This window comes from Nerophis lumbriciformis, linkage group LG21 (assembly GCF_033978685.3).
Source record: "Nerophis lumbriciformis linkage group LG21, RoL_Nlum_v2.1, whole genome shotgun sequence".
In the NCBI taxonomy this organism is placed as follows: domain Eukaryota; kingdom Metazoa; phylum Chordata; class Actinopteri; order Syngnathiformes; family Syngnathidae; genus Nerophis; species Nerophis lumbriciformis.
In genome coordinates this window covers 20,455,407-20,577,302 of record NC_084568.2, presented here as the reverse complement: position 1 = coordinate 20,577,302, position 121,896 = coordinate 20,455,407, and the positions used below count along the sequence as shown (strand labels likewise).

Here is a 121,896-nt window from a genome sequence, read left to right as displayed (position 1 = left end):
TATTGTTTTTTTTCATGATTCGTTTTATTTCTTCTGTTATTCCCTGATGACATATTGAATGTCAACTTGGTGACTGATGACATCCTCAGAGACAATATCAGAACATGTGCTGGGGCAAAGGTGGACTTTTCTAAAGCATGTTTGTCTTCTCGTGTCCTGCAGACGTCTGTGAAGAACATCTTCTCCCTGAACAGCAGGAGTGGGCCGCCGGGATGGAGCAGGAGGAACCACATTCCCTTCATGTTGAAGAGGAAAAGGGGGAGTCATATTCCCCTCACATTAAAGAGGAAGAGGAGGAACACAGCATCAGTCAGGAGGGAGAGCATCTTGAATGGTTGGAGAACTTCCCAGTGATTGTGAAGAGTGAGGATGATAAGCTCAAAGGTGAAAGCAGCAGTTTAATCCGACACATGGCAACAGAAGCTGATGGAGACCACTGTGGAGGATCACAAGCAGACGAGATCTTTGCTCCACTATTAACGTCACACTCTCCTGACACTGATGATGAAGACTCTAAAGCTGATAAGACATGTCACACTGACAACACACGCTGGACTTGTCCTCACTGTGACAAAACTTTTAATCACCGTAGTAGTTTGGAAATACACATGAGAACGCACACTGGAGAAAAACCTTTTTCCTGTTCAATCTGCGGGGTATGTTTTACACAGAATGGACGTTTGAAAGTGCACATGAGAATACACACTGGAGATAAACCTTTTTCATGTTCAAGCTGTGGCAAAGGTTTTATACAAAATACCGATTTGGAAGTACACATGAGAATACACACCGGAGACAAACCATTCATGTGCTTATTTTGTTGTAAGGAATTTTCTCAGAAGGCAAATTTGATAATGCACACAAGAATACACACCGGTGAAAAACCCTATATCTGTTCAATATGCTTTAAAGGTTTTACACAAAGTCAACACTTGAAACGACACACAAAGACACACAAGTGAGAAACTATAGAGTTGCAGTGTGTGTGGTGAAAAAGGTTGGGAATCGATAAGATTTTTCCGATTCCACTTTCGATTCTGCTTAACGATTCGGTTCTCTTATCTATTATTTTCTAGAAAAAGGATAACAAATGGATGGATTAGCATCAAATGTGTTTAGTTTAGAGCTAACATCACCTTAGAAAGCCAACAGTGAGGTCTGAGTAGGTATGTAGCATAGAAAAACTAATCTTTTAAAAATAAAATTTTAAAAATATGTGGAAATACACAAGAATGTAACATGTTATAAAAAAAATGTTTAACTTTCAAGAATCTTCTGTAATCTACCTAGAAAATATACAGTGCAAAGGTTTGTTTAGACTTACAAGGCGGAACTAATATGAGACATAACATGCAACATGAGGTATTTCAAACCTTTTGATATGTTGTTTATTGCTCAGAGCTTATGAAAACCTTGAATTTAAAAATCTCAGAAAATGTGGTGGGTTTTTTAAAACTTTAAGCCAAGATTGTCAAAGTTATATTGAACAAACACTTGCATGTAATGAGTTAATATCACATATTAGTTTCACATTTGAAGTTAATTTCTGACATAAATGGACTTATACACCATATTCTTATTTCACAAGTTCCCCCTCTATGATGAAAATGTGGTGGGAGGAAAACAGGCAACTTTTCTTCGACTACAATTGAACATTCACCTACCAAAGGAGCAGCATCTATGTGGAAAATTTCTGCAAGCTTTTGACCACAAACTTAGTCACTTCTCTGTGACATTGGTCGTTCCTAGCCGAGTGGTACTCTTCCCTGCCGCGGTGAAAGCTAGCGGCAGACGTGAACCCGAGCCATTGCTGCCCGCCTCCAAACCAGTTGGAATATGTTTCAATTATGAATAAGGCATTCATTTCAATTTAACAGGTTATAGCGCTAACATTATCGGCGGTATTAGTACCTGTTGTATTTACGTCAGAAACGCGACATTCATTGCATGCTGTGTGTTCAAATGTTTCAGCATATTGCTCGTATGTTCTCCTCCTGATTAACTAGCAGCCTTATAATTATTACAAGTCGCGCTGTTGCTGTCTTTTTTAGTAAAATATCGGCAAAACTTTTTCCGCCCGGGCACAGCCATGTTGTTGATGTCACTACGCACGTTGCGTAATGACATCCCCACCCAGATGAACCGTTAAGAGAATCACTCGACAAACTGGCAAGCGATTCCATGGAATTGATACACCGGGAATCGGTTCTGAACAAGAACACGTTTTTCGATTCCCATCCCTAGTGGTGAAAGATCCTCTTATAAGTACCAGTGTAAGAAACACAATTGTGCTGGTGAGAACAGAAGCAGCAAATGAAGCTGCAGGATTTGAAATCAACTGTCAAAACTTTGATCACTTTGGACTCTCTAACAACATCAGTACATATAACATGTGTGACATCATTGTTGTGTGTGTGTAACGCATACTTGTTAATATGCTTCTACCTTTTATAGATTAGTTTTTTTCAATTAGTAGGGTTATTTTAGTCAAGTATGTGTATTAATATACAACATTGTGTACATATATTTAAAACCATTTCCTGTAAAAGGTGTTAGCTGAAGCTTCAGTCTCTTTAGCCTACATTTTTTTATTCATTTACAAAATAAAAACATTACGAATTAGTATATGAGTATGTATTTTATTTTTAATATTGCAAATAATTATTATATGTTCTTTATATGATTTATATGTAGTTTATTGATAAACGTATGACTCCTCATAAATTACTTACCTTTATGATTCAAATTAAGGTATTATTGAATAATTGATGAATGAAAGGTAATTTGTTTGAGTACAGGAACAATAATGTGACACAGGAAATGATTCCGTTTCAGATACTAATTAGTGTGTAATTGATTGGCTGAAGACATTTTAGTGGGCAGTGATCATCACGTTATGTTCAGTGGGGGAAAGCGTCATGTGAGGTCAAATGAAAAAGTATCAAAGTGGCTTTTTGGTAAAGCAGACTTGAAAAATGTTTGATTGCAGCAGAAACTGTGACTAATGTTATTAGGGGAATACATTATGGTAATAAGCAAATGACAGTAGTGATTTATGGGGCAGCAGATGGGTCAATACCTATCAAAGTCTATAAAAAGTTAGTACCATGGTGGACGGAGGGGTGTCATCAGGCAGGAGAGATAAGAAACAAATAATTTTACAGTTTAAAAAAACTCACAACATTCAGCACTTCGTTGACCCCGATAAAGTAAGAAGAACAGGACACAAGTTGGATATATTTTTTTCCTGATGACACTGCCAAGTGGAACGTATAAATATTGAAAAGCAGAGGACCTAAAATAGATCTGTGAGGGACGCCACATGTGATTGTATGGAGCTTTGATGTTGGTATGACGTCTGTGTTGAGTGAACAGTTAAGTGTTTCATAGGTTTGCCTTAATGCACCATTTTGTATTTTTGCAAGGTGTGTAGTACAATATGTACTTTGCGTTACACATTCCTAATTTGACTCCAACAACATTGTTATTGAACTTTGACAGCAAAATAGATATTTTCTGAACTTTGGAAAAAGTCAGAAAATGGATTTAAAAGGAAGAAAGAACTTTATTTTTTGTAATCTATCCAAAAGCCCAGGCCCTGATCATGTGGCCCCCTAACGGTTGTGGCCTAAAAACCTGAACGTTTATGCAACAGCACCAGCCAGCATTTAACACTTCCAGCAGACTCAAGAGGACTTCAAAATCTTTGTTGGTTTAATCTGATTGGCATCTCATTAGATTCAACATGGACAATGAGCCGACCTACTGAAAAGGGAAGGCTGGTCAATTAAACTGGGAGAGTGTTACCAATGTCCATAGCAGCGAGTAATGGTGTTGAAAAAATGGATATTCCTAGTTCTGTCTGCGTTCATTTCTTCATTTTTACGTTAGTACTAATTCTTATATCGTGTGAACATATTTATTTATTGTTCGTGCCAGGATAAAGGTTGTCTCAGTCATAATCAAAGCTTTTTTAATGGAACAATTGAACACATTTATATGTAACAATATACAAACAAATAAAGGCACATCCAATGCTTTACATCAGAGGTGTCAAACTCATTTTAGCTCAGGGGCCGCATGGAGGAAAATCTGTGCACATGCCGGCCGGACTATTAAAATCATGGCATTAAAACTAAAAAAATAAAGACAACTTCAGATTGTTTTATTTGTCTTACTTTGGCCAAAAATAGAACAAACACATTCTAAAAATATTACAATAAAAATATAGAAAAAAATACCGGCAGCGGTAAAGTTCAGTTCCATGAAGGAAAGAAAAAAGTGAATGAATGTTTATAACTGAATACATTTACATATGCGTAAAAATTTATTTTCTTTTGTATATATATTTTTTAATGAAGTAAGTAACGTTTATGACAACCTTTTTCCAAAACACAATATAGAATGTGAGATGTAACAGGATAATGCATACATTTATCATTTGTTTTCAAAACAGTTACAAAAAAGTGGGACCCCAAAAATTGACTGTGAGACCCAATTTTAATGACTTGATGGGTCCCTGGGACCCCATTTTGAAAATTCCTAGCGCCAACACTGATGGAGTATTGGCGAGTGCAAAACAGCAGCAGGCGGCTGTGGCCTGCGGGCCGGTTCTAATACTAATCAAATATCAACCTGGGGGCCATAGATAATTCATTCGCGGGCCGGATCTGGCCCCGTGGGCCTTGACTTTGACACCCCTCCTTTACATTATTCCAAATATTCACAAGGTTGGGCAATCAATATTTATATTTAAACAAAAACGTTAAAGACAGTAAGGTAAGTGACAAATATATAAAACAAAGAAATAAAGTAAATGAAAATAAATAAATATTAATAGATACAAAAAGTGGTCTTACCTAAAACAATCTGAGGGATTTGGCGACTTGTCCAGGGTGTACCCCGCCTTCCGCCCGAATGCAGTTGAGATAGGCTCCAGCACCCCCGCGACCCTGAAAGGGACAAGCGGTAAAAAATGGATGGAGGGACGGAAGTCAGTACATAACGTTCAATCTCGTCTGAAAAAGTAAGAAGTGCCTGGCTATTTTTTTTTCTTTATGGCAATGTGCCTTCAACTGTGAAAAATTACCTTCTCAAACCACTTCGAAGATTCCTGTTTCTCCAACCTGCGGCAATAAAAAGATGGATTTTCCGAACAATTACTTTTAATGGCGGGGTCGGTCAGACAATGCCACTGTAAGTAATAACAGTAAGTTAGAAATGTGTGACTGATACATTAATGTGGTACGCTGAAAACTAAACCACCATTTCAATTTTGAGAATGTATGTTGATAACTGATGGTCATTTATTTAAACTGTGGAGTATTTTATTTTTCAGAGATTATTACGGGAACAAAGTATTAGCAACCGCTGCGGGGTGCCGGACTCTTTTGTTTGAGGACACTTCCGCCTCCTAGCAAGACTGATGCAGAACGAAGAAAGAACAGCTACGGTGCATCATTCCTGTGTAAATATTTACCTGCTTTTCAGGTTGGTACACGTTGAAAATCACGAAACGGAACGTTTTATGACAAGTTTGACGAGCTATGTGCTGTGTGTAGATGTGAAATGTCCAGTTAATAACTTTGTTTGACAAGTCCTTTGTTTGCGATACCGCGGCCCTGTTGAAAGTGGCCGCGGACGTTCGCAAAACATATTATTTTGTAAACACACACGGCATAGAAATAATGATTACGTTTTCTTTGGCTCTGACCTACATGTACGAACCTTTTATTTGTGTGATTTAAATTTTGACAGACTTACTTGAGGATAGTTTATAGCAGGGGCCGGTGTTGTACCGAAATCTGTTACCCATTGGAATTTGTAACTCCAGGGGGCGATGTTCCCATGGCGTTTGTTTGATGGTTAAACGGCAAGCCCAAAGAGGAGGAGAAGAAGAACGCTTGCGTAAATGGCGTAAACTATCCTTAATGCTGAAACGTCAGTTGTCAGAATTTCAGCATAAATAAATTACACATATTCTGGAAATCAATGACTTGCTTTCATTATAGTATGAGTCCATTGTATCAGCTGTTGATTCTCTCTCACACACATACATTTTCTGGATTAAAAGCTATCATGGAATGAAACGTCAGTTGTCAGAATTTCAGCATTAATAAATTACATATTCTGGAAATCAATGACTTACTTTCATTATAGTATGAGTCCATTGTTATTATTAATGCTGAAATTCTGACAACTGACGTTTCAGCATTAAGGATAGTTTACGCCATTTACGCAAGCGTTCTTCTTCTCCTCCTCTTTGGGTTTGCCGTTTAACCATCAAACAAACGTCATGGGAACGTCGCCCCCTGGAGTTACAAATTCCGATGGGTAACAGATTTCGGTACAACACCGGTAACCTTGTGCATCAAAAGAGCCATTTGGGACCGTTTCAATTAAACCCCACTTGGAGCTACAGAACCTTCTGTATTTTTGATTATATTGAAGTCAATGCTACATTAACAGTTTACTTTAACATATTGTCACGTTACGTTCCTGTCTTGTTCTCTTCCCCTGTATTCTGCATGTTATGTTACTATTTTCCTCCCTATATTTTCCCGACTGGGTAACGACCCACACCTGACAATTAGTCAAGATCCAGCTATGCTGGATTTTTGTTTTATGATCTTTTGTGTTGTCACCATCCATCCATTTTCTACCGCTTGTCCCTCCGGGGTCACCAGTGTTAGGTAGATTACTTTGAACAATAAATCAGGGGCAGCATGGTGGTGCAGGGGTTAGTGCATGTGCCTCACAATACGAAGGTCCTGCGTTCAATTACGGGCTCGGGATCTTTAGGTGTGGAGTTTGCATGTTCTCCCTGTGACTGCGTGGGTTCCCTCCGGGTACTCCGGCTTCCTTCCACCTCCAAAAACATGCACCTGGGGATAGGTTGATTGGCAACACTAAATTGGCCCGTGAGTGTGAATGTTGTATGTCTATCTGTGTTGGCCCTGCGATGAGGTGGCGAATTGTCCAGGGTGTACCCCGCCTTCCACCAGAATGCAGCTGAGATAGGCTCCAGCACCCCCCGCGACCAAAAGGGACAAGCGGTAGAAAATGGATTGATGGGATGACATACATTTATAATAGGTAATATAGTGATTTGTGCTTTGGTGGCTGTATCTCTCCTTGTCCACAAACTGGGTATTGCATGGATTTTAATGACATCATGTCCGACTTACGCCCCTCCCATTTATATGCTTGGCGGTCAAGCCAATGCCTGGTCTCAATGGGTACAAGGCGCCATTTCACCTTTCTCTAAGAAAAAAGACCCTCTGCCTTTTGTATTCGGTTTTACGAATCGTTCAAATAGCGAATGGATAAACGTTTCTTCAGAGTTCCTCGAGAGGTAATAAAAAAGGGCGGAAAAGTGCAAGATTTTATGAAACACCGATCAGAAAACCATGCAGCTCACACTCCTGTCCAAGGGAGCAGAGTGGAAGAATGCATGAGTTTGCAGTGATCATTTCGTTGTTTGATATACTTTAAACGTTTATTATTTCCCATTTAAGTATTATCTTGATATTATTTTGTATTTCTTAAACACATGTTTGCTATGAGTGTTTTGAAAACCACCAACTTGACGAGTCCATACCTGCCAACTACTCCGGGTTTCTCGTAATTAGTACGGTTTTCATCAACCTATTCCGGGTTACGGTTGCAGTGATAAAAATACGGTTTTTCATTAATTACATTTTTTTTTTTTTTTTAAAGTTTTATTCACGAAATCGCGTAACAACAATGACAATCGACACTGCTTCCTAGGGCTGGGCGATAAAACAATAACAATATATATCGCGATAGACATGTGATCAATATCAATAGAAAATGGGGTTGATAGAACGTTCGATAATTTCACTGAGTTCTGTTAGAAAAAATAGGAAGAAATGCCGAGCCGGAACCGCACGGCATTCTGGGGGGTGTAGACAGAGGAAGGGCTTTGGCCTCTCAACCTATCACGGCCGAGCCTGAACCGCAAGGCATTCTGGGAAATGCTAACAGGAAAAAAAAAGCAACAACGGCGAGCTGACGACGAGGAGTGAAACAAAACGGGAATATGAGTGCGGCGGCACGAGAGGAAATTGTAAATAAAAAAGGAAACGTCACGTCACCAGTTTGGCAGTATTTTTGATTTTTTAAGTCCGATACGAATCAGAGTAATACTGTCTGCAAACTTTGCAAGGTCGTCGTCCCGACCAAGTCTGGGAACACGACAAACTTATTTTACCACCTGAGCCGCTCTCACCCGCTGGAGTACAGCAGTAACAAACAACCACAACCATCTACATCAGCCGGTGCAAGTGGAACAGCACCGAAGCGGCAACAACAGACCACCATCGAGAGATACTCGGCAGCAGTGCCATATGACAAAAATTCAAAACGTTATAAAGAAATAACTGATGCAGTGGTGGATCAATTAGCGAAGGACATGCTACCTACTTATATTTAAAATAAAAGTATTTAAATTCAGCCTTTTTTCTCCTGGTCTTTATTTAGAATTTTTTTTTTTTTTTATCAATAATTATCGATATCGACTGATATGAAACACTTATATCGTGATACATTTTTTAGTCATATCGCCCAGCCCTACCAGTGCTTCCCGTAACTTCCTATTGAGCCATTCCGAATGCCATGCGCGAGGCTATTTATAGCACCGCTGCCAAGCCCGAGGCACCAGTTGCCATTGTTTCCAAACAAGCGAACGATCATGGAATCAGCCGGAGAAAAATCGCATACGAGTCTTAAACCGAAAAGGAAACTGCAGTCATTCCGTGAAGAATATTCAAAAGCCTATCCGGGAATAATTATCCGTTCCAAGAAGGGTGAAAACTACGCGAATTGCACCTTGTGCAGACAAGATGTTTCGATCGGACACGGAGGAATTAGCGATGTAAAAGACCACGTTGGGACAAAAAAACACAAGTCTAATGCCGTTGCTAGCGATACAAGTGGAAAACGTTCAACGTTTTTCGTCGCCCAAACAGATTCTTTGGATGTGATAAATGCCAAAGTTTTATTTACGTAGGCAATAATTGAGCAAACAAAAAGGTAATGACACCAATGTTATCTATTGGAATTGTTTAGTACTGTTAAAAGTGTTTATACTATTTATGCTTTCAAGTCCAAGTTGAAGAAATCTTGTTAAATGTTGACAGCATAACTACCAAAATACAGAAGTATGTCCTTAATATTTTTGCAGTGCTATTTCTGTTGAAAAGTTAAAATTATTACATTAGAGATGTGATGTGCCACTTTTCAAGTGTCTGATGGCTTAAATTAATTTTCATTAATTTTTCATATTTTGAATTCTTTTGAAAGGTTTACAAAAAAACTACATTTGAATTGTAATTCCATGCTATTGACAGGACTATTAATTTTAATGAAGTTAGCTTACCATGTTTACAGTATGATAATTGTGATAGAAATGTGAATTTTAGGCACAGAATATTTTTTACAACTGAACAAGGCAGTAGATTATACAAGCTTGGAAAGAAAGTTAATAATGACACCAATTTTTTTTTTAATGGAATTGTTTAGTACTGTTTTACCATTTGTTTACTGTAAAAAGTGTTTATACTGTTTATACTTTCAATTAACAAATTGAAGTCTTGTGAAAGGTTGACAGGATAACTGGCATTAACTGTCAAAATAATTTCAAACTATTGAAGTTAGCTTACAGAATAAACATGTCAATCAACCCATATGATTTTTGCTGTAATATTTTTGTTTTGAAAAGTCACTGTGACTGATAGAAAAGTGATGGTTTTAGCAACATTTTAACCTGTCTGAATGCTAATAATCATTTTGCGTCGGGGGGCGAAGGAACCCCCCACCAGGACTTTGTCCTGGACCTACCAGGGCCTGCGGCCCCTGGACCCTGGCTACTAGGTTTTTCTGATTTCAAAAGTTGGCAGGTATGCGAGTCTTAAAGGCCTACTGAAATGCGATTTTCTTATTTAAACGGGGATAGCAGGTCCATTCTATGTGTCATACTTGATCATTTCGCGATATTGCCATATTTTTGCTGAAAGGATTTAGTAGAGAACATCGACGATAAAGTTCGCAACTTTTGGTCGCTGATAAAAAAAGCCTTGCCTGTACCGGAAGTAGCAGACGAGTAGCGTGACGTCACAAGTTGTGGAGCTCCTCACATCCGCACATTGTTTACAATCATGGCCACCAGCAGCGAGAGCGATTCGGACCGAGAAAGCGACGATTTCCCCATCAATTTGAGCGAGGATGAAAGATTTGTGGATGAGGAAAGTGAGAGTGAAGGACTAGAGGGCAGTGGGAGCGATTCAGATAGGGAAGATGCTGTGAGAGGCGGGTGGGACCTGATATTCAGCTGGGAATGACTAAAACAGTAAATAAACACAAGACATATATATACTCTATTAGCCACAACACAACCAGGCTTATATTTAATATGCCACAAATTAATACCGCATAACAAACACCTCCCCCCTCCCGTCCATATAACCCGCCAATACAACTCTTACACCTGCACAACACACTCAATCCCACAGCCCAAAGTACCGTTCACCTCCCCAAAGTTCATACAGCACATATATTTCCCCAAAGTTACGTACGTGAGACTTTTTGAGACTTTTATTAGTAGGTTGCACAGTGAAGTATATATTCCGTACAATTGACCACTAAATGGCAACACCCGAATAAGTTTGTCAACTTGTTTAAGTCGGGGTCCACTTAAATTGATTCATGATACAGATATATACTATCATCATAATACAGTCATCACACAAGATAATCATCAGGGTGTATACATTGAATTATTTACGTGACATGCACATAGCGGCACGCACGTACGGGCAAGCGATCAAATGTTTGGAAGTGTACTCACGGTACCGTGTCTGCGTATCCAACTCAAAGTCCTCCTGGTAAGAGTCTCTGTTGTCCCAGTTCTCCACAGGCCAACGGTAAAGATTGACTGTCATCTTTCGGGAATGTAAACAATGAAACAGCGGCCGTGATTGTGTTGCTAAAGTCGGCCGCAATACACCGCTTCCCTCCTACAGCTTTCTTCTTTGCTGTCTCCATTGTTCATTGAACAAATTGCAAAAGATTCACCAACACAGATGTCCAGAATACTGTGGAATTTTGCGATGAAACAGACGACTTAATAGCTGGCCACCATGCTGTCTCAAAATGTCCTCCACAATCCGCAAAGTCACGCGCTGACGTCATCATACCGAGACGTTTTCAGCAGGATATGTCGCGCAAAATTTAAAATTGCACTTTAGTAAACTAACCCGGCCGTATTGGCATGTGTTGCAATGTTAAGATTTCATCATTGATATATAAACTATCAGACTGCGTGGTCGGTAGTAGTGGGTTTCAGTAGGCCTTTAATAAAAGAAAAGCATATGTGAGAAAAACCTAAAATACAACAATCCTAAATGAATCTTTTAGCACATACACAATGTTGACATCTATAGTTATATTTTGATAAACAATCCTAAATTAATCTTTCAGCACAAACACAATGTTGACATCTATAGTTATATTTTGATAAACAATCTTAAATTAATCTTTCAGCACATACACAATGTTGACATCTATAGTTATATTTTGATAAACAATCCTAAATTAATCTTTCAGCACATACACAATGTTGACATCTATAGTTATATTTTGATAAACAATCATAAATTAATCTTTCAGCACATACATAATGTTGACATCTATAGTTATATTTTGATAAACAATCATAAATTAATCTTTCAGCATATACACAATGTTGATATTTGTAGTTATATTTTGATAAACAATCATAAATTAATCTTTCAGCACATACATAATGTTGACATCTATAGTTATATTTTGATAAACAATCATAAATTAATATTTCAGCACATACACAATGTTGACATCTGTAGCTATATTTTGATAAACAATCATAAATTAATCTTTCAGCACATACATAATGTTGACATCTATAGTTATATTTTGATAATCATAAATGAATCTTTCAGCACATACACAATGTTGACATCCATAGTTATATTTTGATAAAAACATGCTACTTATTAACGGTACATGCAACAACAACAACAAACATGGCAGTAGACGTGAAGTCAAATTATGAAATGTAACCTTACCCGAGCAAAAACAATGCACATTTTATCCGGGAGAGTCTTGATACCAATTTCCTTGACCCAGCCACACACAAATAAGTTGTAAACCTCCATGACTTTCCAAGTTACCATCTGTTTAGTCGTGTCGAATGACGTTTGAAGCACGATAGTTCCATATGTCTGGGAATGCAACCAACGAAAAATCCTTAATACCACTTGACAAATCTTTTTTGATAAAGTATAGGGATCTATTCCATTGCATAGTTTGATTTTTTTGCTCATATCTGCTTTTTGCAGGAAGATCAAGGCCCCTTGCATACTCAGATAGTTTGTCCGTTGCTAGATGTACAATAACCATCTTAGCTTGGTTGACCACCACTGCTTTTCACTTCCGGAAAGAAGTCAAGTGTCAGAAATACAAGCAATTGTGGAATTTCATGATTATTGCTTCATTGGATTGTTGTTCATTATTCCCCCGTATTAGTTAAAGTTGTCACACATCTCCTTTTCTTCCATGTCTCTCTCTTACTAGGTACGTATTTCCATGGTTCTGTACTTTTGCTCCATTCTATCTACAACTTGTTTTTGCTGCTGCATTAAGTTTAACTCTGTCTTATTGTGTGTGTTATAAGACTCACACACGCAAGTCTGCTGCTGGACAAAATGAAAGCAACACTTGGAAGTAAATAACTTCATGTTCTGTTGTTAGATAATCTTAAAATGCAAATTGTTGTTTGTGTATGTGCACACATGTTACATACATGTACATGTAGGAGACTGCGTGTGGAAGTGTTTTAGGATAGGATAGACTTTATTTATCCTAATGCTGGGCGATACAGATCAAAGTTGATACCGCAGTATACTTAGTTTGAATAATGGTATACGGTATATACCGGTATCTTAAAAAACGTGCAAAGTGCTTAAAGGGGAACATTATCACCAGACCTATGTAAGCGTCAATATATACCTTGATGTTGCAGAAAAAAGACCATATATTTTTTTAACCGATTTCCGAACTCTAAATGGGTGAATTTTGGCGAATTAAACGCCTTTCTATCATTCGCTCTCGGAGCGATGACGTCACAACGTGGCGTCACATCGGGAAGCAATCCGCCATTTTCTCAAACACCGAGTCAAATCAGCTCTGTTATTTTCCGTTTTTTCGACTGTTTTCCGTACCTTGGAGACATCATGCCTCGTCGGTGTGTTGTCGGAGGGTGTAACAACACGAACAGGGACGGATTCAAGTTGCACCAGTGGCCCAAAGATGCGAAAGTGGCAAGAAATTGGACGTTTGTTCCGCACACTTTACCGACGAAAGCTATGCTACGACGGAGATGGCAAGAATGTGTGGATATCCTGCGACACTCAAAGCAGATGCATTTCCAACGATAAAGTCAAAGAAATCTGCCGCCAGACCCCCATTGAATCTGCCGGAGTGTGTGAGCAATTCAGGGACAAAGGACCTCGGTAGCACGGCAAGCAATGGCGGCAGTTTGTTCCCGCAGACGAGCGAGCTAAACCCTCTATCGACCCTAGCTTCTCTGGCCTGCTGACATCAACTCCAAAACTGGACAGATCAGCTTTCAGGAAAAGAGCGCGGATGAGGGTATGTCTCCAGAATATATTAATTGATAAAAATTGGGCTGTCTGCACTCTCAAAGTGCATGTTGTTGCCAAATGTATTTCATATGCTGTAAACCTAGTTCATAGTTGTTAGTTTCCTTTAATGCCAAACAAACACATACCAATCGTTGGTTAGAAGGCGATCGCCGAATTCGTCCTCGCTTTCTCCCGTGTCGCTGGCTGTCGTGTCGTTTTCGTCGGTTTCGCTTGCATACGGTTCAAACCGATATGGCTCAATAGCTTCAGTTTCTTCCTCAATTTCGTTTTCGCTACCTGCCTCCACACTACAACCATCCGTTTCAATACATTCGTAATCTGTTGAATCGCTTAAGCCGCTGAAATCCAAGTCTGAATCCGAGCTAATGTCGCTATAGCTTGCTGTTCTTTCCGCCATGTTTGTTTGTGTTGGCTTCACTATGTGACGTCACAGGAAAATGGACGGGTGTTTATAACGGTGGTTAAAATCAGGCACTTTGAAGCTTTTTTTAGGGATATTGCGTGATGGGTAAAATTTTGAAAAAAACTTCGAAAAATATAATAAGCCACTGGGAACTGATTTTTAATGGTTTTAACCATTCTGAAATTGTGATAATGTTCTTCCCCTTTAAGGGGGAACTGAACTTTTTTTGAAATGTTGCTTATCGTTCACATTTTTTATGAAACACATGACAGATGGATTTTTTTTTAATGCATTCTTAATATTATATGTAAATAAAAGTCCGCTTTCAGCAGAGCAAATGGGAGCTCCATTATTCCGCCCATAAAATCAGATAAATGACCATTCAAAAAGTGCCAACAATACTCAATTTACATTTTGTGACTTGAATATTAAACAAGTATTAGTGATGTTATTAGAAGCGCTAAAGCAGACAAAATATTCATAGTGGCCATGTGATCACTTCTGTTTGTCCCTATGTTTACATCATTGAGTGGTCTGCTGTTTCCTTGCTTCCCTGCTCCATGTACGTTTATTGCAGATCATAAATCATGCATCTCACTTGGACATGAGACATCTGAGTGGGTAATCCGACAAGTTGGGACACTTTTGATCGTATTTATTTAATAATTAGAATGCATTAAAAGCTGATGCAAACACCTCCAACTTTATTCGGCCCATTTCTACATACAGCTACAAAAGTAAAACATAAGTTCAAATGTAGCAAAAATAAATATTTATTTATTAAATATGTTTACTTTAAAGTACCAGTAGAGTGGAAAAACAACTTGTGTATCTATATATATATATATATATATATATATATATATATATATATATATATATATATAGATACACAAGTTGTTTTTCGTACCCCATTGACTTTGACCTGATAACATGCACAACAGTTGACACAAATAGGTTTGCATGGCTAATCAAGGTTCCCATCCTAACCTGTGACCTGTTTGTCTGTAATTAGTGTGTGTATAATAGGTCAGTAAGTTACTGGGCTTCTGACAGACCATTGCATCTTACATCCAGTGCTGCACAAACATCTTTGGATTCTAAGTCATGGGGAAAGCAAAATAGTTGTCAAAAGATCTGCGAGATAAGGTAATTGAACTGCATAAAACAGGAAAGGGGAAGACAACAGATATCCAAGGAATTGAGAATACCAATCAGCAGTGTTGAAATGTTTACTAAAAAGCGGAAAATGAAGGAAAACCACAGTCAGGTAGACCAGCAAAGATTTCAGCAACAACTGCCAGCAAAATTGTTTAAAATGCAAAAAAAATACACGAATAACCAGCTGAAATACAGGATTCTCAGAAAATTTATTTACGATTTTTAATGCATAAAAAAGCAAGAATATGTGTTCTTAACTTCCAAAAGGGTTGTGAATGATAAACACCACATTTATTTCCAATTTTGCTATATTTCCAGTATGACTGATCTGATAACAAGGTCAGAGTGCAGAAGCGTTCCCATTGTGATCTCAATCTCCGGAAATTACTGAAGGTATTCGGAGCGGAGTATTCAAAATAACTGCTTGAATTTGTGACATTTAGACTGTAAGATTGTAAGTACAATTGAATGTAGTTTAATGGATACAATGAAACATAAATAAACATATAACGTAAACTTGTTTTTACACGCAACTGCTACTTGAGCCATTATTACAAATATATGCTTGCCAGGCTTCAGGATTTTGAAAAGTCTATTTAAATTTGTTTGTCCTATTCTGTTCTCCACCAGGTGTACGAGTAGCTGTCTTGTTTGTATGTAATGTTTTATCACTGTTGTCATTATTTTGTGTTTTTTCATGACCTGTTCTATTGCTACTGTTATTCCCTGATGGTTACGACATCTTGAATGTCAACTCTTGTCAGTCATTATCAGAAGATATGCTAGTACAGGACAATGTCTCATGTAACTGAGGAAACTTGGACTTTTCTAAAGAATGTATCTTGTCTTTTTGTGTTCTGTAGACATCCTTGAAGAACATCTTCCTGAGCGGCACAAGTGGACCTCAAGGATGGAGCAGGAAGAGGAGGAGCTGCAGTACACCCACATTAAAGGGGAAGAGCAGGATCCAAAGCATCCCCACATTAAAGAGGAGGAGCCACATACTTCTTACAATATGGAGGAGGAGTCACAGACCCCTGACATTAAGGAAGAAAATGAGTCACAGCCTTCCCTTCCATTACAGAGGAAGAAGAGTCATACATTTGCTCACATTAAAGAGGAAGAGGAGGAACATGGCATCAGTCAGGAGGGAGAGCATATTGAAGGACTGGAGGAGGTTGATGTCACCAAGATGCCATTGACTGGTGTGATTGTGAAGAGTGAAGATGATGAGGTCAAAGGTGAAAGTGAGGAGAAGAGAGAGGTGGAGCCTCCAAGCAGCAGCTCAACTCAACACATGACAACAGAAGCTGATGGAGACCTCTGTGGAGGATCACAATCAGACAGGCTCTTAGCTCCACTATCAGATAGTGACGACACAACGTCACACTCTCCTGACACTGATGATGAAGACTCTAAAGCTGATAAGACATGTCACACTGACAACACACACTTTAAATGTTCTCACTGTGACAAAACTTTTAATCACCGTGGTAGTTTGAAAAGACACATGAGAATACACACTGGAGAAAAACCGTTTTCCTGCTCAGAATGTGGTAAAGGTTTTGGACAAAAAAATGTGCTGAAAGAACACATGAAGATACACACAGGAGAAAAGCCTTTTTCCTGCTCAGTATGTGGTAAAGGTTTTGTACAAAGTCACAATTTGAAAGTACACATGAGAATACACACTGGAGAAAAACCTTTTTCCTGTTCAGTCTGCGGTAAGGAGTATGTACAAAGACAGAATTTAAAAGAACACATGAGAATCCACACTGGAGAGGAACCTTTTTTGTGCTCAGTGTGTGGTAAAGGTTCGGCACGAAAAAGTAGTTTGAAACAGCACATGAGAATACACACTGGAGAAAAGCCTTTTTCCTGCTCAGTATGTGGTAGAGTTTTTGGCCAAAAAAATGTGCTAAATGAACACATGAAAATACACAGTGGAGAAAAACCTTTTTCTTGTTCGACCTGTGGTAAATATTTTGTACGAAGGCATTATTTAAAAATACACATGAGAACACACACCGGAGAAAAACCTTTTTCCTGCTCAGTATGCGCTAGAGGTTTTGCACAAAAAATTGCATTGAAAGAACACATGAATACACACACTGGAGAAAAACCTTTTTCTTGTTCAATCTGTGGTAAAGGTTTTATACAAAGTCAGTATTTGAAATCACACATGAGAACACACACAGGAGAAAAAGTGTTTAGTTGCAGCGTGTGTGATGAAAGATTCTCTTATGAGTACCAGTGTAAGAAACACAAGTGTGCTGGTGAGAACAGCAGCAGCAAATAAACTGTCAAAACTTTAACTTTTAGAATTTTTTAATATTAGCACAGAACATGGATGTCGTCATTTGTGTGTGTAACACAAACTTGTTAATATGCTTGTTCCATTCATATTTCAGATGAGTGATTATGTTCGGCTAAGTACATACATTGATATACAACATTGTGTACTTTTGTTTTAAAATGAACAGAACAATTTGAAAAAGTTAGAGTAAATAGCACAAAACAAATATGGGCATATATATATTCATAATTCACTTTTATAATTATGCGTAATAGTGTTTTTAAATGTATGGTGTGTGTTCTATTTTTCATTTCTAACTGTAAATTAACTCCTTTAAATGGTATACATATTTGTTTTACATTTGTTCATACCTTTGCTTTTGAGTACATATAAATCCCTCTTAGTTCATATTTACTGGTTCACATCTGAAACATCTTCTGGGCCACGTCATTTGAGTAGTTGTGTTTTATACAAGATCATTTACTTTTAATGTGTGTGGCTTTATGAATCATTTGTTAGGTTTAGATAATCGTTTATATCATCTTTATTACTCTCTTTTGTAATATGAATATTGTTTTGTGAATGATTTATATATATGTCCCCACACCTTTATGCAATAAGCAATGTATGCTTCAACAAAATTTGCGTACAATAAATGCAGTTAATATTTGATGAGAATGTATTCTGTTCTGTCTTCTTTGACATTTTCTTCTTATAAATGTATATATAGTTTTCAGTTTAGTTTATAGCTCCTCAAATTGTAATTACCTTTATCCTTTGTTTCAATAGTATTTGTCATTTGGGTTTTACATTTTACAACATTCAAAAATGATGTATTGTTTTATTGAAGTTTAGTGTCAGTTTATTGATGTCCAGCCATCAAGTTCTCTGTTGATAAATTAAGAGGAGCGCTAAACCAAGCAGTAATGAAGATGAAGAATAAAAGGTTATTGTATACATAATTATATAATTACACTCAGTAGCAACAATTAAAGACCAATTTCATCCAGTTCATTTGAGCAAAGCAAAACAAAAAGAAATGAGGAAAGTGAAATATGCTATACAATCATCTAGTTCCATCTTCCCTCCCATTCAAGTTCTTCCTTTAAGATTTCAAGATATTCTTCATCGTTTTGTCTTTCCACTCTTGATGGCGATCCTCTTTGAACATTGTACAGTTCTTGGATGTATTCCTTCCATTATTCTGCAATGTTTCCATTTTTAAGAAGCATTTTTCCACTTTGTTTTCAATGCACTTGCTACCAATTGTCTTTTTTAATGTAACCGTCATTGCTTTAACTTCTTTGTGCAATTCTTTGCTACAATGTTCTCCATCCAGTTTCTCAATCTCCTCACATTTGTTGTCCCACTATTTTTGGCTTTTTTACAAGATTTACAAAATGTCATTGTTTCGTTGATATTTTCCTGACTCTGTATTCTTTATCATTCCTCTCTTTTCCATGCGACTTAGAATCTCTGCTGTTATCAATTTCTATTTGGCTCGTTTATCCTTTTTAGGGAAGAATTTTTACTGGTTCTCTGGTCATTGATTGTTTTATTTGATTCCATTTGTGCACAATTTCTTCTTCTTCAGTTTGTTTGGGATTTTCAACAGTTAGTGAGCTAAAGTGCTATCTACTTCGACAGTCTATCTTTGTTTGTAGTCTTCATTCAGCAGCATATCGGTATTGTATGTTTTATTGTTTCTATCTTTACTGATGTTCTTTCATTTCATTTGAATTTTACAGATTACTGGGTAGTGGTCTGATCCAATGTGTGCCCCTGGATGCGATCTAACATCCTTGATAATATTTCTAAAGCGCTCATTCAGCATAATGTAGTCTATTTGATTTCTGTAAATGTCACCATGACTTCTCCATGTATAGATTTGTCGTTTTGGATGTTGAAACCAAGTGTTACAGATTATTAAGTTTTGCTGTTTGGAAAACTCAGTCTTTGTCCTCTTTCATTGGAATCCCCTTGCTAAACTTTCCTGTGGTGTTCCGTGAGCCTTTCCAATCTTTGCATTGAAATCGCCTTGGAACTATAATAATTTCCTCTGATTTTGCATGTCGTAGACATTTGTTTATGTCTTCGTAGATTTGTTCTTTGTCATTATCACTATGGTCAGTAGTTGGCATGTAAAACTTGTACAGTGTTGAGATTCATAGGCTTTTTCTTCATTTTGATCATCAGGGTTCTTTCTAATAGAGGCCAAAATCCAGTTACGGATTTTGCCAGATGTCTTTTCATCAAAATTCCAGTACCATTTACATGTTGATTACCTCCTCGGTAGTACAGCATATACTCATCAAATGTGTGTATTCCGTTCTCTGTCCATCTTGATTCACTTATTCCCAGTTTGTCAATATTTGATCTTGCCAATTTGTTGACTAGATTTTCCACTCTTCCTGGTTTATACAATGTTCTCACATTCCAAGTTCCAATCTTTTAAGATTTTTCTTCTGGTTTTCAGATGAGTCGTATCAGCTAAGGGCCTCTAGTTTCATTAGACCTACAGTATTCCTATTAACCTGAATGTCTTCTTATTTCCTGGCACTATTTACAGAGGGTCTTGAATGTGCATGTAGCGGTGTAGCCAATGACAGACTTAAAATGTCATGTAGATGTAGCCAATGACAGACTTAAATATGCATGTAGATGTAGCCAATGACATACTTAAAATTAGGGATGTCCGATAATGGCTTTTTGCCGATATTCCGATATTGACCAAACTCTTAATTACAGATACCGATATCAACCGATATATACAGTCGTGGAATTAACACATTATTATGCCTAATTTGGACAACCAGGTATGGTGAAGATAAGGTCCTTTTTAAAAAAAATTAAATAAATAAAATAAGATAAATAAATTTAAAAAAAAATCTTGAATAAAAAAGAAAGTAAAACAATATAAAAACAGTTACATAGAAACTGGTAATTAATGAAAATGAGTAAAATTAACTGTTAAAGGTTAGTACTATCAGTGGACCAGCAGCACGCACAATCATGTGTGCTTACAGACTGTATCCCTTGCAGACTGTATTGATATATATTGATATATAATGTAGGAAGCAGAATATTAATAACAGAAAGAAACAACCCTTTTGTGTGAATGAGTATAAATGGGGGAGGAAGGTTTTTTGGGTTGGTGTATTAATTGTAAGTGTATCTTGTGTTTTTTATGTTGATTTAATACAAAAAAAATAAAAAACAAAAAAAACGATACCGATAATTTCCGATATTACATTTTAAAGCATTTATCGGACATCTCTACTTAAAATGTCATATAGATGTAGCCAATGACAGACTTAAATGTGCATGTAGATGTAGCCAATGACATACTTAAATGTACATGCAGCCAATGACCTTAAATGTGCATGTAGATGTAGCCATTGACAGACTTAAATGTGCATGTAGATGTAGCCAATGACACACTTAAATGTACATGTATATGTAGTCAACGACAGACTTAAATGTACATGTACATGCAGCCAATGACAGACTTAAATGTGCATGTATATGTAGCCAATGACAGACTTACATGTACATATAGATGTAGCCAATGACAGGCCTGCTAAAGAACTCAGTGCTATCCTTGAATTGTTTGGTCTAACTCAGCATGTAAACGAGTCCACCCACAGCAGAGGCCACGCTCATTATTTGGTCATGACTACGGGTCTGGCTATTTCCAAACATGAATGTTTTCGGTTATAGTATAATCACTGGATACATATAACAATTTAATTATTATTTTTTCTTTTTAATTTTTTTTTGTTTCCATGATGGCACGTGAGGCCCCGCCTCACCTGCCTCCCTTGACTGCACGTTTTTTTTTTTCCAAGATGGCGGCGCGCACAGACGCAGCGGCTTACGGCTCTCCATTTCAGTGCTCTTTCTTCCTTCTTTTCTTCTTGTTTTTTTTCCTTTTGTGCGCCACCTGTACTGCAAACACCCGGTACACCCGCCAGTCACTCTTGGATATCGGGAACTCGCACCAGATATCTGTTTCGAGCGACTTTCACCACGAGCACAACATCCCAGATGACATAGCGAGAGCACAGGGCTCTCCGTGGTTTGTTGTTGGGTCTGGGAGACGGCGCAGACGGAAGAGGGAGAGGAAGCAGAAGCGTGGCCGCAGGTCCGGCGTCTTGCTCAGGCTTAGGAAACAACCCCACAAGCCACCTCTACCGAGCCTGTTCCTCTCTAATGCCAGATCCCTCGTACAGCAGATGGACGACCTGGAGTTACAACTTGCTGGAAACCGCTATGTTCGGGACTGTTGTGCTATGATTATCACCGAAACCTGGCTTCACCCGGAAATACCCGATGCTAGCATGCAGCTAGCCGGCCGCACTCTGCTCCGCCGGGACAGAACTAAGGACTCCGGTAAGAGCAGAGGAGGGTGGCTCTGTATCTACGTGCATGAGAACTGGTGCAACAACGGGACAATCACTGAACAGCACTGTTGCCCGGACGTGGAGTACATGTCTGTTAGATGTCGGCCTTTTTTTCTCCCGAGAGAGCTGTCTGTTGTTATCATCACGGCTGTGTATATTCCACTGGACGCCAAAGTAAACACAGCGCTCTCTCTTCTGCTGAACACCGTCAACGAACAGCAGCGGGCCCACCCCGACGGTGTTCATATCATAGCAGGGGATTTTAATAAGGCCAATCTGAAGACTGTACTCCCTAAGTTCTACCAGCACGTGAAGTGTTCTACAAGGGGCAAGAACACCCTGGACCACGTGTATACCAACATAAAGCACGCGTACAGAGCTACACCCCTCCCCCAGCTTGGACAGTCAGACCATCTTTCCCTCCTGCTCTCTCCTACCTACACCCCCATCAGACGCCAGGCCAGGCCCATCACAAAGACTGTTATGACCTGGCCTGACGATGCACTCCCCAAACTTCAGGACTGCTTCCAACACACAGACTGGGACCTCTTCCAACAACAGGAGCTGGAGACAGCCACAGGAACGGTGCTGGACTACATAAAGTTCTGCATCGGGAATGTGACTGTGGAAAAAACCATCCGGGTTTACCCCAACAAGAAACCCTGGATGACCAGCCAGGTCCGCACACTCATCAGGGCCCGCGACGCAGCCTTCAGGTCAGGGGACAGGGCACAGTACAGTGTTGCTAGAGCCGACCTGAAGAGAGGGATTAAAAAAGCAAAGGCGGACCACAGGAGGTGCATAGAGTCCCATCTGTCCAGCAAAAACTCACGGGAGGTGTGGCGGGGCATTCATGACATCACGAACTTCAGAGGCTGCAATATGACAACTGCGGATCAGAGTGCGACACTGGCAAAGGAGCTTAACTGTTTCTTTGCCCGTTTCGAAACCCCCCAGCGACACTCATCTGCTCCAGCCCTGCCCCCGCCCCCACCGGGCTCCGGCACCACTCCACTCACTGTACAGAAGCACAGTGTCAGACGAGTGCTCCTGGCTGTGAACCCCAGGAAGGCTACCGGACCAGACGGAGTACCTGGAAAGGTGCTCAGGACGTGCGCCCACCAGCTCGCTCCCCCCCTCACCAGGATCTTCAACCTCTCCCTGGCTCAGGCAGTCATCCCATCCTGCCTGAAGTCATCTACAATAATCCTGGTGCCGAAGAAGTCTCCCATCACCAGCCTGAATGATTACCGACCAGTGGCCCTCACTCCGGTAATCATGAAGTGCTTCGAGCGACTTGTTCTCCAGCACATCAAGGACCATATCCCTCCAGACTTCGACCCCCACCAGTTCGCATACCGGGCGAACAGGTCCACAGAGGACGCCATCGCTGTTGCTCTCCACTCTGCTCTGAACCACCTGGAGCAGCAGCAGAGCTACGTCCGGATGCTCTCTGTGGATTATAGCTCTGCCTTCAATACAATAATCCCGGACAGACTCTGCAATAAACTGGACACTCTTGGCCTCCCCCCTCTCACAAACGCCTGGATAAGGGACTTCCTAACGGACCGACCCCAGAATGTGAGACTTGGCCCGCACCTCTCATCCTCCCGCACGCTGAGCATCGGCTCCCCACAGGGCTGTGTGCTCAGCCCCCTCCTCTACTGCCTCTACACCCATGACTGCAGTCCGGCCCACAGTGACAACCTTACCGTCAAGTTCGCCGACGATACCACAGTGGTCGGGCTCATCTCCAGGGGTGACGAGGCTGTCTACAGGGAAGAGGTCCTGAAGCTGACGGCCTGGTCTTCGGAGAACAACCTCGCTCTCAACACCAGCAAGACCAGAGAGATCATCGTCGACTTCAGGAGGAGCAGCACCGACCCTGCCCCCCTCTACATCAACGGCGAGCGTGTAGAGAGGGTCCACACCTTCAGGTACCTTGGAGTCCACATCTCTAATGACTTTTCCTGGACAGTCAACACCACATCAATCATCAAGAAGGCTCAGCAGCGGCTACACTTCCTTAGAGTCCTCGGGAAGTACAACCTGAGGCCTGACCTGCTGCTGACCTTCTACCGCTCGTCCATCGAGAGCCTGCTGACCTACTGTATTACAGTATGGTACGGCAGCTGCACTGCAGCAGACAGGGAGAGGCTGCAAAGAGTGGTCAAGACGGCTCAGAAGATCATCGGCCGCCCTCTCCCCTCTCTGACGGACATCTACACCTCCCGCTGCCTCAACAGAGCCAGTGCCATCATCAAAGACAGCACCCACCCTGGCTCTGACCTGTTCCACCTGCTGCCCTCTGGGAAGCGCTACAGGTGCATTAAGACCAAAACAAACAGGCTAAAGAACAGCTTCTTCCCCAGGGCCATAACCATTCTGAACGGACTGCCCCATTGTCCCTCATAACTGCCTTCTCTTCGGTGCAATAACCCATTCCACCAACCACCCTGTTTTTGTTTTGTTTTTTCATGTATATATTCATTTCACACCATATTCATTGCACTTCTATATTTTTTATATTTTTATATATTTGCACACTGTTTTTCTAGCATGCACACATCGCACTGTATGGAATGGCCTCAATCTCGTTACCTTGCGTAATGACAATAAAGCTGATTCTGATTCTGATTCTGATTCTGATATTATAGGATGTAAGAGATACTGGGGGTTAGGAAGAGGTGGGTTAGAAGGTAGAGTATGTGCGTGTGGGTAAAGAGTTAAATAGGTATTTAATTTATTTTTTGTTTGTTTCAAGTTTTTTGCGTGAAATGGGGATTTAGATTGAGAACAACTGTCTGACCCACACTCCGGGACAGCAGGTGGCGGCAATGCACCATTAAAGTAGATACCAACCGCCGTAAAACACGAAGAAGAAGAAGAAGAGGAAGAGGTCAGCTGCAGAGTAGAGCACGTGTTTGGACATACCAGGGACGTAACACGGCAGTGTGGTATTTTAATCGGCGTTAATGCCTTCATTTTCAAGTTAGTAATAATTATTATATCGTGTGAAAATCTACGCTCGGTTGTCTAAGGGAACTTTGAAGCTTTCCCGGGCTAGCTTTGTTTGCTAGTTAGCTTAGCTTGCTAGCTCTGTGATGTCGACGATGAAAGCTAAATGGGCGAAAATGTTCTGTTGCCGGCTGCTTTTTTAACCAGAACAAGTCACGACACAACTTTCAGCCTAATCTGAGAAAGTAAGAAGTGCCTGGCTAGCTTTTGTGGCAATGTGCTTTCAACTGTGAAGAAGTATCTCCTCCTGTGTGCAAACCACTTCGAAGATTCCCGCTTCTCAAACCTGCGCCAATATAAAGATGGATTTTCCGAACAACTACTTTTAATGGCGGGGTCTGTGCCTATTTATGGCAATGGAGGAGACAATGAAACGGTAAGTAATACCAGTAGATTAGAAATGTGTGAATGGTATCTTAACAATGTTAGCGCGATTTGTAGTGTATTTTGTGATGGGAAGTCGTAATTGGCACTCACCTTGTAGGCGTGTTGGTTTGTCATATTCATTCATTCATTCATTTTTTATTTATCCCCTTCATTGATGTGCATCTTTGATCAATAGACATTTAAACCTCAGCAACTAAACACGCATTTACACACCAATGCCTAAGAAGGAACAGGATGAAGAAAATCTTATATTTCCCTGCCCCCTTCAACATAATACGTAGTCTTACTTAATGGATAGCATACAAACCAAACAAATACATCCAAATATAATGAAAACACCCAAAAAAACACAACAAGTGCAAAACTTCATGAAGTACAAACCAAACAAAAAAAAGAGTAACATACACCTCACGGGATGATACAAAACAAATGCAAAACCAGACAAAAAAAAAAAAGTAAAATAATAAATATAAAGCAAAATGTAAACACTTATAGCTGTTCATATGATCTTATTGTTCTGTCTTTATATATTTTTTTCAATTGGAATATATTTTTACAGTCTTTTATCTCATTGTAAAGAGAATTCCATAGTTTAACCCCCACCACTGATACTGATGTTTGCATTCTGCAAACTGGCTCCTCGGTGTTGATAGTATCACCTTGTTCCAAAGGTTTGAACTGAAATATTTTCCCACACTAATGCGGTGGTATTTGGTTCTGTCAGTGGCGGGCCGTGCGTTTCCCACCTAGGCCTTCAGTGATGTCCGACTTCAATGGTTACCTCTCAAAATACCATAATTAATGTCACTACATGACCATTGCTGGAAAAATACTATACAGGAACCCATTTACGCACTACTGGACATTGATTCACCAACAACAGTGTACATAACGGGTTATTTTCTGGCGCATTTAAAAATCACTAAACCCGCATCAGCAATTAAAACATATCTTATGTAGTACTGTCAAAATGAAAACTGAAAAAAACATATTCAACGTGAAAAAATAAATAAAATATATGAACTCCCAATTAGTAGAACCCATTCGAGCTTCCGGGGTTGGCCGACATCGTCTCACAAGAGGGAGTTTGTCTTTAAATATCGTTCTTGAAAATGGCCTTGCAAATATATGTGTTGTCTTGTCTAATCATAGAAGATGCAGACAAGGCGTGTTGGCTGAGTTCTTAAAGTTTACTCCACAGCGTGCTCATCAAAAACAACCCACACACACATTTTTACAACATTAGAAACCATTAGTAAATCAGGGGCTACTCAGAAAGTGAGATAACTCCTGGAAATTACTGGCTTTTAATGGCCAAGGGTATAGATGTGTGTGTGTCCAATTTTGATTGATTGATTGAGACTTTTATTAGTAGGTTGCACAGTGAAGTACATATTCCGTACAATTTTCAACTTGTTTAAGTCGGGTTGATTCATGATACAGATATATACTATCAGATATATACTATCATCATAATACAGTCATCACAAGATCATCACATTAAGTTAAAGGACATGGCAGGCTGTCTTCTTTTAGTATATTTATTACAATCTTTAACAGGCTAGGTCATGTTTGCTGTGGTCTGGAACAACATGGCACACAAACAACTATCTGAAATGCAGCCAATATTACATACAGATAATGTGTCATGCAAACTAAATACACAGAGGACATATGTAAAGGAAATTGAATGAGCTCAAATATACCCACAAACGAGGCATAATGATGCAATATGTACATACAGCTAGCCTAAATAGCATGTTAACATCGATTAGCTTGCAGTCATGCACTGACCAAATATGCCTGATTAGCACTCCAACAAGTCAATGACATCAACAAAGCTCACCTTTGTGCATTCACGCACAGCATAAAACGTTTGGTGGACAGAATGAGACAAAGGAGTGGCATAAAACACGTCTTTCTGTGGCAGCGTCGGAGAAAGTTGTACATGTAAACAAACTGTTGAGTCACAGTTCACACAACGGTGAGTTCAAGAACCGCTGAAATTAGTAGGACAAAATGGCGCTCACCAAATACTCTCATCAGTGAAGCATGTTTAATATAAATAGTGGGATTTCTAACAATTAGGAAAGTGTGTGTCGTGTTTGTCCTCCTACACAAACCACATTACAACAAAAAACATATTTTTCACCCCATTTCTTTTCCATTTCCGTACATTTTTTAAAAAGCTCCATGGAGCCACCAGGGCGCCGCTAAAGAGCCTCGGGTTGCTGACCTCCGCACTATGACACAAACGCGCTCAGCTGCTGAATCCTAAATCCTTCTTTTGAAGCCCATTAACGCGCATGCACGTGGGAAACTTAGCGTCCTCATTTTCATTTATTGTCGGCTAATTGACTTATCGAATAATGGCATAGGCCTAATGTGCATATACACCTTTCTGCTCAGTGATTAGCTACAAAATGTCAGCGTTCCGTTCTATTTGCCATTGATTTAGTTTGCTAACAATTGCAGTAATGCTTGTGTGTGAACGATATTGTAGCGCAATATTGCTCACAATGTGCATTGTTGAATGTGTTTCCACAGAGAGATACAACAAGCCAGCAGACATCATTTACCGTACTGATCAAGGCTGCCAGACACAATCACCTAAGACCTGCTCAGTTGGGACACAGCTTTCCATGAAGACTCTCCAAGCGCATGTCAGAAGTAAAGGTTTGTAAAGCACTGTAACTACTAGTAGTACAAGTAGGCAACACATGAAGAACTAACCCACATGAAGTGTACATAACATCTGTTTTTAAATCCTTTCCTTCTTCAACATCTCTCACTGCTCAAAAGAAACTCCAATATTTACTCTAGTTTAAGTCAGTCATCTTTATTGTCCATTTTCAACCTGTGCTGGACATGCAGGGAAATAAAAATGTTCCTCTCTGAACCACAGTGTAAGCTAACTGTAAAACAGATTTTTTAAAGTTATATTAAAAATATAAAGGATAAAATAAAGTTAAAATACAGATATACACAATATACAAAATGTGCATTTTGAAGGAGTATGTGTATTTTGAAAAAAGAAAAGCAGCCACAAATACACAAATGTGTGCATTTTAAAAAAACAACAAATGTGCATGAATTTGGATTCAGCAAAATAAAAATAAGGCAAATTCAATTGATCAAAACTAAATATGACACATTCAGTTGGGGGCATAGAGAGACACACAAGTGTAGTTTAAAAACAATCTGTGTTCACATAAAAACATTCACCGGTATCATTCACATTGTGTCCAAGCAGAAAAGCTGACTTGATGTCATCACAACGCATCTTTTATCAATATAGTGATATATTACATGTACTATCTGTACTTTGTATTTAACATTAATATGGTGATATATTACATGTACAATAATGTGTACTTTATATTTAACATCAATAAAATGGCATATTACATGTACTATCATGTGTACATTATATTTAACATCACTATAATTACATATTACATGTACTATCATGCTGTATAAAACGTGTGTGTGTTAATGGAGTCGGTTTGCTTTCGTACATTTTGGTCCGTGTCGGGCGCTCTGTTGACGTTCGGGAACACTCCAAAGTGGAATACAGAGAGACTGCACGCTATAAAACGATAAAAAATAAACGGCAGCTGCACTGTTGCTAAAAAAATCTAGGTACTTGCGTGTTTAATGTGTTAATAAAGAGTGTAGACTTGGTAAATATCATGTTTTGATTTTGTTTTAACACATACGTCAGACCCGCCCGACGTTTCCAATAATTGTTTGGGCCCTTTAACATGGAAACTGTCGCCGCCATTATTATGTGCAGTGCTGTTTTCAAATGACCATAAGTCTTGAACTATACAAAGTATTTCGATGGTTGGAATTTGTGCTTTTGAGTGATATACGAGGTATTGCTATAATCAATGTCACAGCGGCTCCAGGCAGAAGGTATAGTATAGTACAGTATATACATTATGTATTTATATGTGTATGTATATATCAATCAATCAATGTTTATTTGTATAGCCCTAAATCACAAGTGTCTCAAAGGGCTGCACAAGCCACAACGACATCCTCGGTACAGAGCCCACATAAGGGCAAGGAAAAACTCACCCCAGTGGGACGTCGACGTGAATGACTATGAGAAACCTTGGAGAGGACAAAAGCATATGTGGGTAAACCCCCCCCCCCCTCTAGGGGAGACCGAATGCAATGGATGTCGAGTGGGTCTGACATAATATTGTGAGAGTCCAGTCCATAGTGGATCTAACATAATAGTAAGAGTCCAGTCCATAGTGGGGCCAGCAGGAAACCATCCCGATCGGCGACGGGTCAGCAGCGCAGAGATGTTCCCAACCGATGCACAGGCGAGCGGTCCATCCCGGGTCCCGACTCTGGACAGCCAGCACTTCATCCATGGCCACCGGACCTGTGTCCCCCCTCTCCCTTGTCGAGGGGGGAGCAGAGGAGAAAGGAAAAGAAACGACAGATCAACTGGTCCAAAAAAGGGGGCTATTTAAAGAATAGAGTATACAAATGAGTTTTAAGATGGGACTTAAATGCTTCTACTGAGGTAGCATCTCTAATTGTTACCGGGAGGGCATTCCATAGTACTAGAGCCCGAATAGAAAACGCTCTATAGCCCGCAGACTTTTTTGGGGCTCTGGGAATCACTAATAAGCCGGAGTTCTTTGAACGCAGATTTCTTGCCGGGACATATGTATATAGGTATCTGGTCTGACATAGGTGATTCGTGGAACTGCTTGCTGTAACAAGCTCACAATTAAAAAAAAAACATGTTGTGGAAGAAAGATATTGATCTCCCATACGAGAGAGAGTGAAACACTAGCCACGTGTACATATGCAAAGTTTATTTAGTCTGATCATAATTCGGATTAGAATGTCTACATGGACCCTGAAAAAATGATCCGATGATGATGTGCCTTTTCATGCATCACACCTTAAATTAAGAATACTTAAACATGCGCAGCACATACCGTACACAGAATGGCGTCGATTGGGCTGTGGGGCCATCTTTTGGACGAGATTGCACACTGCAGGTGCGGCTGAAGTAGAAGCAGATTTCTGCTGTAAACAAACATTTCTGCTTGTCCGACATTATCACAGTATTTTTATTTTTATTTTTTTTCTGTTCACTACTTTTGTTTTACCTCTCTTTTTGAAATGTAGCTGTTCTGTGCCCTCCATGTTGAGATATGTAAAAGTTGCCGCACGTCTTTTTTTTTATGTATGTGTCTGTGTCTCACTTGGAGTAGCTGTAATGTAGTGAATAAAATAGCTTGTTAAGACGACAACTGGATCCCTTCTTTTATTGTTACATCGACACATGACACTCCGGAACATACTTTTGGTTTTGCTAGGCAAGGCAAGGCAACTTTATTTATATGGCACGTTTACAACAATTTTTAAATTGGACCAAAGTGCTTTACAGGTTGAAAAGCATAGAGCAAAAACAAACAAAGAACATAAACAATGAATGAGCTAAACAAGATAGTGCAAAAGCAATACGGTAAAAGGGTTTGAATAAAAAGTAAAATTGCAAAATAAAAATAATGAAATAATAAAAGTGCGACAAATTGGAAAAAAAAACTAAAGCGAAGGGGGGTAGTCTTGTTTTAGATCAACAAACTCAACCGTTGATAACGCTACTTCATGTTGAATGTGGAGAGACATCAGCAAGACAATCGCTTCATTCCAAGACTATTAAATGTAGTCCCCGCTCCACTACCAATGTAATTCTGACATCAAAGACATGCGCACTAAGGATCATTTCAACCTGAACTTCGGAAGATGTGTTTTCATGCGCTACAATCCGAAATGACTATCGGCATAAACCACCCGTCTCGATCGGAAAAAAAATGTTGATCCGAACATGTGTGATTGTGTCAGAATATTCTGAATGGCCTGTTAACATGAAGCATTTTTATTTTGGTTAGGCTTTTAATCCGATTGTGTCCATGTCCACATAGCTCGTGTCTCGATTGGTTGCAGCAATAAATACTTTTTGGAATTAGTTTTGATAAGAAAAATAAGTCAAAGGACCCCTGCTTTCAGAATTAATTTTGCACTTTGCAGAAACTGACCAACTATGGTGGCAAAGGTTGATAGTCATAGAAACAGCTTTGCGAGGGAAGCAAACATGCAGAGAAGAAAATATTGAGAAAACAAAACTAGAAACTGCCTGCTGAGTCATTATCATAAGTTACTACCAGTAGTCAAACTTATGTCACTATTACAAGCATATGCTAGCCAGGATTCTGGATTTTGAAAAGTAGGTGTCAGAAAAATTGTACGTAAATTATCAAAAAACATTCCGTTCTCAAAGTTCCCAATGAACAGACAAAAGGTTGTCTTTGTTGCACCAAGCCAAAAGCTTGGAAAATTCCGCTGTGTATGATGGGAGGATACGGGAGGGGTTATCTATTGTGATCCAAGACTTGCCCAAGCTCAATCCAGGACCATCCCAAGCCCGAGGCATCTTTTTCTTTTGTGTTAATGTGACCGAAAACAATGGCTGTTTACATACCCCCCCATTCCTTAAGAAACAGATGTTGTTCTGTAAACAGTAAGGGTGTAACGGTACACAAAAAATTTGGTTCGGTACGTACCTCGGTTTAGAGGTCACGGTTCGGTTTATTTTCGGTACAATAAGAAAAGAAAAAAATATATACATTTTTTGGTTATTTATTTACCAAATTTTTAAACAATGGCTTTATCCTTTTAACATTGCTTTAAAATAGCTCTGGATGAGATGGATGTGAGCCACCACTAGGCTGATCTGAGTGCAACAGCAGGCAGTCATGAATGCTAAGCATAACAATAACATACATATACACACAGGGTCGACTGCCAGGGTTAATGTGGTCAACATATATAAAATGAAAAACTAAATAAGATAAGGCTCAGAATGGTTTCTTAACAAAACCTTCCTACATATAAAGTGCAACATCAAACTGCCTCAAGTTATTGCTCAAATTAAATAAAATGACAAACTTTTCGTCTACATATAAAAAGTGCAACATTAAACAGTTTCAAGTTAACTCAGCCTCAGATTAACTTTCCTTTTCCCCCCCAGCCTTTAACCCTGGTGACTTTCACTCAATCTTCATGTTTTTTGCCAGAAAAATCAGTTTATCCACATTGTCTGCAGAAAGAGCAGACCTGCTTGCAGTTACAATGTCAACAGCTGTGGAAAATACCCTTTCGGTGGGCACGGAGCTAGCAGGTGTGGCGAGGTAGTTCCTGGCTAACTTGGCAGTAAGAGGATATGTGGGCTCATTGTTCTTCCACCATAGAAGTGGGTCAAAATCTAGTTTTTTATGCAATATGGTCTTAAATCTGCTGCTATAAAAACACCAACGGCATTTGTTATTGCTTTAGCCCTGTCTGACTCGCCGAGGAGAGGCTGCTTGAATGAGGTGTTTGCACGACGCTCGTATTTATCTTCGTTGAAGCGAAGCGAACAATGTCGGCAAACCGCTTTCGTTTTGTCCACCTCTCGTCCTCCATTGTTGTATCGCACCGCGCAGCCAGTGTTCCCAAACGGGAGATCTTAACGAGGCAGGAGGGTCTTCCAGCTCTGGCTTGTGCATGTTGTCCTAGCCCGGTCGCTGCTAGCATGCCGTGTGTTGTGCTTCTGTGTGCATTGTTTACACAACGTGCGGTACGCTACTTAATATGTCTGTGTGGAAACTTGTTCGGTACACCTCCGAACCGAACCGAAACCCCCGTACCGAAACGGTTCAATACAAATACACGTACCGTTACACCCTTAGTAAACAGGGAATATCCAAATAAAGAGGAGACCTGAACCTTTTTCCGTTGGGGCGTGATGAGACTGTGCAAGGGTACAGGTGTACGCGTCTCTCCTCAAATTGAGCAAAATTGAATTCTGTCTCTGTTTATTTCCTTGCTTCTTGTCTTGTTTAATAGATGTCATCGATGTTTGAACCTGACAGCAGGTTTACATTTATCCCCAAGATATAATAATAATAATAATAATAACTGGGATTTATATAGCGCTTTTCTAAGTACCCAAAGTCGCTTTACATGTAGAACCCATCAATCATATATATGTATATAAATATAATTTTTTTTACATTCTCCCAAGGTATGGAAACGTATAAGCACAACTGTATATAAAAAAAAAAAAAAAACTTGTAATAAAGTGATCACTGCAAACTCGTGCATTCTTTGGCTCTGCCTTCTTCGACTGGAGTGCGTGCCGCTTTTCTCGTCTTTTCGTCAAGTATTGCACTCTTTCACCCTTCTTGGTTACCCCTCAAGGAACTCTGAAGAAATGTTTATCTCTTTTGTGTTTTGAACGGATCCAACAGCCTAAAACAACACAAGCATAAGGCATTTTTCTCCAAGAAAGGCAAAATACAGCCAATGACAAGAGGCTCGCTGGCCCAAGACTACGAGGCTTGCATAGTTAACGAGCCAGATGTGACGTCAAGTAAATAACACCTTGCTTCTGTTATTCCCTCATGTATAGTATGGTTATGACATCTTGAATATCAATGCGGTGACTGATGAGATCCTTTAGAAACATTATCACAACCTACGCTGGTGCAGGGCAATGTCTAATTTGACTGAGCCAATCTGAGTTTTCTAAAACATGTGTTTGTCCTCTTGTGGCCTGCAGACGTCTGTGAAGAACATCTTTTCCCTGAGCAACAGGAGTGGAGCTTTAGGATGGAGCAGGAAGAGCCACAACCCTACCACTTCAAAGAGGAAGACCAGGCCCCACAGACCCCTCACCTTAAAAAGAAAGTGGGGGACCCATTGAACCTCTACTTTAAAGAGGAAGATGAGGCACACTGCATCAGTCAGGAGGGAGAGCATCTTGAAGGACTGGAGGAGGTTGATGTCACCAAGATGCCAGTGACTGTTGTGATTGTGAAGAGTGAAGATGATGAGGTCAATGGTGAAAGTGAGGAGAAGAGAGCGGTGGAGCCTCCAAGCAGCAGCTCAACTCAACACATAACAACAGAAGCTGATGGAGACCACTGTAGAGGATCACAAGCAGACAAGCTCTTAGTTCCACTATCAGATAGTGACGACACAACGTCACACTCTCCTGACACTGATGATGACGACTCTAAAGCTGATAAGACATGTCACACTGACAACACACGTTTTAAATGTTCTCACTGTGACAAAACTTATGATTACCGTTGTCATCTGAAGAAACACATGAGAACACACACTGGAGAAAAACCTTTTTCCTGCTCAATCTGCGGTAAAAATTTTACTCACAGCCATCATTTGAAAATACACCAGAGAACACACACTGGAGAAAAACCCTTTTCCTGCTCCGAATGCGGTAAAAGTTTCGCACGAAAAAGTTGTATGAAACAACACATGAGAATACACACTGGAGAAAAACCTTTTTCCTGCTCAGAATGCGGTAAAGGTTTCGCACTAAAAAGTGGTTTGAAACAACACATGCAAATGCACAATGGAGAAAAAACATTTTCTTGTTCATTCTGCGGTAAAGATTTTTTGCGAAGACAGTATTTTAAAATACACATGAAAATACACACTGGAGAAAAATCATTTATCTGTTCAATCTGCGGTAAAACGTTTGTAGAAAGACAGCATTTAAAAGTACACATGAGAACACACACAGGTGAGAAAGTGTTGAGTTGCAGTGTGTGTGATGAAAGATTCTCTTATAAGTACCAGTGTAAGAAACACAAGTGTGCTGGTGAGAACAGCAGCAGCAAATGAAGCTGCAGGATTTTAAATCAACTGCCAGAACTTTTATAACTTTTACATTCTAGCAACATCAGCACATATAACATGTGTGACATCATTGTTGTGTGTAACACTATCTTGTAAATATGCTTCTTACATGTACAGATGCATTAAGTATAGTGCTTTTTCAGTCAAGTATATGCATTAATATACAACATTGTGGACTTTTATTTAAAAATTACCAAAATTTTGACTGAAAAGGTGAGAGTAAACAGTACAAAATATGCATGTGACATACAATAAACATTTAATGTGTAAGAGCAGGACAGAACATTAAAGCTTTTTGTTGGCAGCACAACTACCGAGGGTTGAAATAACTTGCTCATTCATTTAATATGTCTGTAACATTACCTTTGACAGGCGTTAGGTGTCATCTGGCCGCGCTACACTCAGGACAAGTCGCCACTTTTAAAAAGAAAAAAAAAACAAGTCTGTAGTTTATTGTTAAGCAACAGTGTGACTGTTTGTTTCACACAAATCACTGTCGGACTGTGCTCCAGTGTGCGCCCATTCAGCGGCTGCATTGACTTGTACTATGATGCATTTAAATTCTACTAATGACCTTCGTCAGATTACTAAGGCCGGTTATGTCATCATGATGTGTTCAATGTGGTCATAGTGGGACATTTGAATGATCGAAACACAAAAAGTAAATTACTCAAATATTTGTTGTTTGTTTTCATAGCAGTATAAATAAGAGACCGTAGTAGCTGACAACAACAAAGTAAAAAATACTTAAGAATTTGGGATAGTTTTACCTGTGACTGTTGCAGGTGCAGAAAGGGAGTTTCGCAGACTGAAACTAAGAAATATCGCAGACTGAAACTAAGAAATATCTCAGATTAACAACAAGCCAAGAGGCTAAATAGCCTTGCAAGACGTACAATTGCGAGTCAGCTAAACCGACAATTGGACTTTCAATTAAATTCATTGTCACAAAGAGCAACGGAATTAAGTTAAGAGCATTAACACTTCACACATTGATGTAAAGTGCCGCATGTTCCTAAACCCCAAAATCCCCATAAATAACCGAGTGTAAACATTTAACAGATTAACAATGGAGCATTACATGGAGATGGTGACAAGACTGCAGCAATGCAAAGTTCAGAGCTATTCTTGGTGAATGTGGTTGTTGTCCATGAGTGGGGGTCAAGTGGGAAAAGGGAGACCTCATCAGCAAATTTGCTAAAAAAAAAAAAAAAAAGGCAGACGTTGGGCTTTCTGATGAGACCTTTAGTGAACAAACAAGCCAAATTAAACTTTAATTGAGATTATTTTAGCATTTTCTTGTTTTTGATATTTCTTTTATAACAACATATTGCATGTGCTCTTTGTTTTACTTGCACATTTAACTTAAATGCAACATATTTACCTGTGGACTACTTTGAGCCAGGACACTTTGTTTTTTACATATCAGTGCTTGATTGTTAAATACAATAAAACCTATTTGTTGAGTGCCTCGTCGAAAATGTATTTGCATTCAGAGGTGTAATAACACGTGAAATGAGGATAAGACAACAAATAATACATAATGTACATAATACTCCGACTTTGACAAAAAAAGTGCAATTCCCCTTTAAGGTTAGACATGAGGCTTAGTTGTGATAGGACGACATGTATACAAAAAAATGTTACTCATTTTACATCTCAAGTGATTTTAGTGTCAGGAACAAAATAAAGTATTTTCCATGTTTTTATTGGTTGTTTAGCTACACACTTTTAACACAATGCACATGAGAAAACAAATAATTTCAGTGTGTTTGTAATTATTTACTTATTTACCCAACAGACGTCCAGAATCTTTGGGTGTCCCACGATTCGATTCAATATCGATTCTTGGAGTCACGATTCGATTCAAAATCGATTTTTTTTTTTTCAATTCAACACGATTCTCGATTCAAAAAGGATTCTCTATTCATTCAATACATAGGATTTCAGCAGGATCTACCCCAGACTGCTGACATGCAAGCAGAGTAGTAGATTTTTGTAAAAAGCTTTTATAATTGTAAAGGACAATGTTTTATCAACTGATTGCAATAATGTAAATTTGTTTTTACCTATTAAATGAACCAAAAATATGACTTATTTTATCTTTGTGAAAATATTGGACACAGTGTGTTGTCAAGCTTATGAGATGTGATGCAAGTGTAAGTCACTGTGACACTATTGTTCTTTTTTTATATATATATATAAATGTCTAATGATAATGTCAATGAGGGATTTTTAATCACTGCTATGTTGAAATTGTAAGTAATATTGATACTGCTGTTGATAATATTCATTTTCATTTCACTACGTTTGGTTTGTTCTGTGTCGTGTTTGTGTTTCCTCTCAATTGCTCTGTGTATTGCAGTTCTGAGTGTTGCTGGGTCGGGTTTGGTTTTGGAATTGGATTGCATTGTTATGGTATTGCTGTGTATTGTTTTGTTGGATTGATTTATTTAAAAAAAAAGAATAATTCTAAAATGTTTGTTATAAATAATACATTTAAAAAAGTAGATTTAAAAAAAAAAGAAAATCGATTCTGAATCGCACAACGTGAAATTTGCAATTTCGAATTCGAATCGATTTTTTCCCACACCCCTAATATATACGTACATATAAGGTGTGTCCAAACTTTTGGCCTGTACGGAAAGAATGAATGACCAGTGCCAGGATGGCCCAGTGGTTAAGACTCTTAAATAAGATTAAACAGTTCTGGGTTCAATACCAGGTGGTTTGACAGTATTTTATTCCACTATTGTATAGTGTAGTTTACCCAGCAACAAGTCCCTAATTACCTTTCTATATGAGCCAGAAAAACATCTTCAAAAGAACCAGGATGGCCCAGTGGTTAATATTCTTGACATGCAAAAAACAGTCCTGAGTTCGATACCAGTCGGCTTGAAAGTGTTTTGGTCCACCTCTTGTGTAGTCAGAGCACTTTTGATTAAAATATTTGCCAGTAATTTTGAAAATAATAATATATTTTAATAATGATAAAGTAATAAATAACAAGTCAATAAAGTGGTACCATGTGGACACTATTGATGAAAATCTTTGCCAAAATTGTGAAAATAATACAACATTTATATAAATTGGTAACAAATAAGGTGATTAAAGTTATTAAAATATATGATTAATTTCACATTTAATGTTCCACTCTACCACTTTATTGACCTATTATTCGTCAGGTTATTACCAATTTATTAAACTGTATCATTATTTTCAAAATGCTTGTATTTATCACTTTATTACCGATGTACTATTATTTTTAAAAATTTGACGAAGATTTGTACTATTATTTTTAAAAATTTGACGAAGATTTTTTATCAAAAGTGCCCCAAGATACCACTTTATTGACTTTATTTATTGAAATCTATTCTTAGTATAAACATTTTGGCAAATATTTCAATCAAGTGTCCGTAGGTACCACTTTATGGACTTGATTTTTTTTTTTTACCAGTTTATTAAAATGTATTACTATTTTCAAAATGTTAACACTGTACTACCTTTATTTATTACCAATTCAGTAAAACTCGTTCTTATTTTCACAATTTTGGAAACTTTTTCAACAAGTGTACCGGGGACGGCGTGGCGAAGTTGGGAGAGTGGCCGTGCCAGCAATCTGAGGGTTACTGGTTCAATCCCCACCTTCTACCATCCTAGTCATGTCCGTTGTGTCCTTGAGCAAGACACTTCACCCTTGCTCCTGATGGGCCTGGTTAGCGCCGTGCATGGCAGCTCCCGCCATCAGTGTGTGAATGTGTGTGTGTGAATGGGCGAATGTGGAAAATAGTGTCAAAGCGCTTTGAGTTCCTTAAAAAGGTAGAAAAGCGCTATACAAGTACGACCCATTTACCATATTTTACCCAGCAAAGAGTCCCTGATTAGCTTTCTATACAAGCCGGATACAGGACTTTTCAAGACTCAGGATAACACAGTGGGTAAGACTGTTGACTTGGAATGAAGGGTGCTGATTTCAATCCCAGGTAAATTGGTATTATTTTGTTCCACCTTAAGTCTCTGATTAGCTTTTTATATGAGCCGGAAAGTATCCTTACAAGTGCCAGGATGGCCCAGTGGTAAAGATTCTTGATTAGGATTAAACAGTCCTGGGTTCAATACCAGTCCGGTTGACAGTATTTTATTCCACTGGTTTATAGTGTCGTTTACTCAGCAACAAGTCTCTGATTAGCTTTGTATACAATTCAGATACATGATATCTCAAGACCCAGGATAGCACAGTGGGTAAGACTGTTGACTTGGAATAAAGGGTGCTGGTTTCAAATCCAGTAAGTTGACTTGCAACTTCTGAAACTTTGATTGGATGTGTCAGAAGATATATTTCACGTCCACATGTAATGAAAACATAATAATTACTTTTTTAACTGTTCCAATTACCTTTTTTATTTTAATCGTACCCAGGAGAGCTCATTGGTCAACGCTCTCTATTATTGAGTGTTATTCCTATTCCCCCCACCTCAGGAATTACACTCAAACGCATACACACTCTCTCTCTCTCACACACACACACACACACAGGTAACCCCTGAGGTGTATTCATTGACTATTTGACAATTATTATTATCTTTAGCATTGACTTAATTTTTTAACTCTGTTATTCAAGCAACGAGCACATAACATTACTCAATTTATGTCGTTTTGACGACATTCAGCCAAATTAATGATTACTTGTCTGGGGTTTGAACCAAGTACCCCTGTATTGGGAGCCCACAGTGTTGACCATTGAGCTATCCTGGGTCCCATCATAAGCTGATTTTCGGTCATATACAAATGCAATCAGTGGACTATGATAAAGGTGAAATAAAAAACTACGTTTTCCTAGTCATGGATTTGAACCTCATACGACTGACTGAGAGATAGCAGTCTTAACCACCATGCTATCCAGGGTCTTGTTATCACTTCATTTTTTGTTCATATACAAATGCAATCAGTGAACTATTCCAGAGGTAAAACAAAACAACTAAACTTCAAAGTAAGAGATTTGAACCCACCAATACTGACTGAGATGCAGCAGTCTTAACCACTATGCTATCATGGGTCTTGCAGAGCTGGAGTTCTGGGGAGCCCACAGTGTTGACTAATAAACTTTTCAGAATCTTGTCAATTCATGATTTTTGTCTATTTACAAATGCAATCAGTGATATATGATAGAGGTAAAACAAATTCCTCAACTTTAAAAGTCAAGGATTTGAACTCAGTACTATGGACTCAGAGGCAGCAGTCTTAACCACTGTTCTATTCTGGGTTTTCTTCACTGATGTAATGGTGAACTAGTAAACTAGTAACCTACGATTGAGGTGATACAAAAACATATAACCAACTATTTTTCGCCGTGAGAAGAGGTGACATCCCTGCAGCAAACATCTGCTGAGCGCGTCATTCTCGATGTGGGTGGTGCTTCACTTCAGTGTTCAGGTTTGCAGTTAAGTTGGAGTGATAACATAACATTTATAGTAGATTGTTACTGTGACTGATTTAGTAAGTACGATGACATAAAAGTTCAACAGAAATGAAAGACAATCGGCAGGATGTCGAAAGGAGACTTTTTTTTTTAATTGCAAACAGATGATCCAACATTAAAACTTGTCATGACACTTTCTCAAACCAATCGCACACTTCAAACTAGAAGCGCTAGGCTTTACATCTAGTTAAACTACATTTATGGTTTCTCCTTAATGTAAGGCTTCCTGCTAGCCAGGATAGCACAGTGGGTAAGACTGTTGACTTGGAAGGAAGTGTGCTGAGTTCAATCCCAGGTAAATTGGTATTATTGTGTTCCACCTTAAGTCTCTGATTAGCATTTTATATGAGGCGGAAAGAAGGAATTACCAGTGCCAGGATGGGCCAGTGGTTAAGACACATGATTATGATTAAACAGTTCTGGGTTCAGTACCAGAAGGTTTGACAGTTATTTATTCCATTATTTTATAGTGTAGTTTACCCAGCAACAAGTCCCTGATGACCTTTCTGTATGAGCCAGAAAAACATCTTCACAAGACCCAGGATGGCCCAGTGGTTAAGATTCTTGACATGCAATAAACAGTCCTGAGTTCGATACCAGTCGGCTTGACAGTAATTTGGTCTACCTTTTGTGTATTTTACCCAGCAGAGAGTCCCTGATTAGCTTTCTATACAAGCCGGATACAGGACTTTTCAAGACTCAGGATAACACAGTGGGTAAGACTGTTGACTTGGAATGAATGGTGCTGAGTTCAATCCCAGGTCAATTGGTCTCCTTTTGTTCCACCTTAAGTCTCTGATTAGCATTTTATATGAGCTGGAAAGAATGGCTTACAAGTGCCAGGATGGCCCAGTGGTTAAGACTCTTGATTGGGATCAAACAGTCCTGGGTTCAATACCAGTCCGGTTGACAGTGTTTTATTCCACTGGTTTATAGTGTTGTTTACAGAGCAACACGTCTCTGATTAGCTTTCTATACAAGCCAGATACAAGATTTCACAAGTCCCAGGGTAGCACAGTGGGTAAGACTGTTGACTTGGAATAAAGGGTGCTGGGTTCAAATCCAGTAAGGTGACTTGAAACTTTGACTGGAGGTGTCAGAAGATATATTTCACCTCCACATGTAATTAAAACATAATTAATTATTTTTTTAACTGTTTCAATTAACTTTTTTTTTTTTTTTTAATCATACCCAGGAGAGCTCATTGGTTAACGCGCTCTATTATTAAGTTTTACTCTTATTCCCCCCACCTCAGGAATTACACTCACATGCTCACTCGCACATACTCATTCATACACACACACACTCTCTCTCACACACACACACACAGGTAACCCCTGAGGTGTATTCATTGACTATTTGACAATTATTATTATCTTTAGCATTGATTTAATTTTTTAACTCTGTTATTCAAGCAACGAGCACATAACATTACTCAATTTATGTCGTTTTGACGACATTCAGCCAAATTAATGATTACTTGTCTGGGGTTTGAACAATGTACCCCTGTATTAGGAGCCCACAGTGTTGACCATTGAGCTATCCTGGGTCCCATCATACGCTGATTTTCGCTCATATACAAATGCAATCAGTGAACTATGATAGAGGTGTAACAAAAACCTACATTTTCCGAGTCACGGATTTGAACCTCATACGACTGACTGAGAGGTAGCAGTCTTAACCATCATGCTATCCAGGGTCTTGTTATCCCTTCATTTTTGTTCATATACAAATGCAATCGGTGAACTATTCTAGAGGTTAAACAAAACAACTAAACTTTTAAAGTACAAGATTTGAACCTACCACTACTGACTGAGATGCAGCAGTCTTAACCACTATGCTATCATGGGTCTTGCAGAATTGGGATTCTGGGGAGCCCACAGTGTTGACTATTAAACTATCCAGAATTTTGTTGATTCGTGATTTTTGTCTATTTACAAATGCAATCAGTGATATATGATAGAGAAAACACTAATTCCTCAACTTTAAAAGTCAAGGATTTGAACTCAGTACTACGGACTCAGAGGCAGCAGTCTTAACCACTGTTCTTTCCCGGGTTTTCTTCACTGATGTAATGGTGAACTAGTAAACTAGTAACCTACGATTGAGGTGATACAAAAACATAGAACCAACTATTTTTCGCCGTGAAAAGAGGTGACATCCCTGCAGCAAACATCTGCTGAGCGCGTCATTCTCGATGTGGGTGGTGCTTCACTTCAGTGTTCAGGTTTGCAGTTAAGTTGCAGTGATAACATAACATTTATAGTACGGTAGATTGTTACTGTGACTGATTTAGTAAGTACGATGACATAAAAGTTCAACAGAAATGAAAGACAGTCGGCAGGATGTCAAAAGGAGACTTTTTTTTTAATTGCAAACAGTTGATACAACATTAAAACTTGTCATGTCACTTTCTCAAACCAATCGCACACTTCAAAATAGAAGCGCTAGGCTTTACATCTAGTTAAACTACATTTACGGTTTCTCCTTAATGTATGGCTTCCTGTTAGCCACCAAACCTAACAAAATAATGCAACATAATGTATTGTAGCGTTCCGGCTGGCTGAAATAATCTGTAAATTATTTTATAATATGTTCTGGTCGAGTTGTCAATTTCAGAATGATTAACAGGCTCAATATTACATTTTATTATTTAATAGAGAAGGTTAAAACATTGTCACGAATGAAGCCACCCCCGTGAAAATGATCTGTCTTGAGTACACTTATTAATGATGAAAAATTATACCTATCTGCGATTCACTTTGAGTTAACTGATCGTGGAAAATTATTTTAATCGTTTGACAGCCCTAAAATATAAATATATACATATATATATACATACATATGTATATATACATTGTTGGGACTAACGCGTTACAAAGTAACGCTGTTAGTTTCGGCGGTAACTAGTAATCTAACGCGTTATTTTTTATATTCAGTAACTCAGTTACCGTTACTACATGATGCGTTACTGCGTTATTTTACGTTACTTTTGATGTAGTATCGGCTAGAAACAGAAGCGCTGCGGTGTCGTTCTTCTGAATCTTCCTCTGTCACAAGCCGGACAGAAGAAAAGAGGCGCGGTCTATGTGTGTGTCTGGGTGTGGGTGTGGGGAGGGGAGGCACACGCGTGATCCGCGGTTTGATATATGAAACAAACAAAAAAAAGTTGTTGGCACGTTCAGTCCACACACAGCGTGGTCATGGCGAGCGGAGTAACGGAGGAGCTTGAACGCCCCGCACCATTGAATCGGTGTGTTTATAGGTGCAGACTCGGTTGTGCAAAACGAGGGTTTTAAACACATGCTGAACGTGCTTGAGCCACATTACAACACCCACTTCAGCGATAAGATTGTGCCAGATCTTTATGAGCAGGAGAAGAAAAAAGTTGTGGATGAACTAACCCGAGCATCATCTGTTGCGCTCATGACAGACGGGTGGACGTCCAGGGGAACTATAAGCGCTCACTTCATCACAGCAGACTGGGAGATGAGAAGACACGCCCCCTCTACGAGAGTCACCTTGCGCAGGTACTGACACAAGCAGTGGAGAAATGGAAGATAAAGATATCCCAGTCACACGTGATGATGCCAAAAATCAAATAATTACAGTGAATGAGGCAGGACTGGGACCACAGATAGGTGCTTTGCACATGTAGTGAATTTGGCATCACAGAAGGGAATCTCAGTCAATAAGATGGAGCGCCTCCTTGGGAGGATCAGGAAGGAGGTTTCCTACTTCCACCCAAGCACAACAGCTGCTCAAGTGCTTAAGACAAAGCAAGAAATGCTAAAGTTGCCTACTCGAGCTTATGAGTAGTGCGTTTCAGTAGGCCTTTAAGATACTCTTTAATTTTGGAAAAGTTACTGTAAAGACTCCTGCTGTTGAAATGAATCACAGAAAAGCCTTCCATTTAAACATTTGAATTAAAGTGTTCTTCAGTGTAATACTCACAGTCCACATTAGAGTCCTAATAGAAGGGTCAATGTTATTTTCTAACTCATAGCATTTATGATCATGAAAGTCAAAAGACTTGAATTTTGTGCAGCTCATTTGTTCTTCCATCATGTTTGTTGTCCACACTGTTTCTCTGCACACAGTACACAGCCAAAAAGGAACATTATTCCATTTGTTTATCATCATCATCTTTTTCATTTATATTGTTCAAGTTCCTTCAAGTTTTGGACCACTAACACCCTTGCTTGTTCTGGTGGACCATTCAATCTGATCATTACTTTACAGTTCCTTGTCCATGTGTTCTGGATTCGCTTTCCCTTTTTCAAGATCCTGGCTTGTCTTGCAATTTCTGCGTTTCTCTTTGTGAGATGCTCATTTACATACACTCCGGTGCCTTTAAATTTTTTTCCCAGCTTAAGCATTTCAATTTTATGTTTTCTACTCACAAAACGGATGATGATGTTGGATCTGTTGTTTTGTTTCAGTGGAATGGTGTGGCATGCAGCTATACTTGAACTGCATACAGGAATTCCTTTGTTATTGAAGAAGTTGATGACTTGCTGCTCAAGCGTGTGCAGTCTTTCAAGCTCTTCAATCTTCTTGTCTTTGATTATTGCCTTCAGCTGCTTAATTTCATCAATTAAGTCCAGAAGGCCCGTTTGCTGTTTTGCCGAGTTCCTCTGACATGAAATTCAGAGACCATTTCTTCTGCCAACTTCTTAGTCGCCATTCTTTAGTGAGGAAAAGTACTTTTAGAATCCAGTTGATCTTTCAGAATACTTTCTGATTCCAGGCAATCCAGTATTGATGGCTTGTCAGTGCATTGAAGCACATGTCATCAAAAAGTATCCAACAAGTCCAAAATCACAAAAATGATCCGGCAGTTCAATGTTTATCTTCCTTATAAACATGAAGATGTTGCTCTGCTAGATGGATGTCAACTTATTTTCAAGATTTTTCATGAATTGTTGGAGCTGTATGACCCAGTGTTGGGTCATACAGCCCTTTATTGCTAATTGTCTGACAGACAATTAGCAATAAAGTAATCATTGGAAAATTAAACCAAAAAATTGAGTAGTTGGTTGGTTAATTAATGAACACTTATTGGTTAATTGAAAAAAATAAAAATAAAATCAACATAAAACATTTTTTATTAAATTTGTTCATTATCGTTAATTAATACATTTCCAATTACTCAATTTTTCATTTAATTTTCCAATGTATTACTCTAATTGTCTGTCAGACCCAGAAGAGCTAATTGGTCAACGCCCACAATGATTAATTATTCATGTTCCTATTCCCACCCATCCCAGCCTAGGAATTACAATGGTACACTTACCAACTATAGCCTCGGCACACAGGAGGAGCTAACCCCCGAGGTTACCCTTGACCTTTGGACTATAGACAATTTATTATTATTACCCATACTTACCTTTTTAACTAAAAGTTAATTAACCCACTACCACTTAGCTTTACTCTGTGTGGGGGAGGTGAAACACCCCCACATTGTCCGGCATCCCCACTCCTGCATACTTTGGCTTGGCAAGCCAATCAACCTAGACTAGGATTGAACCCAGGATCCTTTGATTGGAGCTACCTGTTTAACCATTCAGCTATTCTTGAAGCAAGATTTCCGCCCCCAATGACATATTTATTTGAGAAGCTGTCTCAGAAAATTATGATATAAAACAGTAACAGCTCAACCATGACTTGGATTTGAACCTAGTATCCTTTGATTGGAAGTTAGCTGCTTTAACCACTCAACTATCCTTGGTCTGCCAATTGAGAGTTTTCGGGCCCCAATGACATTTGAGTTAGAGTTAGCTGCCTTAACCACTCAGCTATCATTTGTCTGCTCGAGCCAAGATTTTGGGCCCCAATGACATATTTAATTGAGAACCTGTCTCAGTAAACAATGATATAAAACAGTAACTCCTCCAGTTGGAGGTTTCAGTCACTGCACGACATGATGTGGATTTGAAACCAATCCCCTTTGAGTGAGAACTAGCTGTCTTAACCACTCAGCTATCCTTTTTCTGCCAAGTCACCGTTATCGGGCCCCAATGACATAACCTGTCTTAGTAAACTACGATATAAAACAGTAACTCCCCCAGCTGGAGCTTTCCTAGTCACCGCTCGACCATGACTTGGATTTGAACCTAGTTCCCTTTGATTTGGAGCTAGCTGTTTAACCACTCAGTTCATATGTGAGTCAAGTTAGGTGGCCAAATTATTTTGGCAATATAGTGTACATTGCGGACAATAACTGATAGTCTGCTTTGCCAGTCCAAATGCATTTACAGTTTTCCGTAGTACAGTAGCCCGCATTCTCGTTGTCTCCCCTTCGAGAAATGGACAAAGTTTTTCGCTAAGTAGAGTCACAGCTGACCTGGACATTTGAAAGTTCTCTTGCCGTTTCTGTGGCACAACACACTCGTTGACAAACATATCCCACCAAGCTGCCGTTCAACTGCTATGTTGCCGTCTGAGTTTCCTTCTCTTAGGGTATTCATGTGTGATTTCCACAAGCGGCTGTACATGTACAAGAAGGAGAAACACGGGCATGTCTGGATGACTCGCCTCTATCTGTTCAGTGGTTACCTCCGAGTTACGATACCGCTTGTTATGAAGCTGGCTGTGGCGCGTTCTTTCTGACGTCACGTCCTGTGTGGGGTGCGGTCTTTCTGGCGTCACTTCCTCTCTGAACTCAGTTTGTAAACGATCGATGAGTCCATACAAAGCTAAGTGCCGGACATTCAAGAAATACACAGCGCTTTTACCCGTGGAAAAAAATTATCCAAGGCGGGGGACCTTAAACGATGGGTTAGTGTGGCTGACACGGGTCTTAGGCGAAATAATTATTTGTTTAAGGAGTAATGTAGACAGGGGACAACATCATATCTGGCATGAGAAGCTACAAAAATGACGACGTTAAACACGTTAAACAACAACCATGCCCATTTTCATCAAGAGAAAGATGAAAATGGGCATGGTTGATGAGTTTTGTCAGCCTCCATAGATGGACACAAAATGAAAAGATAAACGCTGCAACTGTGTTCCTCCAGCTACCCCCCTCCGGTACAACTGGTCTTGCTTTAGCCTCACGCCAACACAATTATGAGGGGCATGACCGCAACAAGCTGTGTTGAGGAAAGGCCTAAGAGGGCGTGGAGTTTCTGTCTGCATTTTTAAGGCTTCTGACCCATTTGTAAGTTTTCTGTCAACATACTTGCGTCCCGCTGTTGCTCATTCTTGTTGCATTTGTAATGACCATTTGCATGTCAGGCTCAGGTGAGTGTGGCTTGCATATTTAATAAAAAAGCAAAAGCTATAGTGCAGCTGGGGAATGCACCCGAGGCATTGGTAAAGCTATGCAGGAACAAAGTTAAACAGCACACTAAATAAAACAGAAAGTGATGAGCCCGTCCTGTTCAACGGTCTATTGAGGTATTTTTTTAAATTTACATTCATTACATTATTATGCTCGATCAAAAGATTGAAAACGTGTTTTTTCAACAGACTTAAAGATGCATTCTGAGCCACTTGCTAAAATAAAACATCGGGTCAATGTAAAATGTGCCATCATTGTTAATAAATTCTATCATTACAACAACATGACTGTAAATAGTTAGCTACTTCCGTTGGACTGTGGTTTTTATTCAATATAATAAGTTATTGTGAAAAGTATGGTCATTTAAAAATGTTCTGTTTAACCACTAATGGTAACATAAGCAAGCCGGCAGTAGACTTGCTACATTTTTTACTTGAAATATTTTACTTTAGGCAAGTTACAAATCACTGTGAATTGTATCTTAAAACAATTTAACTTAAAATGAAAAATCATCTATTGATTTACTGTGAGCAAGCGCTTCACAGAAACTTGATAGTGGTTTCTAATTCATGGCATACAGTGGGCTGGCTGAGTCCTGACTGGCTAATCTGGACCGAAGTCTGGACTTTAGAGAAGCCCTGCAATAGACCTTTAATAACTTTTGGGTCCAGTTATTGTCCTGCGTGTATTGTCATGTGTCTTTGCATGCTACATTTGACAGAGAATTTTTTAGCACAAACTGAACAGCTGAAAGGTTTTTCTCCTGAGTGCGTTCTCATGTGTATTTGCATGCTACTATTGACAGAGAATCTTTTACCGCACACTGAACAGCTGAAAGGTTTTTCTCCTGTGTGTGTTCTCATGTGTGCTTGAATATTACTTCTGTCAGAGAATCTTTTACCACAAATTGAACAGCTGAAAGGTTGTTCTCCCGTGTGTCTTCTCATGTGTTTTTGAGTGTTACTTCTGTTAGGGAATCTTTTCCCACACACTGTACAACTGAAAGGTTTTTCGCCCGTGTGTGTTCTCATGTGCATATGCATGCTACATTTGTCAGCTAATCTTTTACCACAAATTGAACAACGGAATAGTTTTTTCCCTCTGTGTGTTCTCATGTGCTTAGACAAATCGATGTTTCTGACAAAAGTTTTACCACAAACTGAACAACTAAACATTTTTTCTACAATATGTGTCCTCACATGTCTTAGCATATTATTTTTGCCAGAGAATCTTTGACTGCAAACTGAAGAACTGAAAGGATTTTCTCCTGCGTGTGTTCTCATATGTCTAGTCAAACTAGATTTTACAACAAACCCCTTTGCACAAACTGAACAACTGAAAGGTTTTTCTCCTGTGTGTGTTCTTCTGTGTGATTCCATGTTTACATCAACGTCCGATATTATGTCGTCACTATCTGATAGCGGAGCTAAGAGCTTGTCTGCTTGTGATCCTCCACAGTGGTCTCCATCAGCTTCTGTTATGTGTTGGGTTGACCTGCTGCTAGAAGGTTCCACCTCTCTCTTCTCCTCACTTGGACTGTGATGAAGCTGTGAGGACTCAGGTGGTTTGTCTTCAGTCTTCACAGAGACAACTGTCAGTGGAAACTTGGTGAGATCAGCCTCCTCCTGCCCTAGAAGACTCTCTCCCTGCTGACTGATCCACACTTCCTCCTCTTCCTCTTTAACAAAAGGGTAATGTGGCGCCTCTTCTTCTTCTTTAACATGAGGGGGCTTTGGCTCCTCTTCTTCCTCTTTAAAATGACATTGTGGCTCTTTGAAATCGTCTTCGTGGCGAGGAGGCTGTGGCTCCTCGTCTTCCTCTTTAAAATGTGTGAGCTGTGGCTCCTTCTCTTTGTCATTAAAATGGAGGTGCTGCGAAGCCTCCTGATCCAAAGTGAAGCACACCCGATGCAATCGAGGGACACGTTCTCCCTGATATCCAATCAGCTGCTGGATGTCTGCAGAACACAAACAAAACACACATTTTAACTTTGACACTTCAAATATTAAACAGTGCATGAAATATAAATAGGGGACAGTGTGTTGGTAAACTTATGTCATCTTGTAAGTCAAAATATTTGTATTACATGTTCACAGGCTTTCATTCAGTCTCTCAGTTTTGTTTTTTATACATGCACATCACTTTAATATTGCTACACAATACATTTCTTAGATAGGTTGATTGGCAACACTAAATGGTCCCTAGTGTGTGAATGTGAGTGTGAATGTTGTCTGTCTATCTGTGTTGGCCCTGCGATGAGGTGGCGACTTGTCCAGGGTGTACCCCGCCTTCCGCCCGAATGCAGCTGAGATAGGCTCCAGCACCCCCCGCGACTCCAAAAGGGACAAGCGGTAGGAAATGGATGGATGGATGGATGGATACATTTCCTAGGACTCTTGTACTTGGTATGGTAATGGTAAATGGGTTATACTTGTATAGTGCTTTTCTACCTTCAAGGTATATGAATGCATTTCCAACATGCATACATACATACTTGTGATGACACTGTTTCCCACACATTCATTTATTTGTGGCGACCCGCCACGAAAGAATTACGTCCGCCACAAATAGATTTTTCGGCTTTTGACTCGCTCGACCGCTCATAAAAGCAATGGGACTCTGTCTGTGAATGTAGCTTGTAGTTACAATTCCGGTGCAGTAGGTGGCGGTAGCCTACTATGCATTGTAACTCCGCCAATAGCATTTAATTCACCTGGTGGGCCAGAAGAAGAAGAAGAAGACGACGACGACGAAGTAAAAGAAGAACGGACCGACCGGATCAAAATACGAGGGTAAGACGTCTTGGCAAACAAGTTCAAAAGTGGTCCGAACCTGTGCAGTGTGCAGCACCGACTCGGATTTTCTTAATTTTTATTTTCGGGATTTGAATGCATTTATTTTGAAAGGACAGCTGGAGAGAGACGGGGGAGGGGGGGAGAGAGGGTGAGAGGGGGGATTGACGCGGAGAAAAGCGACTGTCAGGTGGGATCGAACTGGGTCGCCGCAGCGGGTGCTCTACCAGGTGAGATAGGTTATAGCTGCATCGCTCGCGGCTCGTCATATATTTAACGTTAATCCGCGATTTCACCGAGCGTTTCACTGACGGTGAGCAGCCTGGCGCTGCTTCATTAACACCGCCGCTGTTTGACTCGGGGGCCGGGGCAGACGCACGCAGTAACAGTCACCTGTTACCATACCGACGAGCTAACGTGTTCAGGTTATAACACTGTTGTCAATAAACACACGTGGAGACGGTGCTTCAGATACTGCATTAATACTGAAGCTAAATTGTCCACTGTCCACTGAGCATGTGAATGCAATGAAAAGAATAAAATCTGAGCCAATCAGCTGTTAAAATGTTGTCCAGGTTAATGTTTTGGCCATTGAAGGTCCTTCATTTCAAGATTTTTATTAATTTATTATTATTATTTTTTTAAATGTATTTTTTATATATTTTTTTAATCTTATTATTTATTTGTGTGTGGCGTCGCGCGGGTCTCGCTTCCTGTTGGGTGGGGTCCGTGCCCGTCTGGCCCGACCTTGCGCTGTGCGGTCTCTGTTGGTGACTTGATGTGGTGGCGGCGCGGCGCGGCCCCCATGTCTGGTCTGGATGCTGTGTCTCGGTTGTTTGGGCGGTGGCGTGTTTGTGCGTGTTTGGGTTGGGGTGTTGGTGTCTCTTGTTTGCGTGTTGGCGTTTGGGCTGACTGGCGGGCTGGCGCTGGCTGGTCTCTGTGATCCTGTTGGCGTGTGGTTGCCGGTCGCGGTCTTTTTTGGTCACTTTGATTTGATTGGGTGGTGCTGGCGGTCTGGGGGTATTGCAGCTGCTGTTTCTGCTGCCGTTTGTTTGTGGTGTGGGTGCCCGTGGCTGCTGGGTCTGGTGCAGGGGCGTGGCTGATGTTGTGACTGGTGGCAGCGCGCGCGCGTGGTGGTTGTCGGGGCTGACGAACTGTGTATATGTATGTATATGTGTGTGTATGTGTATGTATGTATGTATATATATGTGTATGTATAAGTGTGTGTATGTGTATGTATGTATGTATATATATGTGTATGTATATGTGTGTGTATGTGTATGTATGTATGTATGTATGTATATATATGTGTATGTGTATATGTGTGTATGTATAGGTGTATGTGTGTATGTGTACATGTATATGTGTATGTGTATGTATATGTATATAATGTATATGTATATATGTTACATACATATATACATATACATACACATACACATATACATGTACTCCCGGGATAATTTCTGTCTCGCCTCCACAAGGACCTGGATAATTACCAAGGTCTTGGGGTCTTTAACATACAGCATGAGGAGGAGAGGGACAGGAGAGGACGGGGGCAAGGAGATGGCCAGGAAGCCACAAGGGAGGGGCAGTGGGCCAGATTCCAGCAAGAGGTAAATAATGATGGTCATCGCCGCTGACGCCGCCACCCCCCGCCCCCCGACCACACCACCACAAATAGATGCCTGTCCTGTGGGAAACACTGGATGATATTGATATGATATCGCAGACAACAACCAATGATCATCAAGTGTGTCATGAACACTTTTTCTGCCATCACCGTTGACCGACACACGTTAACACAATGAGATTATTTGTGTTCTCCTGTGCGTTGTGTTAAAAGTGGCTAAACAACCAATGAATTCAAGTTAAAACATTCCTTTAGTCCCAACCACTAAAAACGCTTCAAAAGCGGTACAGTACATAGGCGCCGACAATGCCAAGCACCCTCGTGGGATTGATGGCAAATTTCAATCTTTAAAATAATTTTTGTAAAATCAATCTTGTTGTTAATTTTGTGGCGAGTTTGGTCCGTTATACACAATAAATAAGTCACAAATCATAAAGTCTGTAATTATCAGAGCCTAACCAAGATTTCATTGTGCCTGATAATGAATTAATGCCACAATCATCTTGACTTTTGAACACACTGCACATGAGCGAAAGAAGGGCATACTTACTCAACAGCCATACATGTTGATGGTGGCGGTATGAACAATGCCAACACTGTCATACACATGTGGCATATAGTGAAACCATACTAAACAACAACGACAAACATGTTTTGGAAGAATATTTGCACCGTAACACAACATAAACACTACAGAACAAATTCCCAGAATTCACTGCAGCACCAACTCTTCCGGTACACTACAATATAAACAAACGCCATTGGTGGATCTACACCTAACATCCACTGTAATGATACCACATACAATAGCGTATCTAGTCCATACTACTATGATTTTTATCAATATTTTTTAACATCACAAAATCTTCTTTCTTTTTTTTAACATTTATATTATGTTTATAAACTCAGGAAATACGTCCCTGGACACATGAGGACTTTGAATATGACCAATGTATGATCCTGTAACGACTTGGTATCGGATCGATACCCAAATTTGTGGTATCATCCAAAACTAATGTAAAGTATCAAACAAGAGAAGAATAAGTGATTATTACATTTTAACAGAAGTGTAGATAGAACATGTTGAAAGAGAAAGTAAGCAGATATTAACAATAAATGAACAAGTAGATTAATAATTCATTTTCTACCACTTGTCCTTAATAATTTCGACAAAATAATAGAATGATAAATGACACAATATGCTACTGCATACGTCAGCAGCTAAATTAGGAGCCTTTGTTTGCTTACTTAATACTAAAAGACAAGTTGTCTTGTATGTTCACTATTATATTTAAGGACACAATTGCAATAAGAAACATATGTTTAATGTACCATAAGTTTTTTTTGTTAAAATAAAGCCAATAATGACATTTTTTGTGGTCCCCTTTATTTAGAAAAGTACCAAAAAGTACCAAAAAGTACCGAAATACTTTTGGTACCGGTACCGTAACCAAAATACTGGTATCAGGACAATACTAATACACACACACCGAGCACCCACTGGAAGAAATGTACATCAGCGCCTATGGTACCGTGAATATGGTGTGATGAGTAAGAAACTGGGCTTGAAATGGAAGGGGGGGATTTTAAAAAATCTCCATGAGGACAAGCCAGCATTGTAAAAAAAAATCCTTATTTTTATGACACTGTGTGGCTTATGCGGTGTTCTATGTCATCGTTTGCTGCATTGGGGGAAGCATGCTCAAAGACAGGAACAGATTTAATGAAGAGATTAAGAGAGCTGACTACGTCCTAGGCTGCCCAGTAGACAGCATTGAGGACACGGCCAAAAGAAAGATGTTGACAAAGTTGACATCTATAATGTCCAATGCTTCTCATCTCATGCGTGATTTTGTGGAGACTGTTACATCCACAGTGCAAGAAGGAGCTCTGCCGCAAGAACACATTTTTGTGATTACTGTGATCTTTTTTCCTGGTGTGCAATACTGGTGTTAAAATTGTTTTTTTGTTGTATTTTCATCAACTGCTTGTTTGTCTTTGTGAAAAACATTGGTGGTCAACCATGCCAAGGATTACATGTGGGTCGCGTTCCCAGACATATGGAACTATTGTGCTCCAGACGTCATTCTACACCACAAAACAGATGGAACTTGGAAACGCATGGAGGTCTACAACTTCTTTGTGTGTGTCTGGGTCAAGGACATTGGTATCAAGACTTTCTCGGATAAATATGCATCATTTTTGCTCGGGTAAGGTTGCATTTCATGATTTGACTTCACGTCTACTGCCATGTTTGTTGTTGTTGTTGCACGCGTCGCTTCATTCCTAACTTTAATAAGAGCATCAGTTGTTGACCTTCCTATTCTAAGGCCACTTTGACATGGGTCAAGCAATCCTTTCTGTACTAGATAATATGACAACCTGTTTACAATTACTTTTTGCATTCATTTGGCTAGATGAGCAGTTGGTGCTATTGGCCGATAATTTCGTTGCCTGGCTTACTGAATGGTCAAATCAGGGCGCTCTTCCAACTGGCTGGCATTTCTCCTTCACGCCATATTTTAATAAACAATTTAAGTACAACAATCATTGCTTCTTCAGGCAGCTCTTTAAACATGGCATAACATAACTGATATTTTCCTGGTGCTGAAAACCCACTTCTGTGCAAGGCTTTTTTAAATTCATGCATGGTAAAATCCAATCCATCTCTCTTGGCTTTTTCTGGACTAATTCTGTATTGTTTCTTAGTATTTCCTCTTTGTGCTGGTTGTGGGTTGGGTCCAAATGACACCACAAAGTATATCTGCAAACTTCTTCCCAAGTAAGTCCGCCTTTTCATTATTTTTAACAGCGCAGTAATTTCCTTTAACAAGTACCGGTATTTTCACACTTTGCGTCTTCCTGATCATTTTCCTAACCCAGGGGTCGGCAACCCAAAATGTTGAAAGAGCCATATTGGACCAAAAATACAAAAACAAATCTGTCTGGTACCGCAAAAAGTAAAAGCCATATTACATACAGATAGTGTGTCATGAGATATAAATTGAATCAAGATGACTTAAAGGAAACTAAATGACCTCAAATATACCTACAAATGAGGCATAATGATGCAATATGTACATATAGCTAGCCTAAATAGCATGTTAGCATCGATTAGCTTGCAGTCATGCAGTGACCAAATATGTCTGATTAGCACTCCACACAAGTCAATAACATCAACAAAACTCACCTTTGTGCATTCATGCCCAACGTTAAAAGTCTGGTGGACAAAATTAGACAGAAAAAGAAGTGGCATAAAACACGTCCTAGAAAGTCGGAGAAAGTTATACATGTAAACAAAGTACGGTGAGTTCAAGGACCGCCAAAATTAGTAGGAAAAAACGGTGCTCGCCAAATACTCAAAATCAGTGAAGCATGTTTAATATAAACAGTGTGCTTTATAACAGTTATGGAGGTTTGTGTCATGTTTGTACTCCTACAGAAACCATATGAAAACAATTTTTTTTCCTTCCCCCCCATCTTTTCCCATTTTTCATACATTTTTGAAAAAGCCCCAGAGAGCCACTAGGGCGGCGCGAAAGAGCCGCATGCGGCTCTAGAGCCGCGGCGGGTTGCCGACCCCTGTCCTAACCATTGTCTACACTTCTCTTAGTTGCATCTCCGCACCGATAGATGAACAAAATTGTCTCCAAGCATTCCTCTTTGCAATTTTTATTATTTTCCATGCTTTGACAAATATTACAGGGAGACAGAACAGGATCGCTAACGGGTCTGCCAACTTCCGGAGCCCCTTACAAAAAAGGTGAGAAACAGGAAAACGCTGGGGGTGAGCAAAAAAAAATTCGGTCTCAGCCGGGGCCCCTGGAGAGAGGGTCCAGACTGAGGCCAAGAGGAAAAAAACTCATAGCCATAGCACACATATACATGTGTGTAAAAAGGAAACATCAAAGAACGGACATTAAAGGGGAACATTATCACCAGACCTATGTAAGCGTCAATATATACCTTGATGTTGCAAATAAAAGACCATATATTTTTTTAACCGATTTCCGAACTCTAAATGGGTGAATTTTGGCGAATTAAACGCTTTTCTATTATTCGCTCTCGGAGCGATGACGTCACAATGTGACGTCACATCGGGAAGCAATCCGCCATTTTCTCAAACACATTACCAACGCCGAGTCAAATCAGCTCTGTTATTTTCCGTTTTTTCGACTGTTTTCCGTACCTTGGAGACATCATGCCTCGTCGGTGTGTTGTCGGAGGGTGTAACAACACGAACAGGCACGGATTCAAGTTGCACCAGTGGCCCAAAGATGCGAAAGTGGCAAGAAATTGGACGTTTGTTCTGCACACTTTACCGACGAAAGCTATGCGACGACAGAGATGGCAAGAATGTGTGGATATCCTGCGACACTCAAAGCAGATGCATTTCCAACGACAAAGTCAAAGAAATCTGTGAGCGGATGAGGGTATGTCTACAGAATATATTAATTGATGAAAACTGGGCTGTCTGCACTTTCAAAGTGCATGTTGTTGCCAAATGTATTTCATATGCTGTAAACCTAGTTCATAGTTGTTAGTTTCCTTTAATGCCAAACACAAACCAATCGTTGCTTAGAAGGCGATCGCCGAATTCGTCCTCGCTTTCTCCCGTGTCGCTGGCTGTCGTGTCGTTTTCGTCGGTTTCGCTTGCATACGGTTCAAACCGATATGGCTCAATAGTTTCAGTTTCTTCTTCAATTTCGTTTTCGCTACCTGCCTCCACACTACAACCATCCGTTTCAATACATGCGTAATCTGTTGAATCGCTTAAGCCGCTGAAATCCGAGTCTGAATCCGAGCTAATGTCGCTATAACTTGCTGTTCTATGCGCCATGTTTGTTTGTATTGGCATCACTATGTGACGTCACAGGAAAATGGACGGGTGTATATAACGATGGTTAAAATCAGGCACTTTGAAGCTTTTTTTAGGGATATTGCGTGATGGGTAAAATTTTGAAAAAAACTTTGAAAAATAAAATAAGCCACTGGGAACTGATTTTTTATGGTTTTAACCCTTCTGAAATTGTGATAATGTTCCCCTTTAAAGATATTAAAAGAGCAGAGCTGATGCAACCAGCCACTTCTACACACAGCCACAAAAATAAAACCACAACAAAAAAAACAAAAACATAGGCCTCTGCGGTGTTCCACGCCATCGTCTGCTGGGAGCATGGCCGGAGATAGGAGCAAACCCAACAAAGCAACAGTCCGTATGGATGAGCAAGGATACGTCCAAGGAGACCAAGGTGTCCGAGACCTGCTCATTCAGCCAAGACACTGTGAAGCTTGTCCGTCCCGGCGCTAAGCGCTAACTCCGCAGCCCTGTCTTTTCATCCGCATCTCCTCCAGTCTCTCCAAATGGAGTCTGGTGTGGCACAGACCCAGCAGCTGGTCTCCATGGCCAAAAGGCTCCCGGGATGCAGATACAGAAGTTCACAAAAACTGTGTTTGTCTAATTAGCGAGACGATCTGCAAGGGCGGTCACTCTCTTTGCAGCTGCGGCCGTTTGCACCACAAATAAACGTTAGAAATGATAACCGCTTTAAAACTCCCCACAGTTAGTATTACCGAATTAAATTAAAATGATCAAAGAAGTATCTGTTTTGAAGAGCAGGAAGGTATCAGTTTCTGACTGGAAATAAAATACTGCGCTTTCCAAGTGCAAGAAAAAACAGAAAGTGGTTCATAAAGGCAGTGTTTGTGCACGTGAATAAAGAATGGTTAAAACAGAATGTTTTTTGTCCACCTGTCATCAGGTGTCTGAGTTGGATCAGCAATGATATCACTAATTGTTTCATTCTGACACAATTTTTGTTGTAGCATTTTGTAGTTTTGTATTGTAAGATCTGAATTGTCACGTTCTGCATTGGCAAATATAGCAGCATTGCTCATTGAGCTCTTATGTTATGTGAATGTGGAGATAAAAAGCAAGTATAGCTCCACCTCTAGTCATAACTGTGGTGCCTGGATGAACATCAGTTACAAACATTGTATAGATATGTGGATGTTGTGCTTACTTGGACTGTGATGACGCTTAGAGGACTTAGGTGGTTTGTCTTCATGGTCTTCAGTCTTCACAGAGACAACAGTCAGTGGAAACTTGGTGAGATCAGCCTCCTCCTGCCCGAGAAGACACTCTCTCTCCGGAGTGATCCACACTTCCTCGTCTTCCTCTTTAGAGTGGGGGGGCTGCTGGATGTCTGTTGGGTAAATAAGCAAATGATATTAAGAGAGTATATAAATAGTTATTTGACTTACACTGTTAACACAATCAGATGATTTGTGCTCTCATGTGTGTTGTGTTAAAAGTGTGTAACTAAACAACCACTAAAAACATGGGGGACGACTTTCTTATGTCCCAGCCACTAAAATCACTTTAAAATCAGTTTGGTTAACTATTCAACACTTTATCCATTATTTCTGTATACATGTCGGCCTATCGCGCTTACGTATATTGTATCTCTATCCTCAACCTTGTTAAGTTAAAGTTAAAGTACCCATGATTGTCACACGCACACAATAGGTGTGGCGAAATGATTCTCTGCATTTGACCCATCCCCCTTGATCACCCCCTGGCAGGTGAGGGGAGCAGTGAGCAGCAGCGGTGGCCGCGCACGGGAATATTTTTGGGGGATTTAACCCCCAATGCCAACCCTTGATGCTGAGTGCCAAGCAGGGAGATAATGAGTCCCATTTTTGTAGTTTTTGGTATGACTTGGCCGGGGTTTGAACTCACGACCTACCGATCTCAGGGCGGACACTCTCACCGCAAGGCCACAGGTAAAGGAAATTAAACAAAAAATATTCTCAAAACTGTTCAAACATTCTTAACACGTTTTTATCATAACATCTAATAATATTCAACATTTTTAGTGATTGTTTATGGCTCCAAAATAACTTCTAAAAACTTGTTTTATTATGTGGTGTTTTTATGGAGTATCTCCATCAACACAACTCCCACATTCACTTGGAGACCATCTACGGCACGCTGAAAGAAAGTCAGTCACCTTTATGTTCTTTTCATAAATCAACTGTTGACTACTTTGCTTATTGAAATATGATTGAAAATAAATGTTAATTTCACTTAATGATGCATGTGGGTCAAAATCAGTAAGTGAAGATAGCCATGAAATTATGAATTATATTGATTACAATGTCAAACATATTTAGTGACTATGTGAGTTTTGTGTAAACATGTTGATACAAATTATTACAAACTGAGAGGAACATCAACCTCATAAATATTGTCTGAAACTGTCTCCTTTGCATGAACAATATACAAACAATTAATCTTCCTAAAAACAACATATTTAACAATAGTGTTAATAATCACATATAAAGTTAGTAAACATGTGAGAGTAAGAAGTAACCAAACCTGTTCTGTCTAACACAACTTGATGTTTCTTGAAAACAGCGTCCAGTAGTTGATGTTGTCGCTCTTTCTCCTCTTTTGTTGGACAAAGTTCCTCCTCGTACTCTGCTATCGTTCTTTCGCACATTTTCACACAATCACAACACTTTACACTCACACGTGATCTCTGCTTGGCGACGTGTTGATAACTTCTGCGTCTCTTTGATAGCAGCTAACAAGCTAAGCTAACTAGCAAGCTAAGCTAACTCCAAGCTAAGCTAACGAAGCGTCAAAATGTGCTCAGACTAATGTATCCGTATACAAACAGTTATTAACGACGTTTACTCTATTAAAAACATATGTGTGTACATGTACGCACTGATTAAGAACAAAGAACCATAATAACCACAATAACGTCCTCTCCATCAAACGCCATTTTGTCTTCTTCTTCTTTTTTGGTGTAATGGTAGTTGGCAGGCAACCTTGTGGTGTGCATTACCGCCACCTTTTGATATGGAGTGTGGACCGAGATGGAACCCGACTCTATATTATTTTATGTAATCCCGTTTTATACGAAATATTGTCTTGTGTCTGATGCTATGCCTAAATCCGAGCACACGACTGCTTTTCTTGCATTATTTTCCCCTATCCTCTACCTAGCTATATAAATTGCGACTAATTACCCCGTAAAAAAACCCCGATAAATTATCGCTGATTATTTTATTCAATATTATGTTTCCGTGTGGGATAACTGCTGCAGTTTGTTCGTTGGCGGTACAATGCATGACTTTGCAATACTACACTGCCATCAATCGGTGATAATAGGCTAACACACATTATCGTTGACACATTCGAGGTGGGACTGTGGTGGAGTGACGAAGGAATTCAAATAAAGACCAGCGAGTGGCAGCAGTAAGCCCGAGAGGCGTGCACTCTGCCGGAAATTAAAAAGAAGAAGAAGAACTGCGGCGGAGAGGAGCATAGACATCTTATAAGTAGACGCAGCATCGAGCGCTACTACCTACTGGCGCTGACGAGACGCGGGGCCGCCATCTTGGAGTGGTGTTTCGCTCCTCTCAGTGCAATCCATTTGGCAGGAGCAATGAACTGTCAGCGCATTTAATTAATCTTACCTCACTGAATACTACTGATTTTCACGCGGTTTTGTTGTCATACGTGTGGCTATGATAAAGGACACATGTTTTTGGCGTGTTTTATTATTCATAGTTTGCTTAACATCCATCCATCCATCCATTTTCTACCGCTTATTACCTTCGGGGTCGCTCAGCTACAATCGGGCGGAAGGCGGTGTACACCCTGGACAAGTCGCTACCTCATCGCAGGGCCAACACAGATAGACAGACAACATTCACACTCACATTCACACACTAGGGCCAATTTAGTGATGCACTCTCTAAAATAACTAGATGTTATTGTCACATATGCATGTACAGTAGATGGCAGTATATTGTCCTGTTTAAGAGTGTCACAACATTGCTGTTTACGGCAGACAAAAACGTGACTGCTGTTGTTGTGTGTTGTTGCTGCGCTGGGAGGACGTTAATGAAACTGCCTAACAATAAACCCACATAAGAAACCAAGAACTTGCCCTCGATCATTCTACAGTTATAACGTGATTAGGCAGGCATGCTGTTTATATTGCGGGAAAGTGGACGTGAAAACAGGCTGTCTGTCACTCAGGAGGGGGCGTGGCCTCCAGCTCCGCCTGAATTTCGGGGGATTTTCTGGAGAAAATTTGTCCCGGGAGGTTTTCGGGAGAGGCGCTGAATTTCGGGAGTCTCCCGGAAAATCCGGGAGGGTTGGCAAGTATGGTTTAGGCTGCTCGCCGGCTCCTCGTCACCACTTCAAGATGGAGGCCGAATTTCTCGCGTCACAGCAGCCAATGCTGTGTCTACTTATAAGATGTCTATGGAGAGGAACTGTATTTTACTCCTCTCTAATGCATGTGGCTAATGAGGTACATTAATTATACATTGTTTTTATTTGATTTCTCTTATTTACCTGAAATGTTGTTCGAAGCTAACGTTACCATACTTGCCAAACCTCCCGTTTTCTCGGGAGAGTCCCGAATTTAAGTGCCCCTCCCGAAAATCTCCCGGGGCAACCATTCTCACGAATTTCTCACGATTTCCACCCGGACATCAATATTGGGGGCGTGCCTTTAGCGTCCTCTCTGACCTGAAACCTGTAATGTTTACTGCTTAAACCTTTATTGTGAAAGTCTGTATCCTTACTGCTGTAACAGGATGTATTGCGCTTCACTAACCGGAAAAAGAAAATACCGGTGTTGGACCAGGAGGTAAAATAAATAAACAAAGCTCCCGGGCTAAACTGAGAAATAAAGAGTTTTCTACGTCCAGTTATTATCCAGATTAGTCTATAATACTTCTCCGTATAGCTAATCACAACAAAACCTTCACCCTTTAACGACCGCGTGCTGTCCTCAATCACGTCCGCAATCTGCCCAGGACAGCATGCGGACGTGACGGAGGACAGTGGCTGTCCTCCGTCACGTCCGCTTTTTCTCCGTATAAAAAGCGTGCGAGCCCGATCACGTGGCTTTCAGAACTCAACGCGCACTCAACAAGAAGTAGACGAAGCAAAAGTGGAGACATGGAGACGCCGAACAACAACAACAACAACAACAACAAGAAGAAGAGATATTCTTGCAAATTCCAAGAGCATTGGAAAGAGCAATTTCAGTTCATCGAGGACAGCGCGAAGGGGAAAGGGTATGCTACCTGCAATTTTTGCAGATCTGACATCTCCATTGAACATGGTGGCCGGGCGGATATAATCGTCCATGAACGGTCAGGGAAGCACGCTGCTGCGGCGATGCAGCACGGGTCCGAGCCCATTAATGTGGACCATCTTGATAAATGGAGACCCGAGGGTGCAACTTATGCCGAGATAAAAATGGCTATGCTGATAGCCGCAAGCAACATCCCGTTCTCATTTGCGGACGAATTCAACAAATCCGTGAAAGATATGTTCCCGGATTCAGCGATCGCTTGCCAGTACGCAAATGGCGGAACAAGGGCTACTCAAATAGTGACGGGTGAGTGTTATTAAATATTTTAATTATTTTTAACCCTTGTGCAATGTTCATATTGTTGTTACTCAGCCAGCGTTTGCGGGTCTGATGGACCTGTTGCATTTTGTGGCTTTTAATGCCTCACAATCAAACACTTTTATGTTAAAATACTGAACAGATGTTTATTGGGATAAGGTGAAACATCTGTTCAGTATTTCAACATAAGTGTTTGATTGTGAGGCATTTAAAGCCACAAAATGCAACGGGTCCATCAGACCCACAAACGCTGGCTGAGTAATAACAATTTTTATTTTATTTTGTTTAGCCTTTATTTAACCAGGTAAAATCCCATTGAGATCAAAGATCTCTATTCCAAGGGAGACCTGGCCAAGAGGGCAGCAGCAAGGTTACATTAAAAACAGTAAACAAATACATAAAACATCACATTTACAACATTAAAACTTGCTCACATGACACTTGTGTATACAGACAAGGTAGGCTGCAGTCCTTTCACAGAAGCTTTAAACTCATTCAACGTAACAAGGGTTTGAAGTTTAATATTCGATTGTAGGTTATTCCAAGCCTTCGGTGCTGAAAACCTAAATGCTTTCTTCCCCAGTTCAGTTCTTACTTTGGGGACGACAAATTACAGAACATTCATTGAACGAAGATTGTGACTTCCTTGTTTTTTTTCTTAAAAGACAAGACAGATAAGATGGAGTGATACCCAGAATGGTTTTGTAGATGAAAACATACCAATGATTGAGGCGTCGAGCATATGAATGTTAAGGTTGCAACATTGTCAACACTGTCTGCTCTCATTTTCTCGCACATTTGACCCTTTTATGTAATGTGTACCTACACTCTGTGTTACACAGAACATCAATTTCCACACTTCTATTAGTTCTTCTAATACACTTCTATTATCCAGTGGACGAGGACATCGTATATGTAATAGAAATGTGTAGGGGGGGGGGGGGTGTATGGTGTGTGTTCATTAAATATGTATTCCGATATGTTCTTCACAGAAAATGAGCCAAAATCAGTGAGTCTCAGTTTGAAAAATTAATTAATTGTATACTTTTTCTTTTTAATAAAAAATGAAAACTGGTCCCACAGACTCGAACGCCACACAAGGGTTAAGAAAGCAGCAAGTACAGTTAGTAGAACTGTGTTTTCATTACTGTGTATTTGATAGATGCCATTGCCCCGGAATTGGACAAAGAAGTGATCGAACTGTGCCAAAACCAACCCTTTGGTCTGATCTGTGATGAAAGCACAAGCAGAAACACGGATAAAGTATGTATTTTGTATTTACACTTCTCTGTGGCTGCTCAGTGAAAATTGCTCTTTACAAAAATATATATATTTTTTAAAGGAGTTTGTGATATTGGCGAGGGTTTGCGATCCGAAAACTCAAGAGGTGGTGACGAAGTTTCTGCACATGCCAGTGTGCGACGTTGGCACAGCACAGAACCTCTTTGAGTCACTGAACAAGGTGCTAAGGTAAATGTGAAGTCGCTAATATGTATATGTACCGTATTTTCCGCACTATAAGGCGCACCGGATTATTAGCCGCACCTTCAATGAATGGCATATTTCATAACTTTGTCCACCAATAAGCCGCCCCGGACTATAAGCCGCGCCTACGCTGCGCTAAAGGGAATGTCAAAAAAACAGTCAGATAGGTCAGTCAAACTTTAATAATATATTAAAAACCAGCGTTCTAACAACTCTGTTCACTCCCAAAATGTACGCAAATGTGCAATCACAAACATAGTAAAATTCAAAATAGTGCAGAGCAATAGCAACATAATGTTGCTCGAACGTCACAACACACAAAATAAACATAGCGCTCACTTTCTGAAGTTATTCTTCATTCGTAAATCCTTCGTCTTCGGTGTCCGAAGTGAAAAGTTGGGCAAATTTACGATCCACTGGCAGATGTTGGCGTCGTCTGGCGCTGCCTCCTCGTCTTAGTGAAGGTGTGTTCGCCTTCTGTCATCCATTGTTCCCACGCAGTTAGCAGTCTAGCTTCGAATGCCCTGTTGACACCAATATCTAGCGGCTGGAGGTCTTTTGTCAATCCACCCGGAATGACGGCGAGTATTGAATTAAGCGCGTAAGCGTGTCTCTCAATGTGCTGTTATGAGCTAGCAAATATAACAACTACACTACCCAGCATGCAACGATAGTTACGAGCATGCGCGGTAGCCCTGAGAAGCGTTGTTGTATGCTGGGAGTTAGAATGTGGTTATGAGCACGCTGTGAGTAAACGTTGAGAACTCAGTTAACACGCCTCGTCTGCATTATTTATAATTAGACAGACAACACACTTAATAGGAGCCATTTTGGGGTCTTTACATAAACACACAAATGGAAATGAAACGTCACATATCCCAGCATGCACCGCGCGCTTCTTCGTCATCCACTGTTCCCACGCAGTTAGCAGTCTAGCTTCGAATGCCCTGTTGACACCAATATCTAGCGGCTGGAGGTCTTTTGTCAATCCACCCGGAATGACGGCGAGTATTGAATTAAGCGCGTAAGCGTGTCTCTTAATGTGCTGTTATGAGCTAGCAAATATAACAACTACACTACCCAGCATGCAACGATAGTTACGAGCATGCGCGGTAGCCCTGAGAAGCGTTGTTGTATGTGCTGGGAGTTCGAATGTGGTTATGAGCACGCTGTGAGTAAACGTTGAGAACTCAGTTGACACGCCTCGTCTGCATTATTTATAATTAGACAGACAACACACTTAATAGGAGCCATTTTGGGGTCTTTACATAAACACACAAATGGAAATGAAACGTCACATATCCCAGCATGCACCGCGCGCTTCTTCTACGGGGAAAAAAGATGGCGGCTGTTTACCGTAGTTGCGAGACCTAAACTTTATGAAAATGAATCTTAATATTTATCCATATATAAAGCGCACCGGGTTATAAGGCGCACTGTCAGCTTTTGAGAAAATTTGTGGTTTTTAGGTGCGCCTTATAGTGCGGAAAATACGGTAAATACATTACAATGTGCCAGGAGACAGACCTCTAATAAGTAATGTTGTACTTTGTTTATTCCTAGTGACAGAAAAATTGACTGGAGAAACGTTGTGGCATTTAATAGTGACAATGCCAGTGTCATGAAGGGGAAGCACAATTCTGTTGCCAGCAGAATCAAAGACTTGCAGCCGACCCTAATTGACGTGGGATGCATCTGTCATCTGGTCCAGCTGGCCACAGAATGTGGCATTGAGGTTCTATGCCAGCCTATTGAAGACATCCTCAGCAGTATATATGATCACTTTGACATCAGGTAAGCATATTGATATGCCGCATGGTACACTTGCACATAAGTTAAAGGGGAACATTATCACAACACAAACAAACATGGCGGAAAGAAGAGCAAGCTATAGCGACATTAGCTCGGATTCAGACTCTGAGTTCAGCGGCTTAAGCGATTCAACAGATTACGAATGTATTGAAACGGATGGTTGTAGTGTGGAGGCAGGTAGCGAAAACGAAATTGAAGAAGAAACTGAAGCTATTGAGCCATATCGGTTTGAACCGTATGCAAGCGAAACCGACGAAAACGACACGACAGCCAGCGACACGGGAGAAAGCAAGGACGAATTCGGCGATCGCCTTCTAACCAACGATTGGTATGTGTTTGTTTGGCATTAAAGGAAACTAACAACTATGAACTAGGTTTACAGCATATGAAATACATTTGGCAACAGCATGCACTTTGAGAGTGCAGACAGCCCAATTTTCATCAATTAATATATTCTGTAGACATACCCTCATGTCAGCAGGCCAGGGAAGCTAGGGTCGATATTCTTCTCTTGATCATCTTCGGGACGGTGTGAGCCAAGACATCCAGGGGGTTTAGCTCGCTCGTCTGCGGGAACAAACTGCTGCCATTGCTTGCCGTGCTACCGAGGGCCTTTGTCCCTGAATTGCTCACACACTCTGGCAGATTCAATGGGGGTCTGGCGGCAGATTTCTTTGACTTTATCGTTGGAAATGCATCTGCTTTGAGTGTCGCAGGATATCCACACATTCTTGCCATCTCTGTCGTAGCATAGCTTTCGTCGGTAAAGTGTGCGGAACAAACGTCCAATTTCTTGCCACTTTCGCATCTTTGGGCCACTGGTGCAACTTGAATCCGTCCCTGTTCGTGTTGTTACACCCTCCGACAACACACCGACGAGGCATGATGTCTCCAAGGTACGGAAAACAGTCGAAAAAACGGAAAATAACAGAGCTGATTTGACTCGCTGTTTGAGAAAATGGCGAATTGCTTCCCGATGCGACGTCACGTTGTGACATCATCGCGCCAAGAGCGAATATTAGAAAGGCGTTTAATTCGCCAAAATTCACCCATTTAGAGTTCGGAAATCGGTTAAAAAAATATATGGTCTTTTTTCTGCAACATCAAGGTATATATTGACGCTTACACAGGTCTGGTGATAATGTTCCCCTTTAAAAGAGAGCCTCTGTGCCACAATTTGACAGTTATTGGATGTAATTTTGGTTCCCTGGCTTTTCATTAACAATTTCTTTCCTATTTTTTTTTTTTTTTTTTAACCTTTCTCAACTTCAGTGCTAAATGTTGTGAAATCGTCGAAGAGTTTGTGGAGTTCACAGACTCAGAAACTCTGCAGCTACTCCGATACTGTGCGACCAGCTGGCTCAGCTTGCTGACTTGCATAAACCGGGTGCTCAACCAGTGGGATGCACTGCAGGCATATTTTGCCAGTCATGAGGATGTGGAGAAGCCTGGCAAGGTGAAGATGCTGGCAGAGCATTTAACCTGCAAGAAGACAAAGTTCTTCTTCCTCTTCCTCTCCCAGGCTCTGAAACCACTGGCAGAGTTCAATGTTATGTTTCAGGTCAGCCAGCCTATCAAAAGATTAACATAAATAATATCATTTTTTTATAACTGATAATCCATCATGTGTTTCTAGGCTGAAGGAGTGATGGTTCATAGGCTGCACCGGGAGATGACCAGCCTGGTGAGAAGAATAATGGGAAGATTTCTCCATGCCAGCCTTATTGCTGATGTCCCACTGAAGGACATCAAGTTCGAGGATGCCAGCCTACAGTTGCCAGACAGCGAACTCTTTCTTGGAGCAGCTGCACAAAGCCTCTTGGAGGACAACATGGATGAACTTTCCTCCTCTGTCCCAATGATGATCAAGTAAACATGATTGTGTTATCCAAAATCACCTTACCTCCTAAGAGCTAACTAACTGATATCCCATCATACAATGGCTGTAATTTTTGATCTGATCATGTGTCACAGGGCAGTGAGAGACTTCTTTGTAGCTGTGACCACAAAGATGATGACTACATTCCCCCTCGACAACATCATCCTCCAAAACCTGACCGTGTTGGACCCAGAGTCACGGCATCAATTTTCCCCAAACTCAGGTGCATCCCCGTTTTTTTAATTGACGGCGGTAGTTGTTTAATAATCAACTTCAGAAGTTATAGAGGATCATACCTGCCAACTTTTGAAATCAGAAAAACCTAGTAGCCAGGGTCCAAAATGATTGATTGCATTCAGACAGGTTAAAATGTTGCTAAAACCATCACTTTTCTATCAGTCACAGTGACTTTTCAAAACAAAAATATTACAGCAAAAATCATATGGGTTGATTGACATGTTTATTCTGTAAACTAACTTCAATAGTTTGAAATTATTTTGACAGTTAATGCCAGTTATCCTGTCAACCTTTCACAAGACTTCAATTTGTTAATTGAAAGTATAAACAGTATAAACACTTTTTACAGTAAACAAATGGTAAAACAGCACTAAACAATTCCATTAAAAAAAAAAAATTGGTGTCATTATTAACTTTCTGTCCAAGCTTGTATGATCTACTGCCTTGTTCAATTGTAAAAAATATTCTGTGCCTAAAATTCACATTTCTATCACAATTATCATACTGTAAACATGGTAAGCTAACTTCATTAAAATTAATAGTCCTGTCAATAGCATGGAATTACAATTCAAATGTAGTTTTTTTGTAAGCCTTTCAAAAGAATTCAAAATATGAAAAATTAATGAAAATTAATTTAAGCCATCAGACACTTGAAAAGTGGCACATCACATCTCTAATGTAATCATTTTAACTTTTCAACAGAAATAGCACTGCAAAAATATTAAGGACATACTTCTGTATTTTGGTAGTTATGCTGTCAACATTTAACAAGATTTCTTCAACTTGGACTTGAAAGCATAAATAGTACAAACACTTAACAGTATAACAGTACTAAACAATTCCAATAGATAACATTGGTGTCATTACCTTTTTGTGGCTAAAATCCAAATTTACGTTAAGTTTTCCACTTGTATCGCTAGCAACGGCATTAGACTTGTGTTTTTTTTGTCCCAACGTGGTCTTTTACATCGCTAATTCCTCCGTGTCCGATCGAAAAATCTTGTCTGCACAAGGTGCAATTCGCGTAGTTTTCACCCTTTTTGGAACGGATAATTATTCCCGGATAGGCTTTTGAATATTCTTCACGGAATGACTGCAGTTTTCTTTTCGGTTTAAGACTCGTTTGCGATTTTTCTCCGGCTGATTCCATGATCGTTCGCTCGTTTGGAAACAATGACAACTGGTGCCTCGTGCTTGGCAGCGGTGCTATAAATAGCCTCGCGCATGGCATTCGGAATGGCTCGATAGGAAGTTACGGGAAGCAGTATCGATTGTCATTGTTACGCGATTTCGTGAATAAAACTTTAATAAAAAAAATAAAAAAATTTAATTAATGAAAAACCGTATTTTTTATCACTGCAACCGTAGCCCGGAATAGGTTGATGAAAACCGTACTAATTACGGGAAAACCGGAGTAGTTGGCAGGTATGGAGGATAAGACTAGAGAAAGCAATTATATCCCCAGCTCACTTGTGCTTAATTTGCTCATTTTCATTTGCAGTTATAGAGCTTGGGAAAAGTCTGCCGCAGCTGCGATTGGACCTGGATAGCCTCTGGGATGAAGTAGTGGAGTACCAAGTGCTTGGCAGGGAAGATCTTCCTAAGGAAGCAAGGATTGACCGGTTTTGGGCCATGCTAGGGAGAGGTGGGAGATTCCAGACTCTGCTGCATTTGATGAAGGCACTTTTGTGTGTGCCACACAGCAATGCACCATCAGAGAGGGTATTCAGCATGGTTAGAAAGATAGTGACGGAGAATAGAACGAGGATGGACAATTCAACCCTTAACTCACTCCTTTCATGCAAATTAAATTTCACAGGTGCTGCCCATACCTATGATCCTTCAAGGGCTATGCTCATCCTTGCCAACCCTCCCGATTTTCCCGAGAGCGTCCCGAATTTCAGTGACCCTCCCGAAAATCTCCTGGGGCAACAATTATCACAAATTGCTCCCGATTTCCACCCGAAGAACGATATTGGGGGCGTGCCTTTAAGTTAAAGTACCAATCATTGTCACCCACACGAGGTGTGGCGAAATTATTCTCTGCATTTGACCCATCACCCTTGATCACCCCCTGTGAGGGGAGCAGTGAGCAGCAGCGGTGGCCGTGCCCGGGAATACGTTTTTCGTGATTTACCCCCCAATTCCAACCCTTGGTGCAGAGTGTAAAGCAGGAAGCTAATGGGTCCCATTTTTATAGTCTTTGGTATGACTCTGCCGCGGTTATCTCCCTAATTCTGAGGTCTCAAGGTTGGCAAGTAAGGCTGTGCTACTGGCTGCGAAGCAATGCAACCATGTGTATATGTGTAAATAAATGAGCACTGAAATTTAAGTATTCTTTTTTTTTTTCCATTGTGTGTGTGTATATGTATGTATGTATATGTATATATATATATATATATATATATATATATATATATATATATATATTTGTGTGTGAAATTCAAGTATTTCAGTGTATTACAGGTAGCCGTAATTCACTGAAATTCAAGTATTTCTAATATATATATATATATTAGAAATACTTGAATTTGTGTGTGATGTGTATGTATATATATATATATCACACACAAATTCAAGTATTTCTTATATATATATATATGTATATATATATATATATATATTAGAGATGCGCGGTTTGCGGGCACAACCGCGGATCGGGCGGATGAAATTAAAAAAAATTACATTTTATCCGCGGATCGGGTCGGGTCGTTGAAATAAAAAAAAATTAGATTTTAAATAGATTCAGGCGGGTGGCAGTTAAACCAATTCGGAAATATATATACATAGTTAAATGTTACCCACATACGAAAAACGAGCAGGCACCTGCTGCATATGCCACAACAGAAGAAAAAAAAGAAAAGAGATGGACACTTTTACGGAGCGGAGAAGGGACGCCTCGCCGGGGTCCGGGACCGAGGCCCCTTCCCCCGAGAGGGCCCCACCGGGAGCCGTAGCTGAGGCGATCCGCGAGAAGGGCCCGACGCACGTCCAGGGTCACCACCGCGCCCACTGCACCGACACCCCGCCTCGTCCGCCTTCGCTGCGGCCGGCGTCACGCGCAGCAGGTAAGCAGCTTACCTGCCCCCGTGGCCGGGGGCTCGTAACAGGGGTCACTCCGCGCGCTCCGCCCGCGCAGCTTACCTGCCCGCCACCCCTGTTGCCGGGGGCGCGTAACAGGGGTCACTCCGCGCGCAGTGCGCTCACGAAAGGGGTGGGGCTCACCCTGGTTGATATAGACAGCAGCTAGAACGGTGGCCATGGAAGTTGGAACCCGCTAAGGAGTGTGTAACAACCCACCTGCCGCATCAACTAGCCCTGAAAATGGATGGCGCTGGAGCGTCGGGCCCATACCCGGCCGTCACCGGCAGCGAGACGCGCTTGGAGGTGCGCTCAGCGCGGCTCCCATATGATTGCGCACTGGTCTGGGTCGTGACAGCGTGGCACGCGAATGTCTGTGCTGCATTGGATCAGTCTCCTTTCTTTAACAGGCAAAAGCTTTATAACCTCACTAATGCCTTGCATCGTCTATATTAGATATATAACAACGGGCGGATGCGGTTCTGATCAAATGTTAGATCGGGTGGATTGCGGATGGTTGACGACTTTCTGATGCGGTTGCGGATGAAATAATTGCCTATCCGCGCATCTCTAATATATATATATTAGAAATACTTGAATTTCAGTGAATTACAGCTATATGTATGTAAATTCATGGGAACGTTTTACCAACAAAAACATGGCTGTGTCCCCAATAGTAGCAAACATTTGCAAGGAGGATATGGAAAAGAGCTTTCAGCTCTTTTAAGGGAACAGCACCACGTCATCGGTACAGATATGTGGATGACACAAAGGTGAAAATCAGAAAACAAGTGCAAGCATTCACCGAACACATGAACTCTGTGGACAAAAACATCAAGTTCACGCGTGAGGATGTCAAAGACCGTAAGTTGCCTTTTTTGGACTATAATGTCCACATTGATAAAACGGGCCTCATTTTTTGTCCCATTTATTTCAGGCAATGACAAAAGTACAAGGTTGACAACACATAATGCAAAAGGTAATGTGCAGTATGTGAGCATAATGGTCCAGTTTTGCCTGAAAGGGAGTGGGAAGAAGATAATTTATTTAATCCCACCACCAGTTCTCCATTCAGTGATTAATACATTGAGTTTCACTGCTTTTGTTTAAGGATTATACACATGTATCATAGTGGCATTAGCACAGGTAACAATAATTATTACATTGTAACAATAATTTGTATCAACAATGTAGGAAGAATGAATATACCAACAATGGTAAGGAAACATTGTTAGCACACATGTTAACACTATGAGATGGTCAAATTAAAGACCCTCATCTCTATATTTGAACCAGACCCCATTTTTGTATAGTAGTTTGAATCGATTAATAGTTTGGCATTGCTTGTGTTGAAAGTCCAGTTTGTTCCATAGCTTTACTCCGCATACAGACACACAAAAACGTTTCCGCGTGGTTTGAGCTATCGGCAATGAGAAATATCCAAAACCTCTCAAGTTATGAGCCTGCACTCGTCTTATAAAAAAAAAAAAACGTATATTAGGTGGCAATCATTTGTTAAATGCTTTATATAAGATTATTGATGTATTATATTTAACAAAATAATCAAATTTGAGCAACTTTGATTGCATAAACAGAGTATGTTCTAAAAAAAAATAACGTGAATGATCCGCACTGCTCTTTTCTGTGATATAATCAAGCAATGGCAAGAGTATCTGATAAATATTGACCCATTTTTACAAACTGTACCCTAATCACTTTTTAACCAGTCTCCAGCCAGCCCCCTAATTCCATATCTTTCAATCTTATCTAGTAGAATTGAATGATTAATGGTATCAAATGTTAGGGTTTACAGAAAACCCACACATACCGATCAATACCGAAAAAATACTGTCATTCCATATGTATCAGGTCTATGTATTTTTAACCAACACAACTTCCCAGTACACTTCAAACCAGGCAAAACCCTGAGACAGAGACTGGTGCATCTTAAAGACCAGACACCCCACACCCACAAAAACAACCTGGTGTATACTATCCAGTGTAAAGATGAATGCACTGATTCATATATTGGGAAACAAACAAACACTAGACTGACACATAGAAGGGCAAACTCTTCAGGCCAAGACTCAGCTGTCTACCTGCATCTCAGTGAGAAACAGCACTCATACTATACTAAACTCTTAAGTGTATTATTATTTTATTGTGTTTTTTATCTTAATTATTAATACTACTAGACTTACACATAGACAAACTTTAATGATCCACAAGGGAAATAGTTCCACACAGTAGCTCATTCACAAATGATGGAAAAGATGGAAAGGACAATGCAGGTATAAAATAGACTAAAAGCAATATAAAATATAACATATATATGTAATATTTACATAATATATGTGCAGTGTAGGATATATACTGATATATTATATTATATGTTTATATCATATATACAATATATAACAATTACCATGTACAATATTACAGTATATGTAACAGCTGCAGCATAAAATAGAGTAAATCCAGCATAAAATAGACATAAACAAAGAGAAGTAGCAAACATAGAAGGTGTCAGGGAATAGACATCTATTGCTGCATTATTATTCCCCCATTGTTACGTTTTTTAACTTATTAATGTATTATCTATTATTAATATTTTATTTTTACATATATTTTATCATTTGTTTCCTACTATTTTTTAGATGGTGTTCATTTTAGTTATTCTCCAGTGTGGACACTTCAAAGGTGGCGTTTTTTTAATTCAAATATTCCTAAATGATAGATCCTTAAAAACAAAACCATACTTCATAATCTTACACGAATCATTCTGCCATTTCCTCTCAACTTTTAGAGAACACCTAAATGTGTTTTTATTTTTAGCTAATATTTGCATTGAATTTTACAGTTAAAATCACATACTTTGCTCACGCAAAGCCTTCATACAAGCACACATCCACTCATACACACTCACATGCACACTTGAGGAGAGAGGTGCACTTAAACTTTAACAACTCAAGGTTTACAATATAAACGTTATTAGAAGAAAAAACAAACAGATATTGTATATATTTCCATCCATCCCGCTCTGGCTCAGGATCAGCAGGCTATCCAGACCATAGCAAGATGGATGAACATTCCTCGGCATCAAGGATCCTCAGGAAGTGATCCCAAGATCACCTCCCGAGGACTTAAAAAAGAAAAGGAAAGTCACAGAAATTGATCAGATGCAAAACAATACAAAATAAAGTCACAAAAAAAATACAAATTAATAAATAAATAAGCAAGTAAACCGTGGCAAAACCATATCAGAAGTAACAAAAAAACAAACAAAAAAAATAGTGTAGGATCAAGACAAAGAATAATAAAGATAATAAAAAAGGAATACAACTACAAAAAAGATGGCAGTTTAAAAAAAAGAAAAATTCTGTTTAAATGTCTATAAGTTATGATTCAATATATGCCAGTAAAGGTTTGCAGGTTAGTTCCCATTTATTCATATTTGCAGAGTTTATAAATCTTATTTTTCCTAAATGTGTTTTTAGTTTTTGTTTCTTATCTTGTATTGTGCGTATCTTTTCCTTATTTGATTCCTGTGTGTGATGTGCGTGTTGCCATGTATACCATATATGTGGTTATTGTTCTACTTTGTTGAATAAATGTTTTTAAAAAAACTTCCTGAAATGCGAAACACGGAAGGGCCCAGAAGCTATTAAAGTGTAGTAACATCATCTCGCCACAAGATGTCAGCAAGAGCTGTGTCTCAATTCGGAGTCTGCATCCTTACAGTCTGCAGGGATACAGTCCGTAAGCACACATGATTGGATTTTTTTATGACAAAAAATAAAATCAAAATACACCCCCACGGTCCGTGGGAAAAATTTTCAAGCGTTGCCCGGTCCAAAAAAGGCTGGGGACCACGGGGAATATAAGAACTACACTACCCAGCATGCAACAGTAGTGACGAGCATGCGCGGTAGCCCCGTGAAGTGTTGGATGTCGCCATGCTGGAATGGTTATGAGCACGCGGTGTGCGTAAACGTTGAGAACTCAGCCAACACGCCTCGTCTGCATTGTTTACAATTAGACAGACAACACAGCTAAGTGTACACGGATGCAAGTTGCAACCTTTCTGCTATTGGCAGAAAAGGACACATTTGTCGGCCGGATTCGAAGGACGCTTGGAACTTTTTTGAATTGGGACAGCCTTCGCGCACGGCGATGACGTCAGCACCCCACAAACGCGCACTGCAAAGGATGCATGCCGAATGGCGAGGGCGGACCTACGTCACTTCCGCCCTCCAATCCCCTAGCAACGCGGTCGCCATATTGAATTCGTTGAAAACAAACCAGCTCACAGCATTGACAGAAAAGGCATTTAACGAGGTTTCACGGCATTTTAAACTGTTCTAAATGGCGTATGATTATGTAAATAGTATTTCCAGTGAGGCTAGGTTAAGATACGAGTTAAAATGTTCTGTAGTTGGATTAAACGACTGTCCTTACCGCCTTCCAGCAGATGCGTGGACTGATAATCCTACACAATGGCCGGACATGGAATTTGGAAATCTTTATGTCTACCTCACAAGCGCACCAGGTCGGTTGTTAGCTTCGGTTGTTATATAACAAATAAATCACATAAAAATTGTTAAATCACCCAAGGTATGTTGATAAATGATAATAAGGATGACACGGTGGCTACCAGTATCTGTATATTTATTATATCTGTAGAGAGCTCATTCAAATTCAGTTCAGTATTATGATTTATTATTTGCTGAATTACTGGAAATAGCCTTTATACCGTATGTTATTGTTGTGCAACAACAACAACTTCAGCAGTCGAACGTTATTCAGTAAAAATTCAACGGGTTCAACATTAGCATGGACGGTATAGCCAAGTTGTGGTTAAGAAGGTGGATTTTTGTTCCTTATATTTACCAGAAACGAAGTGATCCGAACACACGACCCGGGATTTTGGGGGACTCCAGTGAGAACCTCGTTTTCCCGGTGTAAAGCTGCGAGCCATTTGTCTCGTCTCTGTGGGATTTTAGCACGCTTTGGCAGAACAAAATACGACCTTTGTTTTCCCTGTTTCCAGTTGTGGTTTGCACAACCAAAAACAACACAGTTTTTTGGCATTTTGGAGGCAGAATGACGGGTTTAATCAGCGCAGGTCGACAGGTTAAAGAGTAATGGCGACGGTTTGTTTTCAACGCCAGTCAGGTTGCTATGGCTCGAAGAACCCGTATGTAGCTCAGTTGCCCGGATGTCGGCCCTGCCCCATTGAGACACAGCTTACATCAAATGGGCAGAACACTAGAACATAGATTGAACATCCCAGCCCTCAATAAAGTAGTGAAACACAAAAGCCACATCACAAACATCATAATAAAGAATGTGAGTTACAAAAACATACTGACAGACATGTTTTTAAACAGATCACTACACCATACTTGCCAACCTTGAGACCTCCGATTTCGGGGGGTGGGGGCGTGGTCGGGGCGTGGTTAAGAGGGGAGGATTATATTGACAGCTAGAATTCACCAAGTCAAGTATTTCATACATATATATATATATATATATATATATATATATATATATATATATATCTACATCCTGAAAATATGCAAACAAAACTGTTTAGATAATTGATACTTCAAACTTGCATAAATAAATATTAAGGAATATAACATAACTTGGCTTCTGAGAGTTTCAAAATGTAATGAATAAAATGCTAAAGTTGTTGATAAACAAGCAATTATTTTAATAATTAAATATGGTCATTTTAATTTAAAATCAATTATTTCAAATATGTTTATTTTAATGTATAATTCTATGGCTGGATGTAATAAGGAGTCAGGAAAAAATACAAATAAAAATACAATTAATTTTGATGTTTTTAGCAAAATATAGTAATTTTTTTTTTTTAAATTAACAAATATATTTATTTTTAGGTAAGTTAAACATAATAATACAATTTATCTCTAGTCTGGATGATTTAGTTCTTGTCACCCTGTTGTCCTCCTGTCATGAAAAACGGCTGTCCTCACTCAGGTCCGCATGGAACTGGAGGGGGCGTGGCTTCCAGCTCCGGCTGATAATCGGGAGATTTTCGGGAGAATATTTGTCCCGGGAGGTTTTCGGGAGAGGCGCTGAATTTCGGGAGTCTCCCGGAAAATTCGGGAGGTTTGGCAAGTATGCACTGCACCAGAAACACGGTGAATACACAACTTTAAACCTTAAACAAATGACAATAAAATGCCAACAAGGCTACTTACTTCTTAATGGACGCACACTGCTAATTAGACAGCAAAAACAAAGTCCGTTTAAAGTTAAAGTACCAGTGATTGTCACACACACACTAGGTGTGGTGAAATGTGTCCTCTGCATTGACCCATCCCCCTGTTCACCCCCTGGGAGGTGAGGGGAGCAGTGAGCAGCAGCGGTGCCGCGCCCGGGAATCATTTTTGGTGATTTAACCCCCAATTCCAACCCTTGATGCTGAGAGCCAAGCAGGGAGGTAATGGGTCCCATTTTTATAGTCTTTGGTATGACTCGGCCGGGGTTTGAACTCACAACCTACCGATCTCAGGGCGGACACTGAGTAGGTTGCTTGACCACAACAACTACTAAGATCAGTTTAGCCAACTCCTCAGTAAGGAAAGCAGCTATTGGCTGTCCTACAAGTCGCTAGAAGACGTTATCGCATCATTTACATAATCCATTGCAATAGACACTGTCGGAGGAATAATGTCACAGCGGAGATAAAAAGTGACTTTAAAATGCTAAGTATGATTAGAATTGCAAATCAACTTCAATTGTAAATAATTTGTTCTGCATTGTTAAATGTTAGAATATCACATTTGATCAAAAGACTGGAGGGTTGTGACATTGACGAGCGAACAGAATCTATTGACTGGCTCATTAACATGAACCATGTTCAACTAATGAGGCTCTCCTCTCTGCTCTGACTGCAGCTGGGACTGCAGCGCGAGGCTACTGTCAGCCTGACCCGCCTGTGAGGAGGATCTCATGGCACGCTGCTGGTTGAGGACATAAACTGCAGCGTGATACATTCTTTCATGTTTCCAAAACATTTGTTGCTCGTCACTTTTGGGGGAAAAAGGAGTAAAAAAGTCCCCAGATTTAGCAAAGAGGTCAGTAGAGAAAACACCGTAGTGGTTGTGGGATATATTCCCTCACTTTGTAATCCATACATCACATTTATCGTTTGATCAAGCACATAAAATCATTGAATAACTCTCACTTTTACTCTGTTAGTCTGAAGTCTTTTAGCATCTATTATTTTCACACCTTACCTCTTAATTCACTTCATCCATTGACATTTCTAGAAGTGCATTCACAATGTTTGAATATTGACTGCTGATATTAATATTCTTGTATTGTTCAGCATTTTTTACTTTCCTCATTTCTTTTGCTTTGCAAAAATAAACTGGATGAAAGTGGTCTTTAATTGTCGGTACTGAGTGTTATTATATATAATTGTGTATATAATAACCTTCCATTCTTCATCTTCATTACTACTTGATTTAGCTCTTATCCTATTTTATCCAGAGAGAACTTGACCATAAAAATATGGCTGATATTAATAAACTGTCACTAAACTTCAATAAAACTAAATATATTATATTTGTATATTGAAATAAGAAGACACTAAAGAAATAAAAAGAGTAAAGGCAAACACATTTTTATAAGTTAGTATAGATTAACTAAGATTGAAACTTCATTTAAATGATATGAATAACAATATATTCAACAATGTCTTCAATATAATATAGAACAAACAACATACATAACAAATATTAACTACAGTTATTGTAACCAACTTTAGTTGAAGCATACATTACTTATTGCACAAAGGTCTGTGGAAATACATTTAAAACAATGTTCATATTACAAAGAGTAATAAAGATAATAGAATGGATTATCAAGACCCGACAAATGATTCATAAAGTCACACATTTTAAAAGTAAATGATCTTTTATAAAATACAACTGGTAAAATGATGTATGAAGTATAAAATAATATGCTTCCAGAAGTGGTCCAGAAGATGTTTCGGATGTGAACCAGTATATATGGACTAAGAGAGATTTATGTGTACTCAAACACATGTAAAACAAATATGTATATCATATAAAGAAATGAAAATATATAATATTTTATTCAAAAACTGTACATAAGTATAAACGTGAATTATGAATATCTATACACACAAAACATGATTATTGTATGTCACATATATTTTGTACTGTTTACCTCGACCTTTTAGGTCAAATTGCTGTTCAATTAAAACAAAGTACACAATGTTGTATTTTAATGCATGCACTTGACTTAAAAAGCATCAATTTAAAATATCCAACACCATAGTTGGTAAAAGCATATTAACAAGTTTGAAAGGGACAAGCTGTAGAAAATGGGTGCATGGATGGTGTTACCACACAACAATGATGTCACATGTTATATGTGCTGATGTTGTTACAGACTCAAAGTTATCAATGTCTTGACAGTTTTTTAAATCCTGCAGTTTCATTTGCTGCTGCTGTTTTCACCAGCACACTTGTGTTTCTTACACTGGTACTTATAAGAGAATCTTTCATCACACACACTGCAACTCAACACTTTCTCTCCAGTGTGAGTTCTCATGTGAATTTTTACATATCGTCTTCGCATAAAATGCTTACAGCAGATTGTACAGGTAAAAGGTTTTTCTCCAGTGTGCATTTCCATGTGAATTTTCAAACAGTCAGCATCTTTAAAACTTTTACCGCATATTGAACAAGACAAAGTTTTTTCTCCAGTGTGCATTTTCATGTGTACTTTTAAATATTGTCTCCGTACAAAAACTTTATCGCAGACTGAACAAGAAAAAGGTTTTTCTCCGGTATGTATTTTCATGTGTTCTTTCAGCACTTTGTTTTGTCCAAATTCTCTACCACATTCTGAGCAGGAAAAAGGTTTTTCTCCAGTGTGTGTTCTCGTGTGTGTTATCAAATGCTGCCTTTGAGTAAAATCTTTACCACAGACTGAACAGGAAAAAGGTTTCTCACCACTGTGTATTCTCATGTGAGCTACAAGGTTTGATCGGCCACAAAAGCTTTTGTTGCAGTCTGAACATGCAACAGTTTTTTCACCAGTGTGTGTTCTTGTGTGTTTAACAAGTGCTGATCGGTCAGAAAATATTTTTTTGCAGCTTGAACAGGGATATGGTTTTTCTCCAGTGTGTGTTCTCATGTGTCTCTTCAAATCGTGACTTTGTACAAAACCTTTACCGCAGATTGAACAGCGAAAAGGTTTTTCTCCAGTGTGTATTCTTGTGTGTTTTTTCAAACACTGTCTTTGTGTAAAACCTTTTCCACAGATTGAACAAGAAAAGAGCATCTCTCCAGTGTGTCTTCTCATGTGTGCTTTCAGATAACTTTGGTGATTAAATGTTTTGTCACAGTGAGAACATGTAAAGCGTGTGTTGTCAGTGTGACATGTCTTATCAGCGTTAGAGTCTTCATCCTCAGTGTCAGGAGAGTGTGACGTTGTGTCGTCACTATCTGATAATGGAGCTAAGAGCCTGTCTGCTTGTGATCCTCCACAGTGGTCTCCATCAGCTTCTGTTGTCATGTGTTGAGTTGAGCTGCTGCCTGGAGGCTCCACCTCTCTCTTCTCCTCACTTTCACCTTTGACCTCATCATCTTCACTCTTCACAATCACACCAGTTAATGGCATCCTGGGGACATCAACCTCCTCCAGTCTTTCAAGATGCTCTCCCTCCTGACTGATGCTGTGTTCCTCCTCTTCTTCTTTAAAGTGGGGTGGCTGAGACTCCTCTTTAATGTGGGGGGAGTTATGACTTATCTTTCTCTGTAATGAGGGAGTGGGCTGTGACTCATTTTCTTCCTTAATGCAACAAGTATGGGGTTCCTCCTCCTCTTTAATGTGGGGTTGCTTTGGCTCCTGCGCTTCCTCTTTTATTTGTGGGGGCATCTCCTCTTCCTCTTTAATATAGAAAAGTTGGGGCTCAGCCTGCTCCATCGTTGAGGTCCACTCCTGCTGCTCAGGGAGATGTTCTTCACAAGAACACAAACATATGCTTTAGGAAAAAAAAAACAGATTTACCCAGTCACATGAGACATTGTCCTGCATAGGTTCTGATAATGTCATTCAGGATCTCATCAGTCTCCATGTTGGTATCCAAGATGTCATAACCATACAGTATATCGCGGAATGACAGAAGCGACAGAACAGTACACAGAACAGGACAAAAATAAAACCTACTTTTCAGAATCCCAGAACCTATCTGCATTTGTTTGTAATAGTGGTTTAAGAGAACATTTTAGCAACTATGATGTGTATATTTGCCACACTTTCAAATTAAACTTGTGTTTTACTTTTGAAGGCATGGAGACATAGTGGGACAAGTGCAGCACGGAAGAGGTGGGTTTAGACTTGGGGCTAGTCGACCCACATGGCACAAGGCAACATCAGCCCAGAGGAGAAAGCTGGTAGTTGATCAGGTTCGACAACAAGAGGAGGCAGACAGATGTGCAACAGCAGTGGCACAGTCCAAACAGGGACAGTGGACTAGCTGGGAAAACCTGGAGCATCGTAAGCTCACATGGAAGGATCTGTTGGAAATGGAAGGGAGCCAAATCAGCTTCATCATCAGAGCCACCTACGATGTTCTTCCCACACCCAAGAACCTAAACCAATGGTTTGGAGAAGATCCTTTTTGTGCACTCTGTCAAACCCCTGCAACACTCAGTCACATCCTCACCGGCTGCAAAATCAGTTTGTCTCAAGGCCGCTACACCTGGAGGCACAGCCAGGTCTTGAGACAACTGGCGATCACCCTGGAGGAAAGGAGAAATAACAACAAGGCCCTGCCTCCCCCAATCCCTAGTCACTCAATCACCACTCAGTTTGTAAGAGCAGAACCACTCCCACCAAAACCATCTGCAAGAGTGGAGGCAACCCTTCTGGACTCTGCCCGGGACTGGAAAATGCAGGTTGACTTGGACCACAAACTCATCTTTCCGCCTGAAATCATTACAACCAGCTTCAGGCCGGACCTGGTCTTGTGGTCAACCTCCCAGAAGACTGTGTTCATTGTTGAACTAACTGTACCATGGGAAGCAGCAGTTGGTGAAGCATATGAGCGCAAACAACTGAGGTATGCGGACATAGCAGCCGAGGCAGAGCAGCGCAGCTGGCGTGCCCGAGTGCTTCCAGTTGAAGTCGGGTGCAGAGGCTTCGTTGCTACGTCCACAACCAAGCTCCTCAAAGGAATGGGATTGAGAGGTCAGGCCTTCCGGCGGGCTGTCAAATCGCTGTCGGATGTGGCTGAACGAAGTAGCAGATGGATATGGTTCAAGAGAAAAGACCCAAACTGGGCTGCTAAATGACATCTAGGGGTAAAGGCAGAGGGGGGCACACCTGGGACGCCAGATGTCGCCGTTGAGCCCTCCGGAGGTGTCGTGGGCCTATCAGCGAAACACCAATGAAGGAGGGTGCCCACCTGAAGACCCCAGTGAAGCTTTTGCCCCCAACCCCCCACTCTCCACTCAATACTAACTGCTGATTAATCTGAGGGATTGTACTATCTAGTCCTACGAGCTCAACAAACTCAACTGAAGCTGTGTGTAAAAATGGCGCCATTTATGAAAGGCAACATTTTGCAAGTCGGGACCCAGGATGCACCACTCCTATTTGCATCAGTGGGTGACGTCTCTGCGCTGCTAACTTGTCCCCATTGAAGAGGATTCCCTACTGTCCCCACTATAGACTGGACTTTCACATGATGTCGGGACCCAGGGTGACCACTCTTTTGCATCAGTCGGTAACGTCTCTGCGCCTCGACGTGTCTACATGCAAGAGGACCCCCTGCTGGACCCACTATGGACTGGACTCTCACATTATTAACCGTATCCACTCTGCATCCATTGCACCGGTGCTTCATGGTCACCTCTAAATTAATGAAAAGTTAATTCTAGATTATAAATCACGCCTCTAACCTGCAGTGTTTCCCCATAAAGTAATTGATTATGGCAAACTAAAAGTCGCCACACTTTAAAAATGAGTTTATAAAAATGGTTTTATTATGTTGATAGTTTGTATATCTTGTTTAGCACTTAACAATACTGCTACATGATGCTTAGTTTTTCCACTAAAGCTGCATCTGTTTATATTATTACATCTATACTTGTAGCATGTATAAAAAATGTTGGAGGTCTTTGGATGTTTTTAGAGTGCTTTATATGCAGAATAGGGGGACTCCCATTGATTGTTTTTGTCTTCCATTTCCTAAAATGTTTCTCTCTGGTTTTCATGTGTTTTTTCCCCTTATTTTGGCAGACTTTTGTAACTGCACTGCGAACAGATAATTAGCTTATTGTGGGATAAATAAAGTCGATCCTATCCTAAAACCCTTCCACACGTACATGTATGTAACATGTGTGCACATACATTGTACAATGTGCAACATTATCTCATGTTCTAAAGATTATTTAACAACAGAACATGAAGTTATTTACTTTACAAGTGTTGCTTTCATTTTGTCCAGCAGCAGACATGCTTGTGTGAGTTCTATAACACACACAGGAAACAACATTGTCCTCCGTGTAAGTGTACCGGGTACTGTCATTTCAAATATAATGTACACATGATTGTACACGTAATATATCACAATATCGATGTTAAATATAAAGTACACATGATTGTATATGTAATATATCACTATACTGATGTTAAATATAAAGTACACATTATTGTACATGTAATAAATCACTATATTGGTGTTAAATATAATGTAGACATGATCGTACATGTAATGTATCACTATCCATCCATCCATTTTCTACCGCTTGTCCCTTTTGGGGTCGCGGGGGGTGCTGAAGCCTATTTCAGCTGCATTCGGGCGGAAGGCGGGGTACACCCTGGACAAGTCGCCACCTCATCACAGGGCCAACACAGATAGACAGACAACATTCACACTCACATTCACACACTGGGGTCAATTCAGTATTGCCAATTAACCTATCCCCAGGTAATGTATCACTATATTGATGTTAAATATAAAGTACCGGTACACATGATTGTACATGTAATATATCACTATATTGATGTTAAATATAAAGTATACATGGTTGTACATGTAATATATATTTATATTGATATTAAATACAAAGTATGCATGATTATTCATGTAATACATCACTATATTGATGTTCAATATAAAGTACACATGATTGTACATGTAATATATCATTATACTGATAAAAGATGTGTTATGATGACATCAAGTCAGCTTTTCTGCTTGGACACAATGTGAATGACAGCGGTGAATGTTTTTATGTGAACAGATTGTTTTTAAACTACACTTGTGTGTCTCTCTATGCCCCCACTGAATGTCTCATATTTATTTTAGATAAACCGAATTTGCCTTATTTTTATTTTGCTCAATCCAAGTTCATGCACATTTATTCTTGTTTTTTAGATACACTTCTTGCACATCTTTATGTATTTGTGGATGCTTTTTTTTCAAAATGCACATCTTTTTGTATATTGCATGTATCTGTATTTTATCCTTTATATTTTGAACATAAAAGGAAAGAATGAGAGAGAAACGTTTTTATTTCCCTGCATGTCCAGTACATGTTGAAAATGGACAATAAAGATGACTTTGACTCAAGCTAGAGTAAATATTGGAGTTTCTTTTGAGCAGTGGAGAGATGTTGAAGGAGGAAAGGATTTAAAATCAGATGTTATGTTGGTTTCCATGATTCTTACATGTATGTGCACTTCATGTGGGTTAGCTCACAACGACATCTCCTGATCTAAAGCTACATCCGGGCAAAGAAAAACTAAAAAACACTCCAGCTAGGGAAAAAGAAGAAACCATGAGAAGGCACCCAGATGAGGGGACCACCCTTCCAGATGTCGATGATTGTGGTGCACCGCCACGGCAAAATAAAAGCCACCACACCTTAAAATTAGTTTTTTCAATGAAAACAAATGTAAGTAATATATTATATGAATGGAAGGAAAGAAAAAAACTTCAGTAGAAAGGTATTTCAAGGTAATTACTGTATTTCTTGTTCAAACCTGTGAAAAGTACCCTCATTTTGACATTATGTACTACCGACAATAACGTCTAAACTTTACGCCGTGAGTGTCTTCAAACATTTGTTTGGACATCTTTGTGTGCAGAGTGCATGTTGTCGCCGTGCGTGCGTGTTTTCTTCGGGCACTCTGGCTTCTTCCTAAATTTTTTAAATATCCATGTTAGTTAGCTTCATTGGAGACTGTTTATTGTCCATAGATATGAATGTTAGTGTGAATGATTCTTTGTCTATCTGCGCCCTGTGATTGGCCATGCTAATTTTTGTTAGCCTGTCAATGAGCTGGCCCATTGTACGTTAGCATTAAGCAAGCGGCATGAAAGCCAATCTTCATCATGCATTCCGTATTTTTCGGACTATAAGTCGCAGTTTTTTTTCATAGTTTGGCCGGGGTTGGTCCTTATACTCAGGAGCGACTTATGTGTGAAATTATTAACACATTACCGTAAAATATCAAATAATATTATTTAGCTCATTCACGTAAGAGACTAGACGTATAAGATTTCATGGGATTTAGCGATTAGGAGTGACAGATTGTTTGGTAAACGTATACATGTTCTATATGTTATAGTTATTTGAATGACTCTTACCATAATATGTTATGTTAACATACCAGGCACGTTCTCAGTTGGTTATTTATGCCTCATATAACGTACACTTATTCAGCCTGTTATTCACTATTCTTTATTTATTTTTAATTGCCTTTCAAATGTCTATTCTTGGTGTTGGGTTTTATCAAATAAATTTCCCCAAAAAATGCGACTTATACTCCAGTGTGACTTATATATATGTTTTTTTCCTTCTTTATTATGCATTTTCGGCAGGTGCGACTTACACTCCGAAAAATACGGTAATTGCATTGCTTTTTTCAGTTTATTCCAAACTACATTAATCATTTCACGTGATTCCTACATGTATGTACACTTCATGTATAAATTGATGAACTTTCTGCAATTTTTATTTTACATGTAGTGACTTCTTTGTAGAGAATATCAATAAACCATCTCGTTACTTATTTTAGTGCAGCCTGTGTTACATTTTACAATAAGCACCCAAAAATAGAAAAATAGAGCAACGATATAACAACAAAAATATGGTAATACTAATAACACCTATTTGGTTTTAAATATATGTATAACATTTGTGTAGCTTTTTAAAAAAAAAACATACGCATCCTCGCAGATTAAATTAATGGTGCTGTCATATATATGATGACATCATATTGACAACGCCCCCACCACCACATATATATTGGCAATCTGGGGGGAAACCCCAGATCGGTTAATAATCTATTTATATTTGGGTACCTGGAGAGTCAGTCCTCATTTATCCACCAAGGGTGACATTTTGTTTGGTCTGTAGCCTCTCTATGAAGACACTTTGTTGACCTCCACTGATCTGTGTAGTGTGGGCTTGTCTGTGTCCTTGTCCAAAGAAAAAAGAAACATTAGTCACAATGACACTTGTACTACTAGTAGTTACAGTACTTTATAAACCTTTACTTCTGACATGCGCTTGGAGAGTCTTTATGGCAAGCTGTGTCCCAACTGAGCAGGTCTTTGGTGATTGTGTCTGGGAGCCTGTGTCAGTAAATGTCTGCTGACTTGTTGTATCTCTCTGTGGAAACACATTTAACAATGCACTTTGTGAGCATTACTGCGCTCCAATATCATTCACACACGAGCGTTACTTCAACTGTTAGCTAACTAAATTAAAGGCAAACGTAATTGAACGCTGACATTTTGTAGCTGATTATCGAGCAAACATGTTTATATGTCCATGAGGATCAAACCAAGAGATTTGACACATTTTAGTAAAACACCAAAAAGCCTGATAAAATAATTATGTTAAATGTGTATTTAACAAAACGTACACACGGATATTTTGTTACCAACTTCACTGCTGCTTTGACCCAAGCTTGTAAACAATAGGCTAAAGCTACTAAAGTTGTGTTTTGTTTGTCTATGCACGGTGCAATCATGTGTGTGCAATATGTATTTTGGAAGGTTGGTGAAGCGGTTGTCCTACATTAGAAGGCTAAGCTAAAAGCTCCACTACAAATGGAGCTAACATTGCTCATGTTACGGGTCCCAAGGTACCAGGACAGTGATAACAAATAGAAATCTTAGTTGGTGGGCAGGTGTTCTTCCTTCCCTAAAAAGCAGGTACATTGAAAACAACAAAAGAAGCAATCACATTCCTTAATATAAACATCCCAATGACACTGCAAACTTGTATTCTTGGGGATCTACATCAATTTAGTAACGTGTCATTAAAGAGTAAAAATGCTTTTCTTTCAATATGCATCATAACAAAAAGGGTAATATTTAAAAAATGGATAGCTGTTGATAGTCCAACTCAAACTGACTGGTACACACAAGCTATGGAGATGATATCAGTAGAAAAAACTGCATTTAGTTTAGATAATAATGATTCATATATTGGAATATGGGATCCATTATTTAAATTTGTTTCAACTAATAAATGAACCAAAATATGACTTATTATATCTTTGTGGAAAATGTTGGACGTGGTGTGTTGTCGTGCTTATGGGATGTGATGCAAGTGTAAGCCAATGTGACACACTATTGTTCATTTCTAATTTTTTATTAATGTTTTTAATGATGATATCAATGAGGGTTTTTTTAATCACTGCTATTTTGAAATTGTTACTAAAATTGATGCTGTTGTCGATAATGTTAATTTTTGTTTCACTACATTTGGATTTGTGTGTCTTCAATTACTGTGTTTATTGTTGTTCTTAATGTTGCTGGGACGGGTTTAGTTTTGGAATTGGATTGCATTGTTGTGTATTGTTTTGTTGATTGATTAATAAATTCATTAAAAAAAAGAAAAAAAAAGGTACATTGTAATATATCACTTATATATCAATCAATCAATCAATGTTTATTTATATAGCCCTAAATCACAAGTGTCTCAAAGGGCTGCACAAACCACAACGACATCCTCGGTACAGAGCCCACATAAGGGCAAGGAAAAACTCACCCCAGTGGGACGTCGATGTGAATGACTATGAGAAACCTTGGAGAGGACCGCATATGTGGGTAACCCCTCCCCCCCTCTAGGGGAGACCGAATGCAATGGATGTCGAGTGGGTCTAACATAATATTGTGAGAGTACAGTCCCTAGTGGATCCAGCATAACAGTAAGAGTCCAGTCCACAGTGGGGTCAGCAGGAAACCATCCCGAGCGGAGACGGGTCAGCAGCGCAGAGATGTTCCCAACCGATACACAGGCGAGCGGTCCACCCCGGGTCCCGACCCCGGACAGCCAGCACTTCATCCATGGCCACCGGACTTGTGTGTCTCCCCCTCCACAAGGGATAGGGGGGAGCAGAGGAGAAAAGAAAAGAAACGGCAGATCAACTGGGCTAAAAAAAAAAGGGGGCTATTCAAAGGCTAGAGTATACAAATGAGTTTTAAGATGGGACTTAAATGCTTCTACTGAGGTAGCATCTCTAACTGTTACCGGGAGGGCATTCCATAGTACTGGAGCCCGAATAGAAAACGCTCTATAGCCCGCAGACTTTTTTTGTGCTCTGGGAATCACTAATAAGCCGGAGTTCTTTGAACGCAGATTTCTTGCCGGGACATATGGTACAATACAATCGGCAAGATAGGCTGAAGCTAGACCGTGTAGTATTTTATACGTAAGTAGTAAAACCTTAAAGTCACATCTTAAGTGCACAGGAAGCCAGTGCAGGTGAGCCAGTATAGGCGTAATATGATCAAACTTTCTTGTTCTTGTCAAAAGTCTAGCAGCCGCATTTTGTACCAACTGTAATCTTTTAATGCTAGACATAGGGAGACCCGAAAATAATACGTTACAGTAATCGAGACGAGACGTAACGAACGCATGAATAATGATCTCAGCGTCGCTAGTGGACAAAATGGAACGAATTTTAGCGATATTACGGAGATGAAAGAAGGCCGTTTTAGTAACACTCTTAATGTGTGACTCAAACGAGAGAGTTGGGTCGAAGATAATACCCAGATTCTTTGCCGAGTCGCTTTGTGTAATTGTTTGGTTGTCAAATGTTAAGGTGGTATTATTAAATAAATGTCGGTGTTTAGCAGGACCGAAAATCAGCATTTCCGTTTTCTTAGTGTTGAGTTGCAAAAAGTTAGCGGACATCCATTGTTTAATTTCATTAAGACACGCCTCCAACTGACTACAATCCGGCGTGTTGGTCAGCTTTAGGGGCATGTAGAGTTGGCTGTCATCAGCATAACAATGAAAGCTAACACCGTATTTGCGTATGATGTCGCCTAGCGGCAGCATGTAAATACTAAAGAGTGCAGGGCCAAGAACCAAACCCTGGGGGACTCCGGACGTTACCTTAACATAGTCCGAGGTCACATTGTTATGGGAGACGCACTGCATCCTGTCAGTAAGATATATATATATGTATATATATATATATATATATATATATATATATATATATATATATATATATATATATATATATATAAGTGATATAACTGGAATAACACAGGAACGAAGCACCGACACTGTTCTTTCTTCTCCCGACATCCTTCTCTTTATTCCACAATTACAAAAATAATTAAAACTTTTCCTTGGTTCACATGTCTATTTAAATATCAAATGGTTGACTGTAAAATACAACAGAAATAGTATACACACAGAAAGGTCTATATTTATTATTTCTGCCCACGCACATTCAAACACACCTATAAACTACTTCTCCAAATTCACAATTCAAGTTGAAGTGCCTGTTTTCAGTGTATTTGCTGGATTTTTATAAAGCTATTTCACATAGTGCAATTTTTAAATGCAAATTAAAACTTTTCCTTGGTTCACATGTCTATTTAAATATCAAATGGTTGACTGTAAAATACAACAGAAATAGTATACACACAGTAAGGTCTATATTTATTATTTCTGCCCACGCACATTCAAACACACCTATAAACTACTTCTCCAAATTCACAATTCAAGTTGAAGTGCCTGTTTTCAGTGTATTTGCTGGATTTTTATAAAGCTATTTCACATAGTGTAATTTTTAAATGCAGTTTTGTTCCTGTGTCATATAGGCAAAATGCCACCATAAACATCCTTTGGCTTTTAAACACAATATTACTAGACTTTCAAAGACGGGTTCTCATTAAAGACATCTAACACAGTACCCAGGGAATTTACAGACCTAAACTACGGTGAAGGATTTGTCCGCAGCATACGTCAAACATCATATTAGCACTTATCTTAAACTTTACTAGTAACTTTGTCAGCCTTTAAATGACATAAATAACAGTTTCATATATATATTTTAGGGCAGCCACAAATGCCGCGACCGCCCTCGCTGTAATGCTAAAATTTTTTACCAACATTTGCGGCAAGAACATGCCGTGACCACCCTTGACTTTTTACTTGTTAGTGGACGAGGGACGTAACAATAAACGGTATAATGATCATTTACGATAAAATTCCCGACGTTTAGTAATACCGTTTTATTTTTTAATTACCGAAAACCCGTTATTTATTAATGCATTTTCCGCAACACGAAGTCAGGCGCATGCGCCCTAGTGTCGCTTGGCCTGATAATCATGGCGGACCAGCGACACCGACTTTGCTGCGGAGATTTCCCCTCGGAGTAAATGGAGCCAAGCGCTTGGATTAACGTAATTTTCCCTCGCTTCCTGGCGTGCGTTTAAGAGTGCGCTGATGTGTTTAGATGGAGACAGGTGTGGACATGATTGGAGACGGACGCACTTGTCCCCACACTAAAAGTATACAGCGAAGGAGAAAACTATTTGATGTTTTGCAGCAGGCGATGTGTCGTGAACGTTGTCACAACTTGTTTATAAAGTCTTTACTTTGTTTACTGGGGTGTTCTTTATTTAACTGCAAACTCTATCAGTGTTCAAATAACATCAATACTAGCTCAAATGTTTTGTCATCTCATCGAACTGGACGCAGGCTGTGAAGATTGTGTATTCGATGTGAGAGGTTTTGTTGGCCAAACTGTTGTACTGAAACACTAGGGAGGTGTTGGAGAAGAACAAAGCTTGTTTATTAGACTTCATCTTCATTAGCCAAACTGCTTTATGTTTTATTTTTTGTAAACACCAGGTTTATCTATAGTCTTTTTATTAGACATTACAAATGACATGATGTTATTACGTTCACACCCCAACACTGCTGTACCTAACAATCAGTCTTAATTATTACTTTAGCCACAATTGGCCGCCCTAGATCTCATTCGTGAACACTATTTTTTATCTATTGTATGTATATATATATATATATATATATATATATATATATATATATATATATATATATATATATATATATATATATGTGTGTGTGTGTGTGTGTGTGTATATATATATATATATATATATATATACATATATATATATATATATATATATATATATATACACACACACACACCTCCTGCCTCGAAAGAAAATAATGTTTGCCTTGGTGCCCTAAAATATGAGCCCTCCTTTAAGACAACACTTGCCTTGACCTTAAAAAGTTAAAATTCGAGGCCTGCTGTTTGTGTTTCCACAATATTGTTTGGCGGACGGCCGCAGCCATTTTAAACTCGGCCGTTTGCTGCGACATCTCAACAAAAGACTTTCAAACAAAATGATTAACTCGACATTCCACATCTACAATCCGACACAAAGCTTGTCAAACGTTCATTCGTGAAAATAAACATTTGTGTGATTATCACCATGTACCAACCTGAAAAGCAGGTAAATATTAACACAGGAATGACGCACCGAAGATGTTTATTCTTCTTCCGACATCCGTCTTGCGGGGAGGGGGAAGTGCCCTTAACCATAAAAGTCCGGCGCGCCTAGGGGGGACTACAATTTAGGTTCCGCTTCCCCAGTATTGTTTTGTTTCACACCAAATATTGCAATATTTACTCCCGGTCGTCACAACAATATCAGACCGTAATATTATTTGAAAAATAAAATAATCCACAATGTAAATAATCATCAGTTATCAAGATAGTTCTTAAAGCTGAAATGGTGGTCTCGTTTTGAGGTACCACACTAACATACTGTTATTACTTACTGCAGGGGTCCCCAAACTACGGCCCACGGGCCGGTTTAAAAAGAAAAAAAAAACATATAAAAAAATATATAAAAAAATAAAAAAATATATATTATTATTTTTTATTTATTGATTTATTTTTTAAATTATTATTATTTTTAATCTGTCCTTTCTAATCCATGTTCTACTACTTGTTACTCTTGGGGTCTCCTGGCTACTCAGGCAAATCATATTGACCCCTTGTTTTTTTTCTACAGGGCCACCTATCTTGTTCAAGGATGGCGTGAGTCCATCCATCCATCCATTTTCTACTGCTTGTCCCGTTCGGGGTCGCGGGGGGTGCTGGAGCCTATCTCAGCTGCTTCGGGCGGAAGACGGGGTACACCCTGGACAAGTCGCCCCCTCATCACAGGGCCAACACAGATAGACAGACAACATTCAGACTCACATTTACACACTAGGGCCAATTTAGTGTTGCCAATCAACCTATCCCCAGGTTCATGTTTTTGGAGGTGGGAGGAAGCCGCAGTACACGGAGGGAACCCACGCAGTCACGGGGAGAACATGCAAACTCCACACAGAAAGATCACGAGCCCAAGATCGAACCCAGGACCTTCGTATTGTGAGGTGCAGGCACTAACCCCTGTACTACCGTGCTGCCTTGAGTATCAAATTCAACAAACAATGTATCACATTGTTTGTTGAATTTTATTAAAGTGTTTGTCAAAACTGTAATATACAGTGTAACGAACGTCAGTGGTGTGTCCAGACCATCAAACAGTCAGTGTACACCAGGAGCAGCTGTAGCTACTCAAGTAGTGTAAATGATAAATGATAAATAAATGGGTTGTACTTGTATAACGCTTTTCTACCTTCAAGGTACTCAAAGCGCTTTGACACTACTTCCACATTTACCCATTCACACACACACATTCACACACTGATGGAGGGAGCTGCCATGCAAGGCACTAACCAGCACCCATCAGGAGCAAGGGTGAAGTGTCTTGCTCAGGACACAACGGACATGACGAGGTTGGTACTAGGTGGGGATTGAACCAGTGACCCTCGGGTTGCGCACGGCCACTCTTCCACTGCGCCATGCTGTCCCTTGTAACATTTAATTTGGTCTGGTATTCTTATTTAAGTATGGATAGAAATGCATGTTATGCACAAATTCTTATTTGCATATTACCGGATCACATTACTAATATTTTCAAGTAACACATTTGTTTTTTTTTTGTTGTTTTTTTTTTGTTATCTACACCAGGGGTGTCAAACTTTTCATTGAGGGCCACATTGCAGTTTTGGCTGCCCCTCACAGGGCTTGTAACATTAATAAAAGAAACATAAATTTATAACATATAAAACAATCACTGTAAACATTATCATTTAAGGGAAGAATGTAATACAAAATATCAATACAAAGTGTCAAGACAGAATAAACTCTCTGCTGCTGCAGCAACAGAGATACAGTCTATAGGTCCCTAAGATATATAGACATCTAATGTATTCATTCACTGTTTATGTAGGATATACGCATGTATATATAACCTAATCATATATAGTTTCTTCAACTTAAAAATAGCTGACCGTTTTTCCCCCTTCTCTGGGATTATATTCCCAGTTTTGATCTCGGACGTCTGGTCATTTATAGCAAATAAGAATATTCTATTACTGTTAAGCAAACTATTAATAATAAAACACGCCAAAACATGTGTTCTTTATCATAGCTACACGTATGACAAAAAAACCGCGTGAAAATCAGTGGTATTTAGTGAGGTAAGATTAATTAAATGCGCTGACAGTTCATTGCTCCTGCCAAGTGAATTGCACTGAGTGGAGCGGATCACCACTCCAAGATGGCGGCCCCGCGTCTCGTCAGCGCCAGAAGGCAGTAGCGCTCGATGCTGCGTCTATGTCACGCAACGTAGCAGTGCGTTCTCTAAGGCTGCATCATTTCCTTCATTTTTTTCCCGTATTCGTCCATCAAATTAAAAACTCAACTTTATTAATTGTTCGTCTCAGGATGAACTCAACTCGTCTCAGTGAACTTTGAAGCTTCTCTTCTCAGGCTTAGCTTGCTTGCTAGCTTAGCTTCCTGGCTAGCTTAGCTTGTTAGCTGCTAACAAAGAGACGTCCGCTAAGCAGAGATCAAGTGTGAGTATAAAGTGTCTTGATTGTGGGAAAATGTGCGAAATAGCAACGATGAGAGTGTTGGTGAGTCGGCGATTAACTGGCTGTTGGAGAAATGTTTGTAGTGTTAGAAAGATGGATATCAGGAACTATGCAGGTACAGAAAATACGCTCACAGTTTTATGCATGCATTCAAAACATGACACACAAGAGCATTGTCAAGAAGTGAAAGTAAAATAGTTGGTCATCGAAATAAAATTACATTTTAATTTGCACACAATCAATTAATAATATATTATATTATTAGAACAACTGCATTTTTGTTGTTGAATTTTATAAACCTTTATTTATAAACTGCAACATTTACAAAGAATCGAGAAATAATAATAATCAAAATAAGTACCAAAACAGTACAAAACAGCGCCAGGGGGTTGTAAACTCAATAAAGTAACTAAAATAGAATGCGAAATATATATATGTAACAAAGTGCAAAGCCATAGGCTCACACAAGTTCAGTAAATCATATACATTTGGAACACAGCATCATCCTTTTCTCAGCTTTTTGGTTGTTAGAGGTAGAGAGAAGGGATGTCCGATAATATCAGACTGCCGATATCGGCAGATAAATGCTTTAAAATGTAATATTGGAAATTATCAGCACAGTGATAGAGGGGTTAGTGCATCTGCCTCACAATACGAAGGTCCTGAGTAATCTGGGGTTCAATCCCGGGCTCGGGATCTTTTTGTGTGGAATTTGCATGTTCTCCCCGTGACTGCGTGGGTTTCGTCCGGGTACTCCGGCTTCCTCCCACCTCCAAAGACATGCACCTGGGGATAGGTTGATTGGCAACACTAAATTGGCCCTAGTGTGTGAATGTGAGTGTGAATGTTGTTTGTCTATCTGTGTTGGCCCTGCGATGAGGTGGCGACTTGTCCAGGGTGTACGCCGCCTTCCGCCCGATTGTAGCTGAGATAGGCTCCAGCGCCCCCCCGCGACCCCGAAGGGAATAAGCGGTAGAAAATGGATGGGTTTCAAAAAGTAAAATTTATGACTTTTTAAAATGCCGCTGTGTACACGGACGTAGGGAGAAGTACAGAGCGCCAATAAACCTTAAAGGCACTTCCTTTGCGTGCAGTCCCAGTCACATAATATCTACGGCTTTTCACAGACACAAGTGAATGCAAGCATACTTGGTCAACAGCCATACAGGTCACACTGAGGGTGGCCGTATAAACAACTTTAACACTGTTACAAATATGCGCCACTCTGTGAACCCACACCAAACAAGAATGACAAACACATTTCGGGATAACATCCGCACTGTAACACAACATAAACACAACAGAACAAATACCCAGAACCCCTTGCAGCACTAACTCTTCCGGGACGCTACAATATACACCCCCCGCTAATGAATGAATTCTGAATGTTGTTTTAATGGACCGTGCGTGTCATAAGACGCACACACGTCTGACGTAAATAATTTAATGTTCTGTTAAGTTAAAGTTTAGTTAAAGTACCACTGTTAGTCACACACACACACACACACACTCGGCATGGTGAAATGATTCTCTGCATTTGACCCATCCCCTTGTTCCACCCCCTGGGAGGTGAGGGGAGCAGTGAACAGCAGCGGGTGGTCGCGCTCGGGAATCATTTTGGTGATTTAACCCCCAATTTCAACCCCTTGATGCTGAGTGCCAAGCAGGGAAGTAATGGGTCCCATTTTTATAGTCTTTGGTATGACTCGGCCGGGGTTTGAACTCAGGACCGATCTCGGGGCGGACACTCTAACCACAAGGCCACTGAGCAGTGTTGTTCGGTAAACTTAAAAACATGAGATAATGTTGCACATTTTACAATGTAAATTGTTGTCGACGTCTCTGGGACTCTTTTTATGTGCATGTGCGTGTAAGTGTAGTCCATAAAAGCCAACATTTCATTTGGTCCATGCAGAAGTGTTTTACATAGTTTGACAAATATAAACATTTATTTATTAATGTGGGTATTTATTACTCTTAAAGTGGACCTGCATTAAAAAAAAAAAGTTTGCCTATTGTTCACAATCATCAAGAGAGACAATACCTTTTTTTTTTTTTCAACATATAAAAATCGTCTCGTTTTTGGTGTCTAGCAGTGCAGCTAATATTTGCAATCAATTCTACCTCTAAATCCCTTTAAATATGCATTCGAAAACCGTCACCGATACTTCATTTACGTTCCATAACCTGTATAATAACCAAGCTGTAGCAACATTGTTATTGTAAGAGCGGACACTGAGAAACTCTTTTTCTAGCGTACTACGGTATTAGCCATAAAAGCTAACTACGGAAAGAGATAAGGTAGCTTCTACGTCAACACGAAACGCGTTTGAGTTTGGAATACACAACAATGCGATATGACAGTGTTTTTCAGCCTTTTCTGAGCCAAGGCACATTTTTTTTCATTGAAAAAATGTGGAGGCACACCACCAGCAGAAAACATTAAAAAATGAAACTCCGCAGCTGATATTGACAGTAAAAAGTAGTTTTTCGCAATTGTTGGATACAAATTCAAACCATAACCAAGCATGCATCACTATCGCTCTTGTCTCAAAGTAGGTGTACTGTCACGACCTGTTCCATCACGCCATGACTTATTTGGAGTTGTTTGCTGTTTTGCTTTGTCGTGTTTTAGTTCTTGTCTTGAGCTCCTATTTTGTTGTTGATTGTCATGTACGGACGTACTTTGTGGACGCTGTCTGCTCCACACGCTGTAAGTCTTTGCTGTCGTCCAGCATTATGTTTTGGGTTACTTTGCAGCCAGTTCAGTTTTAGCTTCATTTAGCATAGCCCTCCCTAAGCTTCAATGCCTTTTCTTAGTGGCACTTGCCTTTTGTTTATTTATGGTTTAAGCATTCGATACCTTTTTACCGGCACGCTGCCTCCCGCATATTGTGATTACGACAAACCATGTTCCCGACAGCTACAAAGCAATTAGCTACCTGCTGCCACCTACTGATATGGAAGAGTATTACATGGTTACTCTGCCGAGCTCTAGACAGCACAGACACTCAACAACGGAACATTTGCAGATTATAATTACTGGCTTGCAAAAAATATTTTTAAACCAGTTAGGCACACCAGACAATATCTCACGGTACACTACTGTGCCACAGCACAGTGGTTGAAAAACACTGCAATCGGACACCAATTTGTACTGACTGAAAAACGTGGACAATTATATTACAGTATCTGTAAAGTATTATTTCATGATTTGTTTGTACACAGCTAGCCAGACAGCGTATGCACTATGGCTGCAGCGATTAGTTGACAAATGTTGACGATAAAATTTGTCGTAGATAATTATAATTGTCGACAATAGTCGAGACATAATCACTCGTGTTTTTCCGGGCGGAAGTTCAGTTCAATTTCAGTTTATTTCGAACATGCATACGATACAATGTAATTTATCACACATTTTCAGTTGTTTCATTACAGCACGTCCGAAGAGGAGTAGGAAGAAGCAGAGCTTATTTAATCCTAAAAGAGTGAGACAAAGCTTTGTGAAAAATAACTTTAACTATCTTTTTAGCTAAAGTCAGCCAGCTTAATTTTGTCTACATCAATTCAAGTTCGTTTTAAAGCAGCGTCAATTTGCAATGCCGGAAAAAAGGCACTTTTATGCGCACACATTCTTGTACTTGTTACCTTTTTGAGACCTCCGAAAAAAGCCTACCTCTTTAGGACCAGCCTTTCTAGATATATAAACATGTGTATTTACAACATTAATAATATATACATACTATGCAAATACAAAAAAGCTTGTTGTGAAAAATGAGTTGGAATTTCACAAGAAAAAGGTCACAATTTCACAAGAAAAACTTGGAATTTTGGCAGTATTATAAAAAAAGTCGTAATTGTACTCAACGCAAGTCAACATTTGACAAGAAAAACTGAACATTTGTGCAATATTATGATAAAAGTTGGAATTTTACTCAATAACAGTCGCAATTTGACAAGAAAAGCTTAAAATTTGGGCAATTTTATGAAAAGAGTTGTAATTTTAACACTATAAAATGTTGGCAATATTACAATAATAATCGGAATTTTACTTAGCAAAATGATGACAAAAGTCATAATTTTACTCAAAAAAGTCACTATTTTACAAGAACAACAAAAAAAGTATAATATTGTGATAAAAGTCAGAATTTTATGTGACAAATGTCGCCATTTTGCATTAAAAAGTAATACTTTTACATACAAAAGTAATACTTTTACGAGAAAATATTGCAATATTACAGAAACAGAAATAATATGAGAAATTCTTCCCAATTTTATAAGAAACAAGTCGACACATTGTGAGAAAAAGACTGCTTTTAGTTCATTTATTTAAATGTTTTGTTTGTAATTGTTTTTTAATCTTCATTATTTACTTCGTTATTACAGTATGTCTCTATATACTTTAAAAAAAAAAAAATTTTGGCCAAAGGGGGCGCATTTCAATTTCTTACACACACGTGTTATTACATATGTTGCCCAGAAGGGGAGCACTTCAAATTTTCCCACACACTTGTTATTTCATATGTTGACCACAGAGGGAGCACTTTTAAAACCGACACACATCCCATCCATCCATCTTCTTCCGCTTATCCGAGGTCGGGTCGCGGGGGCAGCAGCCTAAGCAGGGAAGCCCAGACTTCCCTCTCCCCAGCCACTTCGTCCAGCTCCTCCCGGGGGATCCCGAGGCGTTCCCAGGCCAGCCGGGAAACATAGTCTTCCCAACGTGTCCTGGGTCTTCCTCGTGGCCTCCTACCGGTCAGACGTGCCCTAAACACCTCCTTAGGGAGGCGCTCGGGTGGCATCCTGACCAGATGCCCGAACCACCTCATCTGGCTCCTCTCGATGTGGAGGAGCAGCGGCTTTACTTTGAGCTCCCCCCGGATGGCAGAGCTTCTCACCCTATCTCTAAGGGAGAGCCCCGCCACCCGGCGGAGGAAACTCATTTCGGCCGCTTGTACCCGTGATCTTGTCCTTTCGGTCATAACCCAAAGCTCATGACCATAGGTGAGGATGGGAACGTAGATCGACCGGTAAATTGAGAGCTTTGCCTTCCGGCTCAGCTCCTTCTTCACCACAACAGATCGATACAGCGTCCGCATTACTGAAGACGCCGCACCGATCCGCCTGTCGATCTCACGATCCACTCTTCCCTCACTCGTGAACAAGACTCCGAGGTACTTGAACTCCTCCACTTGGGGAAAGATCTCCTCCCCAACCCGGAGATGGCACTCCACCCTTTTCCGGGCGAGAACCATGGACTCGGACTTGGAGGTGCTGATTCTCATCCCAGTCGCTTCACACTCAGCTGCGAACCGATCCAGTGAGAGCTGAAGATCCTGGCCAGATGAAGCCATCAGGACCAAATCATCTGCAAAAAGCAGAGACCTAATCCTGCAGCCACCAAACCGGATCCCCTCAACGTCTTGACTGCGCCTAGAAATTCTGTCCATAAAAGTTATGAACAGAATCGGTGACAAAGGGCAGCCTTGGCGGAGTCCAACCCTCACCGGAAACGTGTCCGACTTACTGCCGGCAATGCGAACCAAGCTCTGACACTGATCATACAGGGAGCGGACCGCCACAATCAGACAGTCCGAAACCCCATACTCTCTGAGCACTCCCCACAGGACTTCCCGAGGGACACGGTCGAATGCCTTCTCCAAGTCCACAAAGCACATGTAGACTGGTTGGGCAAACTCCCATGCACCCTCAAGGACCCTGTCGAGAGTATAGAGCTGGTCCACAGTTCCACGACCAGGACGAAAACCACACTGTTCCTCCTGAATCCGAGGTTCGACTATCCGGCGTAGCCTCCTCTCCAGTACACCTGAATAGACCTTACCGGGAAGGCTGAGGAGTGTGATCCCACGATAGTTAGAACACACCCTCCGGTTCCCCTTTTTAAAAAGAGGAACCACCACCCCGGTCTGCCAATCCAGAGGTACTGCCCCCGATGTCCACGCGATGCTGTAGAGTCTTGTCAACCAAGACAGCCCTACAGCATCCAGAGCCTTAAGGAACTCCGGGCGGATCTCATCCACCCCCGGGGCCTTGCCACCGAGGAGCTTTTTAACTACCTCAGCAACCTCAGCCCCAGAAATAGGAGAGCCCACCACAGATTCCCCAGGCACTGCTTCCTCATAGGAAGACGTGTTGGTGGGATTGAGGAGGTCTTCGAAGTATTCCCTCCACCGATCCACAACTTCCGCAGTCGAGGTCAGCAGAACACCATCCGCACCATACACGGTGTTGGTAGTGCACTGCTTCCCCTTCCTGAGGCGGCGGATGGTGGTCCAGAATCGCTTCGAAGCCGTCCGGAAGTCGTTTTCCATGGCTTCCCCGAACTCCTCCCATGTCCGAGTTTTTGCCCCCGCGACCGCTGAAGCCGCACACCGCTTGGCCTGTCGGTACCTGTCCGCTGCCTCAGGAGTCCCATGAGCCAAAAGAACCCGATAGGACTCCTTCTTCAGCTTGACGGCATCCCTCACCGCCGGTGTCCACCAACGGGTTCTAGGATTACCGCCACGACAGGCACCAACTACCTTGCGGCCACAGCTCCAATCAGCCGCCTCGACAATAGAGGTGCGGAACATGGTCCACTCGGACTCAATGTCCAGCACCTCCCTCGTGACATGTTCAAAGTTCTTCCGGAGGTGGGAATTGAAACTCTCTCTGACAGGAGACTCTGCCAGACGTTCCCAGCAAACCCTCACAATGCGTTTGGGCCTGCCAGGTCTGTCCGGCATCCTCCCCCACCATCGCAGCCAACTCACCACCAGGTGGTGATTGGTAGAAAGCTCCGCCCCTCTCTTCACCCGAGTGTCCAAAACATGAGGCCGCAAATCCGATGACACAACTACAAAGTCGATCATGGAACTGCGGCCTAGGGTGTCCTGGTGCCAAGTGCACATATGGACACCCTTATGCTTGAACATGGTGTTCGTTATGGACAATCCGTGACAGGCACAAAAGTCCAATAACAAAACACCACTTGGGTTCAGATCCGGGCGGCCATTCTTCCCAATCACGCCTCTCCAGGTTTCACTGTCGTTGCCAATATGAGCGTTGAAGTCCCCCAGTAGAACGAGGGAATCACCCGGGGGAGCACTCTCAAGTACTCCCCCGAGTGAATCCAAAAAGGGTGGGTACTCTGAGCTGCTGTTTGGCGCGTAAGCGCAAACAACAGTCAGGACCCGTCCCCCCACCCGAAGGCGGAGGTAAGCTACCCTCTCGTCCACCGGGTTGAACTCCAACATGCAGGCTCTGAGCCGGGGGGCAACAAGAATTGCCACCCCAGCCCGTCGCCTCTCACTGCTGGCAACGCCAGAGTGGAAGAGAGTCCAGCCCCTCTCGAGAGAACTGGTTCCAGAGCCCTTGCTGTGCGTCGAGGTGAGTCCGACTATATCCAACCGGAACTTCTCTACCTCGCGCACTAGCTCAGGCTCCTTCCCCCCCAGCGAGGTGACGTTCCACGTCCCAAGAGCTAGCTTCTGTAGCCGAGGATCAGACCGCCAAGTGCCCTGCCTTCGGCTACCGCCCAGCTCACATTGCACCCGACCTCTATGGCCCCTGCTATGGGTGGTGAGCCCATTGGAGGGGGGGACCCACATTGCCTCTTCGGGCTGTGCCCGGCCGGGCCCCATGGGGACAGGCCCGGCCACCAGGCGCTCGCCATCGTGCCCCAAATCCGGGCCTGGCTCCGGAGGGGGGCCCCGGTGACCCGCGTCCGGGCGAGGGAAATCTGAGTCTCGGTTCTTGCATTTCCATAGAAGTCTTCGAGCTGCTCTTTGTCTGATCCCTCACCTAGGACCTGTTTGTCTTGGGAGACCCTACCAGGGGGCATGGAAGCCGCCGGACAACATAGCTCCTAGGATCATTGGGACACGCAAACTCCTCTACCACGGTAAGGTGGCAGCTCAGAGAGGAGACCGACACACAGTCAATTTGAAAAATCCCTCCTTTTTCGGGCCACCCTAATTTTGATAGATTTTGAGACAAATGAGACATTCTCCATTAGATGCAATGGTTTTCTGTATTGGGACCATGATTTATGTCCTAACTTGTTCACTGGTCCTCATATGGAAGGTACTTCTCCTTGTTGATGTCTCAAGACGGGTAGAAATACAAAAACACACACACAACACACACACACACACACACACACACACACACACACACACACACACACACACACACACACACACACACACACACACACACACACACACACTCACACAGAGACAGGCACCAATACGGAGGAATCATAAGATTAATCATACAAACTATTAAATTGCCAACATTTTAAGAATTAATCAAAGATAGAACTCGACACATTGAGTCATTTTTGCAATGCCATCAAAAAGGCATTTTAACAAACAAAGTGTATACATCGTGTCCTCTTTAAACATCTTATGGCTCCAGATTAAACAAATAGGACGACACTAGTAAAAAGCCCCCCGCTCCAGCTTTGTTTTCTTTTTCTGCGAATAATGTAAAATGTTTGTCCCCCATGGATATTCAGAGCGAGTTAATGCAATAACTTGTTTTTTCTTTAGTGCATGTAAACATTCTGAATGCCTCATGTGACTAAGCAAATTTGGACACTTATTAAGCATGTGTGTCTTGCAGACGTCTGTGAAGAACATCTTCTCCCAGAGCAGGAGGAGTGGAGCTTCAAAATGGAGCAGGAGGAGCTGCAGCCCTCCCACACTAAAGATGAAGAGAAAGACACACTGACTCCCCACTTTAAAGAGGAAGAGGAGGCACCACAGAACCGGCACCTTAAAAAGGAAGAGAAGGACCCACTGACCCTCCATGTTAAAGGGGAAGAGGAGGCGCCAGAGACCCCACACCTTAAAAAGGAAGAAGAGGAGCCAAAATCCCCTCACTTGAAAGAGGAAGAGGAGGAACACAGCATCAGTCAGGAGGGAGAGCATGTTGAAGGACTGGAGGAGTTTGATGTCATCAAGATGCCATTGACTGGTGTGATGATGAAGAGTGAAGATGATGAGGACAAGAGAGAGGCGGAGCCTCCAAGCAGCAGCTCAACTCAACACATGACAACAGAAGCTGATGGAGACCACTGTGGACGATCACAAGCAGACAAGCTCTTAGCTCCACTATCAGATAGTGACGACACAACGTCACACTCTCCTGACACTGATGATGAAGACTCTAAAGCTGATAAGACATGTCACACTGACAACACACCCTTGATATGTTCTCACTGTGGCAAAACCTTTAAACAACCTAGTTATCTGAAAATACACATGAGAAAACACACTGGAGAAAAACCGTTTTCATGCTCAGAATGTGGTAAAGGTTTTGCACGGAAAAATGTTTTAAAAGAACACATGCAAACACACACTGGTGAAAAACCCTTTTCCTGCTCAATCTGCAGTAAGGATTTTGCAAAAAAACAGTATTTAAAAATACACACGAGAATGCACACTGGAGAAAAACCTTTTTCTTGTTCAGTCTGTGGTAAATGTTTTATACAAGGTCAATATTTGAAAGTACACATGAGAACACACACCGGAGAAAAACCTTTTACCTGTTCAGTCTGTGGTAAAAGTTTCACACAAAGTCAGTGTTTGAAAATACACATGGGAACACACACTGGACAAAAACCTTTTACTTGTTCAGTGTGTGGTAAAAGTTTTGTTCAAAGTAACAATTTGACAAAACACATGAAAATACATACTGGAGAGAAACCTTTTTCCTGTTCAGTCTGTGGTAAAGGTTTTGTACAAGGTCAATATTTGAAAATACACATGAGAAAGCACACTGGAGAAAAACCTTTTTCTTGTTCAATCTGTGATAAACGGTTTACACAAAGTCAATGTTTGAAAAGACACACCCTATTACACACCGGTGAAGAACCCTTTACCTGTTCAATCTGTGGTAAAGGCTTTGTACAAAAACAAAAATTTAAGGAACACATGAGAACACACACTGGTGAGAAAGTGTTTAGTTGCAGTGTGTGTGATGAAAGATTCTCTTATAAGTACCAGTGTAAGAAACACAAGTGTGCTGGTGAGAACAGCAGCAGCAAGTGAAGCTGTAGGATTTGACAACTGTCAAGACTTTGACAGCACATATAACATGTGGCATCATGTGTGTATGTGTGTAGCATACTTGTTAAAATGCTAACATTTATAGAATAGATAGATTAGTGTTTCTGTCAGTCAAGCACATGCATTAATATATAATATTGTGTACTTTTGTTAGAGAATAAACAGTACAGATATGTGACAGAAATATGTTATATGTATATACTGTATGTGTGTATGAGCTCCTTTATATGATATACATATTTGTTTTACTTGTGTTCAAACCTTTTTGCTTTTGAGTACACATAAATCCCTCTTAGTTTATATTTACTGGTTCACATCTGAAACATCTTCTGGACCACTTCTGGAAGCATATTATTATTATTTACTTTATACATCATTTGAGCAGTTGTTTTATACAAGATCATTTACTTTTTTTTGGGTCTTGATCACACATTGTAATAATTATTTATATTTCTCTTTTGTTTTATGGATATTATTTTGTGATTGTTTTATATGTATGTCCCCAGACCTTTATGTAATAAACAATGTATGACTCAACTAAAGTTGGGTACAATAAATGCAGTTAATATTTGTTGAATATGTATTTTGTTTTATTTAACATTTCAGTCATTTTTGGTATTTTGTTCTTCCTATGATTTTAAGTAGTTTTCAGCTTAGTTACTGTAACCCAGGTGGAAAAAAAACTTGTCATCTGTGTTTGTTTAAGCCAATCACAGTTGGCTTTATGTCTGACATCCCGCAGTCACATGGGTCAAGGTTGTTGCTAGGAATGCTGGTCCCCTTGAAAGAGTATCGGTGTGGTAGTCACAGCTGCATAAACAATAAATGAACCCACGCATCGCAACGGTAATACGATAGTTCTAGTCCTTGTCTGGGATGTCACCACCTCCAAAGTTATGATACTCCCGTACACTAAAGTAATGTCTGGTCATTACCTTATAAAATTTGAAGTTCTGACTCATTGTCAAAAAGCTACTAATAACCACTGCTTTAGCAGCCGCAACATTAATGCTGTCACAACTATGACTCTTGCTGGCCTACTGCCTTCGGTAATGGCGCCATTCCCAAATTTATGTGGGCTCTGTCGATAACCTCACGAACAACTTTAACGATGCCGTGCACAACGCCATTGATAGTACAGCACCGCTAAAGCTGAAAAAGGCCTCTAAAAGACGTAACCCCTGGTTTACAGAAGAAACTAAAGCTGTTAAACTATCATGTAGAAAGCCGGAACGCAAATGGGGAGCGACTAAACTTGAGGTTTTCCATCAAGCTTGGAGTGATAGTTTAATAACTTATAAACGCATGCTTACCTTAGTTCAAACTAATTACTACTCCAACTTCAATAAAAACTATCGTAAATATTTGTTCAGTACAGGAGCATTGCTAACCCAACAAGGGACTCCTCCCAGTAGTTACACCCACTCGGCTGATGACTTTATTAATTTATTTACTAAGAACATTTTACTTATTAAAAAAAGACATTAAAAATAACGCGTCCCAGCTACAACTCAGTTGTTGCCCTTCTTAGAGGATAATGGTATCACTGAGCTGTTCCAGTCCGGTTTTAAAGCCCTCCACAGCACAGAGTCAGCGCTTCTAAAAGTTTTTAACGATATCCTCCTGTCAACTGATTCTGGTAAATATGTTGTCCTGGTGCTTTTAGATCTGTCTGCTGCGTTCGACACCGTCGACCACGCCACCTTAATCACTCGTCTTGAGAACTGTGTGGGCATTAAGGGCGCCGCCCTCAACTGGTTCCGGTCGTACCTAACCGACAGGAGTTTTTGTGTAAAAGTAGACAGTTTTATGTCGTCCACAGCTCCTTTACCACATGGGGTCCCCCAGGGCTCAATCCTTGCCCCAATTTTATTTGCGCTTTACCTTCTCCCCCTTGGTTCTATTTTTAGGAAGTACAGTATTGCATTTCATTTTTACGCCGATGATTGCCAGATTTATTTTCCCATGGCACAAAATAACACGGTTCAACATCTTATTGACTGCCTGCACGACATCAAAGTCTGGCTTTCAGCTAACTTCTTGAGCCTAAATGAAGGTAAAACAGAAGTTATGTTGTTCGGTCCAAGTCGCTCTCCCTCCCCCAACGTTGACCTCGGCACTCTGACCCCGTATCTCAGCGACTGTGTCACAAACCTGGGGGTAAAGTTTGACTCAGATTTTAAATTCGAAAAACAAATCAGCAGCGTCGTTCAAAAAAGCTTTTATCAATTACGCCAAATAGCGAAAGTGAAACCGCTTCTATCAAGTCATGATCTTGAGAAATTAATCCACGCCTTTATCTCGACTCGTCTTGATTACTGTAATGCCCTGTATGTTGGCATTAGCCAGGCCTCCCTCGCCCGCCTGCAGCTCGTGCAGAACTCTGCTGCTCGTCTGCTAACACAGACCCGCAGACGTGAGCACATCACCCCTATTTTAGCGTCCCTTTACTGGCTCCCTGTGCGTTACCGAATACATTTTAAACTCCTTTTATTTGTTTTTAAATGTCTAAACAACCTCGCGCCAACCTATCTCTCCGACCTCCTTCAGCCTTACTGCCCCACCCGATCCTTAAGATCAGCCGATCAGCTGCTGTTGACGGTCCCTGACACAAGGCTGAAGCTTAGAGGTGACAGAGCTTTCGCCGTTGCTGCTCCCAAGCTCTGGAACGACCTACCCCTGAGTGTTAGACAAGCCTCCTCTCTTCCTGTTTTTAAATCTCTCTTAAAAACATACTTTTATTCCATGGCTTTTAACACTGAGTGATATCCATCCTGCAATGGCGCCCCATAATACATCTGCTGTGAACCTGTTTTTATGTTTTTATTTATTCTATTTTAATTATTTATTTTTTTATCGTGTTCTGTTTGTGTTGTGTTGTGTTTGCTCGGTACTCGTTTTATCTTTTAACCTGTTCATTGTACAGCACTTTGGCTACCCCTGTGGTAAATTTTAAATGTGCTTTATAAATAAAGTTGATTTGATTTGATTTGATTTGATAGTACAGCACCGCTAAAGCTGAAAAAGGCCCCTAAAAGACGTAACCCCTGGTTTACAGAAGAAACTAAAGCTGTTAAACTATCATGTAGAAAGCCGGAACGCAAATGGGGAGCGACTAAACTTGAGGTTTTCCATCAAGCTTGGAGTGATAGTTTAATAACTTATAAACGCATGCTTACCTTAGTTCAAACTAATTACTACTCCAACTTCAATAAAAACTATCGTAAATATTTGTTCAGTACAGGAGCATTGCTAACCCAACAAGGGACTCCTCCCAGTAGTTACACCCACTCGGCTGATGACTTTATTAATTTATTTACTAAGAACATTTTACTTATTAAAAAAAGACATTAAAAATAACGCGTCCCAGCTACAACTGAGCTCTATTAACAAAGATACAAATGTATGTACGACGGATATTGCCCTCCAAAATAATCTGTCTCTTTTTGAAGAAATACAATTAGACGAACTCCTGCGACTTGGAAATGGGACAAAACAAACATGTTTACTTGACCCACTTCCTGGGAAACTTATAAAGGAGCTGTTTGTAATATTAGGACCATTAGTGATACATATTATTAACTTATCACTTTCTTCTGGCACTGTTCCCCTAGCATTCAAAAAAGTGGTTATTCATCCTCTGCTCGAAAGACCTAACCTCAATCCTGGCCTCATGGTAAACTACCAGCCGGTGTTCCACCTTCCCTTTATCTCGAAAATCCTTGTAAAAAAAGTGTTGTACAGCAGCTAAATGAACACTTAGCATTTAACAATCTCTGTGAACCCTTTCAGTCCGGTTTCAGGGCAAATCACTCTACGGAGACAGCACTCTCAAAAGTGACTAATGATCTATTGCTAACTATGGATGCTGATGCATCATCCATGTTGCTGCTACTTGATATTAGCGCCGCATTTGATACCGTCAATCATAACATTTTATTCGAACGTATCAAAACATGTATTGGTATGTCAAACTTAGCCTTTTCTTGGTTTAACTCCTATCTTACTGACAGGATGCAGTGCGTCTCTCATAACAATGTGACCTCGGAGTATGTTAAGGTAACCAACAAGGCTACTCACTAATTAGAAAGCAAAAACAAAGTACATGTTTGACCACAACAACTAGTAGGATCAGTGTTGCCAACCCCTCATTAAGGTAAGCAGCTATTGGCTGTCCTACAAGTCGCTAGAAGACCTTGACTCATTTACATAATTCGTTGCAATGGATGCTGTAGGAGAGAGGAATAATGTCACTGGAGAGATAAATAGTGCAGTGTTTCCCACACATTCATTTATTTGTGGCGGCCCGCCACGAAAGAATTACGTCCGAAACAAATAGATTTTTCGGCTTTTGACTCGCTTGGCCGCTCATAAAAGCAATGGGACTCTGTCTGTGAATGTTGCTTGTAGTTACAACTCCGGTGCAGTAGGTGGCGGTAGCCTACTATGCATTGTAACTCCGCCAATAGCACTTAATTCACCTGGTGGGCCAGAAGAAGAAGAAGACGACGACGAAGTAAAAGAAGAACGGACCGACCGGATCAAAATACGAGGGTAATATAGGTTATAGGTAGATAGGTTATAGCTGCATCGCTCGCGGCTCGTCATATATTTAACGTTAATCCGCGATTTCACCGAGCATTTCACTGACGGTGAGCAGCCTGACGCTGCTTCATTAACACCGCCGCTGTTTGATTTTACATGTATGCAATGCCATTTAAATGTAATTATAGATAATAATAATAATAATAAATACTGTGTAGTATTGTAAATAGTCAACGGGAAGGATTTTAGTAAGATATAAGCCATGAGCACTACACAGCCAGAAAAAAACCTAGGCAGGACAAGTAAAAATATTGGGGCAAGTAGATTTGAGAAGTCGGGCAAGTACAAAAAAACCTTAACGTTGAACCCTGCATGTGTTGAGCTGCTGCCGCTTAAGGTTAGACGGCACTGTACATAGAGCGGTTCTGCTCGTTAGTAATAAATTCTAATGTTTGATGTTCACTCCTTCACACAGATGAGTATAGAAAAATATTTTCAATGGCCAAAAAGGGCTCGACTTGGAGAGGAGGTAGGCCTACAGTCCGGACCACAGGAGGTATTATCAAAACGGTGTAGACACTTAGAAATCTCATAAGGAAAGTTAACAGACGTCCATCAGTGTGGAAATTAATTTGCTTCGAATACTTTCAGGCTTCAACTAGTGCCGCAGCTGTGGCAGCTGGCGCAGCTGAGGCAGTAAGAGAGGGTGAGGAGGAAGGGATAGTAAGTACGCAGGGAGTTGTTGTAGGAGAGGAGGAAGACAGGCAGCATGTAGAGCCAGCTAGGGCGGAGGCAACAGGTGAGACTCAGCAAACACTGAAAAATAAAGCAGGGTCAGATCAGAAATGCACTTTTCTCATAAAAAGGGTCCTAATTTATATTCTTATGTGCCTTATAGAGAGGACCACGACAAAACATAGAGCGACTGGGTTCGATCCAGAATGGCTAAAAATGCCACAATTTAAGTCATGGCTGTATAACACCCAGCACGGTAAGCTCCAGTGTCTCCCTCTTCTCTGGAGGAGGGTCTGGCGAGCGAGACTAGCTCCAGTGCGACCTGTTCAGCAGCAGCAGGAGGAGGAGGAGGAGGTTGACTGACTGTGGCAGGACACCTCTGCCTCTGTTTCACTTTATGTTGCTGGTAAATAATATGGTTGTAGTAGTAGGCTAAAGTTAAATTATTTAGTATGCACTGATTAAAGGGGCAGAGCTTTAAGAGACATTTTAGCTTTTATATTTTATAAGATACATTTTTTGTAAGAACCACAATTAATAAATATATTTCAGTGAATAACTAATTGTTCAAATCTGTATATAAATATGTACATAAAGAGTTGTAATTATATTCCAACTCCGCGTTCTTCTTGGTCATCGCCGCTGCCGCCCCCGCCCCCCGACCACACCACCACAAATAGATGCCTGTCCTGTGGGAAACACTGTAGTGACTTAAAAAAAAGGATTATTAGAACCACAAATAAACTCTTCTCTGTTGATTCTTAGATTTTTTCTTTAAATGTAATATTTTTTCTGCATTGTTAAATGTTAGAATATCACACTTGATCAAAAGACAGGAGGGTTGTGACATTGACGAGCGAACAGAATCTATTGACTGGCTCATTAACATGAACCATGTTCAACTAATGAGGCTCTTTGAGACAATTGTGGAAAAGCATTAAATAAATATCTTGCATTTAAAATCTTATTAAAAAAAACCCATTAAGAGCTAAATATAAGAAATGACTGCAATATTTAATAGAACAATATACAGGTAAAAGCCAGTAAATTAGAATATTTTGAAAAACTTGATTTATTTCAGTAATTGCATTCAAAAGGTGTAACTTGTACATTATATTTATTCATTGCACACAGACTGATGCATTCAAATGTTTATTTCATTTAATTTTGATGATTTGAAGTGGCAACAAATGAAAATCCAAAATTCCGTGTGTCACAAAATTAGAATATTACTTAAGGCTAACACAAAAAAGGGATTTTTAGAAATGTTGGCCAACTGAAAAGTATGAAAATGAAAAATATGAGCATGTACAATACTCAATACTTGGTTGGAGCTCCTTTTGCCTCAATTACTGCGTTAATGCGGCGTGGCATGGAGTCGATGAGTTTCTGGCACTGCTCAGGTGTTATGAGAGCCCAGGTTGCTCTGATAGTGGCCTTCAACTCTTCTGCGTTTTTGGGTCTGGCATTCTGCATCTTCCTTTTCACAATACCCCACAGATTTTCTATGGGGCTAAGGTCAGGGGAGTTGGCGGGCCAATTTGGAACAGAAATACCATGGTCCGTAAACCAGGCACGGGTAGATTTTGCGCTGTGTGCAGGCGCCAAGTCCTGTTGGAACTTGAAATCTCCATCTCCATAGAGCAGGTCAGCAGCAGGAAGCATGAAGTGCTCTAAAACTTGCTGGTAGACGGCTGCGTTGACCCTGGATCTCAGGAAACAGAGTGGACCGACACCAGCAGATGACATGGCACCCCAAACCATCACTGATGGTTTGGGTTGGTTTGGTTTGATGCAGGAAGATGCAGAATGCCAGACCCAAAAACGCAGAAGAGTTGAAGGCCACTATCAGAGCAACCTGGGCTCTCATAACACCTGAGCAGTGACAGAAACTCATCGACTCCATGCCACGCCGCATTAACGCAGTAATTGAGGCAAGAGGAGCTCCAACCAAGTATTGAGTATTGTACATGCTCATATTTTTCATTTTCATACTTTTCAGTTGGCCAACATTTCTAAAAATCCCTTTTTTGTATTAGCCTTACACAATATTCTAATTTTGTGACACACGGAATTTTGGATTTTCATTTGTTGCCACTTCAAATCATCAAAATTAAATGAAATAAACATTTGAATGCATCAGTCTGTGTGCAATGAATAAATATAAGGTACAAGTTACACCTTTTGAATGCAATTACTGAAATAAATCAAGTTTTTCAAAATATTCTAATTTACTGGCTTTTACCTGTACATGCTCAACAAATATTAAAGGGGAACATTATCATAATTTCAGAAGGGTTAAAACCATTAAAAATCAGTTCCCAGTTTTTTTCAAAATTTTACCCATCATGCAATATCCCTAAAAAAAGCTTCAAAGTGCCTGATTTTAACCATCGTTATATACACCCGTCCATTTTCCTGTGACGTCACATAGTGATGCCAACACAAACAAACATGGCACATAGAACAGCAAGCTATAGCGACATTAGCTCGGATTCAGACTCGGATTTCAGCGGCTTAAGCAATTCAACAGATTACGAATGTATTGAAACGGATGGTTGTAGTGCGGAGGCAGGTAGCGAAAACGAAATTGAAGAAGAAACTGAAGCTATTGAGCCATATCGGTTTGAACCGTATGCAAGCGAAACCGACAAAAACGGCACGACAGCCAGCGACACGGGAGAAAACGAGGACGAATTCGGCGATCGCCTTCTAACCAACGATTGGTATGTGTTTGTTTGGCATTAAAGGAAACTAACAACTATGAACTAGGTTTACAGCATATGAAATACATTTGGCAACAACATGCACTTTGAGAGTGCAGACAGCCCAATTTTCATCAATTAATATATTCTGTAGACATACCCTCATCCGCTATCTTTTCCTGAAAGCTGATCTGTCCAGTTTTGGAGTTGATGTCAGCAGGCCAGGGAAGCTAGGGTCGATATTCTTCTCTTGATCATCTTCGGTGGCATAAGGGACGGTGTGAGCCAAGACATCCAGGGGGTTTAGCTCGCTCGTCTGCGGGAACAAACTGCCGCCATTGCTTGCCGTGCTACCGAGGTCTTTTGTCCCTGAATTGCTCACACACTCCGGCAGATTCAATGGGGGTCTGGCGGCAGATTTCTTTGACTTTATCGTTGGAAATGCATCTGCTTTGAGTGTCGCAGGATATCCACACATTCTTGCCATCTCTGTCGTAGCATAGCTTTCGTCGGTAAAGTGTGCGGAACAAACGTCCAATTTCTTGCCACTTTCGCATCTTTGGGCCACTGGTGCAAATTGAATCCGTCCCTGTTCGTGTTGTTACACCCTCCGACAACACACCGACGAGGCATGATGTCTCCAAGGTACGGAAAACAGTCGAAAAAACGGAAAATAACAGAGCTGATTTGACTCTGTGTTTGTAATGTGTTTGAGAAAATGGCGGATTGCTTCCCGATGTGACGTCACGTTGTGACGTCATCGCTCCGAGAGCGAATAATAGAAAGGCGGTTAATTCGCCAAAATTCACCCATTTAGAGTTCGGAAATTGGTTAAAAAAATATATGGTCTTTTTTCTGCAACATCAAGGTATATATTGACGCTTACATAGGTCTGGTGATAATGTTCCCCTTTAACTGAAGTGATTGTACCCAACTTTTTTTGAGGCATACATTACTTATGCATTAAGGTCTGGCGACATACATGTAATATAATCACAAAACAATATTCATATTACAAAAGAGTAATACAAATTATTGACAAAGTTTCAGATGCAAACCAGTGAATAAGTTAATAAGACCGATTTATGTGTACTCAAAAGCAAAGGTATGAACACATGTAAAACAAATGTGTATATCATATAAAGAAGTTCATCTATAAATCATTACAATTAGAAAGGAAAATACTGTATCTAACACTTCATTATTTAAAAAAAATGTATACAAAAAACACCGTTATGAGTAAGTATGCGTGTGAATTATGAATACACATATTCATGTAACATGCTTGGTACGGTTTACTTTCGCCTTTATAGTCAAAATGTTCTGTTATATATATATTTCATTTTAAATACACAACGTTGCATATTGATGCATATACTTGAACAAAAATGTTTTTAATCTAAAATAACTAATCTATAAATCATAGAAGCTTATTAACAAGATTATGTTACACACACAACACTGTAACACACATGTTATATGTGGTGATGTTAGAAAGCCAAAGTTAATAAAGTCTTGACAGTTTATTTTAAATCCTGCAGCTTCATTTGCTGCTGCTGTTCTCACCAGCACACTTGTGTTTCTTACACTGGTACTTATAAGAGAATCTTTCATCACACACACTGCAACTAAACACTTTCTCACCAGTGTGTGTTCTCATGTGTTCCTTAAATTTTTGTCTTTGTACAAAACCTTTACCACAGATTGAACAGGTAAAAGGTTTTTCTCCAGTGTGCATTCTCTTGTGTATTTTCAAATTGTTAGATTGTGTAAAACCTTTACCACAGATTGAACAAGAAAAAGGTCTTTCTCCAGTGTGTGTTCTCATGTGTATCTTCAAATGTTGCCTTTGGGTAAAATCTTTAGGGCACATTGAACAGGAAAACCATTTTTCTCCAGTGTGTATTCTAATGTGTCCTTTCAGAATCTTTTTATGTGAAAAGCCTTTACCACACTCTGAGCATATATAAGGTTTTTCCCCAGTGTGTATTCTCATGTGTCTTTTCAAATATTGAATTTGTACAAAACCTTTACCACATATTGAACAGGTAAAAGATTTCTCTCCAATGTGCATTCTCATGTGTATTTCCAAATGTTGCTTTTGAGTAAAATCTTTACCACAGATTGAACAGGAAAATGGTTTTACTCCAGTGTGTAATCTCATGTGAGTCTTCAAATGTTGCCTTTGACTAAAATCTTTACTGCAGATTAAACAAATAAAGGGTTTTTCTCCAGTGTGTGTTCTTGTGTGTGTTAAACAATTTACCTTCTGGCTGAAGCTTTTACTGCAAAATGAACACATGAACGTTTTTTCTCCAGTGTGTATTCTCATGTGGGTTTTCAGACTACACCGGTGATTAAATGTTTTGTCACAGTGAGAACATGTAAAGCGTGTGCTGTCAGTGTGACATGTCTTATCAGCTTTAGAGTCTTCGTCATCAGTGTCAGGAGAGTGTGACGTTGTGTCGTCACTTTCTGATAGTGGAGCTGAGAGCTTGTCTGCTTGTGATCCTCCACAGTGGTCTCCATCAGCTTCTGTTGTCATGTGTTGAGTTGAGCTGCTGCTTGGAGACTCCGCCTCTCTCTTGTCCTCACTTTCCTCATCATCTTCACTCTTCACAATCACATCAGTCAATGTGACATCAACGTCTTCCAGTTCTTTAAGATGGTCTACCTCCTGACTGATGCCGTGTACCTCCTCTTCCTCTTTAATGTGAGCGGTGCTATGACTCCTCTTCCTCTGTAATGTGAAGATGGGATGTGACTCCTTGTCCTCTTTAATGTGGGAGGTCTGTGGCTTCTCTTCCTTGATGTAAGAGAAATGTGGCACCCACTCTGTTTCCCCTTTAATGTGGGGGTATTGTGGCTCTTCCTCTTCCTCTTTTATTTGTAGGGGCTCTTCCTCTTTAATATAATAGGGGGGCTGTGGCTCATCCTGCTCCATCCTTGAGGTCCACTCTTGCTGCTCAGGGAGAAGATGTTCTTTACATATGTCTGCAGAGAAAACAAACTCATGGTTTGGAAAAAAACAGCTTTTGCTCAGTCACATGAGACGTTGTGCGGCATAATCCGATAAAATCATTGGGGATATCATCAGTCATCAGTCAAGATGTCGTTAAATTGTTAGTTTCAGCAGCTGTTTGTGCCATAGCGGAATGAAAAGAAGTGAGTAAATCCTCTTATCATTAAGTGTTTGTCACACAGTTCAACAAAATGATCACAAAACCAAATGCCACCGTACCCATCTTTGTGTATGTCCTATAATAATGTTTATTGTGTGTATGTCTTCTAATGCTTATTGTGTGTATGTCTATTGTCTTCTAACAATGTTTATTGTGTGTATGTCCTATAATAATGTTTATTGTGTGCAGTGTTGGGTTAGTCACTGAAAACCAGTAACTAGTTACAGTTACTAGTTACTTTATTTCAAAAGTAACTCAGTTACTAACTCAGTTACTTACACCAAAAAGTAATGCGTAACTATTTAGTTACTTCTCTTTTTTTCTTTTTTTTAAGGCTCCCATTAATGCCCTTTTAGCCTTCATTTCAGTACTGTTATTGCACTGGAGTAATACAATCTGTTGATCAACTTGACATGCATTTGCATCACTGAATTCTGCTAAGCAATGTGGTCTACATACAACACACAAAGACAAAGATATGTTTCAAAGGGCCAATTTATTTCGGGCCAGAACAAATTGACAAAACTATTTTAAATAGCTGCAACATAACAAACATAAGTAACAAAACGCATAATAACAACATGTCACAACGTAGCTGTAAACCTGGCTTCACCCAAGGAAGGCACACATGACATGATTATATGTCATGTCACTATATATAGCACACATACTACTATACACATGTCTAACCAGGCGTTTTTTTCTCTCAAGGAATTGTGAAATAAAATCATGTCTTCAGGAGATCAACACTTTACTGAAGCCCAGAACACTCTACGCATTTCCCCAGTTTTAGTTTAGAGAAAAGGAAAGATTGGCCTGGCCCACTAGGATCCCTCTTTATGTTTGTGAACTTTATAGTCTATACATTTAGAGTGATGTGATAATCAAACACTCTAGAAGTCTAGAATGAAAGAGTATATAAGCGAATTGACAGAGTGTGTGTACCTTCAGTGCTGAATGATGAGCAGAGGCAGAGTTTGGAGTGTCTTCTTTAACTTGCTTTCCATGTTTTTGTACCCACTGTCCACTGTGTCCAGGTACTTGGAACATGTTCTCCGTGCCATTTGCTGTTTGATGCCCGTTATCATGCTATTTAGCTGTCTGAAAGCGGGTGACTCCACTGTAGAAATAACCTGCATGTCTTCTAGCACATTCACTGCAAAGGCTCTATCAATGTTGTCCTGGCTAGCAGTCTCTCCGTTAAAATCCAGCCGCTGTTGCTTAGGTGGTGGTGGAGGTGAAGTGGCATCGGAGTCTGTCTCTCTGTTTATTAGCTTCGACGAAGCATGTTGCTTTTGTAGCTGTTTCAGCAGATTTGAATTGCTGTTTTGGGCAGTAAATGGGATCTTTGATCCAAGACACAACTTACATTTACCGTAACTAAAATGTTCTTTTCTTTGTGCCCGACAAAATAAAAGCAGTGAGAATATCTCTATGTTAAGAAACTCGGCTCCGGCTCCGCCATGATGTCTTGTTGTTAGTAAACACAGACACGCCACGCCACGCCACCCCCTCCCCCCCCCCCAACACACACACAGCGCGCCTCTTGTGAGACAGGAAGATTCAGAAGGACGACACCGCAGCTCTCCAATAAAACACACTCAGATCTTCTCAGTTTCTAGCCGATACTATATAAAAAATTACGTAAAATAACGCAGTAACGCATCATGTAGTAACGGTAACTGAATTACTGAATATAAAAAATAACGCGTTAGACTACTAGTTACCGCCGAAAATAACGGCGTTACAGTTTATTGTGTGTATGTCCTATAATAATGTTTATTGTGTGTAAGTCCTATAATAATGTTTATTGTGTTTATGTTCCATAACAATGTTTATTGTGTGTATGTCCTACAATAGTGTTTATTGTGTATAAGTCCTATAATAATGTTTATTGTGTGTAAGCCCTATAATAATGTTTATTGTGTGTATGTCTTCTAATAATGTTTATCGTGTGTATGTCCTATAATAATGTTTATTGTGTGTATGTCCTATAATCATGTTAATTGTGTGTATGTCCTATAACAATGTTTATTGTGTGTATGTCCTATAATAATAATTATTGTGTGTTTGTCTTATAACAATGTTTGTTTTGTGTATGTCCTATAATGTGTATTGTGTGCAAGTCCTATAACAATGTTTATTATGTGTATGTCCTATAATAATGTTTATTGTGTGTATGTCCTATAATAATGTTTATTGTGTGCAAGTCCTATAACAATGTTTATTATGTGTATGTCCTATAACTAAATGGTAAATGGGTTATACTTGTATAGCGCTTTTCTACCTTCAAGGTACTCAAAGTGCTTTGACACTATTTCCACATTCACCCATTCACACACACTTTCACACACTGATGGCGGGAGCTGCCATGCAAGGCCCTAACCATGACCCATCAGGAGCAAGGGTGAAGTGTCTTGCTCAAGGACACAACGAACGTGACGAGGTTGGTAGAAGGTGGGGATCGAACAAGGAACCCTCAGGTTGCTGGCACGGCCACTCTCCCAACTGCGCCACGCCGTCCCCACAATGTTTATTGTGTGTATGTCCTACAACAATGTTTATTGTGTGTATGTCCTATAATAATAATTATTGTGTGTTTGTCCTCTAATAATGTTTATTGTTAAAGGTCAATTATTGTGATGTTTAAATGTATTCTCTTAAACCACATTTGGTTATTTTGTGTTGTTGTTAGCTGAGGAATTGAGCATAGCTAAATGTTTTTTAAAGAAGATTGAAGATTATATTTGACCTTTATTATATCATTTTCAAAGCTTTTTTTTCTTATCTCAAAACACCTCTTTAGTTGGGATCCTATTATACAAAACCTACTTTTCTTACTTGTTGGTACCTGTTTTTGTGTATTTGGGATCTTCATCAGTCCCCCCCCCCCAAAAAAAGGCATGGTGGAGATATTTAGTTACGTCAACGGATATTTCCATGTATGGGTTAGTTTATGGGCCAAACTATGTCGGGTTATGAGTTTTGATCCATGTCGCCTAGCCCTACACTTGTGTTAGCGACAGTGCTACCTCAGTTTAGGGATATTATGTGTTTAAATGAACGTTATAGCAGGACTTATGATGGCATTGTGTTTATATATATATATATGAGTGCGCATATTTAAGATATTTAAGACACGATATTTAAGACACTCCGTATTGCTCCAATTTTTTTTCTGTGCTACAAAAAATGTTTGTTCAACAATTGTTTTCATTTAGTAGCACCGGTGCAACTAGTGGAAAAAGCTAAGCGTACAGCTCTGAACTGTGTGGCTTACTTGTACTACTAGTAGTTACAGTACAAACCTTGACTTCTGACATGCGCTTGGAGAGTCTTTATGGCAAGCTGTGTCCCAACTGAGCAGGTCTTTGGTGATTGTGTCTGGCAGCCTGTGTCAGTGAATGATGTTTGCTGACTTGTTGTATCTCTCTGTGGAAACACATTTAACAACAAACTTTGTGAGCATTACTCCGCTCCAATATCATTCACGCACAAGCATCACTGCAACTGTTAGCTAACTAAATCAAAGGCAAAGAGAATGGAATGCTGACTTTTTGTAGCTTATCGCTGAGAAAACATGTGTATATGCCCATGACGATGTGTCAATTAAAAAACAAGAATTATAAAAGCAGGAGATTTGACACACTCTAGTAGAACACAAAAACCCTGATAAAAATACACTATATTGCCAAAAGTATTAGGCCACCCATCCAAATGTTCAGAATCAGGTGTCCTAATCACTTGGCCCGGCCACAGGTGTATAAAATCAAGCACTTAGGCATGGAGACTGTTTCTACAAACATTTGTGAAAGAATGGGCAGCTCTCAGGAGCTCAGTGATTTCCAGCCTGGAACTGTCATAGGATGCCACCTGTGCAACAAATGCAGTCGTAAAATTTCCTCGTTCCTAAATATTCCAAAGTCAACTGTCGACTGGATTTGGAGAACGGTACATTTTGGACTGCATTGTGCGGAGTGCGAAATTTGGCGGAGGAGGAATTATGATGTGGGGTTGTTTTTCAGGAGTTGGGCTTGGCCCCTTAGCTCCAGTGAAAGGAACTTTGAATGCTCCAGGATACCAAAACCTTTTGGACAATTCCATGCTCCCATCTTTGTGGGAACAGTTTGGAGCGGGCCCGTTACTTTTTCAACATGACTGTGCATCAGTGCACAAAGCAAGGTCCATAAAGACATGGATGACAGAGTCTGGTGTGGATGAACTTGACTGGCCTGCACAGAGTCCTGACCTGAACCCGATAGAACACCTTTGGGAGGAATTAGAGCAGAGACTGAGAGCCAGGCCTTCTCGACCAACATCAGTGTGTGACCTCACCAATGCGCTTTTAGAAGAATGGTCAAAAATTCCTATAAACACACTCCGCAACCTTGTGGACAGTCTTCCCAGAAGAGTTGAAGCTGTAATAGCTGCAAAAGGTGGATCGACATCATATTGGGACGGCGTGGCGCAGTGGAAAAGTGGCCGTGCGCGACCCGAGGGTCCCTGGTTCAATCCCCACCTAGTACCAACCTCGTCATGTCCGTTGTGTCCTGAGCAAGACACTTCACCCTTGCTCCTGATGGGTGCTGGTTAGCGCCTTGCATGGCAGCTCCCTCCATCAGTGTGTGAATGTGTGTGTGAATGGGTAAATGTGGAAGTAGTGTCAAAGTGCTTTGAGTACCTTGAAGGTAGAAAAGCGCTATACAAGTACAACCCATTTATCATTTATTTATTTATTGAACCCTATAGGTTAGGAATGGGATGGCACTTCAAGTTCATATGTGAGTCAGGGCAGGTGGCCAAATACTTTTGGCAATATAGTGTAATTATGTTAAATTTGTGTTTAACAAAACCTACACATTGATATTTCGTTACCAACTTCACTGCTGCTTTGACCCAAGCTGGTAAACAATAGGCAAAAGCTACTAAAGCTTAGTTTTGTTTTGCTGTTTTTCTATGCACGGTGCCATCGTGTGTGTGCAATACGTATTTTAGTATTTTGGGAGGTTGGTCTAAGCGGTTGTCCTACATTAGAAGGCTAAGCTAAAAGCTACACTACAGATAGAGCTAACATTGCTAATTTTACGGGTCCCAAGTCACCAGGACGGTGGTAACAAATAGAAATCTTCATTGATGAAGGGGCGTTCTTCCTTCCCTAAAAAACAGGTAAATATTAACATGGGAATGAAGCACCGAAGCTTTATTCTTCCGACATCCGTCTCTTTATTCCACAATTACAAAAATAATTACAACTTTTCCCTGGTTCACATGTCTATTTGAATATCAAATGGTTTTAGGGCTGTACGCTTAGCTTTTTCACTAGTAGCACCGGTGCGACTACATGAAATTGTTTTTAGCAATATTAAAATGTCATTATTAACACTAAAACAAGGTATACATGTGCACTCATGCATATAAACACAATGCCACCATAAGGCCTACTGTAACAATTAAACTCAATTAAACACAGACAACATCCCCAAACTGTGCTAGCACAAGTGTAGGCTGGGTGATATGGACTAGGGCTGCACGATTAACAGAAATTGGGGTTTTAATTAATGAGGGAAATAACCGCAAGAGTCTGAGTTTTTTTGTCTCCATCGTCACCGCCATTTGAGTGACAGCCATGTTGGCCAATCAGAATTGTTGAGCCTCGAGTTTGTTCGTCTCTCGCTTCAAACAAAAAGAAAGCCGTATTACCGTGGGCATCGCTCTGAGCACCTGAGCATGCTTATTTAACAGTGTAATTAACTGAACAGAGGGACCCCTCTTTTCAGTCATTACCAATCTTTGTCTCTGTGGAGACGAGAGCGCCACGTCAACAAACACACAGTACACAGAGCCTTGCGACTGCCCAATAAGAAGTGCCACAAAGTAACACAAACTCGGAGGAAAAAAATAAGATTATAAAGCCAAATGTGGGAATATTTCAGCTTCAAATCGATTGGGCAATACGAGCCCATTAATACAGACGAATGAGCGAAAATGCTGTCGTGATCACGTGATGGCAATAAACGAAAAGACAACATTCGACCTCATTTTAAGATGTTCAATATCTAGTTAGTTAATTT

General features: G+C 40.2%; 7 protein-coding genes and 1 long non-coding RNA gene across 15 annotated transcripts in view; 4 read left to right on the top strand and 4 right to left on the bottom strand.

Moving 5' to 3' along the window:
* Positions 1–4,869: 4,869 nt before the first annotated feature.
* Positions 4,870–5,806, bottom strand: LOC133620990 (uncharacterized). The gene is made up of 3 exons (XR_009817592.1): positions 5,764–5,806; positions 5,090–5,126; positions 4,870–4,952 (listed from the first exon to the last, which is right to left on the bottom strand). It is a non-coding gene; the product is annotated as an uncharacterized lncRNA (long non-coding RNA).
* LOC133620984 (uncharacterized) lies at positions 5,062–18,254 on the top strand. Its single transcript, XM_061982719.1, has 3 exons — positions 5,062–5,196; positions 5,339–5,490; positions 16,152–18,254. The coding sequence occupies exon 3, from the start codon at positions 16,199–16,201 to the stop codon at positions 17,585–17,587; it is 1,389 nt and encodes a 462-aa protein (XP_061838703.1). The 5' UTR covers positions 5,062–5,196; positions 5,339–5,490; positions 16,152–16,198; the 3' UTR covers positions 17,588–18,254.
* Positions 18,255–24,872: 6,618 nt separating this feature from the next.
* On the top strand, positions 24,873–36,735 carry LOC133620986 (uncharacterized). The gene is made up of 3 exons (XM_061982721.2): positions 24,873–25,381; positions 27,940–28,068; positions 34,031–36,735. The coding sequence occupies exons 2-3, from the start codon at positions 28,035–28,037 to the stop codon at positions 35,116–35,118; spliced, it is 1,122 nt and encodes a 373-aa protein (XP_061838705.1). The 5' UTR covers positions 24,873–25,381; positions 27,940–28,034; the 3' UTR covers positions 35,119–36,735.
* A 6,263-nt stretch (positions 36,736–42,998) lies between these two features.
* On the bottom strand, positions 42,999–60,153 carry LOC140676638 (uncharacterized). Its single transcript, XM_072915573.1, has 3 exons — positions 59,707–60,153; positions 58,349–58,531; positions 42,999–49,857 (listed from the first exon to the last, which is right to left on the bottom strand). The coding sequence occupies exons 1-3, from the start codon at positions 59,828–59,830 to the stop codon at positions 48,572–48,574; spliced, it is 1,593 nt and encodes a 530-aa protein (XP_072771674.1). The 5' UTR covers positions 59,831–60,153; the 3' UTR covers positions 42,999–48,571.
* A 2,196-nt stretch (positions 60,154–62,349) lies between these two features.
* LOC133620979 (zinc finger protein 862-like) lies at positions 62,350–70,518 on the top strand. Its single transcript, XM_061982708.1, has 8 exons — positions 62,350–62,761; positions 63,936–64,036; positions 64,116–64,243; positions 65,822–66,052; positions 67,343–67,631; positions 67,707–67,939; positions 68,045–68,172; positions 69,688–70,518. Exons 1-8 carry the CDS (start codon positions 62,539–62,541, stop codon positions 70,182–70,184), a joined length of 1,830 nt encoding a protein of 609 aa, XP_061838692.1. The 5' UTR covers positions 62,350–62,538; the 3' UTR covers positions 70,185–70,518.
* An 8,661-nt stretch (positions 70,519–79,179) lies between these two features.
* LOC133620982 (uncharacterized) lies at positions 79,180–119,226 on the bottom strand. Of its 7 annotated transcripts, none has more exons than XM_061982715.2 (4): positions 92,128–92,208; positions 86,845–86,965; positions 86,656–86,772; positions 79,180–81,298 (listed from the first exon to the last, which is right to left on the bottom strand). In XM_061982715.2, the coding sequence occupies exons 3-4, from the start codon at positions 86,672–86,674 to the stop codon at positions 79,767–79,769; spliced, it is 1,551 nt and encodes a 516-aa protein (XP_061838699.1). In that variant the 5' UTR covers positions 86,675–86,772; positions 86,845–86,965; positions 92,128–92,208; the 3' UTR covers positions 79,180–79,766. The 7 variants fall into 7 exon arrangements, with proteins under 7 accessions (XP_061838699.1, XP_061838697.1, XP_061838700.1 ...); XM_061982713.2 differs by having other exon boundaries at positions 86,851–86,965; XM_061982716.2 differs by having other exon boundaries at positions 86,858–86,965.
* On the top strand, positions 94,303–105,200 carry LOC133620985 (uncharacterized). The gene is made up of 2 exons (XM_061982720.1): positions 94,303–94,564; positions 103,211–105,200. The coding sequence occupies exon 2, from the start codon at positions 103,261–103,263 to the stop codon at positions 104,638–104,640; it is 1,380 nt and encodes a 459-aa protein (XP_061838704.1). The 5' UTR covers positions 94,303–94,564; positions 103,211–103,260; the 3' UTR covers positions 104,641–105,200.
* LOC133621452 (uncharacterized) overlaps positions 114,152–121,896 on the bottom strand; it is an 11,606-nt gene continuing 3,861 nt past the window's right edge. The window contains exons 2-3 of one of the 2 annotated variants that reach the window (XM_061983511.2): positions 119,134–119,257; positions 114,152–115,637 (exon numbers count right to left, since the gene is read on the bottom strand). In XM_061983511.2, coding sequence (XP_061839495.2) covers positions 114,187–115,637; positions 119,134–119,257 — 1,575 coding nt within the window. In that variant the 3' untranslated portion in view covers positions 114,152–114,186. The remainder of the gene's footprint in view (positions 115,638–119,133; positions 119,258–121,896) is intronic. The other variant, XM_072915572.1, reaches the window with a different exon arrangement.

What these genes read in the sequence shown, in the direction of transcription:
- LOC133620984 (XM_061982719.1), top strand. Translation starts at nt 16,199, where the DNA reads ATGGAGCAGGAAGAGGAGGAGCTGCAGTACACCCACATTAAAGGGGAA.
- LOC133620986 (XM_061982721.2), top strand. Translation starts at nt 28,035, where the DNA reads ATGAAGACTCTCCAAGCGCATGTCAGAAGTAAAG. An exon ending in AGCGCATGTCAGAAGTAAAG is followed by an intron (nt 28,069 to 34,030) that starts GTTTGTAAAGCA and finishes TGTGGCCTGCAG; the next exon opens with ACGTCTGTGAAGAACATCTT.
- LOC140676638 (XM_072915573.1), bottom strand. Translation starts at nt 59,830, where the DNA reads ATGTGCGAAAGAACGATAGCAGAGTACGAGGAGGAACTTTGTCCAACA. An exon ending in AGTTGTGTTAGACAGAACAG is followed by an intron (nt 58,532 to 59,706) that starts GTTTGGTTACTT and finishes TTTACCCAACAG; the next exon opens with ACATCCAGCAGCCCCCCCAC. An exon ending in TAAGCGTCATCACAGTCCAA is followed by an intron (nt 49,858 to 58,348) that starts GTAAGCACAACA and finishes TGTGTTCTGCAG; the next exon opens with ACATCCAGCAGCTGATTGGA.
- LOC133620979 (XM_061982708.1), top strand. Translation starts at nt 62,539, where the DNA reads ATGCAGCACGGGTCCGAGCCCATTAATGTGGACCATCTTGATAAATGG. An exon ending in TCACTGAACAAGGTGCTAAG is followed by an intron (nt 64,244 to 65,821) that starts GTAAATGTGAAG and finishes GTTTATTCCTAG; the next exon opens with TGACAGAAAAATTGACTGGA. An exon ending in TCTGTCCCAATGATGATCAA is followed by an intron (nt 67,940 to 68,044) that starts GTAAACATGATT and finishes CATGTGTCACAG; the next exon opens with GGCAGTGAGAGACTTCTTTG.
- LOC133620985 (XM_061982720.1), top strand. Translation starts at nt 103,261, where the DNA reads ATGGAGCAGGAGGAGCTGCAGCCCTCCCACACTAAAGATGAAGAGAAA.